Here is a 144,179-nt window from a genome sequence, read left to right on the forward strand (position 1 = left end):
AACTGAGAAAGAATTCCACACAAATATATATAGTTAATTTACAGTTTAAAAAAATAAGAAAGGCAATAAAATGGAGAAAAGTCTTTTTAATAAATGGTGCTGGCACAATTGCTTATGCACATGAGAAAAAAAAGAATTTAGACACAGAACCTACACTCTTTACAAAAATTGACTAAGAATGTATCACAGACCTAAATGTAAAATGCAAGAGAATAAAACTCCTAGAAAGTTACAGAGAAGAAAATCTAGATGACCTCGGCTATGTCGATGACTTTTGGATACAACACCAATGTGCAATACATGAAATAAACAATTGATAAACTGGACTTTATTAAAATTAAAAACTTATTATCTGTAAAAGACACTGTCAAGGGAGTGAGACGATGAACCATAGACTAGGATACAATATTCACAGAGCACATATCTGGTAGATACATTCAAAGTATACAAACGAGACTTAGCATTTAACAACGAAATGAACGACCTGATTTGAAAATGGGCTAACGACCTGAACTGACATCTCACCAAAGCAGATGTACAGATGGCATCCATGCATGTGAAAAGATGCTTAAAGTCATAAGTCATTAGGAGATTGCAAATTAAAAGAAAACGAGACACCGCTACACACCTATTAAAACAGCAAAATTCAGAACACTGACAACACGGAATCTTGGTGAGGGTGTCGAGCAACAGATCCATTGCTGGTGAATCTTCTGAAGACAATTAAGGATTTACTTACACAGCTCAGCATGCTATATAATCCAGCATTTCTGCATCTCAGCATTTACTCAAATAAGTTGAAAACCTGCGTCCACACAGAAATTTGCACACGGATATTTATAGCAGCTTTATTCGTAATTGAGTAAAGCTTGGAACAAACCAAAGTTTCCTTTCGTAGGAAAACTTGTCAAAACTTGGAACAAACCAAAGTTTCCTTTGGTAGGAGAACAGATGCACAAACTGTGGTACAACCAGACAATAAAATAATGTTCAGTGCTAAAAAAAGATGAGCTCTGAAACCATGAAAGACATGAAGAAAACTTAAATGCATATTACTAAATGAAGGAAGCCAATCTGAAAGCCTTCATATTGTATAATTCCAACCACTATGACATTCTAGAAAAGGCAAAATTATGGAGTCAGTGAGAAGATCAATGGTTTCCTGGAGTTACAGGGAGGGAAGGAGCAACAGGCAGAGCAGAAAGGATTTTAGGGCCATGAAACTATCCTTAATGCACTATCATAATCAATACATGCCATTACAAATTTGTCAAAAGCTATTCAATGTACAACACCACGAGTGAACCCTAATGTACACTGTGGGCTCTGGGTGATAATGTGCCATGTCAATGGAAGTTCTCAGTCATTATGACTGTACCCCTCTGTTGGGGGATATTGGGAATGGGGGAGGTTGTGCATGTGTTGGGGCAGGTGGGTATACGGGAACTCTCTGTATCTCCTGATAAACTTTGTTGTGAACCTAAATCTGCCCTAAACATTAGAGTCTATTAAATAAATGACAACACTAGTAAAGGTATTTATAGAATAAAATACTTAAAAAATATATTAATATATTTATTTCTATTCTCTTAACTGTTATAATGAATTACATAAAAGAATAACTATAAAGTTGTATTTTTATATTATTAGACCTATTTAACTATATAGTGAATATGATAAAAGTAACATAAAGAACGGGGTAAGAAATGGAGATTTATGGAAGCAATCTTTCTATATTTTACTGGAAATAAATTAAATTAAACTGAAATAGATTTTGATGAATCAAAATGCATGTTGCAATCCCTAAAGAAACTACTAAGAAAATAGAACAAACGCTATAATTTTGGAAAACTACAAGGGAATTGAATCGGTTATGCTAGAAAATATCCAGTTAGCACAAAGTAAAATAGTGAAAGAAAAACACTTCATAAAAGACATGGCATGTGCACTAAAAATACAAAATTAGCCAGGCGTGGTGGCACATGCCTGTACGCCCAGCTGCTTGGGAGACTGAGGCGGGAGAATCTCTTGAATCCAGGAGGCAGAGGTTGTGGTGAGCCGAGATGCATCATTGCACTCCAGCCTGGGCAACAAGAGCGAAACTCCAACAACAACAACAGCAACAACAGCAACAACACGATGTGGCATATTTTGTGTAAAACACGAAATGCAAAAAATGAATATAAATCCAATGTTATTAAAACTTACATTAAATCAGATCAGAAAGGCTTTAAGCCTCCAATAAAAAGGCAGAGATCGACAGACTGGATAGAAAAACAATTTTTCACTCTACCTCAAGTACAAGACATGAACTTTTGATTCAAAGATGGAAAATAAAAGGATGGAAATAAGATATAAATGCAAGCTATAGTAAAGTTGGAGACATAATTATAGAAGAGTCAATTCAACAGTAACTTATAACAGCATTACATATATATAATATACAATATATCATATGCTAAGCATTTACAAAGTCTTAGTAAATTTAAAATGATTGAGAGCATCCAAAGTGTATTTTCTAACAACAACAAACTTAAAGTGTAAATTTAAAAAGTAAGAGAGAAAAATGTAAGGAATTCACAAATATTTAGAAATTAACAAGACACTTTTTCTTTTTTTTGTTTTCTTTTTAAATTTATTTTACTTTAAGTGTCAGGATACCCGTGTAGAACGTGCAGGTTTGTTTCATAGGTATATGCCATGGTGGTCTGCTGCACCTGTTGACCCAACCTCTAAGTTCCCTCCCCTCCACCCCCACCTCCCATCAGGCCCTTGTGTGTGCTCTTCACCTCCTGTGTCCATGTGTTCCATTGTTCAACTCCCACTTATGAGTCAGACTATGTGGCATTTGGTTTTCTGTTCCTGTGTTAGTTTGCTGAAGATAATGGCTTCCAGCTTCAATTATATCCATGCAAAGAACATGATCTCATTTCTTTTCATGGTTGCCTTGTATTCCATGCGGTATATGTACCACATTTTCTTTCTCCAGTCTATCATTGATGGGCATTTGGGTTGGTTCCATTATTGTTATTGCAAATCGTGCTGCAATAAATACATGTGTGCATGTGTCTTTATGCTAGAATAATTTATACTTCTTTGGGTATATACCTAGTAATGGGATTGCTGAGTCAAATGGTATTTCTGGTTCTAGATCCTTGAGGAATTGCCATACTGTCTTCTATAATGATTCAACTAATTTACATTCCAACCAACAATGTAAAAGCATTCCCATTTCTCCGCAGCCTCACAGCATCTATTGGTTCTTGACTTTTTAATAATCACCATTCTGACTGGCATGAGATGGTCTCTCATTGTGGTTTTGAGCTGCATTTCTCTAATGATCAGTGATGTTGAGCTTTTTGCATATGACTGTTGGCCACATACATGTCTTCTTTTGAGAAGAACAAGACACTTCTAAATAACTCATACATCAAAGAAGAAATGCAAGAACAATTTAAAAATATTTTTAAATTATTACAAATGGAAAGACAAAATGTGAAATTGATGAGATGCAGCTAAGGCATCAGAGAGAATTTCATTTTTTCAAATGATTACATTAGAAAAGAAGACTCATGGCCGGGCGCGGTGGCTGACTCCTGTAATCCCAGCACTTTGGGAGGCCGAGGCAGGTGGATCACGAGGTCAATAGATCGAGACCATCCTGGTCAACAAGGTGAAACCCCGTCTCTACTAAAAATGCAAAAATTAGCTGGGCATGGTGGCACGTGCCTGTAATCCAAGCTGCTAAGGAGGCTGAGGCAGGAGAATTGCCTGAACCCAGGAGGTGGAGGTTGCGGTGAGCTGAGATCGTGCCATTGCATTCCAGCCTGGGTAACAAGAGCAAAACTCCATCTCAAAAAAAAAAAAAAAGAAAAAGAAAAAAAAGAAAAGAAGACTCAACTCATCAACTTAAGCATCCAACTTAAAAAAATAAAATAAGAGAAAATTACACTCAGAGCAAGAAAGAAGGGAACAGTAATGGTTAGAGTAAAAATCAATGAAATCAAAAACAGAACAATAAAGAAAATCAACAAATTCAAATGATGCATTTTTCAAAAGATTAATTAAATTGATAAATCTTTAGCTAGAATAACCAAGAAAGAAATACAAAAAATTCAAATTTTGTTTTCTGTATAATCTAAATGAAAATTCCAAAAGTGAAATTAAGAAAATAATTTCATTCACAATAGAATAAAAAATAATAATATACTAATAAGTTTAATTTAAAAGTGTAAGACTTGTACACTAGATGCTATAAAACACTGTTGAGATGAGTGAAAGGGGATTTGTACAAATGGAGAGATATTCATGCTTATGGATTGGAAGACTCAACACCATTAAGATTACACTACTGTCCAAACTGCTCTGTAGATTTAATTCAATTCCTATCAAAATTTCAATGGCTTTTTTTTTGCAAAATTAATAAGCTGGTCCTAAACTTCATTTATTTACTTACTTACTAATAAGTAAGTAAATAATAATATTTACTTATTTTTATTTTTTACTTTTATTTACTTATATTTATTTATTTACTAATATATTATTTTATTTACTTTTATTTATTTATTTACTAATAAATAAATATATTTACTGAGATAGCATCTCACTCTGTCCCCCAGGCTGGACTGCAGTGATGTGATCACAGCTCACTGCTGCCTCAACCTCCTGGGCACAATTGATCCTCCTGCCTCAGCCTCTCAAGTAGCTAGGGTACAGGCACATGCCACCACACCTAGCTAATTTAAAAAAATTTTTTATAGATACGGGGTCCCATTATGTTGCCCAGGCTGGTGTCGAATTCCTGGAAGTAAGCATCTTTCTGCTTCAGCCTCCCAGGACTGGATTGCAGTCATGAGCCACCACACCAGGTGGAGTCCTAAAGTTTACACGGACATGGAAAGCACTCAGAATATTAAAAAAAATTTTGAAATGCAGAATTAGAAAGTGTAAGTCCTCTGTGGATTAGAGGCCTCCCATTTGCTAATTTCAAAAGTCACTCTATACCTGCAGTTATCAAGACCAAGGCCACGTGCTATTAGCAAATTTATGAAGAAGACTTGGGAATTCAGTGACAGTTTTATGGTTGATATTTGACAAAATTTCAAGGCAATTCAATTCATAAGGCACAATGTTTTTAAAAAGTGTTTCTGAAATATTAGACATCTGCAAACATTGACCTTAGACCCTTGAGAGTTACATAAAAATTAACTAAAATATTACCAGAGACCTAAATGTAACAGGTAAAATTTTAAAACATTTAGAATAAAACATAGGAGAAAAATCTTTGCACCTTATCTGGAGTCCAATAATTATTAAATATGACAATGAATACACGGCCCATAAAATAAAAAATATAAAGTAGATTCTATTATTATTAATATTTTTTGCTTCAAGAAACAGATTAAAATGAAAACTAAAATTACAATTTCAGTGAAAATATTTGCAAATCATACGCCTGATATAAGACTTGAATACAAAAAGAACTTTTACACCTCAATAATAAAAAGACAAAAATCTTAATTTAAAATAATGTTTGAAAGATTTGAAAAGATATTTCAACAAGAATTCATATGAATGGCTGTTAAAAAAGAAAAAATAAAAGGACACTAAGCATTGATCATTAGGAAATGTACATTAAAATAACAAGAACACTATACTCAAAGAGACTGATAATAATAAGTGTTGCCAATAATATGTAGAAACAGAAATCTTCATACTTTGCTGATGAAGATGTAAAATGATAGAGCTTCTTTAGAAAACAGTGTGGCGGTTTCTTAAATAGTTAAAAATGGAGTTACCATATGATCCAGCAATTCCAAGTCTAGGCATCTACCCAAAAGATACGAATACATATGTCCACACGAATATTTGTAGCCAAATGTTCAGAACAGTATATTCATAAGAGCCCAAAAGTGGGAAAAATGCAAATGTCTATCAAATGGTGAATGGATACAAAATATGGTATGCCATATAATGGAATGTCATTCAATAGTAAAGAGTAGCAAAGTACAGAAATACATTACTGTGCAAACCAGTCGCTAAAACATTATGCTAAATGGAAGAAGCCAGATGCAAATCTGGATATATTGTATTGTTTCTTTTATATGAAATGTCCAGAATAGCAGAGTCTATAAAGAAGAAAGCAGATTAGTGGTTACTTGGGGCTGGGGTGAGGACAGGGATTGACTGCCAGGGGACATGAGGTTTTTTTTTGAAATGATGGAAATGTTCTCAAATTATATTGTTCGCACAAGTCAGTAAATAGACTAAAATTATTGCATTATTATTTAAATCAAGTGAATTTTATGATACATAAATTATGGTTCAATAAAGTTAATATTTAAAAAAGAAAAATTAACATCACTGTCTTATGTTTATACTTATAAAGTTGCAGAGCTCACCAAAGGAAGGTATCAGTATAAAGGTAAACATATGGATCAAAGGGAAAGACAGACCCATATAGATGCTCAATTGAGATCTTACAGAAGTGTCAAGATAACGCAATGGGAAAAGATACGACTTTTAATCAATGGTGTTGAACCACATGACATTTCTTGGATAAAAAACAAAATGTATGAACTGTAAAAGAAATTCTGAAGTTGTGTGTGATGTATTTTAAGGTTAAAAATAATTACATACATAGACGCTAATGAGAGTGAACTCTCTCACTGCTGGATAAGGATGTTTCAGTTAAGCAAAGGGAAACGGTTAGAATGAACTTTGTGCTGTTGCACTGGGACCAAAGATGTTAGCATGAAGCCAAAGAAAAAAATATATAAATTCACAGGAAGAAACACAGAAATGAATATATATGTGTGTGTATATGGTTGAATACACATATATATGTTTTTTGTTTTGTCCATTGAGAGAACTTTAAAAATGGCGACACTTCTATACCGATGAACATACGATGGGAGGTCACATATCTGATTTCTAAAGAGCGTTTTCTTATACAAGAAACCAAGGCCCCTTAGAGAACATTCCAACCTGGGGAGGAGCAATATTACATAAGCCTAGAACATCTTGTGAAGCTCAATTAGGGTAAGAAAGTAAAAAGAAAGAATAAGTCAGAGGCATGCATAAAGGTGCAGGAAACACCTGAAAGAGCAATGATGGTCAACACTGGAACCATCCAAGCAGCAAATAAGAAATGAGAGTGTTGGGTTAGAACATACCCATAGCGGCAAAATCAATACCCATGGGTGCATATTTATATAAATAAACAGGGCTAGGCACTGTGGCTCATGGCTGTGAATCCCGGCACTCTGGGAGACTGAGGCAGGTGGATCTCTTGAGCCCAGAAGTTTGAGATCAGCCTGGACAACATAGGGAGACCCCATCTCTACAAAAAATACAAAAATTAGCCAGGCATGGTGGCAATGACCCCAGATACTCAGGATGCTGGGGTGGGAGCATCACTTGAGCTCAGGAGGTCAAGGCTGCATACAGTGAGCTGTGATTGCGATACTGCATTCCAGCCTGGGTGACAGAGAAAGACTTTGTCTAAATAAACAGCGTCTAGGTACTGCCTTCAAAGCTGGCGTCTTCTCTGAAGAAGTGTTATGAGAATGGAAGGACCTTGTATATCAGATATCCTTTTTATATGTTTGATCAATTTTAATTCTAAAATAAATATAAATAAACAGTAAAAGAGGATAAGAGGCAAATCTCCCTAACAAAAGAATTTCCACTAAGAAAGGATGAGGGAAATAGAGAATTAGCATTGAAACAACAGAAATACTTGCTGTGGGCAGGATCAAAGAAATGTTAAAATGATGAAGCCAGCCGGTGAAAGTATAAGAAGCAACGGGGTGTTCGAAGGGCCTCAAAATGTCTCCCACACAATTCTGTTGCCTACTAAGAGAAAATAGTGCTGTATACTAAAGAGGCCAGCCAGACTCATCTCAACCAGGGACCAAGGTTGACACCAAGCATCACAGGATACCTTGATGTCCTCTGCCCTGATCGGTGTGCCCAGAAGAGCGCTTGACCTCGCCGGGGTTCTAAACAGCCAAACGCACCACACAGTCTCTAACTGGGGAGTGCTTGACAACGGCTCTGGCTGTGCTCTTCCTAAGTGTTCAGGCCACAGCAGAGACACTGATGGAGTCGGGGGGAGGGAGGAGGACTGAAAAGACACAATATCTCCATGCAGTGTGAACTCTGGGACCAGACCTGGAGCAGAAAACAGACATTGGCAGAAATACCAGTGAAATTCAAATAAAACCAGCAGTTCAATTTCTAGCATTGCAGAAGCGGCAATCTCTCGAGTTTGCTCAGTATTGAGGATGTGGATGTTAACATTGGTGGGAGCTGGGGCTCTCTGTCCTCTCTTTGCAACAGTCCTGTGAGCCTAAATGCGTTTCAAGTAATTTCACGTTTTTAAAAAAACAGCGTCTAGGTACTGCCTTCAAAACTGGCGTCTTCTCTAAAGAAGCGTTATGAGAATTGAAGGACCTTGTATGTCAGATATCCTTTTTATATGCTTGATCGATTTTAATTCTAATAATTCATGTTTCATTTCATCTGATTTAAAATTTTCTGATACTAAACAGCATCTGCCTGTGCATCATTTAATGGACAGTCCCTGCCACAAGCGTGTGTCTCTATGTTTATGTGTAGAGAGACATTTTAGGAGTTATTAGTTTTCTTTAAGGTGTTATCAGTCTTTTTAATTAATCCATCTTAATACATAATGGCAATTCAATACTCATTTGGAAGAGGAAGCATAAGCATCCAAATTAAAATCCATCATGATATTGCTGAAATCTTCTAAGTGAATTGAATTATGTTTTCTTTTTCCAACCCATTGTTTTAGTAAGTTCTTTTACGATGAAATACTGCTTTACAGAAAAAAGTACTCCATCGTAAAAGAACAACTTGGATCATTTTATGGCAGACATATGGTGATAGAATCAATAAATAGCATTTATGGAAACATAAAATGCCAGTTAAAGAAATCTCTCTGTCCCAAGGGTGGGAGCATGAGGTGTGTGTCTAGAATTTTGTGGCGGGAGCTAGAGGGACATGGCAGCAGGCTGATATGTATTTAAGTCTTAGGCTTATCATGCACTGTTTGAAAATGTTATGCTTACATTGATAAGAAAAATAATTAAGATAAGCCTTCCTGAAACAGAGATATTTTCAAATTCTCCTCCGGACTCATGATCTAACTCCTGGAATCCCTGTTGTATTTCGGGTTAATTTAGATTTGTCGTGTCCCAGGAACAGTTCAACAGTCATGTATAAAGCATCAGTGTGAAGGGGAAGGACTCTATGGGAGTCAAGCAACACCTTGGAGTCCAATTCCGGAGCTCTCTGCAGTTGAGAAAAAAAACAGAGGCTCTTCTTTCATCATTGATTTGCAGGGAAGGACTGATTAATAGTTTTTATTTTTTTAACTTATGTTTTTGTAACAAATTGCCTCTCCTAGGTCTCTGTTTTATAGCATTGCAACTCTATAAACAAATAAGGTGGTGTCGACATCATTGCTGAATGTGAATTTCACAGAAAGGATTTGATACTTTGCAAAGAGGAACCTTGTGGAACTGAGATTCTGTCGGATACTGAGAAGCAGTTCTCTTTAACGGAAACAACGCCTCGTGAGGGAAGTAGAATGAGAAAAACACGTCGTGGGGATATCAACGGCCTATTGAAAAGTGGGGCAAAGGAATTAAGCGACTCTATTTTTAAAGTAAATTTTGACCTGCACGATGAAAACAGTAAAGATGTTTATCAAACTTTACAGGAGAAAGAAAAGCAAGTAAGTATTAATGTTAAATATTTATACCATTTCTAGGATCTTAACAGCTGGCAATTGGCATTGTATACATAAAAAGTGATCATAGTGTAAAAAAGTTGGCATTTAACCAGGAAATAATTGAATTACAAAGAATACATACTAACTGAAAAACTTATCTTCAGCACTAAGCAGAAACGTTATAAATGTCCTCAGGAGTTGGGTACAAACAGAAAGATTTAAAGAATATTGTTTTTATTTAGAAAGGGGAAAAAAAGTAGTAACCTTACTTTTGTGTTCACAATTAGCATTCTTCTAAAACATAATTAATGGATAGCACAAAGAAATGCTTGCGAATTTGAAATGTGAAAAGCAAATGAGCTTATGTGCTGGAAATTAAAATGAAATTAATCAAAGGACATCATTTTGAAATGAAAATAACATTTTTAAATAGATTGAGTTCTAATTCAAAGCGGAATGTTTGGAGACGCTCTTTCAGTTTTACAGTGATGATCCACATGAAGGCAACTGTACTCACATGGGAACAGCACCATCGATTGTTTTAGAAAGATACAGCTCCCGTCTGCAAATCACACACACACATATCTGAGAGATACTACGCATGGAAATGTGGATTCAGGTAAAACTTTAAACCCTCAAGGTGTCTCTGTGGGAGGCCGGGGTCATCAACCCCAGTCCATTCTCAAGTAAACTGCAGTCACAGTCATAGATACCGAGTGGCTTGTGGAAATTTGCACAACCAGTAAAAATGTCCCAACAAACACAAAACAGACACTGAATTACAATCGGCAAACTATAGGACCGAAATGAATTTTTTTGGTGTATATGCATAAACAGTATACATTCGCAGTCAGAAAATGACGTATTTTTTTCTCAAAGTTAACTTATCTAAAAAGTTTTGCGACAAGCTTCATGTGAATTGTTCAGTCCGGGCATTCTAGCACGACCTCTTGCCCTTCCTATCTGCAGGAATACCGTCAGTCTCCAAACCACTGTTCCTGCATCTGGAAACCATGCACCAGTGTGCCGACTGCTGACTTTAAAGAAACAAGACCTAAGGATCAGAAGGACTTGGGAGGCACTGATGTCTGCTTCTCATCACTGAAGTCTTCTTACAGTTGTCACTAAAACACTGCCAGAAGCAGCAGATTTACCTCACTCAGTACAGGAAGCCTTCCTTCTACTTCCTAAACAATGGATATCTTTAAAAAGCAGCTCCTCTTTATATTGAGAGAAACTCGTTTGTATTTGGGAATATTCTTGGCAGTGCCAGCTCCACATGGCACAGGAACCAGGTTGGAGGTGTCCTCCTAGATATTCCGTCAGGGAGTGTCAGAAGAAGGAGAACTTGCAGGAGTGAAAACTGGGTAAAGTATGGAGTAAAGAAGTCCAGGAACACTCTATGCAGGGAGGGGATCCTCCCACTTTCTCCACTCTCTGCCCGGAATGCTATCTTGATGACCAGATGTCAGCAGCGATACTGGACCATGAATATAGGGGCCACATAACAGGGATGGCAAGAAAAAAGAAAAAAAGCTTTAAGCCTTCATGGAGTGGCTGCAAGACATCTAAATTGCCAGCTGATGAGCTTTCTTCTTTTGTGAGGGAGAAAACACCTGTTTTTTATTTTTTTTGCCCCAAAATTATTGCTTTATGGGACTACTCTGTTACATGAAGTCAAACGCCATTCTGACACTTAGCAAGAGGAATGAAAAGAGGGTTGGAAACTTACTCTCATGTTTGAGTATGGCTCCCGTTCCTTAGACAGTCTTCACCGAGTCACTGCATGGGAGCCACGATTCTGCTGATATTCCCCTCAAGTGCAGAGGTCAGAAATTAAGGACCCCAGACATGCTTGCATGCACATCAAGTGGACAGTAGTGCCCGGCAGGGGCAGGTAACCAGACTCAGGACCTTGCTTGCAACACGAAACTACACTGAGCCCAGTTCTCTCCAGCTCCCAGCCTCCCCACCACGCTCGCCTGGCCAGCTGCTCTGCTGGGAAATCTAATGGCTGCTTTCCATTTACACTGCTGCATCGCCTTCTTTTGAGTAACTTTTTTTTATTTATCATGGAGGATGTTTCCTTTCTTGAATCAAAAAATTAACATTCTCCATTGAGCTACACAGAAAATGCATGAAGAGTGGACTAGACCTGCAGCCTGTCAAGGGGGCAGCAGAGTCATGTAGATGTCAAAAACCGACACAGATAAAGAAGGCCTCTGGAGCGCGCACTGTTGGACCTAGTATACATTGTCTGATCATTTGTCTATCGTCACATCCTCTTATGACTTGGGCCTTGCTTTATTCCCTCCCCTCATCTGCGGGCCTAGAATGGTGCCTGGCACTCAGGTGACACCCAAGAAGCATGTTTTATTCCAGAAACTGAATACAATCACTAATGGATAAATGAATGAATACGTGTCTCTTTCTTTCCTAGCAGAAATAGAAATGTGTGATATCTACTCAGTCCTCAGATCTATAAAGTGTCAGATAATTAAAACATGAGTTTTTTCAGGTATGACTAATATGAACAGATATTGCCATAGTTCCTTTCCAAAGAGTTTACAAACCAGGAAATAAAATCAATATTCACTCCCTTGCATTTCAACACAGGAGACAGTCTTCTTACTTCATTCCTTCTTTGAAACCGTTTCTTCCTCAGCCATAGGATTGTTGCACCTGTGCTCCGTCTATGAATATGACCCTGCACTCAAGTGTGCATCTCTGTGTTGAGGTGGTCCACACACGCCCTGGCTACGGCTTGTGAGTTACTCTCTAAGTATTATTTCACTTGGTGAAATGATCAAAGCCATGTTGTACATCAGGTGTTATTTTTATATTCATTCTAGAATAAAATTTATAAAACACCTGACCTAAGAGAGCCACAGTCATTTGTCAAGTTTACAATTGCTGGCCGATGAGGAAGGCAGGAGCCAGAACTATGAACGTCCTACCCCTCCCATGAGGACACACATTTAGAGTCAGCATTGTGCTCTTGCAGTCGGCTCCGACAGGGCTGGTCTGGAGGAGCAGGCTTACATTCACATGGCGGCTTCTGGGCTTGGAATGCAGAGACTTACACACATGGAGATACGGAGGTGTGCAGGACACTTGCTTCTGAGAGAGGTGAAGGGGTCCAGTGACTCAAGAGTCCTGCTGGGGGTAAAACTACTCAGCAGAGCGCAGGGCCTGGGAGGAGGCCAGAGAGCATTGTGGGCACGCACAGGATGCCTGTGAGTTTTCAACAGTGGTGACAGCCATGTGCTCCTGACCACAGGAGGAAATTATATCGGGGACAGCAGCGGCTGTCACAAAGCCATGTGGGGCAACACGGCAGCCTTCTGCAGGCGTGTGGCCGTGTTCCCCAGGACCCATATTCCTGATGGCCAGAGCTCACTGCCTGCCATGAGATTCCCACTCCGGTTCTCAGACTCCACACAACACACAGCATAGGGCCACATCTATAATTCAATACACACGCACGTACCAAGTACAGCACAACCCATTTCACTGTTTCACTGTATTGCCCTTGCAGATAATGTGGGTTCTTTTGGGAACTGAAGGTTTGATCATGGAACAAGTCTATTGCAACCATTTTTCCAATAGCAGGTGCTCACTTCTTGTCAGTGTGTCACATTTTGGTGACTCTTAACAATTTTTTAAAAACTTTTTCATTATTATACTTTTTATAATACAATATTATTATTATGGTTATGGATGAGAGGTTTCTATGTTGCCCAGGCTGACCCCGAACACCTGGCCTCACCTCCTTATGTGCAAAACAACAGGCCTGAGCCACCACAGCTCCCAATAATATTATATTATAGATCTGCGATCTATGATGAGTGATCTTTGATGTTACTATTGTAATTGTTTTGGAGGCACCAGAAACCACACCCACAGAAGACAGTGATGTTCATGAAAGTGTTGTGTGTTCGGACTTCTCCACCCGTGGGCAGTTCCATGGTCTCTCTCCTCCTCCTCAGGCCTTCCTATTTTCTGAGATGCAAGAATATTACAACTAGGCAAATTAGGAAAGTGATAATGGGTTCTATGTGTCTGAATAAAAGGAAGAGTTTGCATCTCCCTCACTTTAAATCAAAATCTTTTGTTAGGGCTCCTACTGCTGGTGACTTTCAGTGGCAGCCAATGGCCATTGAGCGTTCCAAAAATCATAAGGCCCTTAAGAATGACGCTAAATCCAAACTGACACAAGAACAGAAAATGAAATACTGCATATTCTCACTCATAGGCGGGTGATGACCAATGAGAACACATGGACACAGCAAGGCTCATGGAATATTTTAAATCCATTGTTGAAGCCTACTACTCAGGAAAATAACAAGTTTCTTTTAAAAATATTACTGCTCATCGAAAGCACATTTGGTCACCCAAGAGCTTAACACTGTCTTCTTGCAATATCCATTCTTTTGGATATTGATCAAGGATTAAGGAGTAATTTCAACTTTTACGTCTGATTATTTTAGAAATACATTTTATAAGGCAATAGCTGCTCTAGACAGTGATTCCTCCGATGGGTCCAAGGAAAGTAAACGCAAAACCTTCTGGAAAGGATTCACCATTCTGGATGAGAACTTAAGAAAATTCTGATTTATGGGGGAAGAGCAAAATATCAACGTTAACAGGTGTTTGGAAGAAGTTGATTACAACCCTTGTGGGAGACTTTGAGGGGTTCAGGACTTCACTGGAGGAAGTAACTGCAGATGTGGTGGAAGCAGCAAGAGACTTGGAATCAGAAGTGGAGCCTAAGGATGGAACTAGATTGCTGCTCTCTCGTGAGAAAACTTGAATGCTTCTTATGTATGAGCAAAGTAACTGACTTCTTGATGGGAGACCTGCTCCTGGTGAAGGCACTGTGCACATTGTTGAAATGACAGCAAAGAATTTTGGATATTCTATAAACCTAGTTCATAAAGCAACCCCAGGCCTTGACAGGCTTCACCCCAATTTTGAAAGAGCCTCTACTGTGGGTGAAATGCTATGAAGCACCGTCTCATGCTGCAGAGAAATCTTTTATTACAGGGAGAGTCCATTGAGCCAGAAAACTTTACTGTTGTCTTGTTTTAAGAAACTGCCACAGCAACTTCAATCTTCAGCAGACTTCTCTCGATCAGCCAGCAGCCATCAGCATTGAGGCAAGACCCTTCATCAGCCAAAAAAAAAAAAAAAAATATGACTCACTGAAGGTTCAGAGGTTTGTTAACATTTTTCAGCAATAAAGTATTTTTAAGTTAAGATATGCACATTTTTTTGCCATAACGCCATTGCAAACTTAGACCACAGTATAGTGTAAAAAATAACTTTTATATGTACTTGGAAATAAAAAAAATTGTTATTAACTTCTTTGAAATATTTGTTTTATTACAGTAGCCTAGAAACAAACGTGCAATATCTCCAAGGTATGCCTGCAAGCAAATAATTTCTTAAGGCTTTTTCTACATAGAAGTGAAATCAGTAAGTAAAGCAGTTAAACAGTTTATTAAAGCAAAAAATGAGCTCAAATTCACCAGAGTTTTGAGTCAAAGGCATATGTTTTAAGCTTGATTATGCAGATAATTACCCCATTTCTGTACTCAGATATTTACCTCAATTGACATGCTTTTTGTTCATAGACCAGACAAGAGAGCATCACACTCACACACACATTATTGCTTCTACCAGAATAAAATTCCGTGTGTTGCCATCGCCTTAGGAACACTGAGTTGGAGATATCAGCCCCATCTGGAACAAATGGCATAACTTCCAGCTGTATTCAATTAGCCCTTCATCTTGCCTAAGTGGAAAAGCTGAAGGTATAAGCAAGTGTCTCCCTTGTATAGAGTGTGGGATAGACATGGAGGTTTAATCTATACATTTCTCATTTTTTCACAGCAGGATTGCTTGAATGTCTGGGCCAGCTCTGGGTGTCTCTCTGGGAAGGGATTACGTTTCTGCGGGGCTTCAGAATGCCTGCCATGCTTTGATCTGGGTGAATCTGTGGCATGATTGTAACCATGAGTCATGCTACATGGATAACCGTAAAAGGCATCATGATGGAATGGTGGACTGTGGGGAAGGGAGCATTGATTCTGATGCTCATAACTCTTTTCCACGTTTTGAAACAGAGATGATGCTCCTTGTCTTGGACACCAACACAGCACAGCATCGCAGCCTGGAGCGTGGGCTCTGCATCCGTGGTGCTAGGTGGAAATTCGCCTTCCACAGCTCACTAGCTCTGTGACTGTGGGCTCACCGTTTCTCTTCTTGGTACCTCGTTTGCCTGACCTGTGAAATGAAAACAGCATTAACATCTGTTTCGTGAGGATGCTTTGAGGGTTAAAAAGGTTATTTAATGTAACATCTGGAACAGTGACTGGTTTAAAAAAATTAAACATTTTATTGATGCTAGTTGTTATTAGAAAAGCTACTTTTTTGTTGCCTTTTCACATCATGCTATTCTGGAATGAGTTAGTCTGCACAGACTCTCAATACGCAGCCTTCGACTAAAGAAAGCAAGGGAGTGGGATATCAAACTTTTTGAACATATGCCTCTAGTTGTAACTTTTTTCTTATTTAAGCATCATAACTTTCTATGATAGAGGTATTTTTACTCTTATTTACACATGAAACAACTAAGAACTATGCAACTTCAGTAGAACGCTTTATATACTATTATAGTTAAACACTACATCAAAATTATATTAAGAGAAATATAATTCTAAATTCCAGAGGAGATAAGCTTGCCAATTTCAACGTGTGCTTGTCAAAATTAAATTATGAGAGTATTATCCATTACCTGTTTTATAATATGTACAAATTATAGTTGGACACATTTCTAATAAAATTAATTAAATGAAATATATAAAAAGTCAATTAAGCAATTAAAAATAGTTGACTTGTGATTCTTGTGACTTGTGATTCTGTTGATGGCATGATTGGACCATTTTAAATACATAATTATTTTTTAACTTTAAAAAAGAGGTTACATTTAAGGTTAGCACATGGGTAATATGGTTGAGCATAAAATCACTCTTTACAAAACCATGAATAGCCCTACAACATAGTCAATATGCCACATTTAGATTATTGCACTCTGTGGATAATTCTTTTGGAACATCAAAGTTTAAACTGGAGAGGGAATGAGGTAATTTTACATGTGGATAATTGGACATTTAAGCCATTCTGCCTTTAGGATAACAATAAGATTTTGAGTGATAGCTTAGGGGTGGTTGTGAGTTTCTCCCTGCCAGCAGGGTATATATTATTCTAATATTGTCTGTATCATTTTCATGCAAGGTTACAGAATTTTTAGTTACAGGAAAGATTAAAAGTGATCATATAATAACACTTTGCATAGATAGTGTTACATTCTACATGCTGGGTATATATTAAATGCTTATATGACAGGTCTCAATTTTCCCCCCATATCTTATGCCTCTGAATTCATTCATCCATTTCTTAAACATAAATTTAATAATTTCAAGATAATTCTGCTGTGTCTCATTGTTGCCTGGTATTTAACAGTTGTACTTATGTACTGAAATATGTGTCTACCTGGCATGCAATGAGTGGCCTGAGATTTTATAGCTACTGCATTCTCGGTGCTTGGTTCCCGTTGCTGTGTCATGCTCTGATAACCTTCATGATTTGGGTTAGGGGTCTTTCTTCCATCTGTCACGGCTCTTTTGGCAATTTTGTGTTTTATCTGCCAGCGTTCACCATGTGTACCGGCCCAGCCTCTGCAGCACAGGTGGCTGATTGAAGCAGCATTGAGCTGAGGGCTCTGCTGTTTCAAGCGTGTGTGGAGATATTGAAGGACTGCATCCAAACGCAGACACCAAGGCTGTATGTCAAAGGAAGTCTGGCTGAAGACGTTTTGAAACTCTAAAAGCAGGCTTTGCAAAACTCTGATGCTTATAAATAAATAGAGTTCACACATCATGTATACATGTTCTAAGATATGCTTAGAAAGATTCAATCTTTTCTAAGGTATGCTTAAAAAAGACTAACATTTTCTTGTAATATGAAGACCATAACCATTTTTTTAAAAGTCATTTTAAAATAATTAAGATTCTGTTTTATACGTGGAATCAGCATGTACTTAATGAATATGTCTCGGCTGCCTGGTACTGAGGTAATTACCAAGGAGCGTAGGTTAACTAGGAATGATTCATTTCTTCAAATCAGCCTTAATTAGCAGGAGGGCACTGGAGACAACCTGACCACGAAAAATCAAAATACTGTGAAAAAAACCAACGTAAATAAAAGATCTATGGCCAGGTCAAATCAGGGTGGAGCGTTCATAGTTTCCTCAACTTCTTCATTTGTCCTCATTCCCTGACATTAGAATACTATGAACGCTGCATCCAAGAGAGCATGCTTATTTTATTCAAGTTCAAGAAACAGAATCCATTCAAACACTGATCTGAAGTCAACAGTTTCGAATACGACATAGGGAGTGTAATTGTGATTCCTTTGTGAAACAGTGTTTCCCAGGTTTTTGGCATATGTAAATTGACGATTTTTAGTAATATTCGTGTTTTTACATGCATGTATGTGAACTCCATGTTGAGTAAAACTCAAGAGCTAGTCTGCGTGGATTTTGCTCTCCTATCTGCAGAAAATATGTGTGCTACAGCTTTGTGAAAAATAAATTCTGTAAGACTAACATTTTTTTTTCCTCTGTAGTACTTTTCTAAGTCTCATAAACAAAACCAAGAGGAGTGATGAGGCTTGCATTTGGCTTCACGGGGTAAAACAACGTGTCAGTGAGTGGGTAGAGACACTTACCGAAGTGAAAATGCTTTAGAAACGCTGTTTGGCTTGGGGAATGCTGGTGATATTGAGGAACTTTGAATAGAGGCCAGAGGGAAAAGGCTGTTTAGAACAACAAGGAAACAGAAGAAAAGGATGCCGCCATTCGAAGCAGCTGGTAGAGGATTCTACTAGGAAAAAGAATTATGCAGATGATACAAAAGTTGTCTTTTGCTTTTTATTGAAAACTACACAAGCTCACAATGTTTCATTTTTCAAGAAAATACAATGATTGGTGTAATAATTCATCTGAGCTATCATGGTTTTTAGTTCAGAGCACTCTAACAATGTTTTCTTTCAAAAGTAAATGTAAAAAACAGGTAACCCTCTTTCTGTTTTAGTTAGAGTAGTCTGCATCCGTTTGAAAGAAGATGGATAAATATTCTTTCTTATTGACTTCCTGTCACATAACTGGCCCAATGTGCGGGCTGGAGATTGAGGATGTTTATGACCAACTTCTTAGATTCTCTGATAAGAAAAATTCTCATTGGTGATTCATATTTCCTCCAGAGCTTATGAAATGAAGTCTATTTAAAGGCATCTACACACAGTGTCAATTCTTAACAAATAGGATGAGAGGCATGGGATTGGAGATTATTATGTATTAAAACTTATTATGAAACATTATGTTCAAACCTCAGGTAAGTTTATGTATTGTGGCATTTTATTGACTGTAGAAAGCCTGATGATGTTTTTATTTTCTCCATCAATCAACTATGTTTTAAAAAGCTAAATTTTCATTAGTTTCATGTCAAAACATGGTAATGACTTTCTCTACACCACACAGAGTTTTAAAACTTATTATAAAGATATTACACAATGCAGTGACTACATTAAACTTAAATAAATTTACACAAAGTTTAGTGTATAATTTAAATAGTTGACAGTCAAGGAAAGGTCGGAGCAATTAGAGGCAGAATTTGCCACTAGAACCAGGAGCAAGAGCTGGGCCTTTTTCCACAGTCTCATGATTTAGTGGATAAATTCTAACAGAAGTCACATGGCTTTATTTCATGGCCAGACCACCAGGCTGTTACAGGGAAGCCCAAAAGACCAGGCAGAGAAGACTGTTTCCTTACAAGCAAAATTTAGAAATTTAAAATTGGTTTTCTAACAAATGAGATATTTTTAGCTCACACTAAGAAAATTTAAAAATTCATCAATCATGTCATTCTTACCCTCAAAACAAGGCCTACTTTGACTGTAATATATGTTTTCTAGAAGTAATAACATGAACTTTAAATTAATTTTAAATGTTGATATGTAAATAGATAAAGTAGAAACATGGACATGCTTTACCCAAACAACTAGCATTGTAATCATACTAGAAGCTCATTTTAAAAGATAAGAAAAACTTAATATAAAAATATAAACAATCATCACAGTTTAAATACCTAATATTAGTATGTCTGTGTAAAATTTCTGCTTATTAGTGTTTTTTGATAGTAGCCTTTTTAACAACTAAGAAATTATACTCTCTACATTAGTTTCTATCAATGTAGAAATAAAAGACCTCCTTGTCTGAAGAGAATATGTAGACTAATATAAAAATATTAAGATTAAAAGTTAAAATTAACCTAGCTGTACCTAGTGAGTTGGCTAATGCCAGCACACATCTCTTCTCATGAACTATTTTAATGGTGATGGCTCATGAAAAATTATTGCTTAATTGTAATTAAACATGATTCACCACAATGCGATCCACTTGTTCATTCCATTTGTTAACTCATTTCAGAGACAGATATTGGTTGTAATAATGTGCATTGTGCTTCTCTAGTTTCCTTCATGGAATCCAAGTGTCTTAATTGCACTGCTACTTTAAAAAGGGTCATTTTTCAAATCTTTTATATTGTGACCATATACATTTTTACAAACCTAATTGCTATGAGAATTTTGTTGCAATGTGCACTTAAATCTTTTTGTGATTGTCCATATGAGAAAGGAGTTCAACCTATCTTAGAGAGTAACATTCAAATGGCAACATTGGCGTCATCTGCACAGTGCTCATTTAATAAACACTCGTTTATCTTTCTGAGTGCAAAATTAACATAAAGCCCAAAGGATGAATGCTTTATAATTATATTTCATCTTGGAAACATATGACGGAAACATCTTAACCAACAAGAGAAAAGACAAGAACAGCAAGAGGTCTAAACACTGATGTATCTACTTCGGTAGGTGCTTTTGGATTCCATTCAAAACCCATAACTTCAATTAAGTAGATGTATTAGTCCATTTTTGCATGGCTGTCAAGAGATACCTCAGGCTGGTTAATTTATAAAGAAAAGAGGTTTATTTTGGCTCATGATTCTGCAGACTGTACAGGAAGCACGGTGCTGGCATCTGCTTCTGGGGAGGCTAAGGAAGTTTTTAATCATGTTGGAAGGCATAGGGTGAGATAGCATATCACAAGATGAGAGTGGCAGCAGGAGAAGGAGAGGGTGCCAGCCTCCTTTGAACAACCAGATTTCTGGTGAACTCAGAGAGAACTCACTCACTACCTCCAGGACAGCACTGGTCATTCATGAGGGCTCTGCCCCATGTCCCAAACACCTCCCACCAGGCACCACACTGGAGATGCATTTCAGCATGAGATTTGCAGGGGACAAGCATCGAAGCCATGAGAGTAATTATACTGAGAAATGGGGAATGCAAGAGAATAACTGGATTGAATCACAGTTATTTATTTCATTCTTTATAATGACATCCTGCTATTAGAGTTGAAATATAATGTGAAAGTAACAAATTTCTCATACATATACAATGATCAAGCATGTGCTTGTGGTTGATAGGCATAAGAATGAAATTTCTGTGTCAGTGTGAAACAAAATCTACATAAAAACGTAGTACCTATCATGTTAACATGTGACTAATGCCCCACAGGTGCTTTACCTCAATTATCTCATGTAAACCTTAAAAACAAACTTCTGTGATGATTTTTAAATTCTTCTTAAGTAGAAAAAAAATCTGAGAATTGGTTATTTGGCATAAGGTAAAATGGTTAGAAAATTACAATGTCACAGTTTAAACCCAAGTCAGATAGATTCTCAAGGAATATCCTGAGCTTTCTTGTCAATAAAATAGCACATGGCTTTGACCAGAGTGAAAACTTCTACTCATCCACTGTTGTTAATTGCAAAATGATGACCTTTCCAGGCTATGTCAATAGACGACAGATTGCAATCAGTTAGTGACTGATAAAATTCACTATAATAATATTATAATACAATAGTATAATAAAATAATAACTGATTTAGGTGAAAATCATCAATGAATGTCAAAATGAGTGTGTGAAAGTTTAAAGAATGACAAAATTTGTATAGTTACAAAGTATCTCAGAATTCTCTTAAACACAGAGAGTAAAATAGTGACATGGCAGTGGAGAAACTGACTCCACATCATTTAACGTAATGATCAAAGTTAATCCTTTGGTAATGAAACTAATTGACAGTGTGCACTTCCTAACATGGTCACTGAGAAAAACTTTGTGCTGTTCCAGTAAAAAATGTCAAACCCAAATCCAATCATGAGAAAACATCAGCTAAATCCCAAACTGAGGGAATAATACCCAGAATGTATCTAATACTCTTCCAAAATATCAATACATTAAGTACTCAATGAAATTGATAGGTTCCTGAAAACTAAGACTTAAAGCAAAATGACTTAAAGCCATCTTTTTTTTCTCATCAACATCAGAAAAACATGATGTTGCAGGAAGCAATTTTATTTGAGGATCTTCTGTACATCTTTTCACTTAAAGTTGCCTTTTCCAAGAACCAATGGATGATAAGTGAGGACTTACTGTACATGGAAATATAAAAAGACTCAGCAGCTGTTCTACATTAAGAGAGGCTAAAGAATGTGGGAACTGAATAAAATGCATCAGCTTGGATTTACTTTATCTATAAGTAATATATTAGGGACAGTGGGTAAAATCTATTAGGTGTGTTGATGAGAAAAATGTATGACCTCAGTGTTCGTTTCCTGAGTTTGATGATTATACTTTGATGTTGTAAGAAAATGCCTTATTTTCAGAGAGTATACAGTGAATTATTTAGGGAAGAAGAGGTGTCATATATACAACTTCCTCTTACACATTTCAGAAAAAGAAAATGTGTACATATGTGCAGAAAGAAGGGGGAATAGAGAGAGCAAATGTAGTAATGTGTTAACATTTGGGGACTCTGAGTGGAAAGTGTTAGGGAATTTTTTTGTGCTATTCTTAAAACTTTTCTGTAAGTCTGAAATTATACAAAACTAAAAAAAAAGAGAGGAGCACATATTATAATCAGCCCTATGTTTTCACCCATTAATTCATGAATTCAACCAACCTTGGATCAAAAGCAATTGGGAAAAAATAAAAATAATACAAATAGAAGGCAATACAGTGTAACAACTATTTACATAGCATTTGCATTGTATTGGGTAGTGTAAGTAACCTAGAGGTGGTGTAAAGTACAAGGCGGGATGTGTATGCAAGTTGCACGCAAATTCTACCACCTTTTGATATACGGGACTTAATCATGCTGGATTTGGAATCCGAGAGGGTTCTGAAACCAATCACCTGGGGTTCCCATCAGATGACTAGTGTTTAAAGTGCCATTTAATACCAAAAAAAAAAAAAAAAAAAAAAAAAAAAAAAAAAAAAAGAATGTCCGCAATGTGATTAAAAAAAATCATTGTTCTTAAAAATCATGCAAGTAAAGTTTAAATAAAACATTTGACTTAAAAGCAAAGGCAATTTTATAAATGTAATATACTAAAATGGTTGCAATTACTGGTCACTATTTCTTAAAGGCTTGCTAGTTATTTCTCCTATATTTTGTTCTTTCCATGATATTTTTGGGAGGTGGAGGGAGTAATTAAAAACAAATACTCATGATAATACGCCACAATAATATTAACAAATTGTATTGACTTTTTACTGCAGAATATACTAAATGTTTTATATGTAGTGGCTCATTTAATTTTCAAATGTCAGAAGGATCAGCACTACGACTTCCTTTATCTTACAAAGAGAAACTGCGTCTTAGAAATGAAGAACTTTCAAGGCCGGCTGCGTAGACCGTCACATGGGGAGAGACTGCAGAGACGCCCACTCCACAGCCCAGGCTTGCCGCCGTAGTAAGAACCTCTAGTAAGAGATCTACTCCGATGCTCTCTCAAGTCAGATATACTTCTATTTTCTAAATGTTCAGCTGCATCTTCTGATTCAGCTGTTTCTTAAAACATTAGTGTTACTTTTTTCAGTTTCCACAAGGAAATTTTATTTCAAAATATCACAATTCTTTTAAAAGTTCTGAAGCTGAAATTCGTTTTTTTTTTTAATGTCTCTATAGCTTATTTTGAGTTATGAAGCCTGTATGGCTCCTATACATCCTTGTTCTAGTTTTTTTTGTTTGTTTGTTTGTTTTGTTTTTTGTTTTTTTGACGGTGTCTGGCTCTGTCTCCCAAGACTGGAGGGCAATGGTATGATCTCAGATCACTTCAACCTCTGCCTCCCAGGTTCAAGCGATTATTCTGCCTCAGCCTCAGCAGTAGCTGGGATTACAGGTACACACAACCATGCCTGGCTAATTTTTGTATTTTCAGTAGAAGCAGGGTTTCACCACCTTGGCCACACTGGTCTCGAACTCCTGACCTCAAGTGATCCGCCCGACTCGGCCTCCCCAGTGCTGGAATTATAGGCATGAGCCATGTTGCTTGGTCAGCTCTAGTTTTTTGAAAGCTATTTTCATATTTACATATCCTTGCCCTCTTCCCCCTCAAAAAGTCTGCGGTTAATAAGAAACAATGACAGTATATTACCTAGAGAAGTAATTACAGAGCTGACTAAAGTATATTCATTTATCCTCCTTTTTCCAATTTTACATAAACTTTTTTGACATATATATTTTTTAAAAAAATTAAAGGCAACCATTTAAAAAATGTAGTTGAGTATTTTTTCTTCTTAAATATATTTTCTTTGCTAGGGCAGTTTTATGTTTATAGAAAAATTATACAGAAAGTGAAATGAATTTCAGTATAATTCCACCCCCCACCACCGAAGTCCAGCTTGTATCAATTGTCTTCTGTAGGGGACCACGCTTTTGCATCTAGAAAGTCACCAGATCCAAGGTCACCTGCATTTGCACCTCTGCTATCATCTCAGAGTTGTGTGATAATTTTTGTTTGTTTTGCATTTGGTCCTGTAGTGCATTTTAAGTTATTTTATGTGAAAAGCTTAAAGTCTGTGTCAGGATTCATTTTGTTCCAGCTGCATTTATAGAAAAAAACGATCTTTTATCCACTGAATTGCCTTCGCTCTTCTATGAAAGGCCAGTTGAGTATATTTGTTCGAGTCTATTTTGGGATCTCTATTCTGTCCATTGATCTATTTGCCTATTATTTTGTGAATATCGCACTTTCTGGATCACTGCAGCTTTGTAGTAAGTTCAGGGTCGGGTGGTTTCTGTCCTCCAGGGTCGCTGTTCAGTACTGTGTGGGTTATGCTGGTTCCTTTGCCTTTCCAAATAAACTTTAGAATCAACTTTTTTTTATATTTAAAAAATAATTTCCTGTGATTTTGACAGAGATTGTGGTGAATTGATACATCAAGTTGGGGAAAATCAACATTCTGATAATACTCAGGACTCCTATCCGTATTGTGGAATATCTCCCCGTTTATTTTGAGCTTGGATATCTCACACTAAAGTTGTGTCATTTTCTCGTAAATCTCGTGCATATTTGTTAGATTAATTCTTACATGTTTAATTTTTGTCTGCTGATTTCAATGTTGTTGTCATGGAATTAAATTTCCAGTTTTTCAGTGCTGATGTACTGGAAAGCAATTGACTTTTATATATTATCCTGTATCTTGCAACAAGCTTGTTATAATTCCTTTTACACTCCAGTTTTTTGATGGATTTAGGGGAACTTTCTTATAGACAATCATATCACATCATATCATCTCTGCAAAAGGAAAGTTTAATTTCTTCTTTCTTTCTCTGTATAACTTTTGTTTCCTTCTATTGCTTTATTACATTAGCCAAGACTGCCAGGATGATGTTTAATTAGAGTGTTCGGAGGGGAAATTCCTGTCTTGGTGTCACTCTTAGGCAGAAGATATCAACTTTCTAACCATTAAGCATGGTATTATTATATTTGATATAAGTTTTTTGGAGATGCTCATCGTACTGAAAAAGTTCATCTGTATTCTTAGTTTGTTGAGCAAGCATTTTAATCATGAATAAGTATTTGATTTTGTCAAATCTGTTTTTCACCTATTGATGTGATCATATGATATTGCTCCCGTAGTCTGAAATGATGGATTATACTAACCGTTTTCAATGTGGAAATAGTCTGGCACACCTGGAATAAATCCCACTTGAGTGTGATGTATAATTCATTTTACATGTTATTAAATTCCATTTTTGAACATATTAGTGATGGTTTGTGCATCAATGTTTATGAAAAATATTGGTTTATAGTTCTATTTTTTATAATGTCTTTCGCTGGTTTTTGTATTAGATAATGCTGTTCTCATAGAACAAGTTAAGAACTATTCCCTCTGGTACAGATAAAAGTTCATTAAAAAAATAAATAAAATAAAAAATAAAACTCTTCTCTGTTTCTATTTTCTGGAAGAGATTGTAGAGAATTAGCGAAATTTATGTCATAAATAAATGTTTGGTAGAATTCGCCATATGGCTGGTACTTTCTGTTTCAGAAGGTTATTAATTATTGATATAATTATATTATTCAATATTTTCCTATTCAGACTACTTCTCCTTGTGTGAGCTTAGGTAGCTCATGTTTCTAGTAATTTGTCCATTTCTACTGTTATCACAGTTTTTGATGGAGTTTTCATAAAATTGTTCATTATCCTTTTAATGCTTTGGGATCAGTAGCGATAGTCCCTTTTACATTTCAGATATTAGCTATTTTTGTCTTTTTTTAAATTGCATTTTAGGTTTTGGGGTACATGTGCAGAACATGCAAGATAGTTTCATAGGTACACACATGACAGTGTGTTTTGCTGCCTTCCTCCCCTTCACCCACATTTGGCATTTCTCCCCATGCTATCCCTCCCCAGCTCCCCCCACCGCTGTCCCTCCCTATTCCCCCCGATAGACCTCAGTGTGTAGTACTCCCTTCCCTGTGTCCATTTTTTTTCTTTTTTTGGCTAGCCTCACTAGAGGTAAAGAAGCTACAAGGAGCAAATTTTATTATCTTACCAAACAGCCAGTTTTGTTGATTTTATCTAATAGTTTTCTTTATACAATTTCACTAATTTTGGCCTTAAATATTATTGTTTATTTTTCCTCTCTTGCTTTGGATCTAATTGTCTGTCCTATTTCTATTTTTCTAAGCTAAAAGTTTACATTGTTGATTTTTAGATCTTTATCTTTTTTTCCTACCGTCTTCATTCAATGCTATAATTTCCCTCTAAGCACTACTTTTGCTGTTTACTGTATTTTCACTTAATTCAGAATATTTTAACTTTCTCTTGGGACTCTTTCTTTGACCCATGTGTTATTTATAAGTATGTTTTTTAATCTCCAGATATTTGGAAATTTTCTATCTTTCTGTTATTCATGTATAGTTCAATTCCACTGTAGTTCGAGTGCATACTTTGTATGATTTACATTCTTTAAGGCCTGTTTTATATCCCAGAAACTGGACTACCTTGGTGAGTGTTCGGTGTGGGCCTAAGAAGAATGTGTACTCTGCTGTTGTTGAATGAAGTAGTTTATAGATGTCCATTATATCCGGCTAATGTGTGGCGCTGTTAAGCTAAGCCCTTACAGATTTTCTGCCTGCTAAATCTGCTTCTGACTGAGAGTGCTGCAGTCTTCTACTATTACCATAGATTCATCCATTTATCTTTGCAGTGCTATCAGTGTTTGCCTCACATATTTTGACGTTTTCTTGTTTACACAAATGCACATTAAGAATTGGTACGTCTTTTTGGAGAGTCGAACCTTTTGTTAAGTAGTGTTCCTCTTTATCTCTGATAATTTTATTTGCTGCGAAATCCGCTTTGTCTAAACATTGATTCCTTTTTTTAAAATTAGTTCATACATTTATTGAAATAGTTCTGGCCGGGTGCGGTGGCTCATGCCTGTAATCCCAGCACTTTGGGAGGCCGAGGCGGGTGGATTGCTTGAGGTCAGGAGTTGGAGACCAGCCTGGCCAACATGGTGAAACCTCATCTCTATTAAAAAAAGAAAAGAAAAGAAATAGTTCTGTCCTCTGCAGAGACCATTGCCAAGGCTCCTGGAAAAGACAATTGATTCCACCAGTTTGGGCAGCAGGAACTAAAACAAAAAGGAACTGGATATAAGATATTTGGAATGACAGATAAGTAGATTGGTAAAATCTGAAGTTATGATTACCGGCTTAATCAGAAACCTTTTTACGGTACCATTATAGACACTCAAGTGCCTCTCTGCCCCAGGGATAAAATAAAAATCTGACAGCAGACTCACCTCCAAACTTTGGGCATGTTCCTGTAAGAAAGAAGAGAAGCATGAGAAAAGGTGTAACTCATGCTGTTAATAGCCCCCATATCATGATTCATTTTATTTTTCCACAAAAAGTCAGGTAAAAACAGTGTTGCTCAAGTTGTTTTGGTCATTGATACTATGTGTGTATTATGTATGCAAAAACATTTTTAAAAATTGGAAGCTACTTCAGAAACAATAAAATAGCCTGGAAACTGTCGTCAGAACTGGTTTTATTTTTTAACTGAAAAGGATACAAATCCAAATTTGCATCCAATTACAATCTATAAATGTAGACACAAATCTACATTTGCCATTGACATATTATTTATAAAAATTTGGAAACTTCTGAATAATTCCTAATGAATATGTAATTGATTTGGTAAAATATGTACTTTACATAAGCAAAATTAGTCTAAATTGGTTGTGTGAATAGTTTGTTTCTAAAGAAAATGCTGATCATTCTTAGTTTACTAATGTTAAGGGTAAATATTTGAAACTGCAGGAAAGCACTGTCAAATTATCAAATGTAAATAAATCTTTAAAAGGAACATTTGCTTTGAATTTACATTTCATGATTAAAGTGAACTGTACATTTCATGGGCAAAATAAATCATATTCTTCCACCATTCTGTCGCGATTTGTTAAAAATTAGCCCACTGTATCTTTAAGACACTTAAGCTCATTTCTTGAAGAATACTGGGAAGAGACTTTTGTTCAACTCTGCAGGAAGCTGCAGGGTCGTCTTCTAGCACAGCACAGGAGAGGAAAGTAGAAGGAAATTCCTTGATGTTAATATAATATAAAAGACCCCAAAGGTCATCTAGTAGCCAGATGCTTTATATAAACTTGAAACAGGGGGTTATTATATACTTGCTTTTCAAGCCTGGACCACTTCATTTGCCTATGCAAACATGACTTTAATTATAAAGAGTTTGACCTGACTAACATAAAGCTCACTCAGAAACCCTTGGAATTTAGGAAGACAAGATCCTCCACACTGTCATTTGCAGAATCATCATTTGTATCACCAAAGAATTTGTGCACTTCATTTTTATGAGAGGATTTAATTATGCTCAGTTATAGAAAAGCTTGGAAGAAGCTCTTTATTAAAAACAAGATTAATACATGAACTAAAATGTTCATTCTAAAAATTCAAAGCACAAAATTTTTAAATTGATGTAATAAAGCTGACATCCAAAGAAAAAAATAACATTATACATATTAAAAGGATAATAAAAATTGCATGACGAGATGAATCTATTCATAAAATTACAGTGCTCACTTACAAAAGCCTCTTTAGGGAGTAAAATATTGTCATTGTGAAGGTCTCTGTACCCTCCACCATGGCTCTGAAATTCCACCAGCAAAAATATACATGTTTGGCTTTGGTATACTTTGGCAAAAAATTTTCTATTATGAAAATTTTCCAAAATATGCAAAATGCAGAGGTCAGCATAAAGTGACTGAATGATCAGCTTCAAGAATTATCAATACTCTATCGATCTGTTCTCCCCAAATCGTGGTCATAATATCATATCTTCAATAAACACTTCAGGACGTAGAGAGGATTTCTGTCTTCCTATACAATTTCCAGTCTTTCGGAATTACTTAATAGAATTAAAATATTTTAGCAGGAACTGATAACATATTAGCCAATTAATATCACTGCAAAAACCAAAGTGATAAAATAATCGCATTCCGCCGGGCGCGGTGGCTCATGCCTATAATCCCAGCACTTTGGGAGGCCGAGGCGGGTAGATCACGAGGTCAACAGATCGAGACCATCCTGGTCAACAAGGTGAAACCCCGTCTCTACTAAAAATACAAAAATTAGCTGGGCATGGTGGTGCGCGCCTGTAGTCCCAGCTACTCGGAGGCCGAGGCAGAAGAATCGCTTGAACCCAGGAGGCGGAGGTTGTGGTGAGCTGAGATCGTGCCACTGCACTCCAGCCTGGGTAACAACAGCGAAACTCCGTATCAAAAAAAAACAAAAAAACAAAAAAAAAATAAAAAAAAAAATCACATTCCTACCGATACCTGTGGGAGTGTTGTTAGGTTCGATTGGAACGTCACTGCTCTGTCTGGTCTGAACCAGACTCTGGACAAAACGTAAGGACTAAAGCAGAGAATATTTGTGCTTGCTGGCCTAGTTCCGCTTTTGTTTACAGAGCAGAACGCGTGTCAGAAAGTGGAAGAAAACGAGGCTGAAAAAGAGACATCAACACGCAATAGCTTATAAAGCACCGGGGCAGAGCGGCGTCGTTGCTGAGACTCCGCATGAACCCTAGTCTTCTAAGTTCTCCTCTGAACCCTGTTTTCCAGATTTTCTTGTCACCATCGTTGGATCCCCTCCGATGAGTGATACTCAAACGACATTTAGCAGCGGAAGGAAAAGCCACATTTTCTGTTGTGTTGTTGGACGCTGACTTTGGGTTGACGTTGACTTCTAGGTGCAGCGGCGAGGAAACCATATTCTGGTACAGGGCGCAGAGTTCGTGCATTTTTGCTTCTTTGTGATTTCTGCATATCCAGATCGGTTTTCTTTTGTTTTTGCTTTCAGTTGAGTAGTACCGTGATCAAACTTGTGTTTAATAAGATTTCATTGCTTTCAGGAAATGATGAAAGATTTAGACAAAACGTATTAATTGCTCAGATACAGTTTCTTTAGATGTTGGTAAATGTTTTAATTGAGTCTTTCATCATACCCTTTTTTGCTAAGATAGAAAATCTGTGAATTGAGTGAAAATCCTGGCATCTGACTTGATAGAGTACCAGTACTTATGTGAACGAAAGTCTCTTGTGATACAATGCACATCTTTTCCTTGGAACCATCTGGCTGTCAAGAAGTATGAAGAACTAGACGATGCCTATAAAATCCGTGACGAAAATAATGTAGAGCAAGAATGCTTGTAAGTCAATATGACAGTATAAAAAATGAAGCTCAAAAGAAGTAAGACTTAAAGTTGGGGCAGAAACCAACAAACTAGACTATAACAAACATATGATTTTTCCCCTCCCAAACATCTATTTCTTTCCAAAAAAAGTTATTTTAACTTTATCTTGTTGGATATTCTTTTCTATGATAATTTGAATTATCATTAAATGCTCCAGCTTGAAAATATTTTCTCAGTGGTTCGTAAAAGAAATGTTCACTGGTTTAACAGGATGCTTATCATAATATTGATTGTCTCAAGGTCCTGGGACATGGTTTGAAAGCCTGTCTCTACCTTACACACTTCTTCTGTTTTCTCAGACAGGAGAGGATGCTGATGACACAGAAGTGATGTCAATATTGAAATGGAGCTTAGAATTGACACTTCATTGAAAATATGTGTAACTTTTTGAAATATCTTCTAAGGAAACACTTTTTAAAATATTGGGGTAGAAAACTCTATGCAGCTAGGAGTGATGGCTCATGCTTGTAATCTAAGTACTGTGAGGCCTAGGTGGGAGGATTGCCTGAGCCCAGGAGTTCAAGACCAGCCTGGGCAGCATGGGAGACTGTCTACAAAAAACAAACAAACGAAAGAGAAAATAGCCAGAAGTGGTGACGCATGCCTGTAGTTCCAGCTATTCAGGAGGCTGAGATGGGACGATCAGCTGAGCCCGGAGAGGTCAAGGGTACAGCGAGTTATGATTGTGCTGGTACACTCCAGCCTGGGTGACAGAAAGAGACCCTGTCAGAAAGAAAGGAAGAAATAGAAAGAAAGAAAAGAAAGAAGGAAGGAAGGAAGGAAGGAAAGAAAAAAAGAAAGAGGGAGAAAGCTATATGCATGACTATGTTTTCGAAACAAAGCTATGTAAAAGTGTGAATTGATATAAATGATCAATATGAATAAGAGCAAGAAAAAGAAGAAATTATAAAAGACCCCCTGAAAAAAGCTATGCTCTTATCCAAGGTAACTATTATGAAAAAATATTCAAATACGCTATGATAAGGATAGTATTTTTAAGTGGGTAGTTTTTTTACAGTTTTTAAAAACTCTACTAGTGCAGTATGTATACTATACATATATATGTATGTGTGTGTGGATCTACATATAAAATCTATAAATTTTCCCAATATCTCTTAAGAGGAAGTTGTCAGTTTTGTTCCTTTTCTAAGCCACACTTCCACACTGCTTTGCACACAGAAAGCATCCAGCAAATGCTTTTCAAAACAATCGCGTCATTGAGACAGTAAATTAATATAAATGTTTTGATTGAAAAGCTGTCCTTGTAAGTGATCACCCAGAAAGCACTACATTTAAATTATCAGGAAATTTTCATTTTAGGCCAGTCTTTTCAGAAATAAAATAAATAAATCAACAGAGTAGAAAATGTGACCAACCTGCGGTAGCCTAGTATAAATAGCGGCCGTGTGCGCCACGCAGAGCGGACCTGAGGAGGAGGAGCATGACTAGCAGGCTGCACTACAAACTCATCTCCAGCGCACGCTGGACAAGTGCGTTTCTTAGATTTGATGTAAATGGCGTGAGTCTTGTAGTATTCTGACAGTGCAAAAACCTGAGACATTTTAAAGAATTAGGCAATAGATTCACAGAATGAAAACACGTAAGTGCAGCTGCCTATGGTGAGAAAGATATATCACAGAATATTCCTGTGAATAGATGAGGTAGTAGATGGATGTTTAATATACCGCTCTGCAGAAACATATGTATCTATTCATGTCTTCATATATGTCCAGACAGACTTCGTGTCCCACTCCCCTGGGGCCCACAATCGTAATTACACAAATAGCATAGGCACCAAATGAGTGAAACCAACATTCTCAGAGCTGACTGCCGTTAGTCACTAATGAAGCCAGGTCAATGAATACCGGCTTCAACAATACAACAGATCATACATTCTGCAAGGAGACAATAAATTTTCCAAAAGAAAAATAACCTCCCTTAAGGGTACAGAGACTCCACAAAGACAAAATGAAGCTGATGAAAAGTAACCTGGCAAAAAGATCTGGATGACGACATCAGTGGTCATTTCACTATGCATGAAACTGAATATTTTCTAAAATACATATTTTTTAAATGACAGAGAATCATTTAAAAATGATGAATTCATAAAAGACAGGCTACTTAACTGATACTTTCTTTGGTACATCTCATTAGGTCTGAAGACATAGTTTAGCAGTTAACCCTTCAGGAACCATGCTGAGAAATTATCTCTTATGATGAACATCTTGATTTGTTTTCCAATTTAAAAAGTTAATTTATAGCATGAAGTCTTGTTGGGCTCTTAGTACACATGGAATAAATAATAGTAAACTCACTTACACGATGAGTTAAACTTTGGTGAAGGAGCTGGAGCTGTATTTCCAGCTACCTGGGAGGCTGAGGTGGGAGGATCACCTGGGGAGCCTGGGGAGGTCGAAGCTGCAGTGAGCCTAGATCACGCCACTGCACTTCAGTCTGGGTGACAGAGCAAAACCTAATCTTCTTAGAGAAATACCCAGATCCAGAAATCAGATCAACCATTGACTCATACTGGATGATTAAAATATATTTCTTGGGGATTTGGCGGGGGAAAAAAATACACACACACACACATACACACACACACACACACACACATATATATTTTTCTTGTCATATATTATGACAGTCACGCAGCCTCCAACTGGCTAAACCAGTCAGCATTTTTGCCCTCCCGGTAGAGTGAGACATCAGTGTTCGCCATCAGAAGTGTAAGCCTAAATTATGACGATATGGCTCACTATATATGATCTTGGCTTTTCTATTTTACTTGTAATATAATTCATTTCTTTCTTGTGTTTAAAATAAGAAGGCAGAATTGGTATGGTTCAAAAAATATACAACCTGCCATATGTTGTCATCGTATGCAATAAAGGAAAACTTTTATGTGCCTTCTATTGTGGGTTTTCTATAAAATAGGGACCTGGCCAACAGAGTAATGCTTGGGAAATGGAAAGTATACATAAAATAAATAATGAGACAAAGAACACATTAGATGCTCATAAGCTGATTGCTGTCTTTTGAATACAAAGGTCAAAAACACACAGACTGCAGCAGATGTGTGTGCTGGGGAAGACAGTAAGGATGCTAAGATTTATAACGAAACATAAGAAAACATTGTCAAGAGCTGGAACTGGGGCATTGCTCATTTGCACTCAGACTAAAAGACAGTTCTAATGAAGCAGCCTGAGTGGGCTGCTGCGAGGAGTCAGCCTTCCTCAGTGTCTGCCCCTCTTCTGACTGGCCTGTCCCAGGGTGGAGTGACCTGCTTCCGCTAGGTGGCACTCAGTCCTGAAGGTGTCAGATAGGCAGGGTTTCAGTCTGAATATACACAGCCTCCTGGCTTCCCCACCGTGATTTTTAACTCCTCTCTACCAGGACCATTCTACCACTGGGTCTTCTGATTTTCACACTGACTATCCCAATGGTAGAGGTGAATTGGTTTTGCCAGCTTGCTTTCCCAGTGGACTTGGGATCTCAGAGATGGCCTATGGTACATGCTAGTCAGAAGAGTCACCATTGGCTTGTGCCCAAGTCCCTGTTCTAATTAAATAGGGACAGGTTCACAAGCTTTTCGGTTCACACAGTGCCTTCACTATCGCAGCAATATTTCCACAGTGCTCCAAAATAAATACATAATGGCTTGCATTTATCAAGTAGCTAGGTCCAAAAAAAATTAAGTTTTTATATACTAACCACTTGGGGGGGTATCCTTGAAAAAATAATACACATAGCAGTTTGAAAAAAACAAACTTTCTGTTTTATCGTTAAGTAGTTATAATTACTCAATAATGAAAAACGTTCACCTGTTGGCCACTGCATGAATTCTCATTTCCTTATTTCTTGATGCACATTGATTTTGTTATACATAGTTTTATCACAGAAACCAGCAGAACCCCTTCTTAGCGAAGATGTGAGGTCACCAAAGGGAAAATTCAGTAAATTTTGTTGAATTTATTCTGAGGTTTACATACAAAATCCCAAATGATGACCAGAAGTGTAACTGTATTAGTTAGGGTTCTTGGAGGGACAGAATTAACAGGATAGATGTGTACATGAAGAAGAGTTCATTAAGGAGCGTTGCCTCACATGATCACAAGGTGAAGTCCCACAGTTGGCAGTCTGCAAGCTGAGGAGCAAGGAAGCCAGCCCAATTCCCAGAACCTCAAAAGTAGGGAAGCTGACTGCGGTCTTCAGTCTGTGGCCGAAGGTCCAAGATTCCCAAAGCTGAAGAGCTTGGAGTTTGATGGTGCTCAAGGACAGGAAGCACCCAGCAGAGGAGAAAGACGGAGGCCGGAAGACTCAGCCAGTCTAGACCTTCATGTTCTTCTGCCTGCTTTTATTCTAGCAGCACTGGCAGCTGATGAGATGGTGCCCACCCAGACTGAGGGGGGGTCTGCCTCTCCCAATACGCCACTCAAATGTTAATTTCCTTTGTCCGCACTGTCACAGACACACCCAGGAACCACACTTCGTACCTTCAATCAAGTTGACCCTCAGTATTCACCATCACAATAACCTTACCCTTAGATGGATGCTACAAAAACAAAACTAGAACAAACCAACAAAAACCAGAAAACATTTTCCTGAGTGTGTCCTGTCAAATCCCTGATATCTATGCCATCATCAGGAGCAGGGGACGTGCACTGAGGCGGAGGGGATGTGCTGGAGAAAGAGTCCTGTTCTTCTTCTGCTGTATATTTACACCAATTGCTGCCCTACAGACCCTTCCAGATAAAATATCTTGCGGGGGGAGAGTGCTGTGACCAACAGGCCAACCAGATAGTGCCCCCATAGACTGGGGCACTTATTTCCCACTCGGGCAACGATGCTGTTGAGACAACTAAGTGGTCCGACTAGTACCACATAAGCTGTATCACACTCAAAGCTCTATGGTGATTTCCTTGATATATGCTCTAAATTTAATTTCATGTAATACATCTCATAAAATCCGTGTTTAAAAATATCCTGCCATTTCATCATCCTGCTGTCAAACCTGAGCCTCTGCGTTTTTTAATAAGAAAGCACACTGCTGGCAGTAATACCGCAACGAGAGTCCAGAACACTATGCCAGTGCGCTGGAATTTCTCAGAGGTGCAGTTTTATGCAACAAATGTGTTTGCAGAACCCGAGGGGGTAGAAACAACCACAGGAAAATGAAAGATTAAAATTCTTAATACAAGAAGCATTATAAATTGGAAGCATTGATTGATGCACGCTTATGATCATTAGCTGATTTTTTTTTAATTGTGGAAGATAATAAAAGTTAAAAATGAAAGAAAGAGAACTATGTGAGTATTGAGGAAGCATATTGGATTTATCTGCTGTTCCTGAGTTGGGGACATAACTAGGGCAGGTAGCAGTTATTGAACAAGTCCATTGGGGACAGTCGCGGCAGGGATTGTGGGTCAAAACTCTGTTGTCATGTGCCATCTATCTATGGTCCTGTCTGTGTATACTGTCTGTCAGTGGTGATGAACTCTCCAGAAGATCTCAGGGGTTGTAGCTCAAATTATAGTATCGTAAAGATGTACAACATGATAGCAGAAGAAATGAAGAGCTTAATGTCCCTTTTGAGTGCCTGCTCAGTTATAAGAACGACTTGTGACACTTATTGTTATGTATTGAAATAGAAGAAAAAGATATATATCATTGATCCTAAACTGAAGTGGAGCTATAGACTCAGCACATTTAATAGTTCGGCCAGGAACATAGATAGTAAATGGCAAAGCAGTGTTTTCACAAGTGTCACTTTTATTTGGAAATGGGTGGGGTCTTTAAATTACTTTGAATACTATCATAAGAGTATAGTATAATTCTTTCATGAGAATATTTTAACATAATTTAAGAGTACTTAACATACTTTAAGAGTAATAAATTACTCAACTCAAGCTTTCTTCAACAACAAAAGGGATTTGCACTCCAGGGTGATACCCACAAAGGGTCGGATGGGTCCAGCTACATGGAGATCATACAGGCCTAGCTTCCCTGACCCTCAGTATCTCTCTGGGCTGATAGCTCTTGCTCATGGCTCCCACAGCACCCGTGACCTTCAGGGGCCGCAGGCTTCCTCATATATGGAGGAGAAGGAGACGGAGGCAGAGAGAGAGAGAGAGAGAGAAGGAGGAAAAGAGCCTCCCTTCCTTCCCTCCCTCCCTCCCTCCCTCCCTCCCTCCCTCCCTTTCTCCTTCCTTCCTTCCTTCCTTCCTTCCTTCCTTCCTTCCTTCCTTTCTTTCTTTCTTTCTTTCTTTCTTTCTTTCTTTCTTTCTTTCTTTCTTTCTCTCTCTCTCTCTTTCTTTATTTCTCTCTTTCTTTCTTTCTTTTCTCTTGATAGAGTCTTGCTCTGTCACCCAGGCTGGAGTGCCCTTCCTTCCTTCCCTCCCTCCTTCTTTCTTTCTTTCTTTCTCTCTCTCTCTCTCTCTCTCTCTCTCTCTCTTTCTTTCTTTCTTTCTTTCTTTCTTTCTTTCTTTCTTTCTTTCTTTCTTTCTTTCTTCCTTTTCTTTCAACAGAGTCTTGCTCTGTCACCCAGGCTGGAGTGCAATGGCATGATCTTGGCTCACTGCAACCTCTCCCTCCCAGGTTCAAGTGATTCTCCTGCCTCAGCCTCCTGAGTAGCTGAGATTACAGGCACAGGACACCGCACCCAGATTACTTTCGTATTTTTAGTAGAGACAGGGTTTCGCCATGTTGGCCAGGCTGGTCTCGAACTCCTGAACCCAAGTGATCCACCCCGTCAGCCTTCCAAAGTGCTGGGATTATAGGAGTGAGCCACCAGACCCAGCCGTGTATTATGTTGATAAACAGTTTAAACTTAAACTTGATGCCTCATGTTTCAACCAGGTTCTCAACCTCAATGTTTCAACCAGGTTCTCAACCTCAATGTTTCAACCAGGTTCTCAACCTCAATGTTTCAACCAGGTTCTCAACCTCAATGTTTCAACCAGGTTCTCAACCTCAATGTTTCAACCAGGTTCTCTCAACCTCAATGTTTCAACCAGGTTCTCAACCTCAATGTTTCAACCAGGTTCTCAACCTCAATGTTTCAACCAGGTTCTCAACCTCAATGTTTCAACCAGGTTCTCAGAAGCAAATGGACTACACAGAGCTGGGGTAAAAGAACGTGGAAACTCTAGTGTAAATTGGAATAGATATCAGAAAAGAAATGAATATTGAAGAAGCAACCACAGGGTCCAAAATAATAAAACCAGAAGGTGATGTCCTTATATTGGTACTTGTAGTAAGGAACAGGAAAAAGGGTGTTCATTATGACAAACTCTGTCATTATTCTGATCAATAAAATAAGTTCATACCCAATGAAAACAGAAATTGAAAAATAAAAAAAATCGAAATTGCCATTAATCCCTGTGCTCAGAGAAAGTCACATGTTTTTTTTGTGTGTCTTTCTCTTCCGTCTGGAGTATGTGTATATTATGTAATTATTTAAAACACTAACTCTTGGCTGTGTTGATGTGTCTTAGCTTTTATATTACAATTTCATTAACATTGTAACTTACCTTTATAATTTTTTTTTCCTAATCCCTTCAACTAAACTTGCTTTATTTTGTTTCCTTCTTCTTTCCTCAGTAATATAAAGTTTTATGGCCATAACTTTGTTATTGTTGTTGTTTTGCTGTACTCAATTATAGAGAATTCTAATTGCTTTTTTTTTAGTTTTGATTTCCCATTTATCCAACCACTAACCGAATGTTTTACAATATTTAACCACTAGAAGTTTTATTTGACTTTTTTAGTAATAATAACTTTTATTATTATTATTTTGCTTCCGTGTGTCTTGATTACCAGTTTCTTCTTCATCTGTGAAAAATAATATTACTCATTCCTCCAAAAAGTACATTACAGTACTAAGACATTACACATAAACTAAATGCATTCAGGTCAGCTTTAATCAGAATTATAAAGTCAGCAACATAAGAAATAAAATGCAAAATCATGCAAATTTCAACATTTTCAAAAAGCATGGCCCTCATTGTTTAAAAAAAGTGTTGGCTCGAACACCATTTTCCTGCGGAGATTATCATCCCTGCTTTGACCCCCGTCTGGATTCACCTGCAGGGAGCATCCTTCCTCCTTTTTCTTGACTGATGCAATTTTCCACATAGTTGGTATATTCCCCAGGCCATTTTAATAAGAGGAAGTTCATACACTCACATATATGTCACCATTTGACTGAGAGCCCCTTATGTTTGTTTGTGACAAATTACTGTCAGTCAGTACATGGACAATTTATGGTGGTGATGAGAACAAACCTGGGAAGGATAAGGCTTGAGGTTTACAAAGTAAACTCAGCTAATGTTGGTTCTGACTAATAAATCAACATCTAATGGTCCACTATCAAATACTAATTAATTCTTTCTTTCCTTCCTCATATTAATTTAGTGTCATTCCAAGTCTTCGGGGGAAATAGTTCGCAGCTTGAAGCAAGAACGCTCTTATGCCTTGCCAGATGATTTTATTAATTGCAGTAAGTGCAGTGGCGTTGGACACCCAAATTTAGAAATGAAAGATGACTTTGGAAGACAATTCTCCCCTTCGGCAAGTATGATATTTTAGGATCTCAATAAATCCTTTTGAACCTAATAGAAGTGATTTTCTCATATCTTTTTTGGTACTCAGATATTCTGGTAATCCAATACTAGAACCCTTATATATCAACATTCGTATAAAAGCAACTTCGAAATACAAAATAAAATAAATTCAACAAGTTTGTTCAGAACCCTGGTCACAATAAGATATTTCACTCTGATGACAAAGTCTATATTTGCACCTAACTGATATTCAGAGGGGGCTAAAATACCCATTTAACCATTTAAAATTCTGATAGTCAGCTGAATCTTGTATGTGCAATTATATGTTTTAGGTATTTTAATTTATTCTTAGTTTAATAATTTAAAAGATCATCTGTAAATTAGATGAAAGAATCCTTTCCTTGGGGGGGAGGGGGAGAGGGTCTCACTCTGTCATCCAGGCTGGAATGCAGTCAACCCTCACTGCAGCCTCGACCTCCCAGAATCAGCTGATCCTCCCACCTCCGCCTCCTGAGTAGCTGGGACCACAGGAATGCACCGTCAAGTCCAGCTATTTTTTTATTTTTTATTTTTTTGTAGAAAAGGGTTTTTGTCATGTTGCCATGGCTAATCTGGATCTCCTGGGCTCAAGTGCTCCACCTGCCTTGGCCTCCCAAAGTGCTAGGATTACAGGTGTGAGCCACTGTGCCCAAGCCCGATGGAATCTTTTTCAAATAATATGATATGGTGAGGAATTAAATAGAAAGTCACAGTACTGTGCAGCTTTGAGGGCTGATAAGTGCTAGGAAGCAATTGCACTTTGCACGTTCATTAGATTTTGTGCCAGGCAGAAAATGTGGACACAGATATACTTCTCCTACTTTCCTCTGTGTATGTTATAGAGGATGACAGTAAGTGGTAGAGTGGATTGAAGACCCTCGTGCGCTAAGTCTTGCTCACATGCCCATGCACATCTACAGTAATACAGGCCCTCTGACCCCCTGGACTCAACACTAGGAGTTGGGGAGGGATTGCCTCCATGGAAAGGCATAGCTTACTCCAATATCTTCAGTCAGCAACAGAAGAGCTGTGGCTTGTTCAATCTTCCCAAACACTAGCTTTTGGGCATGTTGATTTTTCAATCGTCTTTTCAGACAGTTCAGAATTTTAGGAGTGCATGAAAGTTCTTTGACATCACAATGTGATGAAAGCACCCTTTACTTCAGTCTCTTTCAAAATGTGGAATGAACTGGGGAGTTCCCAGGGTCTGCTCTTCCCGTGGGCAGTGGAAGAGAGTCATCCTGTTCAAGGCTGGTTCAGCCCCCAGCTCAGTTCAGGAGCGCTGGCTCCTGATGGAATGGTGAACCAGGGTGAAAACGAGGACATGGAATAAGGCTGCAGAAACTGCGTGCTGAAGGGTACACAGTTGTTTGGGGAAACTGTACTATTTCGGCATTGCCAGATCGGCAGCGTGGCATTTACTGCATGGTAAGAATTAAAGCACCTTTCAAATCTCTTAAAATTTGGGGAGGGAAAAAACACACCTACTCAGCAAATCGGGCTCAATGTGTGTAAAGCTCAGGGAATGATCCACGGTTATAAAAGCTACTGGCAAGGGTCACCATGCCTCTTAAATGACAAGCTGTGAAGGTCACTGTAGGCATTCGTGTTGCTTGAAACCGCTCACTTTAAGACTAGATGTTCAAATAAATCAATTCTGTTAGAAACCTTGGCAAAGACTGGGAAAAGCATAAAGCCCAGATCAATCTTTCCTTTAGGCTGTATTTCAGATTGTTGAACGTAAGACTATACGAAAATGTTTCCCCTTTCCCCTTTTTAGTGTCTGTTTTATGAGAAAAGTAGAACTTAAGAGTTCCCCAGACATTATACGGAACTATATATATTGGGTGCATGTGTCATTACCTCTAAGTACCCATAGACATTTTTACTTAGCAACATTTTCATGTTTTCTAAAATTCCTACAATTATACATGTCAAAACAATTCTTCTTATTTCTTAAGGGAGTTCTCTCTAAATCTAAAGGTATTAAGAAAATGTTAGTATTTCCAGCAACTGTGGTTTATATTAAAAATAGGGGCTCCAGGGGAAAAAACTGAGCTCAAAAGGTCTCTATCTCATGACTTTAAGCTACATTTAGGAAGCAATATATAAAATACGTCGTACAAATTTCTAGCACTTTTTTGGGTTTTTGTGTAGCACTTAGCACTACACGCCAGTAGTAGATATGTTTATGTCCCTATCATTTTCTCTACGAGTGTGTAGGGGCTTACAGTCAGTCTTTGATTCATTCTCTTTCTATCCCTCCTAAAGCAGTTTTCAAACAGTATGTTCCTTCATGTTAACAAGAGGAATAAAGAACCTCTGTTCATATAAGCACAGAAAAACTGAGCTAACAAAATTTTAAATAGTTTTTTTTTCTAATTAGTATCCACTGACTCTTCAAAAGTTGGATAAATTCTGATGTAAACCCTAACCTTATTTGATTGCCTGTTAATGTGTCTTACCATTGCCACAATAAAGATACAGAATATTTCCTCCACTCCACAAAGACTACTCTCTGCTCTCTGCAATCACATTCTTCCCCTTCCCCAAGCCCAGTGAGTCCTTCCTCACTCTGTCCTGTGGGCATATGGAATAGTATTGCCATTTTTAGAATGTAATACTGATGCAATTACAGAGCATTCTCTTTTGTCCTCATCTTTCTTCGCTGAGAAAAATGTTTTTGAGATACTTGTCATTGATAAAAACAAGACATTAGCTTTTTATCACTGAATACTCTTCTACGGTGTGAAGACCTCACAATTGATTGAGCTATTCCTCTATAATAGTAACTGGGCATGTAGATAGATTTCAGTTTCCACTGGCATTTAGTAACATTAAGTATTAATCTTCTAGTAAGCATAAAACTATTACAAATAAAGCATTTATGTACTAGCCTTTTTTGACTGAATTTTCTATTCTTTTTTTTTTTTCAGTAAATGACAAGGGGTAGAATTATTGAGTAATGTACTAACTGTATGTTAATCCAGTTTCTAAATCGTCTTTCATTCCCACAAGCAATGTGTGAGATTTCCAGGGCCATGTCTTCATCTTTCGATTTTACTCATTCTATAGTGTTTGGATTTTTTTACTTCAGAAACTCTATTTTTTACTTCTAGAATTTCCATGTGATCCTACTTTTTGATTTCTACTCCATCCATACTTCTTTTTTCTTATTCATTGGAATAATGTTTTGATTTAGTTATTAAAAATAAATATAAAGGCTTTTTCAAAATTGTTATTCATGAATTGAAATGTCTGGTTCATCTCAGACTCAGAATCATTTTTTTCTTTTCTCCTGAGAATGTGCTCCATTTTCCTGATTCTGCATGTGCCTGATAACCTCGGATTCTATCTGCAGTGTCGTGAATGTGAATGTGAGGAGATTCAGGCCTCTTTAGGTTTCTCTGATGGGCATGGCTTCCTATGTCTCAGCAGGTCATTTCCGGGTAACCTCAGATTACGTCTGCAGTGCTTGGATATGAATGTGAGGAGATTCCGGCCTCGTTAGGTTTCTCTCATGGGCATGGTTTCGTACATCTCAGCAGATGATTGCTGGGTAACCTCGGATTATGTCTGCAGTGAAGTGAATGTGAATGTGAGGAGATTCAGGCCTCATTAGGTTTCTCTGATGCCCATGGCTTCCTATGTCTCAGCAGGTCATTTTCTTGGTTAGTCTGATCTGCAAACTCTACTCCTTGAGAAGCTCTGGTTGTCATCCAGATCATTTCATTTTAGTCGAGATATTTTTGAACTATCCTAGACGTGAATGTTTTAGGAATCACTCGGAGACGTGTGTAGAGAGATTTAGGTGATCCCTCTGTTCTGTTCCTTCTTTTATGGGACCTCGTAGTCTCCCTGCCATTGTTCTCCCGACCTCGCTTTCCTGTGTCCCTGGTCAGAATACTGGAGGGATCGTCGCTCTCTGTCCCCTCACCACTTGTCATGCCACACAGACTACACTTCACTCTGGGCCACAAGCAACACGTTTTTGTAGCTTCTGGTCTTGCTCTCTGCTCTCGGAAAACGTGCAAACCCTCCATCCAGCCTATCTGCTCTTGGCCAGCCGCTGGGGCCTGCAGGCACTCGCTTTTTGTGCTGCGTCCAAGGTTTGCCATGCCTTTCTGCAGGACGGTCTGGTGAGTACTTAATCTGTCATACACAGAAGCAAACATTTATCCATGTGGTAGCTCATGTTTTCACTCTTGTGGCATCATTTTGAGACACAGACTTTATTCGTTTGAATGTAAGGTATCAATTTTTTGCTTTGCGAATAGTGATTGTTGTGCTCTATTTACCTGATGTACATTATTAAGATTTCCTTCTGCATTTTCCTCTAGAAGGGTCAATGTTTTAACTTTCTCATTTAGAACCACAATTAAGCAGAATTGATTTTTGTATGTGGTGTGAGTTATTGATCAGAACCTCTTGCCAGTGGAAACACTATGAGATCCATTTTGACTTTTGAATTTCCATATAGTTATGTAATTATGCTCAGCATAGTTAACAACATAGAACAAAATCTTAAATAATGCTGGATATAAAATCAATTTCTAAATTGTATTTATGCTTTGAATTAACTCAAATATCTCTGCAGTAGATACAAGACCCAAAAAATAAGCTGTGACCAATTCATCAGTCTTTAAAGTTCCAAACTATGTTGGACAGTTAAAATGACATCAACAAAAATGTTTTGAGCAAATTAACTAATCTCAGGCAGCTCAATTAAGTGCCTGAAGCCAACCATGTAATTAGAATCCTCTGCTCTTTGCCATTTAGACTACACGTTAAGTACGTTTGAAGTAGTTTCTGTTTTATGAATTAAAATAGAATGATCTTGACTCTTCTCTATTTATGAATGAAGTTCTGGTCATTTACAAACTTAGCGAGTAGTTTATATATGTACTTTCTCTGTATCATAAAAGAAATAAAATTATATAAAATCATAAAATTAACCTGTAATCTGTCACATCTCTTTCATTACCATTTAACGCATCTTCTGTGTACAAAACAAGAGAGGAAAGGAAAAAGGTAAAAATGAACAATCAAGAAAAGAATTAATGATACAAAATTCAAAAAGAAAGTAATGGTCGATGTGATACAAAGAGTAAACAAAAAACACTTGATTTCTCAAGTAAAATGTAAACTAAATATGTATTATATTTTGAGAAAAAGCTTAGCCTTGTAAAATAATTTTTTCATAGTATTCATTATGCACCTACGATGCAGACTCTTAAATCACCTGTGTTTAATTTAATACTTCCTGTGTGACTCATCCGTCTATCCCCTAACTGCAGTGGTTTTCAAGTGTGATCCATGATGTTAGTTGGCCCGTTAGAAGAAAGAGTCTCATAGACTGACAGTATAAAAAAGGCGCTATAGCGTGGACCCTGCAGGTGGTATTGTGATAGCATTAATTGGATAGTTTACTTGTGTCCATTCTATCTCATAAATATTACATTGATAATCTTATATCTAAAATAATTCAATTCAAAGCATTGTTTTGACAATTTTCACATTTAAACTTTGTTGATACCTGCACACTGTCACGTATCATGAGGTTAGGAGTTTGAGACCAGCCTGAACAACATGGTGACACCCTGTATCTACTAAAAATACTAAAATTAGCCAGCCATGGCGGCATGCACCTGCAATCCCAGCTACTAAGCAGGCTTAGGAAGGAGAATGGCTTGAACACGGGAGGCAGAGATTGCATGCAGTAAGTCGGGATTGCACTCCAGCCTGGGCCACAGAGAGCGACTCCATCTCAAAAAAAAAAAAAAAAGAAAGAAATGAATAAGATGTCATTTGCTAAAAACAAATTTTGCATTGAACCTCACATACATTTTTCTTTTTTCCCTTGTATTTGTACTTTCCCCCACAATTTAGTTAAGTAAAATTATGCCATTATGTTTAATTTTACGTGTCAATTTGACTGGGCCATGAAGTGTCCAGATACTTTGTCAAACAGTGTTTCTGTGAGTGTGTTTTGGGATAAGGTTAACATTTTAATTAGTGAACTTTCAGTATAGTGGATTCTTCTTCCTAAAGTGAGTGGGCCTCATTCTCTAAGTTGAAGGCCTGAATAGAACAAAAAGCTTGTTCTCTTGTAAGTAAGGAGAATTATTCCTGTCTGTTTTTGAGCTGGGATCTCGGTTTTTTTCCCCCTTCGGACTCAAACGGAAGCATTGGCTTTTCCTAGGTCTTGGGCTTGTTGGCTTCTGGGTGGGGAACTCCATCATCAATTGTCTTTGTTCTCAGGCCTTTGCACTGGGACTGGAACTGACACCATCAGCTTACTAACTACAGCTCTTGAGACTTCCCAGCCTCCATAATAATGGGAGTCAATTCCTGGACCTGCTTCTAGAGAACCCTGATGAATTGAGTACACATGGTAGCTCATCAGGTATAGAGGGGCATTCAATGGAAGGAGAAATTTGTTACATATTTGACAAAACAAAGAAGTCGTGACTTTATTTGATGCTATTTTTAACACCTGGGAGAAAAGGAAAACTAAATTATATGACAATTTTTCTTACTCTAACTCCAAAAAGAATAAAATACGTAAATATGTGTATTAGTCTGTTCTCACACTGCTAAGACATACCCAAGACGGGTAATTTATAAAGAAAAAGGTGGCCGGGTGCGGTGGCTCAAGCCTGTAATCCCAGCACTTTGGGAGGCCGAGGCGGGTGGATCACAAGGTCAGGAGATCGAGACCATCCTGGTCAACCTGGTGAAACCCCGTCTCTACTAAAAATACAAAAAACTAGCTGGGCACGGTGGCGCGTGCCTGTAATCCAGCTATTCAGGAGGCTGAGGCAGGAGAATTGCCTGAACCCAGGAGACAGAGGTTGCGGTGAGCTGAGATCGCTCCATTGCACTCCGGCCTGGGTAAAAAGAGCGAAACTTCCATCTCAAAAAAAAAAAAAAAAAGTAAAAGATTTGATGGACTCACAGTTCCAAATGGCTGGAAAGGCCTCATGAGCATGGAGGAAGGTGAAGAAGGAACGAAGGCACATCTTACGTGATAGCAGGCAAGAGAGGGTGTGCAGGGGAACTGTCTTTTATAAAACCATCAGATCTTGTAAGACATTCATTGTCAGCAGAACAGCATAGGAAAACCCTGTCCCCATGATTCAATTACCTCCCACCGGGTCCCTCCCATGACACGTGGGGGTTATGGGAGCTACAATTCAAGATGAGATTTGTGTGGGGACACAGGCAAACAATATCAATATGTTATTTTAAAAGTCTGTGCTTGGATAAGTGTGAGAAACAATACCTTAAACATACAGACTGCTAATTGTGTATACAGAATTACTCTTTATATATATTTGGAATGTTCTGCATAAAATGAAACCCTAAAAGTCAAATCTATGAAAGGAGAAAACTCTGAGCAAAATTCACAATGTGAATTTATTTTAATGCAATATGCATAAATAAGGGATCACATTTCAGGTAGCCAATACGTGTATGTATTCAAGTAATTTTATTGTAAGAATTTCTGCTCTGTCACAAGGCAGATATGTTAGAATAAAGCACTCCGCTGAGACTTACTGTAATAGCACTTTATTTCACAGTGTTTGTTTTGATAAATTGGTTATGTAATCTACAAACAAGTATGTTCACTTATGCTGTTCGCAAGAATTTTATCATGTACACATTAAAGAGTCTGGACATTTATAATGGCCTGCTAATTGAGACATAGATGTTACAGGTAAATGAGAAGAGTTACTATTAATCTGGATACACATTAATGTTAGCAAAAGGATTAAAAGATGCAAAAATGTTACACAAAATTATTAAAATATGTTGTCAAGTGTAATAAATTTTTCTATTGTTTATGTTTTAAAATATTATAAAATATTGAAAGATTCAACAGAATATTTATGACCTAGAGCATATTACAGAAGCAGCCTCTTTGATCTTCCCCTGCTGGCGAGCCCTAAATTACATCCTAGGCTAGTGAATCCACAAGTCTACTGGCTGGTTTTAGTTTATTTTTAACATCTTTATATACTTTTTATATTTTAATTTTAAATTATTTATATAAATGGATACACAGTACATACTTTAATCTCTTGCTATTCTGAAGAAACATCATGTTCATAAGCTATGTCCATTTTGATACATGCGATTATAGTTTATGCTTTTCTCTGTCTTAAAGAAAATAGTGTTCATTCTACTGAAAATAAACATGTGGGTGATTTTCAATTTGGGGTAATTATAAGTAAAATGTTATGAATGCTCTTACATGTCTCTTGATTGACATCTGCAAGACTCTAGAAATGGAATGTCAAGCATTCACATAAATGTTGCTTCTTAAACTTTTCAGTGACACCAATCAGTTCTTAAAAGTGAATGTCCCAATTTCAGTTTTCTGTTCCACCATGTAAAGATTTTATAATTTGTCACTCCTGTCATCACAGGAAATCAACAAAAAATAAACTAAAAAGAATGACTCTTGCTAGATCCAACAGATACTGAGGTCACAGGGAAAACCAATGCCCTGAAAAGTTCAGAGACAAGAAAATACAGAAAATCACAATTTACCAGAAACAGAAGCCACTAGAGCCATAAGCAGGTAGAAAAAATGTAACCTCTGATCAATGCTAAATCCTGAAGAACAGGTATAGAGTAGCTGAGAGTTGAAACATCTGGGGACCCAGGCTTGGGGAAGATTAGGGGCAAATTTTAATTCTAGTATTACCAGTAAACAAATGTAAATAAGAAGAATAATTATTATGCTAAGACAGAAGATACCATAAAGTCACATAAACGCTCAATTAAAACCAAAAAATACATAATAAAAAGTAATATTTTTAAAAGAAACAAAAGCAGGTATAACAAATAAAAAGCAGTAACAACCATGGCAGATGCTGAGCCAACTATACCAATAACTACAATTAGTATAAATGCTCTAAAATACACCCATTAAAAGACAGAGAGTGATGGAGTGGATGAAATGAAACCCAATTATATCTCCACAATAATAAATCCAATTTAAATATAAAGGCATAGATAGACTGAAAGTAAAATGAAGAAAAATGATATGCCACACCAACACTAATCAAAAGAATGTTAGAGGAGCCACAGTAGTTTCAGACAAAGTATATGTCAGAACAAGGGAAATTATCTAGGATAAAGAGAAGTATTGTCTAACTATAAAGAGATCACATCTTCAAGCAGATGTAACTGCATAGTGCACATACATCTATCAACAATGCATCAACATACCTGAAGAAAAACACTGGTAAACCTACAAGGAGAAATAGACAAACCCACTAATATAGTTGGAGGCTTCATCACACCTCTGTCAGTAATTGATAAAGTCAGCAGAAAATCGATGAAGGCATCACAGTGAAAAAGCACCATTAGTCTATTGGATTTCAACTACAACACCTCACACATTTTTCTAAGTTCACATGAAACTTTCATTAAGATAAACTTTTGTAACATATTGCCAAACTGGAAATCCATAGATATATAAGTATGTGTACATTCTTCTAAGAATAAATAATCTTTAATATTTGGTTGTAATATTTGATTAACATATATTAGGTCAATCATGTTTTAACTATTAATTTACTAACTGATTTTTTTTTGTTTGCTTGATTTATAATTACCAAAAGAACTCCACTGAATCTCCAATTATGTCAATGGATTTTTCAATTACGCCCTATATTTCTGTCAATATTTGCTCTACATAATTGAAGCTACATTATTTAGCACAAGCAAGTATAGGATTGTTATAGCTTACTGTTGAATTAAATTTTGGTTTTGTGAAATTATTACTTAATTACTAATTAAGTCTTTTTCCAACGGAGCGTATTAAGTCTCATGGGTATTCCCTTTGAGCTAGGCATCAGTTTTCAAATATGGTTTAAAATACAATTTTAAAAATAAGCTATAAAACAATCATTATCTGGAAAGCTGGTTTAAAAATTCTCTTTATTTTCTCATTGGTAACATGCGTTTGGGAAGAGAGCAAGTCCCATTTTCATAGCCCTATTAATATTACCCATTTTGATACTGAAGTCTAATTCCTCAAATCAAATATTTTAACATTGAGAAATAAAACATTCAAATATACCAACATTGACATTTTACAAAACATCTGATCTCTTTACCATCACGTTCCATGTTAAAATATAAACAAGTCTAAAATTCAGAATATTAAAGCTGGAGAGAATTTTAAAAAGTCATTTGTTTATGTGTGTAAATTAACCTAACAATGTGATCAGTTGTATTTATTTCACATTTTAGCTTCACAAATTATCATTTTGAATACATGACTTCCATTTCTTGTATCTGTAAATAATGGCCGGAAGTGAAAAAGGTTGCAGCTGGGAAAGATTAAATTAAACCACCAATTCTTTTCCTTGAAGTATTTCCAGGAAGCAGAATTTACATTTTTTTTTTTTTTTTTTTTTGAGACGGAGTTTCGCTCTTGTTACCCAGGCTGGAGTGCAATGGTGCGATCTCGGCTCACCGCAACCTCCGCCTCCTGGGTTCAGGCAATTCTCCTGCCTCAGCCTCCCGAGTAGCTGGGATTACAGGCACGCGCCACCATGCCCAGCTAATTTTTGGTATTTTTAGTAGAGACGGGGTTTCACCTTGTTGATCAGGATGGTCTCTATCTCTTGACCTCGTGATCCACCCGCCTCGGCCTCCCAAAGTGCTGGGATTACAGGCTTGAGCCACCGCGCCCGGCCACATTATTCTTATTGTTTAAAATGCCAACGAACAGCTAAGCTTCTATCTCAGCTGGCTTCAAATACCTGGTTTTTAATGGCATCATTTTCTTTTTCTTTCTTTCTTTCTTTCTTTCTTTCTTTCTTTCTTTCTTTCTTTCTTTCTTTCTTTCTCTTTCTTTCTTTCTTTCTTTCTTTCTTTCTTTCTTTCTCTTTCTCTCTCTTTCTTTCTTCTTTCTTTCTCTCTTTCTTTCCTTCCTTCCTTCTTCTTTCTTTCTTTCTCTCCCTCTCTTTCTTTTCTTCTATTTTTTTCTTGGAGGCTTATAAGCATTTTGAATTCCATAAAGCTTCATTCCATAAATTTTAACTGTGGGGTAGATCCCAGAATACTGATACAAGTGTTCTGAAAAATTACATTAACTTAAGGGTCCTACGACTTACCTGCTTTTCAAAAAAGAGCTGCTTCTTTAATTACTATTTGTCCATATCGCATTGAACATTCTAACAGTGGAGGAATATGGCCAATTTGCAGAAAAATATCTCAATCGAAGTCTCATTTCAGGGGATGTAAGATCATCATTCAGATTTGAAGTGAGAACACTTTGTTTAAACAGGAGCCAACAGCAACATCTGGCTCAACTAATCCTGAGGCTCAATGCACTCTCCTTCATGTTTCGAAAGTGCACATTTTCCCTCCTTTGATTTCTCATTTCATGGACATCTGAAGCCATGAACATTGAGAAGGACTATTTTGTGATCATTTTGACTTATCTATAAGCAGGAGGCTTGCAAAATCCCTTAGGAACTCATCCTGGTAGATTTGAACCTCAGTTAAGCAGATTCAATTAGTGGGCATAGATGGGCTGAAGAGCAGCAAGGGCTCAACTCCCAGAGATACTAAGAGCTTATACAATGTATTATTACTTTTAAAAATGCCTTGTTTCCTGTCACTGACACGTTTTCTTCAAACCATTTGGGAAGGAAACTACATCTCGGAGGTATGTTATAACTACAGTTTAATTTCATAGCCCCAGATTTTCTTCGTATTTTGTCTCCAGGAATTTGAGTATAGGGTCAGGGGAGGCAGTGAATACCCTTGTTATTTGATGTCTCAAAGACTGAATAATGTTTTCATTCATGCTGGCCAGATGACAAAGAGAGACACGTGTAATTCACTCCGGGCACCACTGCCCCAAATCTTTCCAGAGTGTATTAAAACGATGGGAACTAATAAATCTTTGAGCTCACACTTGGTCCCAGGCAAAGAGGTAACTTTTGGTGCCTTACATATTAATTTTCTCACTGCTACTGTACAAGGTAGGTCCCAAGAAGAAGAAAAAAGCTTAGACATATTTATTTTAATGGAAGTAGAAAACAGAGGGGGCAATGTAGTGATGGGAGGGAGAGGGGACCAAGAAGAGGAAAGGAGAAGATAGGAAAACTTGCTCAAGAGTCTACAAATGCGCAGTAAACTAGTTAAACGGTTCACCTATGGTCTCATGGCTAGTATCATTGCCAGAATAAATATGTGGCTTGTTTGACACTAAAATCTATGCCTTTAAAACCTTCACTGCGTACCCAGGGCCCTGTGGCAGACACTGATGCGATTTCCTTTTCTTCTTGGACACATAGCAAGGTTCATTTTTCAGTCTCCCTTACAGTTAGAGGTGCTCATGTAAGCAAGCTCTTGCCAGTGGAATATGCCATCCCTTCACTGTCTGGCCACTAAAGCCTTTTTCACCACATTCTCTCTGTTCCCCTGTTGGGAGGCTGAAGGAAGATCTCAGAGCCCATAGAAGAGGTCATAAAGGAAAATAAAGCTACACAGTAGAAGGGTCCTGGGTCCCTGAAAAATTATGCAGACGGCTCTCTGGAAGCAGGTGCATGAAGTGCCGTGTGAGCAGGTGAAGCTTCTGTGCTTTGGGGTCACTTGCCATAGTAGTCAGATGTCCCTGGCTAATGCAAACACAAGTACAGTCACCCATCACTTAATGACGGGGACACATTCTGAGAAATGTGTCATTAGGCGAGTTCCCTCTTACTCAAACAACATAGAGTGAACTGACACAATAGTGGACAGCACAGCCTGCTACACACCTAGGTGGCATTTTGTACAGCATGTGATTAAATACCATAAGCAATTATAATGTAACAGTGCACATTTGTGTATTTAAACACAGAAAAGGGTATGGTAAAAATACGATATTACAATCTTATGGGATAATCATATATACATTCAGTCATTGAACAGAATTTTGTTATGTGGCATGCGACCTGCACAAAAAGCAGTGTGGCACATCTCAGCCTCCTCCAGCCATATTTATCCTACTTGACAGTAGGTTCAATCAGGTCAACTATGTCCTACCAGTGTTTTAGCGTCTAACAGATACCAATGCCTTCATCTCTGAGGACTGAATCCTAAAGATTTCCTACCCAGAAGAAGGGCATGAGGGAAATCCTGAGCCCTCTGCAAACCATGTCACATGGGTAGTTGCCTATTTACGTACTGTAGGGGTGAATCCTATTTGCATCACATTCAATTTTCTGTCAACAGTTAAAAATAATAATTAGAAAAATAGAGAAAGTGACAGGTCTATTAGATTCTTAAAACTGTGTTATATGTGGACGAAAGCAGATTGTCACCATCGTGTACTGTTAAATTTAAAGCTAAAGAGAAAATAAACTCCCTTTTCACCGTTCCTAATACAAACAAATATTTCTCATCTCAATGGCAAAGGTAAAGAAATGGACCTCTCTAAGAGTGTTCTAGCCAGGGCTTCTCCTCCTCATAGATTTCTACAATCTCAGGCCTCAAGTTCAGTTCCACGACACTATACCATAACACCCACAGCAAGATAATGCTGTCTTGCTGCTGTTATGGTTATTAACATAGTTGCTATTGCGAAGTCTATTAGCTGCATACTTTTTTATGGGTATGAGTTTATCTTCACAATATCCTGGAGGGAAGATGGGTGGTGACTTTTATCAGCACTATTCTTGTGATTAAGTAACCAGAGAGAGAAGTGCAAAGCCATTTCCCAGTGTAACGCAGCCAATCAAAAGCACAGTCACGTTTAACATTCGAAGGATTTCCACTGTTGTGCACTTAGGCAATGACTCACACTCAATGACTCCTATGGGTTTTTGGACAAAATTCATATTGTAGAAAAAGATTTTCCCCAAGTCAAAAAAGAAAAATCTTAATGGCCTTAGTCATTGAACTAGATTCAAAATATTTTAAATTATGACATTTTCTTTGTTGCCTGGGAATGTCCCCCAAAAGCAGTTACTCTGCAGTAAGAGAATGACAAGGAGGATCTGTTTGGAATGAACTTTACTACTGATCTATAAAGCATGTAAAGATGTTATGCAATATTCATAGCATGTCATCGTGAGTTTATTTCTGTTCCTTAATCATTGGAGACACTTTAGCATAGTAAGTCCGAATTGCTCTAGGGGCGCTAAGTGTTCCACACATAAAGCTGTGTTTCAGAGTCTCACTGTGTATACAAAACAAAAGCCAGCCTCCTTAGTCTGACCTGCAAGGCCCTCCATGATCCCTTCCCAAGCTATCTCCTCATGCATGCTTCTGCTACACATGAACATATTTTAAAGTGTACACAAATCACCTTGCTTCTTAGCCTATCACTCCCTGAAACTTCTGTCTTTATATATGCCATGATGCTTATCCCAATCACTTAGAAAAATTTTATTTTCCTGTTAACTCTACATTTAAAAGTCCCTTTTCATCTTTAAAATACCTACCTTAAAATGCTACAATTTCTCTTGAATTCCCAAATGACCTTTGTGGGGTCACTTGCTTCTCTCACACTTCCTGTAATACTTATCAGTGGCTTGTGGACCCTAGGAGCAAATACCTGCCATGTTCAGTCATTTTAATTATCTGTAGGGACTAGCCATGTGTTTCACAGGTAGCAAGTGCTTACTTCTCATAGTCAAGCATTTTTTGATGAAACTGTTTCAAACTAACTTTTTCTCACATGAAAGAGATACAATTCGAGAAAGAGACATACATTCTTCATAGGACCCAAAGGGGTAACAGCATGTATTCTATGGCAACAGTCATTTTGGATTAAGGATAATCTTAATTTGGGTTCAGCTATTATTGCTTATGTGTTCTGTGTTTTTCATGGGCTTCTCTCTATTATATAGAGATTAGAATTTTAAATTTTCTAAAGAAGTTTCTAACACATCTTTATGCCATGTTCTCTTGCTGACTCTAAAATTAAACCCACATACCAATAATGTCAGATATTTTCCTGAATGGCCTATTTAATTTATTTATTTACTTATTTATCTATCTTTCTATTTATTTACTGAGACAGAATCTCATTCTGTCACCCAGGTTTTAAGGCAGTGGCTTGATCTTGGCTCACAGTAACCTCCACTTCCTGGGTTCAAGCGATTCTCATGCCTCAACCTACCAAATAGCTGGGATTACAGGCATGCACCACCACGCTTGGCTAATTTTTGTATTTTAGTTAGAGAAGGAGTTTCACCATGTTGGCCAGGCTGATCTAGAACTCCTGGCCTCAAGTTATTCACTCTCCTTGGCCTCCCAAAATGCCGGGGTTACAGGTGTGAGCCACCACACCCAGTCCTGACCAGTCCATTTTAAACAATATATCGGAAGGACATATTGGCATTTCTAGAGGGACATTTATACTTAAAAATAAGTAAATATAACAAGGATGACTAGGCTGATCTCCCGCTAGGGAAAAAATATAGCCAAAGCCATGAGGAGTGGAGGAAAGTGAGTACTCCAAGTTACCGGGTTAGCAGCACTGTCACTTGAGGAAGCATGCTTTTAAAGTGCAGGTGAATTCAGGAGTTTGTCTAGTCTATTACGGTATCAGGACATGCCTTCACTAGATCACCCTCAATCCTTTATCTGACAAGACAGTCCGTCCTTGAAGATGTTTATAAAATTGCTTAAATCTTAATCCCCATATTTGGTGGAAAATAAAACATTCTCACACATTTACAAAAGTTCTCTGGAAAATTGGGGTGGAGTCGGATGAGATTGCTGTGGCAAAGGCTGTCTCATACACTTTTAACTCCCTTTATTCGGTGCATTTACAGATATTGGAGGTTCAGTGGAATTATTTGTATTTAAAGATACAAAAATATATCAGGGAAAATCTACGATGAAGCTGGAGAAATAAAATTTGCTGCTTTTGTCATTGTACTTAATAGACCCTAACCATAATCAATATAAACCAAAAAAAGTTAAGGACATGGGGGAATGTTTTTGATAGGATTTGTGAATTTTAAAGGGCCAGTCAGTCCTTAAAACACAGGGGCTCTGGGTCACCTCATAAATCCACATTTCAGAGCATTGCCTCTGATACACTTCTGCTGCCAAACATGAATGGCCCGCACTGGAATAAGATAACTTCTAAGTATTTTAGAAGTAGTAACTAATTTAATCCTCTACCAGCCCCCTGACATAACAGCCATATCATTTCAGTCTTACAGTGGAGGAAACAGGCATGGAGTAGCTGGTGGAAGATGCAATTCCCATGCTGGGCAGCCTGGATTCAGAGCCACCCTCTCAAACAGGACACTAGTAAGAACACTAGTGACCAGCCCTCATCTCACTCTAGGCTACTCTTCTCAGCCCCTCATTTTGAACATGATTTGTTATTTCTACAACTCATCATCTACCCTCATTCTTGCAGCAAGCACTTTCCAGCAGTGCCTGGGGAACACGTCCTCTAATCCCTTGCTAACTAAGATGAAGTGTGGCATCAGCCCAGCAGCAGCAGAGCATGTTAGAGAGGCAGAACTTCAGACTCACCTTGGAGCTGCTGAATCTGAATCTCATTTAACAAGATCGTCGAGAGAATCGAACGCACTGCCATAGTCTTCTTAACATTCTTCCAGGGACAACTCCATCTGCACAATGCAGAAATGGGCATTTCTCAGAACTTCACGCTCCACCTTGGAGTTGCTGAATCTGAATCTCATTTAACAAGATCGTCGAGAGAATCGAACGCACTGCCATAGTCTTCTTAACATTCTTCCAGGGACAACTCCATCTGCACAATGCAGAAATGGGCATTTCTCAGAACTTCACGCTCCACCTTGGAGCTGCTGAATCTGAATCTGCATTTAACAAGATCCTCGAGAGAATCACCACCCTACCACAGTCTTATTAACATTCTTGCAGGACAAGTCCATCTGCAGGATGCAGAAATGAGCTTTGATCTGGGGGGAACTGATCAGCAATAATCAATCCCGTTAGCCATGGGAACATAATGCAAGGCAATACGGTGAGTGAACCTTGACGAGTACGATATGTTGTGGATGTTTTTGGAGGAGAGAGTTTCCCTGTCACTATAGACTAGACGCCATGGTGATGTGACACTAAAGACGCCGGAGTCCATCATGTTGAGCAGGGGATGGAGCCAATCGGGAAATGGAGCCTGGGACAAAGACGGGCCCTGCGCCACATTTGCCTGGAGCCAGCGTTTTCCTTTAACTTTGTAGTCTTGTGAGCCAATCAGTTTCCTTTTGTACTGGACACAGGTTGAGTCCTGTTTTTGTTTCTGGGTCATGTGCAGTAAGACACAGATACCAATATATCTGCTGTACTCATTGGGTACTTTATCAGCTCTCACTCAGGGTGTAATTATTTTTATCTCTGCAGATGAAGTGTAAGTTCCTTGAGAGGATGATACTACCTTCTACCTTTTTTTATATTACTCCTATAATGTCTTATAGAGTATGGAGCAGTATACATGTCATTTTATAGTGAATAAAGAAAAATGGGTTTAAAATATTAATTTGCAATGTTTAAAATGGTCAGAGGATGGAGGACATTTAGTTCATCAAGTATTCATTGGACTCTGTCCAGGGCCATAGATGAGGCTGTGCACTGCCGATGCAGAGGTGATGAAACTATACTAGAGGACGCCAAACATACTAGAGCAGCCTGGGGGAAATCACAGTAACACTTTGATAATTTCAGCAGATGTAGGATAGCTCATAGCACCCTTATGCTGTATACACAGCAGACATTATTTCATAGCTGAAGGTAGAATGCAAATTGATTAAACAATTAATGAGTGTGATGAGTAAAAATCAAAAGTGGATTTGAATCCCAGTGGGTTGGATTAGAAAGACAACTAAACCAGGAAACTATTATGGGTTTTTTTTTTTTGGATTATTTTTACAGTGCCATGGCTAAAAGTTGGCTTTGAGAAGTTCCCCTTTTTAGTAAATTGTGGAGTTTGTAATCTGTGAGAATGCTTTTCCATGCAACCATTTCCGTGTGGTTCCCTCCTCTTGGCTAAAATGTCTGTAGTTGGAATAGTTAATAATGTTTGCTGCATTTCTCATCATACTGCACGGCGTCATTACCTGAGAGCTGTGTCCTTAAATGAGGCAAGTTCTTCTCCCACTGAGCATGTGTATCAGCTCTGTCCCACACAGACTTACTTGTCCTGTGTGTCATGGAAGGAGGCGCTCCTAAATGCCTGATGAAGGCAGGATCCCTGGTATCTTGTGATTTCTGGGACTCCCTTTTGTCTACTTAACTTTCTCACTATATTCAGATTCCTGCCCCAGCTCTTCAATACTTACATTATTTTTTAAATTTGATAACAAGATTAGATATTAAGTTTTTATCATCCCAGCCTCTAGCAAATCTACTGAACTGACTTGGAAAAGCCCAGGAATTTTGACTATCAGCTATAGGTATGAGCTTCAGTGTAAGTTTAAAGATATTTTCGATACCACTTAATAATTCTGTCTTGGCAATAAGCCCTCTAGTTAAGGGAAGATATTTAATCTAAAAATGCACACGCTTAATCATATGTCTACAATTTATGTCTAAAATACAATATGTACAGGCTTAGATTTTCAGCTTTGACATGAAAGAACTTGGAAGCTGTCACTCTGTTCTTACAATAAGAAAAATCTGGAAAAAATGAAAATAAACAACTTCATGAGACCCATCAGAGAACTGAGATTGCTAAGAAAACTACAGCAACATCTGGAGAGACATGTTCATCCACAGACGCAGCCCAGAGGGGCTCACCTGGAGCAGAAGCCGCTGGAGCCCTGAGGGGTCGGGACACTGGCAGCGTCATTGGATGACCTGCGGGAGGCTAAGTGCCCAGCATGGTGCTGCAGACTTAGGGGAGCTCACACCTTCCTGGGCTTTACCTCCAGAAACCCACCCTTCTCACAGGGAAAGTCAGAGAAACATCCCCTCTTGGCCATTTAATGGGGGGAGATAAAATTAATCATTGTAAAACATGTTGCTTTTTCCATAAAAAAAAAAGACCAACACTCTAGGGAAAAAGACGCTGTCAGAGCCGAATGCCCGTGAGGGAAGGGTATTCCTCCCAAACCCACAAGCAACAGTAGTGAGGACTTCAAGGAAATAGATGGAGAGTATTGAAGCCATAGAAGGAAGAAAGGATAGAGGAGAGAAAAAAGCCATACCACTGGAGAGACAACTCATGAAAGTTACATCTCCAAGACACTGTCTCCTGAAACATTAATATGTAAACAGAAGATTGAACAACACTCCCCAGACCCATAATATAATAAACAATGGATTACAGACAGATTCACTGCAAGGCACACGCTCTATCTGAGAGATGAAGGGGGGTGAATTTTCCACGTGGCATAACAATCCTCAAGGTGCGTCCATTGAGGGTAAAAATACGTGTGGCAAAACCTGATGGAACTGAAGAAAGAAATACACAAATCTACTGCTAACGTTGGAGACGTCAACACCCCACTTTTCTTAACGGATAGATTAAGCAGACAGAAAATCGGTAAAGATACGGTTGACCTGAAGAGCACTATCAATCAACATGTACGAATTGACATATAATGAATACATTAGTAACAGTGGAGTACACCGTCTTTTCAAGTTCACATGAAACATTCACCAATATAGACCACATTCTAGTCTAAAAAACACTCCTTACCAAATGTAAAACAATAGAAACCAAACAAAATATGTCTTTAGAGCACAACGGAATTAAACTAGAATCTATAGCTCAAATACAGCTGGAAAATCCTCCAAATATCTGACAATTAAACAACATATTTCTAAATAAGTTACAAATCAAAGAAGCCTCAAGAAAAGTTAAAACATATTTTTGAATAAAGGAAAATGCATCTTATATAATGGATGAAGTTCAGTAGAAGTGGTACTTAGAGGGATTTTATAGGATTGGATGCATACTTAGAAAAAAATCTAAAATCAATAACGTAAGCTTCCACCTAAGAAATGAAGAAAGAACAATGTAAGCCTATAGCCAGCCACAGAAAAGGCATCACAAACACCAGAGCACAAGTCCAGGAAGATGAAACAGGGAAACTATGGGGGGAAAAACTGACAACACAAAAAGCTGGTTAGTTCTCTGAAAAGACAAATAAAATTGATACAACTCAAGCCATGTTAACCAAGAAAAGGCTTTTTAAAAAAGAGAGTGAGTAAGAAGGCAAAATTTATCAACACCAAAAGTTAAGTAAGACTTGCTTCTGATTCTACAGAGATTAAAATGATATTAAAGGAATACTATGCACAACTTTATGTCACACATTTGATAATGTAGATGAAATGGATCAGTTCCTTAAAAGACACAAACTCCCAGAACCCACGAAAGGTAATGTATCTAACCTGAACAGTGGTGTGTCTGTTAAAAAGGTGGAATCAATCATTAATAACATTTAAAAAAATCAGTTCCAAAAGGTTTCACGTTGAATTCCATGAAATATTTCAAAGGAATATTTAAGGAATATTTCATATCAATTCCCTATAACCTCTTCCAGAAACTAGCAGAGACAACACTTTCTATCTCGTTTTATGAGGCCAATTTCTATGTGCTTTAGTGCCGATAGTTTTTTACCCAGAATGATTTTTAAAACTTATTTCTGTAATAAGCACATACTTTTTTTTCTTTTTTGAGACAAAAGATTTTTGCTCTGGTGCCCAGAGTGGAGTGCAGTGGCATGATCTTGGCTCATTGCAACCTCTGCCTCCCGGATTCAAGAGATCCTCATGCCTTAGGCTCCAGATCACCACACCTGGCCCATAATTTCTATCTATATCATGTATGAGCCATTAAGTACCAAGATGTATTGTACATGAAAATGGCTTTAGTTCAAAGATATAATTGTCTACAACTGCACACAGCTTGCGTAGGGGAAATGAACACAGCCATTTGCTATCTTAATCTTCAGATAGTTTGGATTCAATAAATCAGAAAGGAAGTCAATCTTATATTCTAAAGTTTTAATACTTGACGCACAACATGATTTTTCGATTTACATACTTTCTGTAGCTTTAAACATATTTCTACCTACAATTTCCTAATGTGTAGAAACATGCTTCAAACTGAGTATTTTCCGTATTTAAAAGGCGTAGTTTACTACTGAGGGAAGGCCGACATAATTGTTGTTAGAGTAAAATGTAAACATTTGAAGCATTTCAGAAGTAATTCTAGCCTATCCAGAAAGTTTAATTTTCATACTTTTATTAAGATTTCTAACCTATACTTAAGTATTAATTCACTTCAATTTGCTGCTTTTTTTGTAAGTTACATGACATAATCTGTTGCCTACCCTCGGATATTTCTAAGTCCTTTCTTGTATCTGAAATACATAACCCAACACTTTTTAATATACTTGGAAATTAGATAAGTGTGCTAGTTCCGTTTTATGGATAAGAAATAGAAGTTGGATGGGAGGAGGCTGAGGGTCACAAAACAACTTATCAGGCACTATGCTTCTTACCAGGGTGGTGAAATATTCTGTACCCAAAACCCCCATGACAACATTTACCTACATAACATACCTATACTTGTACCCTTGAATTTAAAATAAAAGTTAAACTTTTTTTAAAAAGTCAAAAGAATAAAAATAATTTGCTTAAGATAAAATGCAAACAGATCTCTTACTGTAGTACTTGAACACTGTGAATATACTTAGGAGCAATACTAATGGATTTTTTTTAAAGAAAAAAAGAACATTTAAAAAAATAAATTAATTTCAAAGTATCTCAGCCTTCTGTTCTAAACACCATGGGAACAGGAAGCTCTGCTTTGGGAGTAAATTTTATTAAAATAGAACAAATTAGAACTAACTTTTGATTTTGAAAATGGAGATATTTAGGAATACCACTGAGAATATCCCCAAGAAAATATTTCATCAGCATGGGGGTGGTCCAGTGCTTGGACCAGATTTTTCCATATGATTTGGGCTTTTATAATCTCTTACTAACCATTCCCATCAACATAAATCTTGTCTGTGGCACACAGAAGTCAACTAAGTCAAGTACGATTTTCCGAAAGACTAATGGAAAAAAGACACACATTATCATGAATTTGGATAATTTGTTTTCAGTATGATATGGTTTGGCTGTGCTCTCACACAAATGTCATCTGAAATTGTAATGCAAATTGTAACCACCATGTCTGAACGGAGGAACCTCTTACCTTACGGTGAGAGGGAATCGGATCATGGGGGTGGCTCCCCATGCTATTCTAGTGATAGTGAGGATCCTCTCACAAGACCTGGCTGATAAGCGTCTGGCATCTCCACTGTTTGCTCCCTCTTTCTGCGGCCTCGTGAAGAAGGTATTGGCTTCTTCTTCACCTTCTGCCATGACTGCAAGTTTCCTGAGGCCTCTCCAACTGTGTGGAACTGTGAGTCTATTAAACTATTTTCTTTATAAATTTCCCTGTCTTGGGCAGCTTTTTATAGCAGTGTGAAAATGGACTAATATACAATATAAAATATACCACGGCCTTAATGTGGGGAAAAATATGTAACCTCAATAACAGAGTTAAAATATTACCCTGTGCTAAACCTATCAGCTTACCACAGTTGGAGTGAGAAAATATGACCTTTCTTTCCCAGCCTAAGATCCACCTTCACAAATCCAGATTCCAGTTTGAGCACCCACTTGTCATTCAGGCTGTCATTTGAGATTCCCGTCCCCTCCGGAGAGACTCATTCTGATGCCCACCCCATTCCGCCCTATGGGACCCCTAGCTCTCAACTCAGCCTCACTAACCTATCACCGTATGTGGGGGCCTTATAAGTAATAAGGTGGAGTTTTCTTCAAACACCACGCAAAATGGCCCATCTATAACCTACCCATTGATGCAGGATTCTTAGAGATGGAGAAATGAGCTCCAGGGAGGTCATAAGATGTGGAGGGAGGAGCACAGAGCTAGGAGATTAGAGGCCTGGGCAGACTCCTGATCCCAGCGTTCACACGCTGCAGTCCATCAGGGAAGTCATTTAATCTCCCTTACCTTCGCCCACTCAACCATAAAGTGGAGGGAATATGTAAAAGAGGACTATAGTTACCACCAAATCAAACACTTTGTATGAGGCATCTATTACAGTGTGGTGTACGTGGCAGCTGCCCAGTAAATTAAAGAAATGATTAGAACGAATGGATTTTGCTCATGACGGGATCTCATACCACCTCTGTTACTGTTACTGAATCTGATGGTGATGTTTGCTTCTTACCTTGAGCACAAACTCCCATTAACCTGCCCAACGGCATGACAGTAGTTGCCCTTTTCCCAGCCCCTTGCCTCTGCAGGGACTTCCCATGTTAGTTGGCAGTGTGGGCAGCAGGTGTTCCTGTCTTCATCTTTGCTGTTGAAATATATGCACCCCCCCATGCTCTAACGTATTACTTGATCATGTTTCCTGTCATTCCCCCAAACAGCTGTCTGTGTGTTTATTGCTTTCCCAACCAGAGTGTGTGTTTCCTAAACAGCAGCTTTGTTTTTTGTTTACTTGTGTCTTCTGTCCTCTGTAAGCTGGAGCAGTGTGCAGTGCGATGCATGCGCTCAGTGCAGGGTTGCTGAAATGCAAGGACACACAAGGCAACTCCCCTTACACAGAAGAGGAGAACGAGCTGTGTAAAAGGCATGGCAGTAAACCTCTTTCTGAGCCCGTAGGTCATGCCTTTGTGTGTTTCAGCAAGAATGAAGAATATCAGTCAAGAGTTTCCATGTCACGCCTGCCTAACCTATATATACTCTTGAGTGTTTACAGAGTAGGGGACACCAAGACCAATATAACGGGTAGATTCACTGTGATAGAAAAGAGGTCTCAAATGCAATTTATTCAAATCTAAGTAATGGAATCTCATTCAGTTTCAGGCCTCATCAACAGCAGGGAGAACCACAAGTCACAAACTTCTTTTGCACTGAGAAAGGTGTTGCCGTGGGAACAGGGCTGCAGGCCATGTGGTCATCTTACTCATCTCTAGAGGAAGGCAGGGGAGAGAGTCCCAGCCAGGTAGGAGGGACAGTGATAAGATCCAAGGAAGACAGGGGGAGGGACTTCTACCATGTCAGTCAGTAGCAAATGCAGTAAGAATTAAAATGTCACCATGCAATCCACATTACATCTGAATAGAACATCGTCTAGCAGAGTTTCTTTCCTATGATTATAGGCTGTGTTGAAATCAGAAAGATACAATAAAACATATTGGCCTAATAGAATATATTATCATAAAACAAATATATGCTTTTCGTTTAAACGAAGAGTCCTAAAAGACTAACAGGGCACAGATTCTAAGTGGCTAAGTTTATGCCCATGCTAAGACCACCAAAGCTCATAGCTTTCAGGAGAGGGAAATCATGAGTCTCACAGCTTGGTAGACTACCTTCTGAAAAGGCTGGCTTCAGGTGTGGATATCTTGATCTTTTTATGATGGTAAAGCATCCCAAGTCATGGACCCTGTTGATACTGAAAACGTAATGACACCCAAAAAGTCTTCAGGTGGCATCATCAGGAAAAAGATTTGAATAAAATGACCAACCAGCAGATGTCAAGGGATAAGACCAAGACGATTCCTACACTGACACAGGGACAATTAGGTGGTAAGTGGGTGTCATTCCTTTTCTGTTGACAAATACATTTTTAAAGGATGTTTTAATGTTTTTCTCAATAGACTCTCTGAAATAAAACCCAAATGGGAAACAGTTTTCAGATACGCTAAAGGCAAGTAATTCTAGCGTGTGATCCTATGTAAATTAATAGCAGCAAAAAAGAAGGAAAGAGGAAAAGAAAGAAACATTCCTTAACCCCTCCTTTCATTCATGTTTCCTCATATTTTCCTTAGCGCTTCAGTCGAGTAGCAGTAGAAATACGATGATTTATGAACTCCATGGGGTGAATTCTTGAAGTAATAACATTTACCACCATAAGTTCTCAGATTTCCTTTCCACACAGGAACTCTGAGAGCAGAGAAAATTGCTGCACTCTCCCGGCCAGGCATTAGATTGTGTGGTTCTGGCAACGTGACCCTAATGAGAAGAAGTCCATACTTCAGTTTTGGTTTAGAATTCAGTGACAGTTTGATTGTGGGCTCAACCTCTTCTGCTTCTATTGCAGTGTGAGTTACATGCTGAATTAATGAGCAAAAACATCAGGGCTTTGAGCCCATTTTGCGATTTCCTAGTTCCCTTCATTTCATTTTCGCTGGTGTATTTTATTTTTGTATCTTGATCCAAAATTCATTTGCATGTGATTTTTGTGCACACTGCGATCATCCTGAAGAACATGAACTTGTCAAACACTGGGAATCGATTACCCCCAGGAAATCCGTCGACTTGGTGAGGTGTGTCCTTTACAGACAGTTACTATAAAATTCTCCTTTTCTAAAAATCCTGTCATTAAACCCCACGATGGCTCTCTGTTGCTCAGTGCTGATCTTTTGCCTCTCAGTAAGCATGAAGAACACTTTCTGTTTCTTGCTGTGAGTTAATGCTATTTATATTTTAGAAATGCCAGATTCCTTCACAAGTCACTTGAGACTCGGTGGCAAGAATGAACTGTCTGTCTCTCTCCTGACAGGTCTGCGTGAAAGGCAGCTTGCCTGGAGCTGCATTCATTGTTATTTCACAATCTAAGAGCCAGCAAGAGACAGTTTTACAAATTTCTAACATAAGGCATAAAATGAAATTCAACAGAAACTAATCTTTTCTTTTTAAAAAAAAATTCTCTGGCTTTGACCAAATTAGTAGGGAATGAAATACTTTGAATCATTTAGGGTACATACTATTGTATTCCTCTGCTATTTAATCTTATAATCATTGCTCCAGGGAGACATATCTTAAAATTTATTGGCAAACACATTCCCTTGATTTCCTTTGCTCTAAAATAAAATGATGAATTAAGACTTAGCACATATATTAACCTTTCATATTTGCGATAGTTTCCACTTTGCATGGACAAATAGTGATCTGTATCCTGTGGCAACCAATTATAAGACACATACTGATATTGTACAATTTTAAATTAGTGGAACAACTGAGCTGATTCCTTAAGCCAGCAAAAAAGGTTTATTTTCTAGATTAATGAAATAACAGGATAAAATCTGAAGTGAATGTTAATGCATGTTATCTATGATATTGTCTATCAAATAATATCAAATCCATGTTCTTTATTCTAGAAATAAATCTACTGTGTTATGATTATTTCCCTAATAATTATGTAACTAATGAACTATTAATCCAAGACAATTGGTCCTGCATTTCTTCATGATGTTTTGCTCCCTGGGTAAGCCAAAGGTAAACAAATGCATGGCTGAGATGCCCAGGGTTCCCCAAGCTCCCTGGGGAATGTCAAAAATAAACAGATCTTCCCAAACATTAGCGCTGATCTCCTCCTTTTACATGGAAAGTTCATGTTTGAAGAGTGAGAATTTCCCACCCCAGCAATAGCATCTGAATCAATAGAAACTGCGACTCCTGCCTCTATTTGAAATTTTAAAATGAACTCTTCTCAGAATATTGTCCCCAATTAATAATGATAAAATCTTATCAGCAATAATGAATACTTATTTACTTATCTGACTTGTGTTACATGCCATATCAGGCACGATTTTTTATTGTTTAATTGTCGCAACAATCCCATGAGGTTGGCAGCTCCATTTTACAAGCAGAAGCAAAACAAAAGGTTCTAGAAGTTTTTAGAGAGGTTACGTCACTTATCAAAAGCTGTGTAAATGGCTGATCTATGACTCAGCGAAGATATATTTAGCTCAGTACCTGTGATGTTGGTACCAAGTTTTTTTATTAATCATCAGTCTTGTAACAAGAAAAACGATGATTTGATAAAGAAATTCCTGTTCAAATTCTCCTTTTAAGTACTTAGAGTAATCGTTTTCTTAATTACTTGCAGCCTCCTATTTCAATCTCATTCTTCTTTGCCAAACTTACCTTCTGCTAAACTAACTCCTATTGATTTCATTGTATAATTTTTCTCCTGTGCTCTGTCATTAAATTATTGTTCAGCCTACAAACATTTCTTGCTAAATTCTTTAAAATATATATATATTTCTAAACAGTCTCTCCAGAGTCTCTCTGCTTGCAGCACTGTCTTCCCATTCTCTGCTCTGCAATCCCTGTAGTCTTTTCTCAACACAGTTCTGATGTTGAATGCTTGCTTGAAAGAGTCCATTGGTGTCCCATTGAACTTAGAATATCCACCAATTGGCCGGGTGCAGGGCTCACACCTGAAATCCCAGCACTATGAGAGGCTGAGGCGGGTGGATCACCTAGGTCAGGAGTGCTAGACCAGCCTGGCCAACATGATGAAACCCATCTCTACTAAAAATACAATGAAATTAACTGGGCACAGTGGCTCCTGTAATCTCAGCTACTCAGCAGGCTGAGGCAGGAGAATCCCTTGAACCAGGAGGTAAAGATTGCAGTGAGCCGAGATCACACTATTGCACTGCAGCCTGGGAGACAGCGAGAAACTCAGTCTCAATAAAAAAAGAATAGATACCTACATATTTAAGATGGGCTGCAAGTCTTGTTGCAGTCTTCCCACCTAGAACCACCTAGAGCCATCAGCCTTATTTCCTGATACTCCCCTAGAGCTATCTGTTTTCCAAACCCTCTGGTTTCTACACAGCCCCTGAAGCCCATGCACCTGCTATTTCTGCACTTCAATGGTGCTCATTTCCTGTCTTCCACTGCTCATCCTACTCAACCTGAGGCTCTCGTTAAGTTGTCATTTCCCACCTTACCTCCCTAGATACTTTCAAATCCCTGAGATGAGCTCTGAGAGCCCCACGGCTCTTAGCAGTGTGTTTCACAGCAGTTCTACAGCCGTGTGAAGTCTGTCTCCTCCGCTGTGTGCTCCAGGATGAAACTGCCCTCGCCTTTGTCACTCCCAGACCTGATACATATCGTGTCCACGGCAGACACAACGTAATTTTTAAATGAGTGCATACTACTCAAGAACGAGTTTTGGAGTTTTGAAGTCCTAAGAATTATGCGCTGCTAGATAGGTCCTTTAAAGGTTCTACTATGAGGTTGTTACAGTTTGCTTCTTATTTTCTATTCTTTTCCCCCCTTCTCCACTGTTTTCATATATTTTCTTTTATTTGCTTAATTGCTTCACTCAAGGTTCCTATGCAATAGTATGGTTATTGACACACATTCAAAGCATTTTATATTTTGAATATTGCTTTATTGACTTGCAGATTATTTATAAGTATTTTTTCTCAAGTTCCAAACATATGGAGTGCTTCTATTTATCTTTTGATTATGAACATTCAACTTAGATTTACTGTGATCAGTAAACATATCCTGTAAGAGTTAAATCTTCTGAAATCTGTTTAACTTGATTTTTGTACTTAAAAGTATTCAATAAAAAATGTGTTGCATGGCCTGGTACTCAGCAGTTACTGGGTACAGAAGTTTATAAAAGCCGCAAAGTTAAATTTATTATTTCTCTAATTAAATTATTGTGTGATTTCTGTTAACACTTTTTTTTCTATTGTGAATTTGCCTATTTCTCATGTAATGTTACCAGTATTAAATTTGTATATATTTTTTTGTCTCATTTTTCTTTAGATTGGCAAATGTAAGTTCATCTACATCTGAGTGTGTGCTTTTTTTCCTGTCTTATGCCATCTGCTGTTAAACTCATCCAGTGACTTACATTAGGTCTTGTATTTTTTTGTTTTTTCTAGAAATTCCAGTTGTCTTATTTTATGACTGTTATTTATCTGCTGAACTTTTTAATTTTTATATTCACTGTGCTTGTATTTTCCTTTATATCATCAAAGTCAATGTTATGACTGCTTTGAAATCCTGATCTGCTCATTTCCACAACTGGCTCCTTCCTGCTGGCTCCTTATTTTCATAGAATGGATCACATTTTTCTGTTTCGATGTGAATCTTGCCATTTTTAAGTCTAGAAGTTGTACATGCTAACTTTTGCAGATACCAAGATTTTCAGATAATACTGTTTGGTGCATACAAGTTCAGAATTGTTCAACTGTTCATGATTATGTAAAATATGTTAGTTATTTAGTATTTTTAATGATATTCTGCTTATACGAATATTTGAAACTCTGGAAATATCTCTGTCTCACCCTTTTTCTTGAAAGACATGACCTGTATTTTCTCCATTATTCCTGAAGTTATCAATTTACAGTGTCCTTATTCCCATTTGTGTGGGTGAGAAGTCAGCTGTCACCAGTGACACTTGCTGAAGTCGTGAGTCTTTTCTTACTGGGTATGATGCAGATTTCTTTTGTATTTCTCCTGCTTGGGTTGAATTTTTTGAATGTGTGGTGCCTTTGAAGTTAGAAACAGTTCTCATACCTCATTCCTCCCCATACAGCCTCTGTGCGTCCTCCTGTGTCTTTCTCACTTCATCCTCTTTGTCTGTTACACGTTCCTTCAAGTTCTCTACCTATGTATCTAATTTTGTCCCATTTCTTTAATTTCCTCCAATTTTTCTTCCTGTCAATGATAATTTTTCTGTTTCTAAGGTTCTAATAATCTTGTTGACTATGTTTTCAATGTCAATTGTTACACTTTTCAGTGTTTAGCATTCAACTTGTTTCTTTTTCAATTCTGCTTAGTCCTTTTGTAAGTTAAGAAGAAAAGTAGGTCCCTATTTCAAATCTCTTTCTCTCTTCCTTTCTCTCTCTCTCTCTCACACACACACACACACACATATGCACACACACTCACACACATATCAGATTATATATACTCCCCTGTCTTCCTCCACCCCCTGATTCCTCTCAACTAAGTGAAGTTATAATGCCTGAAAATTACACAATGGACAACCACAAGGGAACTTTGGGAGGTGGCAAGAGAGGCAAATTGATGTGGGACCCCAGGACTGAAGAACAATACAGTGGAAAGATGTGCAAAAGCTGTTCAATGGTAGAATGATAGCATTTTCAACAGATGATGCCGGAACAATTGGACATTCATAAGGCAAAATTAGTGAACTTCATTACCTAAACTTCACACTCTAAAGAAAAAATTAACTCAAAATGTACTGCATACATAAGTATAAAACTATAATACTTTCCAAAAAATACGTATAGATAGAGGACAATTTTCAGGAGCAAAGGTAGGCAAAGAGTTCTTATGACTGAAAGCAAAAGGATGAGCCATAAAGAAAAAGTTAGTAACTTGGACTTCGATAGAATTAAAATCTTTCTTTCTTCTTTGTCTGTGACAGTTCACGTGAAGAGAATGAAAAGGCAAGCTACAGCCTAGACAAAATATTTTCAAACCAAATAGCTGGCAAAGGGCAATGACTAGTAACTAGAATATATAAAGAACTCTCAAAATTCAACAGTAGTGAAGAAGCCAGTTTGAAAATGAACAAAGACGGGAAAGACATACATACAGATGGCAAATAAACATGTGGAAAGATTTGCAACATCACTAGCCATTAGAAAAATGCTAGTTAAGACCACATGAGATATCATTACACATCTATTAGACCAACTAAAATAAAAAATAATGACAATACCAAGTGCTGATGAGGAAGCATAGGAGCGGGATCACTCACACATTGTGGTCAGCCATGTGAAGTGCCCAACCACTCTGCGATTTTTTATAAAGCTAAACAAGCAATGACCATAGGACCCAGTAAATTTACTCTTGGGTAGGTATCCCAGACAAATGAAAACTTATTTTCACAGGTAAAACAGCATGCATATGTACCCAGAAACTTTATTTGTAGTAGCCATAAACTGGAAACCTTTCATATGTATTTTGAAACATGAATAAACTTCTACATACATACCATGGGTTACTGCTGAGCAGTGCAAATCAACAACCTGGATATGTCTCTGGGGAATGATGCTGAATAAGTGGAAAAAGCCAATTCCAAAATGTCGCATACTATATTGTTATAACACCTTTGAAATGACAACATTTTAGAAATGAAGAAGAGACTAGTGGTTGCTAAGGGTTAGGGATCCATGGGAAGATACAGGAGGGTGTAGCTAAAAGGCAATATGAGGAAGGTTGTGTTGATGGAACTATTTGGTATCTGGACTGTGGTGGTGGATGACAAAATCTACAATGGGGTAAAATTGTATAGAACCAAACACACCACTTACGCAAATGAGTTCATGTCAAATTGGATACCGTGAATAACATGGATGGATTCTATCAATGTCGATATCCTGGTTGTAATATTGACCATCATTTTGTAAAATGTTAACAATGGAGAAGGTATTTCTTACAACTACAATGGTTGTAAGAGATCATTCTACAATGATCTCCATAAAAAGTTTCCATTAAAAATACCAACAATATAACAGACTAAGCCGAAAGTATTTTACAGGAGGCATGTCTGCAGTGGGAACTCAATTGTTCTGGACCCAGGAAATATACAGGAGGTAGAAATAGATGTGTACCCAACATCAGCCTATAAACAGAAAATCGAACCTAAAAGGCCATGAGCTTTATTCAAGCACTATTCAATCAGCCTCCAACCTCAGTTGGTATGCCATACACATTGTTCTAATTAGAGGACCATTTCCTTTGCACAGATGTTTTCAATTTCAGCAGACCACAGTGACGTACAGAGCAACAAAACAGTCCTCATCTTCAGGGACTACATCTCTCCCCTAACCATAAGAGTTAAATCTTTGGACAGTTTTTATGAATGCATTCTAAATACAAAACACTCCCAACAAAAAGACAACATATTGCCCTAGGAAAAAAACTATTTTATCCTACAGAATAAATAGTAAGCCACTCATTTTGAATATGCTTCTCGGAAAATAAAACCTAAGAACAGTAAGCACAAAATGAGCAAAAACACACTAAACTTTGGAAGCGAACCAATCAATTTTATAACATATATAAAACATAAGTCTTATCCTGGCCTTTATTTCTGTCATTATGGTTACTTATGTGTTATGCAAATACTGATTTTTTTTTATTATAAAAGTGTGCATACGATTAAGAAATTTAGAGAAGAAAAAAGCAGAGAAGGAAATAAAACCCAATCACAGTTCTATCACACTAAACTAACCACTATGGTTATTGTGTTTGAGTTCCTTGAAGCATTGATTTTATTCATATATGTATGCATTTAATTGACATATAGGACATGAATCATAAGCTCACACTTGATGAATGTTTGCAAACATTTATATCCATGACCCACATCATGACCCAAGACACTTCCAGCCTTCCTCATACCACCTCCCAGCCGAGGAACACCCTCAACTCAAGGTGAATGCTATTCTGGCCTCCAGACGATAGAAGAGCTTCCTGTTTTAGAATTTCGAATTACTGGAATGTATGCTTTTGTGTCTGGCTATATTATTCCAAGATCAAGTTAGCGAGGCTCATTCAGTTTCAGGTAACAGCAGTCTTTGTCCCCCACCGTGGCATATTTCATTGTGTTACTATACAGCAGTTTACTTGTTCTTCTACTGGTCATGGACACTTAAATTATTTCTACTGTGGAATTACTATAAACAGTGCTGCTTTAAATGTTATGTATGTTGGCAGCCATAAGCACGTACGTCTATTAGGTGCGTATCTGGAGGAGAGATTACCGCAGGTGATGCTGTGCGCATGCTGGGTTCTAGCTGATGCTGCTCGTTCACGGGCCCTCCAGTTGTTTCTTGTGCTCACTGACACTGGTTCCTGTGTGTTCCTTTCATTTTAGTCAACTCAGTAGTAACATATAATTTAAGCTAAAATAACAGCATATTGAATGTAGAATTGTGTGCCTTATGCTTTACAGTTAACATTACATTATTATCATGAAATCCTAGTTTTGACCTGCAGTTATAATCACTACAAGATTGATTTTCTACAAAAACAAGAACAGCCTCTAGAAAAGGCTTACAAAAGCTGCATAAAGGGGTCGGGCGCGGTGGCTCAAGCCTGTAATCCCAGCACTTTGGGAGGCCGAGGCGGGTGGATCACGAGGTCAAGAGATCGAGACCATCCCGGTCAACATGGTGAAACCCCGTCTCTACTAAAAATACAAAAATTAGCTGGGCATGGTGGCTCGTGCCTGTAATCCCAGCTACTCGGGAGGCTGAGGCAGGAGAATTGCTTGAACCCAGGAGGCGGAGGTTGGGGTGAGCCGAGATCGCTCCATTGCATTCCAACCTGGGTAACAAGAGCAAAACTCCGTCTCAAAAAAAAAAGCTGCATAAAGTGATGATTACATATTACGAATGTCTAAAGTTGCATTTAATCTCACAGTTTGTCTGTGTGTGTGTTAGAAATAACGTGTGTATTCTGTGAAAAAAATCGATTTTATCAAAACAATTACCATGACTTGGAGGTGGGAGGAGCTTTGCTTACCAAACAATTTTCTAAATGATGACAACACTGTACTTGCGTAGTATTTAATGAATCGTATAATAAAATATATAACATTATAAAAATGTAATATAAGATCCATCAAAAAATTTTTAAATTATTTTTTGGTTCATTTTGTGTTGTTTTTAACTCTAGTGATATGGGAGTATTAATGATTTGAGACTGGAATTAGAATTCTGTCATGCAAATTTTAGGTCTTTCTTCATGTAAAACTTGTCACAAACTGAAATTTCATCATCAATATACTATATTAAGAATTATATTTATATCACTGATACAGGCAACATTGTAGTGCTCACGTCTCCACTTCTTTCTACATTTACTTTTTCCGAGCTGATTTCCCCTTTTTGTTTCTTTTGTATGGTTATGTTTTTATTCACATATGACAGATTTTCTCTGTTGCTAAATAGCTCTTACATATTAAAGAGAATACAAAGAGAGATATAGAAAAATTGACTCTAATCTACAAGGATATATTTCTTTAAATCTTTCTTCTGGGGAAAGGAGTAGATATAAATACACATTTTTATGAGCTTGCAAATTTCAAAACTGTCTGATTCAATTATATAATCTATGCAGGAGAGTAACTGAGCAATAAATACTAGAGTTTACTAGCTCATGTTGTGGTTCCACTCATCATAAAAGGTGCTGGCAATTAACTTTAAAGCCTTCAGTGGTCTGGGACCTGGCTACCTTCGAGTTGTATTTCATTTCATCCCCTCGGCAGAGTTATGACTGAGTAAACTTGATCTCAGATTCTGTTCCCAGCACTGGGTGTTGCAGAATTAGCTGTAGTTGCCTGCCTTTCCTTTTGTATTGACTTGACTTAGAGATGAGGCCAGATCGAATTTTTCACTCATCTGGGGAGACTGAAAAACCACTACTCGATTCCAGAAGATTCCTGACATTAATAATCTTTTACATATCGTTTTTGTTCACGGTGTCTTTTGTGAAAACTCTTTGAATCATTTTAGCCTCGTCACTTATCCACTTCTCTTTTAGATGGCAGCAGATAGAGGCCAGAAAGAAGAAAACAAACCGTAGAATCCAAAAACTGGAAATACAATCCCTCACTTTGTATCCTGGAGATTTTATATGTAATATATATTTTTAAATCAATCAGATACAATATTTTTGCATGAATTAAAAGAAAAATTTCGATCATCCATCTAGGCAGTTTGCTTAAGGTAGCCAGGTTTCAGGCCACTGAATGTGTTAAAGTTAATGACCAACACCATTTACGATAGGTAGAACCACAACATAAGCCTGTAGTAAACTGAGCAATATTGCTCGGTCACTCTCATGCTTGGATTATATAATGAAATCAGACAGTTTGAAATTTACAAAACCCAAAATAATATTTTAAGGTGGGAAAAACATATTCTATATGTTTCCACAAATGCAACCTCCAAGGAAACTGACACGAGAAAAATAAACATAATTATTTCTGTTTCTCTCAGGCACATGATGTTATAGTGTAAAAAGATTTCGAGCTCTTGGACACTTGGCTAACGGTATATTTTCATAGGTGTTAAGATGAATATTCATGGTATATCAAACTCAAAATGCCTAGTACTGAATGAGTCACCTTCTGTTCCAAAACAGCTTTTCCTTGGGTTATTCACATTTCTGTCAACGGCACTGTAATATCTTGGGATATCACTGCAGTTCTCCTGAGGAGTGAGTGTCCACTAGCAGCAGAAAGTACACTTGATCCCTGAAAGGGCACCAGGATCCTAGAAACAGGCTCCATGTTAGCACTGGCAGAAGGATGAGTGTAGCATTCCATGAGAAATAGTTTTCTGGAGAGCAGCCTAAATAATGAACGGTAATCCCGGCAAGCTTCAGACTAATTGGAGCAAGAGAATGGAGCTTAGTGTCTGAGATATCTTTCTCTGAGCTCCACCATCAGTGCTCATCAGCAATAATTTGTAGGACTCTTCTATCTGAAAGGGAGAACTGACAAAATTGATAAGACAGCCATCGTCCTGTGGTTTCGGCAGTTTTATGCAAGTTTCCGAGATAAGGACTTCCATTCAGGGAACCAGACAGTGTCAAATGGAATACAAGATGGGGACTGAATGTCTAGAATAAAACAGAAGCCCATTGATTGCTCAGAGCATGAATACATGCTAAATAAGACAAAGTTGTATCTGAAACATACAGAAAAATTTACCTATTCTTGAACTAAAAGTTGGCTGTTGATGCTTGGGTAGGAGACTGTAAGCCCAATTATGGTGAAGATTTCATGTTAGAATGTATATCCTTGGAGGGAGTGAAGCATTCTAGAAAAATATACAGTCACGTCTAATTAAGATAAAGGCAGTAGAAATGAAGGAGGAGGATGGAGTTAAGAAATATTTAGATTGAAAAACAAAGAAAAGTTTGAAATTGATTGTGCAACATGCTTTAGAGAAGGTAACTAGTTGCCTTCTTGAATGGTCAACTTGATGTTAAATTATAACCTACATTTCACAATCAGTGCTAAGGGTACTAAAATGTCAAATAAAGATGACATGGTGTGAAAACGCTTGTCTTTGTAGACACATTTTGGGTGAGATAGTTTGAGCTTCAAGTAAACATTTAGAGAATCACAATTTTGTGATTTTAGCACATGGTTGATTAACGTGGAGGACCGGGATTTTTTTCCTTAACTTGTTTCCATGACTTTAAATAAAAGTGGTAATTATTGCTTGCAGAAAGGAACCATTTCAGCATCATTAGTGGTTAAGAAAATAGTAACAGCTACCACATCAAAATATACAGACGGCAAATAAAAATACACTACCATTATATGTAATTAGGAAACTACAAATTGAAACAGCTATGAGATGTCACTCCACACCTATTAAAACGGCAATGTCAGTATGAACACTGACAACACCAAATGCTGGTGAGGATATGGAGCAACAGGAACTCCCATCCATTGCTGGTGGTAATGCAAAATGCTACAGTCACTGTGGAGGACAGTTTGGCAGTTTTCTACAAAACTAAACATACTCTTAGTATATGATCCAGCAATTGCACTCCTTGGTATTAAGTTAGAAACTTATGTTCACACAAAACCTTGAACATGAATGTTTATAGTACATTTTTTTTTCATAATTATTAGAACTTGGAAACAACTCAGCTGTTCTTCCGTAGGCAAATAAACTATGCTACATCCAGACAATAGAATAATATTCAGCACTAAAAATAAATGAGCTATCAAGCCACGGAAAGACATGGAGAAGACTCAAATGCATACTACTAAGTGAAAAATAAAAGCTCATCTGGGAAGGCTATAGACTTTATGATTGTGACTATATGACATACTGGGAAAGGTAGAACTTGAAGACAGTAAAAACATAAGTGGTTACAAAGGGTTGAGGGAAGGAAAACATGAATAGGAGAGCCACAGAGGAGTTTTAGGGCAGTGAAAATACTTTGTATAATACTGTGATGACAGTAAGAAGTCATTATACATTTGTTAAATCCGTAGAATGTGTGCCACCAAGTGCCACACTCATGTAAGCTATAAGCCTTGGGTGCCAATGGCAGGTCAATGTAAAGTCACTGATTGCAACAAATGTCCTACTTTGGTTCAGGATTTTGATAGTGGAGGAGGTTTTATATATATTCAGGGTCAAGGGGTATATGAAAACTCTCTTTACCTTCTGCTCAATTTTGCTATGAAACTCAAAGTTCTCTAAAAATAAAGTCTATTTGTAAGAAAAGCACCAGTTATATAAAATATTTGGGCTGTTACTAAATGGCAGTACATGAAATCATGTTCTTTTTGTTCACAGTTTGTGAATCTTCCTTGCATCCCGACCACCTATCATGCCCATGTTTAAAAATTGAACTTGTAAAATATTTTCAATACGTTGCTAAAATAATCTTATTCCAAATTATTAAAGCTTTTATCCAGTTTGCATTGCATTCCTAAAACTGTATGCAGTTTATTTTATTTTCAAAGAAAGACTCCACTAGTTCAGAAGAGCCCGAGCAATGTAACCTTGAAGGTCTGTTCTCCGCATGACACCAAAATGTAACTCTCATTAGGGATAAGATAAGGGTGGTTTGAAGTACATGGAGGAAGTCAAAAACACACCCACAGTTGAATTTGTTTTTTGCTTTTGTTCACACTGTTAAATTTTATAAAAAATGACTTATTGTTTACATCATAATTTACTATGGTTTCTAATGTCATCTCCAATTCTGTGGATTACTATGATCCATGAAGCTCCAGTGCCTTGTGAAAGCACAGGGAGAACTAGCATTGCCTCTGTGGGTGACTGGCGTTTACAATATGTATTTGAAGTATTTCCAGCAAAGAGCTAAAGATGTTCACATGCACCTCCCTTTAAGATGTTTTAATCTTAAAGGATGGATGATATAGTACCCAATGTCTAATAATACACATGCCCATCTTGTTAATGCCCATGGTGTAAAATTCAGAGATATCTGAATGAGCAGAGATTTAGCAGTAGACTGTAGAATGAGTTTCCCAGTTAGGGTACACACTCATGTACACAGTCAGTGTGTACCATTTCATACATATGCACTGCTGTGCCGTTTATACGTGTCCAGGCTGTTTTCCTAAGTGGTCTTGGTGGCTTAAAATTGACCTAAGTTCTCATTTTTAAAATATATTAGAAGCTGGGCATGGTGGCTCATGCCTGTAGTCCTAGCACTTTGGGAGGACAAGGTGGGAGATTTGCATAAGTCCAGAAGTTCCAGACCAGCTTGAACAACGTATTCAGATCCCGTCTCCATAAAAAATTAAACAACATTAGCCACCAGTGATGAAGACTTGGTATTGTTTGATTTTTTTAAGTCCCAAGCTGGAGCTTGTAATGTTATTGTATTATGGGGCATCCTATTTGAATTTCATTGACTATTAATGATCCCAAGTCTCTTTGTAAAAGGTCCATTGGTTTTTAAATCCATTTTCGTTTTTCTATAAAATTTCTCTTCTGACCTGCATCCTTTTCTATTAGTCTATTCTGTTTCCATTTTCTAAAAGTGTAAAAAGTGTCCTTCATAGTCACGTCTTTAGTATATGTGGAATTGATTTTTTTGGCATGGTGTAAAATAGATGTCTAATATTCTCAACATTTATATAAGCAATCGCCAGCTACTGCTGAGTAGCTCATGTTTGCTCGGTGATCTGCAAGACCTGCCAGCACAGGCCTCCCTTTATGCATTGGTCTATTTCTGTCTCTGCATTATTTATCATGGTGTATTTTTCTATCCTTTCAATTTTCTAATTTTTTTTTTTTTTTTTTTTTGAGACAGAGTTTCACTCTTGTTACGGAGGCTGGAATGCAAAGGCACGATCTCGGCTCACCGCAACCTCCGCCTCCTGGGTTCAGGCAATTCTCCTGCCTCAGCCTCCTGAGTAGCTGGGATTACAGGCACGCACCACCACGCCCAGCTAATTTTTTGTATTTTTAGCAGAGACGGGGTTTCATCATGTTGACCACGATGGTCTCAATCTCTTGACCTCGTGATCCACTCGCCTCGGCCTCCCAAAGTGCAATTTTCTAATCTTGACAACTTTCTTGCAATTCTCCATATGTGATTTCACGAAGCACACTCTCTCCAACCCCAGCCTGATTCTTCTTCAAGGCTACTTTGGCTTTCGTTTCACACCCAAACTGATAAACAGATGATGAAATTCATTTTTAAATAGCTACAACTCTAGTAGAAATTACATTGACTTTATGGAACAATTTAGAAATAACTTAAATTTATACACAAATTAATACAAGATCAGGATAAAATTATCTGTAGACTGGGTACTTTCAAGGATTATTTTGTATGAAAAATGATTTTATAGTATTCTTCATAAATATCTCAGACTTCTTTTTAAATAATTTATTTTTAAATACCTAATATATTAGACTTTACTAAAAAATATATTCTTAACATTTTTATTTTGTATTTTTCTGTTGTCAACACTGTAAATTGTTAATTTCTGACTTAAAACACTGTTTCTGTGACTTGTTAATTCTGTTTTCATTTTAGGTTAAAACTATTATTTTATCCATAAGTAATGATCCATTTGCATTTTGCTTTTTAAATTTTATAATTTTGATGTTTTATAATTATCCTATACTAGCTAAGACATCCAGGAAAATGTAGCATAGAAAGCAAACACCCATGTCATGTTTCCGATATAAAGGAAACATTTATATTTTCACCATCAAGCATGAAGACAGTTATAGATTCTGTTTTGGAAACAGTATTTATTGGATTAAAGGAGCTCTCTTTCATTCTCAATTTGTAAAAGATTTTAACATGTATTTAATTCTATCCCATATTTTTCTGCATTAATAAGATGATCATTTGACTTATTTTTGTCAGTTTATGGACATTGTAACTATATTGATCTTTTTTTTCGTGCCAAAAAACTTTCTGGGGTGATCCTCCATTGTTCCTGATACGTTGGTGAGATTAGACACAAATTTCTCTTCCTTATATTTATTCTGTCTGTGGTGATAAAGCATAATTTGTCTATAAAATATTTCTTTATATCTTCTGGATATAAAATACTTCTTTATATCTTCTGGAAAGATTTCCATAAGAGAAATTATATTTGCTATTTGTTGGGTAGACTTTGCAAAACCCCCTGAGATTGCTATTTTTTAGTGCAAATATTGTGACTGACTGAGACAATTTTTCAATGATTCTGGATTATCCATGCTTTTACTTTTTTCTTAAGATAAGGTTTTGTCAGAATAATTTTTAATGCCCAATTATTTGCCTGCTTATTTATATTCTTATTAATTCCTAACTACATAGGCTTCTGTTTTCTATAAGATGCAATTTTTTCCTAATTTATTTTAGATGCATCTATTGTTAAAGAGCATATGGCTGGAAATTTTTAATCCAGCCTGACAATCTTTGTTTTTAACTGAATGAGTCCATTATTTTCTCTTTATTGTGGTTGCTGTATGTATATTGAAATTTATTTCTGCCATCTCCTGATGGCTTTTTCTACAGTTTACCTTTCTTCATCCAGCCATTGTATGAATTGGTTGAGTTTGTTTCTCAACCTGGTGCCATTTTCCCTCTAATATTTTAGCAGTTATAAATTCTATTTGTTTAAGGGCACCTCAGCAATTTTAACATGTGCATTTTACTTAATGAAATTCAAACATAACCATAATTCGTATCACACTCTTAAATAAGACGAAAACCTTGTTACTTTAACTGTGATCACTGTTGTCAAGTCATATATTTTCAAATAGTTTGGTTTTATCTTGTTAACAGCATAAATTAGATATGACTGTGCTGCTGTGATACTACCAATGCATTTTTAAGTCATTTACATACATTCTTAACTTCTTCCTGCATTCACATTTGGAGTCATTTTGTGTTCTCCTGAAATTTTCTTTAGTGAGGTTGCATTGGTGGAAAACTCCGTTTGTGTTTGAAGGACAATGTATTTACTTTGTTCTGAGTCTTGAGTATAAACCTCTAAGTTAATGGTTTCCTTTTTTCAGCATTTTGAAGAGACGATCCCCCTGCATTCTGCCTTGGCTGTCATTAACGGGAGGTCTTCTTCCTGGCTCCCTGCCAGTCCCCTGTGAGCTACTGGTCTTTTAGGATATTCTGTCGTGTTACATGTCGTCACAGGCTTTGGTGCTCACTGGTCTTCCTGTGAGGTTTTATAGATAGTTCATCAGGCTCACTGAATTTGCATTTCAAGAATGTTTTGCGGTTGTGTCTTTGAATCTCGCAGCTTCCTCGCGTCTTGATTCCCTCCTTTTGATGTCAGATTTGACATATGTTAAATATCCTCAGTCTAGTATGCATGTCTCTGCATTTTGTTTTTACAATTTCTGCCTCTTTGTTTTTATGGCCTACACTCTGGGAGTTTTTTCAGATAGAGTTACCAGTTCACTAACTTTGCTTAAATTTATACCTACACTTGGTTTTAAAGTCAACTGATACAGTCCACTTTTAAACTCAGTGGTTTTCCTTATTTGTAAAATGTTTCTAAGTTCTTGTTCAAGTATGTTTGATCATTTCAGCAGCATCTTACTCTTTGCCCACATTTTTATTTTATTTTATCTATTTATTTTTATTTTTTGAGACAGAATATTGCTCTCTGAGTGTAATGGCCAGATTGAGGTTCATTGCAACCTCCGCCTCCCAGGTTCGAGAGGTTCTCCCACCTCAGCCTTTCGAGTAGCTGAGACTACAGGTGTGTGCCATCACAACCAACTAATTTTTTTTTTTTTGGATTTTTAGTAGAGACACAGTTTCACCATGTGGCCAGGCTGGTCTTGAACTTCTGACCTCAAGTGATCCACCCACCTTGGCCTCCCAAAGTGCTGGGATTACAGGCGTTAGCCACCGCACCTGATCTTGCCCACTTTTTTAGCATCCACATTTTTGTACCTTCTGATCTGACTTTGGTATATTTATATCACAAATTTAAAATATTCTCAATTTTTGGATGACTGATATTTCACCTCTCTTTATGTAGCTTGAAGGTCCTTCCCTCAGGACAGATTTTGTGACTGCTGTTTTGAGGTGTTTATGCTATACATAGCTCTAACCCAGAACCATATTGCATTGCATTTTCTGTTTAGCCACACACGATGTGAATTCTAGCTCCTCCAGCAACTGAGGTCCAGCTTGAGGTCACAGGGTTTTCCTCTGTGCCACTCAGAGCTGCTCAGAGCCAGGGCTAAGAGAAGCAAGCTTCTCCAACGTCTCCATTTTCATTTCCCGTGTTGCTGATCCACTCTAGATGTCACTTTTCAGGTGTCTCATATGTAATTGCCATGGGGGATGGTGGTGGGGTGGCTCCGAACTAACCTGGACATAAACCCTGGGCTGTGTCTCCTGCCCTGGCCTTCTGTGCAGTTGTGGGTACTGATGGCACTTTCAGCAGCGGCTCTTGGCCTCAGTGCTTTCTGCCTCTTGAAATTCATGGTCTCTCAACATTGTTGAGAAGACTGAAGACTACTCTTAGCACCTGCCAACTGTGTAATACATTAGAAGATATTCTTTTAAAAATACAATTCATTATATTCACCTTTTTAAAAAATAAATTTCTTCCTCCTTCCCATCCCGCCCTTCTCATTCTCATTTATACATATACATAGTGCATACTTATATACCCGACATTTAAGTAGGTACTTTCTTTGAATCTTTCGGTGAACTTAAAATAAACTCAGCACATTTCAATAACATCCGGTGGCATTTTTGTTAAATTCTGAACATGATTTTTGCAGACCATCATTATTCTATGAAACAATATATTCATTACACACATCTGGATTTCATATTTCTTTATCCAGTTTTCAAAAAAAAAATTCTCAGGCACAAAATAGAAATGACAGTAGCAATTGCATGTGTTGAAACTACTGCAAGAACACTCAGAGATCTTTGCAATTACTATCATAGTGGATCATTCTTTTGAATTAAATTTACATCAAAATAATCTTGAAACTGTGTTCTTCCTTATAAGGGAGACTGAATCGTCAGCACCAGTGTATATATTCTATTGCAAGTGTTTCTACACTACATGCACATGCAAGTTTATGTTTTATCTAATGTACTTATGTTATTCTAGACTATATGGATATAAACCTTTCACTTTTTTTTTTACAATTGCTGATGCATTCTAACCGTGCCAAAAATGCAGGAAATAATATCAGACATGCTTCTGTGTCACCCACTAAGACTGAACACTTGCTAACATTTTGTGTCATTTCTCTCTCATGTGCGTGGACAGTCTTTGTGTACATCTGTTTCTCTGTCTTTATGCCTTCTAACAAATAAACCTGAAAATATACAATTAAAGCTTCACTTGATCTTTTCATTCCTCATCACACCCCAAAGCACTACCATTTCAAATTATATTTTACCTCCCCTTTATTTGTTTCTGTACTTCTAAAACACAGGTAAGCATCCACAGCTAATACACAGTCTACTTTCAAAACATTTGTATACATTTTGTTACTCTGTTATATTATATGCAACTTTGTTTTCCTCACTAAGCTTCACATTTCTGAGACTTAGATATGTAAATATCTCAGTTCACTCATTTTAGCTGCTGTATGATATGCCACTGTAAGAATAAACCAGGTAATTACGTATTCACCAAGTGACAGTTAAATAAACCAGGTAATTATGTATTCACATTCTAAGTGACAGTTATGTTTTTCCACTTTCCCACTACTTTAAGCACTGCTACAAAGAAATGTATATGTAAATCAGTGAACATGCATGAGCTTATTCTCCAGGGTCTACAATTAGCCTGAAGAATGACTGATTCGGAATATAGGCATTTCAGCTTTAGCCAGGTATTGCCAAATTTCTGTCCAAAGTTATTGTACCAATTTATACTGCGTCAAACAACATACAACCCTATTTTATCTTTTTATGCCCAAGTGTTGTTATCAGCCTTATTCATCTGTGCCTGTATGTTGGGTACTAAATTGTTTTTCATTATGGGATTATTTGTACTTTCTCTGATTGCCAATGAAGCTGACATCTTTTGTGAATTTACTAGAAATTTAATTTCTTACTTCATAAATTTATTTTTCATCTATTTACCTGTTCATTGATAGTTTTCCCCCCACGTTTGTAGGAGTTAAATACATTCTGCATAATGACTTTTTCTTGCTTATGTAAACTATGGGCATCTTTTCCTAGTATGTGATTTATCTTATTCAGTTGTCCTGTGATACCTGTATTTTCATGGAAATGTTTTGATTTATAAAGAAATCAAATGTATCACTTATATTCTCCATGGAATTTGCTTTTTAAGATTTGCCTAAAAAATCTTCATCCTTAAATGTCGCAAAGATGTTTTCCTACTTCTACTTCAAAATCATTAGAATTATGTTTATATTGAGACCTTCAATCTACTTAGATTTTACTTTTCTCTGAATTGTAAAGTAGAGAGCCAATCAAACGTGTATTTCAATGATAGTCAGTTTTCCCTGACAACTGGTGAATAGTACCTCCTTCAACCCCAACAGTATTCATGCCAGGCAGGTTCCCTGTGTATAAGTGGGTCTCTTTCTCTGTTTTCATTTAATTCTATTGGTCTGCTTTTCTATTCCTCCACTAGGATGCTGCTTCTCTATGGCATTTTACTAAGTATCCACATATTGCGAAGTGAACCTTCCATTGTCTGTATTTACCATGTTGATAGGTTGTGTGTTTTAGTTTGTTTCTTAGAGAAGCAATGTGAATTCAGACTGTTTCTTTGACACTGATTTTGTGATCTTGTCCAAAGTTGCTTAACCAATCAGTCTTTCTAAAGGGAGATGACATTATCTCCTAGAGTTTTACAGCATCAAAAGAGTTGTATTTAAAATACTTAGCAAAGCACCTAGCATTTGAATATATATATATATATGAATATGTATATCAAACTATACATACACACACACACACACACACACACACACACAGGTACACATTTCAAGTGTATATTCGTATATGTCCATTATGAAATCTGGTAGAATTCTGGTTGCAATAACATTAAAATTAAAACAAACATGAGAGAACAGCTCCACAGAACTTTCTCCATTTGTGCCACTCATTTACCCTCCACTCACTTGGATGCTGTTTCATATTTCTCAGCATTTTTTTAGTTCTACATAAAAGTCTTCCAATTTGCTTTATGAATTCTTAGGTGCATGGTTGTGCTATTGAATATCTTTTAAAAACGGCATTTTTTCAATTATTGTACCAGCATTTGCAAAGGCTATTGACTGATATAAATAGATTTTGCATGCAGCCACTATAGATTTCTCTTGTTAGATTTAATATGTTTTTGCAAATTATTATTTTTTTCTAGGTAGAAAAATCATATATTTGCTAAAATCTTATGATTTGGTTATTCTTTTCCAATACATGGAACTTTTATTTCATTTTCATATATTATTGACTTGGCCAAAACCTGTTGATAATGTCACAAAGAAGCCCTGGCAATAAACATGCTGATGACTTGTCTCGTCCTGTCTTTTAATGGAAATAACTGTGATTTCACCATTAAAGTCTGTGATTACAGTAGACTTTTGGAATATACCATCTATGGGTTAAGGAAAATAATCTCTTCTAGTCTTCCTATTCTAAAGCCTCTGAGAACACTCTCTAACCCATTTATAGGTGTTCAATGTATCAAATATTTTTTCATAAAATATTGCTGTATTTTAATCTTTTGTACCTATTAACATGAGTGGTGATGTCACAGTTTGGTTACTGTTATTCTTGTCTTGTGGGACTGGGTTTGAGGTATTGTAAGTAAGGGTAGATTTTGGCCCCACGTAAAGATCATTCAGGTGTGTGTTACTTGATTTTAAGTATTTTTGTTGAAATAAAAAAAGGGGAAATTTTAACTGTTATCTAAAGGTATTTTTACAGGTTAAATACCTTTAAACATTTCATACTATATTCATAAAAGTTTACATTCAAATTTATTTTTAATAAATTAATTCTTTTTTTTTTTTTTTTTTTGAGACTGAGTTTCGCTCTTGTTACCCAGGCTGGAGTGCAATGGCACGATCCCGGCTCACTGCAACCTCCACCTCCCTGGTTCACGCAATTCTCCTGCCTCAGCCTACCAAGTAGCTGGGACTACAGGCGCATGCCACCATGCCCAGCTAATTTTTGTATTTTTAGTAGAAATGGGGTTTCACCTTGTTGACCAGGATGGTCTCGATCTCTTTACCTCGTGATCCACCCACCTTGGCCTCCCAAAGTGCTGGGATTATAGGGGTGAGCCAACCAGCTGGGCCAATAAATTAATTCTTAATTACCTCAATTATCTGTTATGTATTCTAAAGCTCATAAGTAATTATTACAAAGTAAATAAACTGATAAAAATTGTCATCTTAAATTCTCCTTATCTGTTTCAATACCATTAACAAACTTAATAAGTTATCCAAATTTAAAATTTGTACTTACATCATTTTAAATTGGAATTAAAATATCAGCCTGTTAAATATTCTAATGTTTAAATGACGAATTTACTTAATATACAACTAACTTTTCTATATTTATAAAAATTATTGATTCCATAAGTTCAATTCACTTCGTGTTTATATTTAATTCCATAATTGCCCAGGGTAGACAGAGATGCTTAGTCATTAAGAAAGAATTGTGTCATCTTAAAGAAATTTGGGGTTACTTTTGCGGGGAATTGTGGATGTTACCCAAAATTGAGGACACTTGATAATAGGTCTAGATCCACGAATGGTCCTGTTCAGAATCATCCTCACCTCATTACTTAAATACTAAGCCTGTTTTACGGTCCTACTCTCGGTCATTGATAGGGTTGTCTCTCAGCTCCATCTTAAAGCTTGAGTTACAACACTTCAAAAAAATTATCACCACTGGATTTGATTGTTGCTTCTGTCTAAAGACTCTGTAAGATTTCTGGTTACTGAAGTCGAAATACTATAGATAAATAAATAATCTTCGATTAAATGTGGAATGTATCTTGTACTTCTGCCTTGCTGTTAAAATTACCAAGATCATTCTGTGAGATTGGAGGATGCAATTGAGATCGTTTCTGACATTAACCCACGTTTAGCTGAATATTATCCAAATCAATTGTGTTCTACTACTTTTAAAACCTCACTGAAATCAGTATGCTCATATTTTATTTAAGAATTTTAAAATTTGTAGTCAAATGTGAGATTGGTCTAGAAATTTCTTTGCATTCAATGTCCGTTTGTGCTTGAAATCAAAGTCATTTTAGTCCTGTTTTATGAAATAAGGAGCTCTTCTACCTTTGTTCTCTCTTACTTGTACCATTTGTATAAAATAAGCGCTGCCTATTTGTTGGAAGTTTGTAAGATATTACCTAAGCCCTTCTGGTCCTCGTCTTTTTATGGGTAAATTTTAGCTACTCATTTAATTACATTGATTAAAACTTCATTTTGATTTTCTATTTCTTCTCTTACAGTTTTTGTAATTTACATGTTTTTTAAGTTGTCCATTTTATGCAGAATTTTAAATTTATCAGTATCTTATTTATATAAAATTATCATCTCTAAGTGTAAGGTGCATGCCATTACTTCTTTTTATTTACATATACTTTTTTTCTGATTTTATTCTTTAAACTTGTCAAAGGTTTGTCCATTTTTATTTAGCTCTATAAAGACAACTCTGTTTTTAAAATCTTCCTATTGATCTGCTTTCTATTTCACTACTTTTTTCTCATATTATGCTAAACTTTCTGGGTATGGGGGCTAATGGTAATTTTATGACTATTTTGGGAAAATTTGGTTTAATAATTTTTATTTTTACTTTCACTTTCTAATATATGCATTTATGCCAATCTATTTTATCCAAAACCAGAATTTATTAGAATACGGAGGTTTTGAATATAGTATTTACATAGTTTTGCAATATTATTTAGCTATTGTTATGCTGTATCACTTGGTCAATAAATTATTTAGAATTATGTTGCTTCTAAATTATCTTTTTTTATCTCTTCTGATAAGAAATGTATTTTTAGACTAGCAATTGTCCTTTTCTGTGTAATATCTCATTTGCTTTATCATTTTACTTTCCATGAATAAATTCCCTTTGGCCTTGATGTTTGTTCCTATGTTTCTATGATGACTTATTAAGAATTATGGAGATGAAGATGCTCAAATCTCATCAGTTCTGGAAATTCTTTTAGTGCCTCAAACTTTTTCTTACTGCATTCTCTCCACTTCAGTTTTCCAGAAGTCCCACTGGTTCATAAGTTGAATATTTTCATTGTATCCCATCTGCACATCAGCTCTTCTACTTATGGTCTACTACTTTTTTTTTTTTTCTGGTGCAATTCTGTGTTGTTTTCCCTGGATATCTTCTTCTAATCTTTTTTGGTTCATTGTGTTTATACTTGATGTTAAATCCATCCACTAATTTTATAGTAAAGACTATATTTTTAAGTTCCATTGGGTTTTGTTTATTCTCTTTTTCAATGTGTCTTATTGTTTTCTTAGGGGTTTGATTATATTTATCTCTAGGAGCACTTTAGTTTGTTTTTGTAAAAAATGCTTTTTCAGATTGGCATTTTACTATTTCACATTGTCGGGCTGAGGATTATCTTTCACTGCACATGCCGGCTCTCGTGAACGTTGTGTTACGTAACTCCTGAGTGCCAGGCTCTTGTTTGGAGGATCCCTTGTGGCCTCGCTTGTGATTGTACACCGTGGAGGGTTTTTACTTTTGCTGAGAGCCTCTGACAAGTGATTGGCCTGGCAATAATTCCTTACTTCATGGCTTAGCTTGCTGGTTTTTGGATCATGTAAGTAGTGCAAATACGAGTTCTCAAAATATACTCCAGGTGCACACTTATGGTTTCAAATTCTATCCACTTTTATTGCTATTTTTGCTCAGAGCTTAGGCTGAGATGGGCCTCAGTGTTGCCTTCTATTCATACATTTCACAGTAGTTTAAATAATTTAACTGTGTTCTCCTACGTTTGTCCCTAATTTCATGTTTCTTGCTAGCTGGTTTTCCACTTATCAATATACCCACACTGCTGGGCTTAGAGGCTGCATATGCATTTCTAACTAAATTAGAAGCTATAATTATTAAAACTACTAAAATAGCTGAAATGTTAATGATTTGCTTATCTCGACTGTGTCCCTAATGACTAATGAAATTCTAAAAAGTTTTACGTTATTACACTCTTATTTCATTTACATTAGCATAATTGGTTAGCAAAATCTGTTGATTACCCTAACAATAATGGAATGTTTGGGGGTGCCTCATTTTATGCAATTATATATCCATGTCAGAAGCAATAAGAACTACTGAAAGAGTTAACTACTCTACAGATATAAAGGATCATTTTATATTTAACTATTCATGCAATACTACAATGCCCAAAACCTTTATTAAGAGAAGCTAGAACAGCATTAATTTATCATTAAATATTTTAATTATTATATATGCAACATATGAAAGTCAGGGTATACAACCACCAAATCCTAAAAAGACTGAATTTAGAAACTACCTGTTTTCAACAAGCTATATTTTCACAACTTTATTGCAGTATAGCGACATATAAAATAATACACTAGTTCAAATGCCTAAAAACACACACACACACACACATACATACAAAATGGAGTGTATTTTTTTTTTTAAATCCTGAGACACATGCCTTTTGGAAAGTGATGAAATCCTACTTATTAAGAAATGGATAGCTTTCTAAGTAAATACCTCCTTTCATCACCTTGAGATGTTATTTCTTGCCTTTGGCCAAGCCAGCCCTTACAATTTCTCCTGTTAATTTTTGAATCTTGAAACCACACTAGGAAACATGTCTCAGAGCTGGTGAAACCTTAGCTTGCATATCGGACTAAGTCTTGAATGAGAATATGGCGATGGGAAGAAGGAAGCAGTATGTGGGAAATTTGCACAGCCCTGGTACAGTCAGGGCAGGTGCGTGCTTTGCAATGGGAGGATGTGCTGAGTGCCGCAGGCTCGGTTTGCCTTTGCCTCCCCTTGTCTTTGCTCATTTATCTACTCCTTCTTTTTATTTTATTTTTAATTACCACATAACTGTCTATATTTATGGGGTACATAGTGAGGTTTCTGTACATACAATGTATAGTGAGTGATCAGATCAGGGTAATCATCATATCTATCATCTAACATTTATCATTTCTCTGTGTTGGGAACATTAAGTATCCTTTTTCTAGTGACCTGTTTACTCTCTTTTACTAACTATAGTCATCCTACAATACTATAGGATACTGTAGAATACTAGATACCTTGCTCACACCTTGCACTTCTAGGATAAAGAAGGCTAGTAACTCAGCTAAGGTTGAGGGTTACCAGACTGTTGTCCATCTTAGTATCTAGAAAGGAATGGGTAGAAAAAAGTCCCAGGGCTTGCAGTGAGATCTAGAATATATTCTCTTACACCCTCCTGACCTCTTTTATTCTTTCTACTCTTCTTCTTCTTTTTTTTTTTTTTTGAGATGAAGTCTCATGGCATAACCTTGGCTCACTGCAACCTCCACTTCCTAGGTTCAAGTGCTTCTCCTGCCTCAGCCTCCCAAGTAGCTGGACCTACAGGTGCTTGCCACCATGGCTGGCTAATTTTTGTATTTTTAGTAGAGACTGGTTTTCACCATGTTGGCCAGGCTGGTCACCAACTCCTGACAGCAAATGATCCACCCATCTCGGTCTCACAAAGTGCTGGGATTACATGCGTGAGTCCCACACCTGGCCGGTTTTCCTACTTCTTTAAAAGCCTACTTTTCTACTTGACCTTGATGTCTACTTTCTATCCAAAATCCACCATTGTAAGCTTCCCATGACTCCAAGAGCTTCCACCTTTAGGTGCATCAACTTCTAATAACACGTTTCTTCTTTCAGCATAAAAAATGTGAATTATTGGTTTTTCAATAAATGCTTTGATGTACCTAAAAGATTATTCAACTGTTTCCCAACTTTTGTTAGCTCCAGTGACCAACCATTTATCATGAAAAATCATTGAGAAGCAAGAATCCTTGCTTCTCTATCACTAATCCTGGTGGCCCAGGAAAGAGATGATCCAGGATGGTCAGTGACCCAAGAACAAGGGAGGATACCAAGGCCGAGTACTCCATGAAATAACAAATGCTGTGAAGGCAATGCCAACATTAGTGAATTAGAGTTAGAGACTGAATAGAGCCCATGTCAATATGACTTTCAAGCCAGCAAGGTAAAGGCAACGAGAAGTGAGGTTAGAGTCCAGGAGGGTTGTTGCTGGAAGAGCCTTGAGTCCCTGAAGGAAGAGAATAATGCACTGAGCGTTTCCCTGCAATAATTTTCAGCCCCAAAGACAATATGTAGAGGAGGATCTGCCAATTTTTGAGACAAACGTAGTTGAACCAATTTGTGTTTTCAGACACCGCCTAAAACAAAATGCATTTTTGCATTTAGCCAATACTGAAAATAAATTAAAATAATGCAATTTCCACAAATGATTGGTTTGAACACATGGTACGGGGCTGATCTTTTTTCCTTTGGGTTTAGCACAGATGTATATAATTTACTTATAATCCCTTCATGCATACATTTTCAGCCATGGTTTATTTTTTCACTGTAGTAGCAGCATTTCTTCTGTCTCCAAGTTAAAGGGTTTCCTCAGTCCAATCTAATTTCCTTCGCATGGAATTCAACCTCCCCTCTTTCCTTCGCATGGAATCTTATCCCCAGTGCAAAGTTTACCGGAATTGACAGCCTAATTCAATGAAAAAGAAAATTGTATGTCTTCAAGTATGCAGCCAACCCATACTCAAAGAGCTACATCAAAATAAAGACTACAAACTTGTTTTTACTGAGTGGTTAGCTTGGTAAAATCTGTAAACTAGAGTAAGAAAGGCAAATTATTTGGCCCTCCTGTTAGCATTTAACAGTCCTAGTGTTTCGTGGACTTGGCATCTCACAGACAGACACAAGTCACCAAAGTAACCGGGGACACTTTTCTATTGTGAAATGTAAGTCAAGTTAATGGAATGTACTTAATTCTTGACGATCCATGTTCACCGAGCAGATACTTCAAACTTTTGAAGGATATAGAAATTGAAAACCTAGAGTTGAGGTCTCTCCCAGCTGTGGGAAGCACAGTGCTGAGCAAACTTCATTTCAGTGATCTGGTAGGTAAAACCAGGATAATAATGAAATCTTCCTCATTGGTTGTTAGGAAGCTTTTCCCAGAGGGATGTACTGAGAGGTGAACTGAGAAGGTCAGAAGCCACAACACACACACAGAATTTTACTTCTTTGTAGTCCTTATCAGAGGAGGAGTCATGTAATTCTTAAGAATAGTGTCTGACGTTAAGGAAACTCCCAATAAATATTAGTTACAGTTGCTGACTCACTAAAATATAATGCCACCGGTTACATCTCGAATTTATGCTTCTTGTTCCTTGAACAAATGCATCAGGTGAATAATGAACAAAAAATAGAAAAAAGTTGCTGTCATGGTTTGGGTTCCCTGAAAAGCATCTTGAGAAAAGGGCTGGATTGTAACCCAAGAGATGGGCCGTTCCTGAGGTTCAGTCCTTGCTTGGCAAGTGAAGGTAATAAACTATTTCGTTTTATTTTGACTTCCATCCTGATTCATAAAAGAGTTGGAATGAAAATGTAATAGTACACAAAGACAGCGCTATTATCTTACAAATTACTTCATTAGACAGAGGAAGTATGCATGTTGGGGGGAATTTAAAAATGCAATTTGCCTGCATAGTGTAAAACTATTATAACTGGGACCTAAATATAAAGCATACAAAACAGGAACAAATACTGTAAAAAATCACCTTTGCTAATGCGTATGAATTCTATCAGGTGTCAGGCATACTGTGTGTGCAATGTACAAGTATTAATACGTTTACTCCTCATTCAATGCTGTCAGGGAGTGACTAGAAATTCTCCTGTTTTACAATTAGGGAAATTCAAGCTCAAAAACTTCTGCATCCTGCTCAACATCATCCCCTGCCATGTGGACCAGTATCTGAAGGGGAAGAGCCTGCGTTCACACTCCACACACTGCGCCATGACTCCGTGCCACCTGTTGATTTATCTTTTGGGGTGCTTTGTAATGATTGAATTCAGGTTCTCTCTACTCTCTCAGCTAACAGCTCAGTGACAGCAGGTCCCTTGTACCTTATTCACCCTTACACTGCCAGGGCCTCCCACAGCACCAGACATGCAGGAGATGGAGAAGAGGTAGTCATCAAGTAATTTGTCATAACATAGAGCTGGTCATTCCCACCTGTGTTTTTTGGTGAAAGGGAGAAAAGCCGAGATAGGTTTTATGGACCATTAAATGTTTTATGCAAAAAATGTTTCCCATTCTGTTGGTTGCCGGTTTGCTCTCATGGTTACTTCTTCTGCTGTACAGAAGCTCTGAAGTTTAATTACATCCCATTTGTCTATTTTGGTTTTTGTTGCCATTGCCCATCAACGATAGACTGGACAGGGAAAATGTGGCACATAAACACCATGGAATACTATGCAGCCATAAAAAATGATGAGTTCGTGTTCTTTGTAGGGACATGGATGAATCTGGACACCATCATTCTCAGCAAACTGACACAAGAACATAAAATCAAACGCTGCATGTTCTCACTCATAGGCAGGTGTTGAACAATGAGAACATGTTGGACACAGGGAGGGGAGCATCACACACTGGGGTCAGTTGGGGGGGCTAGGGGAGGGACAGCAGGGGGTGGGGATATTGGGGAGGGATAACGTGGGGAGAAATGCCAGATATAGATGATGGGGGATGGAGGCAGCAAACCACCTTGCCATGTATGTACCTATGCAACAACCCTGTATGATCTGCACACGTACCCCAGAACCTAAAGTACAATTTAAAAAAAAGGTTAAAAAAAAAAGTAAATGTTTTATGCTCCTGGCAAAGCTGACTCAGTTCCCCAGGCAGGCTGTGTTCTGTACTGCTGTGTTTCATACACATGAGTCAGGGTTATACTTTAAATGACATGTCCACTCTAACAACAGAAAGTACATTTTCAGTTGTAAATCAGTAGCCTGCATTACATTTGAGATGTATTTTCCAGCTTCAAGCACATTTCCCTGTCCTGGACAGCTTCACATTTAAAAGAATCCAGATTCCCTTTGTTTCCATTGTGCTTTCTGCTAAATGACTTTAGAACTCTTGTTAAACATAACAGTTCTGTTGGAGGTTACAGGTTGTTTTGGTTAGAAAATGTATACAGTGTAGATTGACATTGTCCACAAGATCTGAAAATCACACCTTTACCAGTTATGGTGTTTATGCTCTTTTCTATCGTTTCCGATGAAACTTATCAGAGGAAATGACTCAGCAATGAAAATACGGTGGTGTGCAGGTGCCAAAGTGTTTTTCAGGCTCGTGGTCAGGAAAACGTCAGATTCGAGAGTAAATGTCCTTTCAATGAATCGTGTGTAACCTCACGTATTCAGAAACAAAAGTGAAAATCAAGAAGGAGGAGGGAAAGGAGGTGAGAGAAAGGGACAGTTGGTGGCATATGTTGCAGTTAGTTTTATTTACGGTAACTTGCTAGTAAACCATTAATATAGGAACATGCTAACGGGGGTTTCCCCTCTCTTTTCTTTGACATCTCTGACTAGATTTTGTGATTAAGAATCACTCTGTAAATGAGACTTTATAGCGAATACTAATGTTGAAAAAAATGGAGGCTTACAAACGGCTTGCTTTTTGTACAGCAGCAAAGCAAATGGGATGTGTTTATAGAGTAGACGTAAAAAGCACAGCGTCCCTGACTAACACCTTCTGAGAGCCCTATAACCCTTCCTGAACAGTTTGGCTATTTTCATTTCTAACAGTGGCTCCTAATTTGTCCGTGTATTAATTGTTTCCCTAGGAGTGCAAACATCACAGTGGCTGGAGAAACATGTAGCAAATACAGCTGGGTGCTGGTGTATCATAAGTACCAGACCCAAGAAGCATCCTTTTATATTTCTCAATCAGCCACTTATCTGGAGAGAATTCACATTTGTCTCCAATCCTCCCTACCTCCTCCTAGAAATCTCAGTCCCAGCCAAGGACACAAGTTGAAGGGGTTTCCTTTCTCTTTGGCATTATTGTAGGGGGAAAGTGTGAGTGCTGCAGCAGGTCTGAAGTGAGAGGAGAAACGAGAAACCTTCGCTCCAAGGTTGGGCAGAGGCAACCCAGTCCACATGGACGTCCGTGCTGGGCTACTGAGGTCTGAGATATGGAACTCTGCAGTGGCCATGATGCCCGCATCACAGTGGAATCTGATCATTTCTTATAAAAGCAATGTTTCTTCCAGATATTTTTCTTGCTCTAAACAGCTGGCAGGATTAAAAAAAAAAAGATAAGAGAAGAAAGGAGTTGAGAATCTTTTGTGAAAAGTGAAGAGGCGAGACGATGAGGAGGCATCAGCCACACTGAGAAAGGAAGGAGTGTTGCAAAGAAAAATGCTCTCCATCCGAACTTGTCCTTTCCTCAGCTTTTCCTCCAGCTCTTTTCCTCCCGAGCACCACTTCGTGATAGGCACAAAGCACATCTTACCCCTCCCCCAGAGCCAGCTGACCTTCAGAACCTGCAGTGGTCACGTTGCTCTAAAAAGCATCTATGCAGGAGGTAGTGTTAACCTCAACAGACTTTTAGAGAATCCAAGTCTGCATGCATTTGGCAGGAATGCAGGTCTATAAAGTGAGAGCACAGCCATCTCATAATCACCCATCTGCAAGACATTTATCAAAAGCCTGGAAGCCTGATACCGTCTCTCCCTCTTGAAAGGGGTATCTTAATTTGGAGAATCCCAAGATTTCTCTACTCACCAACCTCTTAGTTCAGTCCCTGGGATGTTTCTTGATGTTTAGCAAAGCTACTTATCAGGCTCTGTGGGTGGGAAACTCTGGGGAGTGTTTCCTGATAGCGCTAAGACCCTGGCAGGGAACAGGGTCTTTGTGCTGTGAACTCTGATCCTTTCCTGTGGGCCTGAACCTAATTCATCCCACATAGTCCACCAAGATTTGCATCAGGCATGTCCAGGTCCTCTCCAGATCGTCCCTGTGAATGCTCAGGCCTTTGGATGTGGTTTCTTAGCTGGTCTTTGTTTTCCTCTTGTCTCTGGGTCTCCAGAGGGTGTCCATTGTCTTGCTCAGTTCTCTAAGCCCAGAGTCTGCACAGTGTCTGAAAAAGAGCATGTGTTTACTGAATATTTATTGGGAGGATAAGTCGATGATGACGTGAATTAGAAACAACCACTCAGCCTTATAGGGTAGGTGTATGTGGTAGGCAGAACAACGTGCCTCCTCCTGAAGATGTGGTAGCACAGGAAAAATTGTCTTTTTCCTCCACCAATCTTAAGTTCGCTGACTGAGACCCTGCAAATTAGACCGATAAAATATAGATTAACAGGAGCTTACTAACATCCACATCCTACAAACACACAAGAAAACCCAGCGATGAGTCACTCTAGAGGGTGGTTAGAACCTGGGCTTCTATAGCATCTTAACAAAAGAACAATTAATTATTACAGAGGTGACAAGAGAAAGAAAAAGGACGTTTAGTTTCCAAAGCAGCAAACTGGGATAAGGTAAACGTATGAGCCAACAAGGCAAGGGCTGGTGAGTAAGGTTTGTTAGGTCGACTTCTGTGGCTCCTATAGGATGATAAGGGGCCAGTATTTTCTGACTCCTGTCCTTCTGGGTAGAAGGAAAGGGAGGCACCTTCACAAATGATGTCCTGCCTTAGGCATATGGGGAGGGTTTGAAAAGCTTTTCTTATATCAGCATCTTCTCAGTTGTCTTTAGCTCAAAGAATCCTTATGCCAAAGTGGCGTATTTTGGGATGACATGCTCTGCACCTCCAAAGCTTGAATTGATTTTATTTCTTCTCTGACTATGCAAAGGCACTGAAATGCAAGGATGCAAATCAAATGTAAGGCTGTCTCTAAGACAAAGGCCAAGGGACCGCTTTCGGGATAGTGAAATAAGGGGACATGTTAATAGAACAAATTAATACAAGAATGTATGTTCAGAGCTAATTTATGCGGTAGTTACATAACAGCCTCACAACACAAGACTAAGATAGAGAAACCAAACCAGGAAGTAGTAAGAAAAGTCAGCCATTTCATGTTCGACCATTAACTCCAAGAAGACTAAAATTGCCAAACAAGTTATTTAGCATTGTCTGAGTGAAATATGTAGATTTCCACATGTCTTGTTACCTGACTGACTGACTTGAAGTCATTTGAAATGAGTCAAGCCTAATCCATGCAGTTTTTTGGAAACAGAATGCAATAGCCAGGGTAAGGCTAACCGCTGCAAGCAGCATACATTCAACTGTGCAATGGCTCAGAAAACAAAGAAGTCTCTTTCTCGTTCCAAGGCGATAGAGGTCTATTTATTGTTCAGGGAATATGCAGAAATTGGTCTTCCTAGTCAGCGAATGGCTCTCTTTCAGTAAGTGACTCAGAGACCTAGGTCCTTACATCTCATGGTTCCACCAGCTTCAACACTTCCAAGGCCACCATGCTCCTGTGCATTAGGGTATGAAGAACAAGAGAGCGTTGGGAATTGTACATAACAGAGTTTTATGCCTGAAAACGGTGGGTACCGCTTCAGTTCTCATTTTGTAGGATAGATATATATGTCGCAGTACCATTTAGCTGCAAGAAACTCTAAGAAATATGGTTCTGCCATTTTTTTTCCAGAATGAAGGGTAAATGAGGTACTGGTGTCTGGCACTAGAAATCAGGGAAGTATCTGTGACAGTCCCAAGCTAAAGCCCTTGGCTTAACCCCTCTCACAGCCGACTGCAGTCTTGAATAGTCACATATCATCAATAGTCACAACTAAATGAATACTTGAAGTTTCCCTATTTTAAACTTTCCTTGCAGATAAAAGCAAAGTCCAGAAAAGTGAAATTGGTCTTTGATGACCGAGCAACTTAGTGACGAAACTAAAACAGTTTTCAAGTCATCGATTTGCACCTAAATATTCACAATCTCGCTCTCTGGGAATTATGAAGGTGAGTAATCACAAATCACAAGACGTTTTGGAAAAATATAAAACCTCAGGGATTGGCCGGGCGCAGTGGCTCAAGCCTGTAATCCCAGCACTTTGGGAGGCCAAGGCGGGTGGATCACGAGGTCAAGAGATCGAGACCATCCTGGTCAACATGGTGAAACCCCGTCTCTACTAAAAATACAAAAAATTAGCTGGGCATGGTGGCGCGTGCCTGTAATCCCAGCTACTCAGGAGGCTGATGCAGGAGAATTGCCTGAACCCAGGAGGCGGAGGTTGCAGTGAGCCGAGATCGCGCCATTGCACTCCAGCCTGGGTAACAAGAGCGAAACTCCGTCTCAAAAAAAAAAAAAAAAAAAAAAACCTCAGGGATTATGTCTATTAAGATTGGTGTGTGTGTGTGTGTGTGTGTGTGTGTGTGTGTGTGTTGTACACACCATGGACTACTACTCGGCTATAAAAAGGAAAAAAATAATGGCATTCACAGCAACCTGCATGGGGCTGGAGGCAATTATTCCAAGTGAAGTGACCCAGGAATGGAAAACCAAACACTGTATGTTCTCATTCATAACGGGGAGATAAGCTATGAGGAAACAAAAGCATAAGAATTGGACCTTGGGGACTCAGGAAAAAGGGTGGGAGGGGGTGAGAAATAAAAGACTACACATTGGGCACACGGTACACTGCTCGAGCGATGAGTGTGCCAAAATCTAGGAAATAACCACTAAAGAACGTATCCACGTAACCAAACACCACCTGTTTCCTAAAAAACCGGTTGAAATAAAAAATGAATTGGAAAACAAGAAAATATCATATACATGAGATAAATTTGAACATTTATAAGTGCACAGTGTTAAGTACATTCACATTCTTGAGCAAAAAATAAGAAGCAATTAGATAAAAACAAGTGTTGGTGACAATGTGGAGCAGTTAGTATCCTTGTGTATTGCTGACGGAAATGTAGAATGGAGCAGTAACTTTGGAAAACAGCTGTTTCTCAAAAGTTTAGATGTGGAGGTACCATATGACCCAGCAATTTCACTCCTAGATACGTAGCCAAGAGAAATGAAAACACGTGTCTACACAAAAACTCATGCAAAATGTTCATAGCAGCATTGTTAATAATAAGGAAAAATACAAACAAAGTGTGCGTCCACTGGTGAATACGCAAATATAATGTCATAAATCCATATAGTGAAGTATTATTCATAAGAAATACTTCCATATATGGATTTATCTCATGTATATTTTCTTGTTTTCCAATAAGAAACCATAACCATAAGAAAGAACAAAAAACGAACGCATGCTACAACATGCATGAACCTCTAAAATATTGTATTAAATTTAACAAGTCCAACACAGAAGACCACATGTCCTATGATTCCATTCATATGAAATGTCCCGAACAGGCAAATATGCTGGAGTCAGCAAGCTAATTAGTGGTTGCCTAGGGCTGCTGGAATTGGAGAAAAATGGGAGGGTAACTGCTAAAAGATACTGGGTTTTTAAGTGATAAAAATATTATTAAATTAATCGTGGCGCTGGTTGTGCACCCTTGTGGATAGAGTAAAACCATTGTATGTTTTTAAAAGGGGGATTTTGACGTTTTAATTATATCTCAATAAAGCTGTTACCAAAAGTAAATGTGCTGCAGAAAATGATTTTTTTTGAGACGGAGTTTCGCTCTTGTTACCCAGGCTGGAGTGCAATGGCGCAATCTCGGCTCACCGCAACCTCCGCCTCCTGGGTTCAGGCAATTCTCCTGCCTCAGCCTCCTGAGTAGCTGGGATTACAGGCACGCGCCACCATGCCCAGCTAATTTTTTATATTTTTAGTAGAGACGGGGTTTCACCATGTTGACCAGGATGGTCTCGATCTCTTGACCTCGTGATCCACCCGCCTCGGCCTCCCAAAGTGCTGGGATTACAGGCTTGAGCCATCGCGCCCGGCCAGAAAATGATTTTAATTAACACACCTTTGATTCTTTGGAAGGAGATTACTGTGGAGAACAGACAATCACATTCTTAGCTTACTTACATTTTCAACACTTCACAAAACTTGTAGCAACGATGTTTATAATCATAAGAAATGAGAAGAGAAGGACTTTTCTTTACGCAGATAACATGGCCTTTTGATTCTGTATAAAGCGTGACTACAAGAAGTAAATGAAGTTAATGACCACTTATTGTCAGCAGGAAGTGTTCAATACTAATTATGTTGGAATAACATTGTCATATTTTGTGGACACTTTTTAGTATGGAAACAAAGAACATTAAACTCCATCTACCAGAATAAATCATGCAGTTAACTAAATTAAATTTTATAGCTAACATTCTATTAGATTCACTGGGGATTTGGTACCATTTGTTTATTGATTCAAAAATATTTATTTTTAAAACATTTTCTTTTATTTCAACAGTTTTTTGGGGACCAGGTGGTTTTTGGGTAAATGGATAAGTTCATCAGTGATGATTTCTGAGGCTTTGAGGTACCCATCACCCTGAAGCCCATTACTGTGTCTGAGAAAATACTAAACATAAAGTGTACATCCAAAAGGCTCATGCTCCTCTAGAAATTTATTTTACTGCTTATTTGCTTCCTTGTTACATGTTAGAGGAGGAAGATTGATAATTCCTCCCTTCTAATGAATTCAGAGCCAATAAAGCATCTTTGCTTTCATGGAATTATGCTGGGACATTTAATTGAATAAGAGCCACTTACTTGAAAACACGGAATGCTGGTCTGGCTGCTGGAGGACCTATAGTCTACCTGATAAAGAGTGAAGGTGACTGTCCCTGGAAGCAAATACATGAACCAAGAGGTGTCTATGTTTATAACAAAATGCAAATACCACCAAGACCCTCTTCCTTTGTGTGGAATGTGGCTTGATCTCATTATGAAAGATACAATGCGATTTTATGAAACAGTATAATATATTCTTACTTTGGTAAATGAAAAGCAAATTTGACGAGAAGACTATCTTCCCCAACACTGAAAATTATGATAAAGGAGCCGGAGAATCACAGGTGATTTAAAAACCTGTATAGCAGATTGTAGTTACTTTTCTCACCCTCCCTTCTCTAGAACAGACCTGGGGAAGAGGAGGGAGGACATTTCCAAAGCCCAAGAGTTTCTCACTCACTCATTTATACATTGGCGGTTTCTGAGCAGGTTCTGCACCACGAACAACAAAGGGTCCTGGACAGGCCATGGGGGGCACATTGGACGCCAACCATCCCGTCACTTAATTTGGAGTCTCTTTAATTCATAGACTTCACCATTTTCACTTTATACAAAGCTCCAGCCACACAAGTGTGCTCTTGTCCTTGATTACTCTGTGATAGGTGTGTCCATGCACGTGGGAGGGGGAAGAATGTTCCAGAGGCTGAGAATCATTGAGTTCAAATACACTTCAAACCGTAAGCTTCCTGCTGTTCTTCACTTAAGGCATTATCAGCTTAGACAACTATATTTAAAGATTTTTCTTTGCATGCTTTTATTTATTTAGTTAGTTAGTTTTGAGACGGAGTTTCGCTCTTGTTACCCAGGCTGGAGTGCTATGGCGTGATCTTGGCTCACCCCAACCTCCGCCTCCTGGGTTCAGGCAATTCTCCTGCCTCAGCCTTCTGAGTAGCTGGGATTACAGGCACGTGCCACCACGCCCAGCTAATTTTTTGTATTTTTAGTAGAGACGGGGTTTCACCATGTTGACCAGGATGGTCTCAATCTCTTGACCTTGTGATCCACCCGCCTCGCCTCTCAGCTTTCATTTATATACAAAACCAACCTATCACATTGAATGCTATATTTTATGTATAAGATAAATATACATATTATGTATAATATATAAATGTATATATTTTACATATATATTTACTCACATATGTAAATATATATGTTTTCTGTAATTATGAGCTGAAAAGCAGTAACTGGGAGAAAAATGTAAATATCAAACACTGATCATTCTTACAGTAGGGAAAATACCTTCCGTATGTGTGCGTATGTATATACACAGACGCATACACACATTATACTCTCTCTCTCCAGAAATATAGATTTAATAGGAATTTTGAGTCTTAGAGCTAGTGACTAAATTAAGCATATTGGCAGTTTGAAAATAACACCTATGGCTGGGCACAGTTGCTCACGTCTATAATCCCAGCACTTTGGGAGGCTGCGGCAGGTGGATCACTGGAGGCCAGGAGTTCGAGACCAGCCTGGCCAACATGGTGAAACCTTGACTCTACTAAAAATGCAAAAACTAGCTGGGCATGGTGGTGAGTGCCTGTAACCTCAGCTACTTGGGAGGCTGAGGCAGGAGAATCACTTGAACCCAGGGAGGTGGAGATTGCAGTGAGCCGAGATCCTGCCTTTCACTCTTGCCTGGGCAACAAAAGCAAAACTTCATCTCAAAAAAAAAAAAAAAAAAAGAAAGAAAAAAAGAAAAAAGAGGAGAAAAGAAAACAAAAGAAAATAACACATATTAAAATTAAGAGTAAATATTCTGAAATTTTATCTTATTCTTATTGTGTTTACATTTACATGTGAGCATCTGACTGTAACTTGAACATCGAAATATTGCTTGGAGAATTCACTTTACTAATGAACAGTTCTTAACTACTGACCATGTGGGACTCAACTCTGGCTCCAGCTTCCAGCTGCTTCTTCGCCAAATGTTTTTGAGTCTGAAAAGATAACTGGAAATTACATGGAAACAAGATTTTGCCTGGATTATCTGATACTTCCTTATTTTTGGCCAGACCAAAAATGCTGTCAAAAGACACTGCTATTTCTTCTTTTCACCCTGACAGACACATGAAAGCTTTGATCAAAGTTTTCGCCGGAAGAGTCCTATGGAATGTTTTCTTCTTTGTTTTTCAGAGAGAGACTGCTCTATAGTAGTTTGAATTTAGGTTCAAATTTGAGATCTGGTTTTCTTTCTTGGCTGAGATAATTCAGCTACCCTTTGTTTGTTTAAAAGGAAACATCAACTTTCCAATTTACTCTCTAAAATTGGTTTTTGTAGCTCCCTGCTGGACTGGAAAGGCACCATCTGTTTTAATAATCCTGAAGTGAAAGGGGGAAAGTTTGGGAAATGAGGGGCAACTGGGAGCGCTCTGAGCCATCGTGGCTCCACTGGGAGAAGAATCCCCTCTTAAGTTCATGAATTTGCGTTAAACCCTGGTCAACCCGGGTAGTGCAACGATCAACACAGACTTCCACGTTCTGGCGAGGGAGAGTCAGTGAGAAAACTGTACATTCGGGCAAACTAACAGGGATAATGACCTAAATAGTAGGCAGGAAAAAAACGCAAACATGTATGAGGAAAACTTCAGCTGTGAAAGAAATACGATATTTAAGTTGACTAAAACCTTTCTTTTTCCCTTTTTTCTTTTTGACATTTATATGTTATTAGATTTGCTTGGGTTTTGATCATTACTGGAAGATGAGACGTTCTTGCCAAAAGCCCAAATAATACTAATTATTATTTTCTGGACATTTGATAGCAGAATTTTCTTTTCCCGACACTGAAGCAAAGATTCCATTTTTCAGCCTTGAAAGCTCTGCTCACAGCTGGTTGATGGGTGGACTGATTTGTACTTACCTGGAATTGATTATTTAGTAACTTAACTACACACATGCAAACACACACGCCCACACCACAAATGCACATACATACAGACAATAACCCAAAACACACACCTAAACACCTACAACACGGATGCATACGTAACACACACAAATATACACACACGTCTCTGGGAGGCCCCCATCTTCCAGGGGAAAACTGTCGTGTCCTGCTTTAACCTTCCACAGGCAGCACCTGCTGTTCCAATTTGCTCCTCTCTCCAGTGGTTTGATAGGCGAACTGCACATAAATGAGCACTGTCTGTGGCCGACCTCGCTCACAGCAGCGTTTCAACGTATTTGACTACACCCGCCTCGAATTTCAGTGCTGATATTTCTATGCAATCCTAAACATTTCCAGGAGTGACTTCGCAAAATTTAACCAAGTATTGCAAAATGAGCTGGGAGCAAGCAGGTGCTCTTCTGTAAAAATATACATGGGGCTGCTGCTGGCAGCAATTTCCTTAGCATGTTATCAAATGGCCTGTTGTAGCAACAGTGATTTTCTGTTTTCTTCTTCTGCTTAACTAGAGGATGACTCAGTCGTAGACCAAGAGACTGTGGTTCCGTTATAACATTCGAAACAGCCCGTGTGTAACGGCTCAGAGCTCCTCTGGATGAATCTTGCATCTCTAAGCTAAATGCAAGTTCACAGATTCCTAAAAATACCCCTGATGTGAGTCATCCTGCTCCAAAGAGCTCTGGAGAATGTTTTCCACAGAAGTGGCGCGGTACAGCCCTGGGGTGTGGGGCTCTCGTCTGAGTTATGCGGGTGACTTGCGTCAGCCGCATACTATGTTATAGGCTCCATATTCCCTGGCTCTGAGCCTGGATAGCTCGAATGATTTGTTGAAATACAAAACTGCAGCAGCTTCAACTCTGCCTCCCATGCCACTTCCCCAAACAAAATGGATCTGTCTCAAAGGAGAGTTCCGTGGGTCACTCACAGGGTGCTTTTCTCAAGGGAGAGCAGGAAAGAAAACCAAAGCCAGAAATAAACATGGTAGCCTTGAGCTTTAAGGAAAAAACAGAAACAAACAAACAAACCTGTCATTCTTAAAGCTTTTGGGTGTTCAGACTCTCACACTGGAAGTTGAGTGACAGGTTTGCCTCCTCTGTGAGAAAGGGAAACTCAGGCTGGCCCAGATCAGCTGTGGAAGAAATGCACTGAGAAGGTGAGAAGGTGCTGAGGTTTCCACGCAGACGCCCACTCTTGTTACAAGCTCAGACGCTGCAGAGGCAGCTGGCCTGAGCCCGAATGCTCTGCCGTCTCCAGGAGTCGTTAGTTGCATTTTATCAGAGGATGCGGGAAGAAAGGAGAAATCAAGTCATATTCTAAGAGTGGGAGTTCAGGCCTGTGAGCCTGTGTTTTAAGAGAGAACCCTTTTAATGCTCCTGAAATCGCACAGCTAGAAGATTGTAGCTCAGTAGACACAGGAGGATAGCATGTGTCGCCTCGAGTCTTTCTTCAAAATAATAGGATACAAATTATACACAAGGAAAACAAGAGAGGGCTGGTCCTGATTATCGGCTTGGACAATCAATCATACACTTTACATTTGAAATATAATATTTGAGGCACATGGCTTCATTGATTCTCTAATAAAAGTGTTTTAGCCTCTGATTCTCACAGAAAAAAAAATCTGTAGAATCTTGCTCTTTTGATTTTAAGAATTCATTATCTCCTTGTTTCCAAATAGAAGCTTACCAACTATATAATAATTCTTTAAAAAGCAATTTAAAAGTTGTGTGTATTTTAGAAATTTGTCAGATTACCATCTCTTAGTCTAAGCAGCAGTTACAAGGTTATCTAGAGACTGTTTCAGAATCTTTAGTTTTGAGCCCTATTAAAAGAAATATATTCCTTGCTTTATAATGTAGAGACATAAATGGTCAAGTAATTCTTAAAAGCAGTCAATTGATTTTTATCTTATTAAAATTTATATAAAATTTACTATCTTAACCGTTTAAATTGAACAACTCAGTGGCATTTAGTGCAAGCACAGTGCCCCACGAATGTCATCACTATCTGGTTCCCGAATGTTTTTATCACTCCAGAAGGAAGCCCCACACCCATTAAGGTGTCATTCCCCATTCTCTCTTCCCTGCAGACCCTGGCAACTCTCACTCAGTTTGCTTTCTGTCTGTGTGGATTTGCCTATTCCGGCAATTTCATCTCAATGGAGTCAGACAGTGTGTGGTTCAGGGTCTTGGCTTCATTCACTTAGGATGGCATTTCCCAGATTCCTCCGCGTGGGAGCATGTGTTAGTGTTTTCCTCCTTTCTTTTTCTTTCTTTTTTTTTTTTTTTTTTTTTTGAGACGGAGTTTCGCTCTTGTTACCCAGGCTGGAGTGCAATGGCGCAATCTCGGTTTACCGCAACCTCCGCCTCCTGGGATCAGGCAATTCTCCTGCCTCAGCCTCCTGAGTAGCTGGGATTACAGGCACGCGCCACCATGTCCAGCTAATTTTTTGTATTTTTAGTAGAGACGGGGTTTCACCATGTTGACCAGGATGGTCTCGATCTCTTCACCTTGTGATCCACCCGCCTCAGCCTCCCAAAGTGCTGGGATTACAGGCGCGAGCCACCGAGTGTTTTCCTCCTTTCAATGCCTAAATCATATCCCACTGTCTGGGTGGGCTTCGGGTTTATCCACTCAGTCGTTGATGGGTATTTGGTTTGTTTCTACCTTTTTGCTATTATGAATAATGTCACTATGATTATGCATACTCAAGTCTTCGTTTGAGCGCCTGTTTTTAGTTTTGGGGATATATACCTAAGGGTGGAATTGCTTCATCATAGGGTACTCCTACTTTTAACTTTCTGAGAAATCAACAACCAGTTTTTCACAGTGTAAATTGTGGTTCCACCATATTCCTTTCCCATTAGCAATGTGTGAGGGTTCCAGTTTTTCCACATTTTCACCAATATTTGTAATGTTTGTTAAGAAAAAAAATCATAGCCATCCTAGTGGGTGCGGGGTGGAATCTCATCGTGGTAACCCATTATTAAAATGCATTCTGAAACAGCACCGAAATTACTGTGCCCTGGGTGAGGTAAACAGGCAGGCTCATTCTGTTTTCTACTTTTTCTTCTTGTTAAATGAGAATATTTAGTCCTATTCCAACAAAATGGCGGACTCCACTTTTTACAGAGGCAGATGACATTTAATCTCCAGCCATGTGTCTCTGATTGAATCCATCATCTCCCACTACTCTTGCAATGGCAGATTTCCTGGAAGGAGTGATCATTTACATTTTGATCCTTCTCATTCCCACCCCCTGCCTATTTCTTTACTAACCCTGATCTTCTTCTTTATCTACACCAGAGAGACATTTCTTGCCAAGGTCATCATGCTACCTTGGTCTCTCCGTCTATTCTCCTGTGTTGAGTCCTTCTGCTCCTTGGCCTGCACCAGGCTGACCCTGCTGGCCTCCAGTTCTCAGAACATGCACTTCTCTTAGCATTTACAGCCTGCAACTTTTCTGATTCTTTGGGTTTTCTTCTTCTGTCCATCCTGACCACTTATCAGCTGTCCCTGCTACCCAGTTTCATGTTTCCTTCTCCATCTCTAAGTGTATGAACGGTTGTTCCCCTTAATGTGTACTCCCTTTAAAAGAATCTTGTGTGCTTTTCTTGCTTTGGTGGTGTGTATGTGCGTGTTTGAGTGTGCACCCAAGTGTGTGTGCATGCGTGGGTGTATATGAGCATGAGTGTGTACATAAGTGTGTGTGCATGTGTATGTTTATGTGTGTGCGTGCATGCATGTGGGTGTGGTACATGCATGTATGAGTGTGTATGTGTGTGAGCATGTGTGTATGAGTGTGCACCCATGTGCGTGTATGTATATATGAGCATGAGTGCTTACATGTGTGTGCATGCATGTGCATGTTTATGTGTATACATGTATGTGTGGGGACATGTGTGTATGAGTGTGTGTGTGATCATGTGTGTATGAATGTGCACCTATGTGTGTGTGCATGTATGTGTATATGAGCATGATGACTGTGTATACACATGGAGGTGCGTGTGCATGTTTGTATGTGTACATGCATGTATGCAAGTGTGATGCATCTATGTATGACTGTGTATATGCGGGGGGGTGTTTGTGATTAATAATTCATCTGCTTCTCAATATTGAAAAATCAGTGTCATCCTTTATGCCTTTGTTTTCGTCCCCAAATCTAATCAGTTTCCAACTTTTCTGATTCTGTGACTTCTCAGATTCTAGTTCTGCCGATTCTGATTCTAAACATCTCTCAGATCCTAGGAAGTAGGGGACGATCAATTGATGGGGCAGAAGGAGTCAGGACATGCTGAAGAAGACGTGAGGGAACACGTAACTTCGGCTGCTTGCCGCGTTGCGAGCGATCAGCATTTCTGTTCAGCGGCATTGTGCACTTGTACAAATGACTGGAAATATCTGTCTAGAATGAGAAAGTTAAGATTCCACACAATATTCACAGTAAACATGATCTGTTTTATAAAACTAAAGCTCACTCATTCTAGAAATTGTTCATTCTTAGAGATTTATTTGCCTCCTAGATTCTGTTTCAGAATCTTTAGTTTTGAACTTGTGATTTGAACTCGTGAGATCCTCAGGTCCAGGCTAAGTTCTGAAAAGTGGGGTAGTTTCTACCAACTCATGCAGCAGCCTGTTTGTCCTTCCACAGAATGAGAGGGATTAGAAGAAAAGTTCTCCAAGACGTCAAAACAGTGTAGTGGGCAGGTTCTCAGATAGAAGCAAAAGAATCAAAATCTCATTGCCATAAGCAGAAAAGGAATTTGTTGGATGAATATTAACAGTTTACAGTAATTATAAGAAGTGTGGAGAATGAAGCTGGGGAACTCAGTGAGGACTCAGAGGCAGCCAGGCTTCGGGAACATGGAAGAGGCCACGGAGGGCCTGTCTGCCAGGCTGGAGGTTGTCAGCCCCGGCACTCCATCCCACCAGTGTGACCTGCATCACCTTCCTGAGCAAACATCCACTGTCTCTGGGGCTTGTGTCACTTCTTCAAAATTAAATTTAAAAATACTGGCTTCAAGCATTCAAAGGCCTAGCACAGATCACATGGCCATATTACATTGACTTTGGGGAAGAAGGAGAAAATAACTGCCCCTTTGGTTTCTAAGCAGTGGGATGGGGGTCCTGAGTCCTACAAAGACTCACTGGTGGGGAGATCCCCTAAAACTATAGGGGTTTTCATAAAGCTGGAAGAAAGAAGATAAATATTTACTATGTTATGAGTGTGCCATTGTTTGCAAAAGGAGATTTTCCAACTTTGATTGCTGCAGCTGTTCTGAAAATATGGATTACTAGACTCCTTAAGATGGGAAAAGGCAAGAAAGGGAGAGAGGAGGAGGAAGGAAGGAAGGAATTCAGGAAAGTATGCAGTGGGAAAGCTGGAAGAGATACAGGATACAGAGCAAGGACAAAAACAAATTCTCGAGGAAAATATTGACTTCTCTCATGTGGAACTGCATCAGGTTTTGTGGAAGCTAAACCTTATACAATTCCCAGAACCATAAAAAGAAAATAAAGAGCAGAATTATGAATACAAAAAATGGTTCAACATCTCATGCCAGTTAGAATGACAATCATTAAAACGTCAATAAACAGATGCTGGAGAGGATGTGGAGAAATAAGAACATTTTTACACTGTTGGTGGGAGTGTAAATTGGTTCAACCATTGTGGAAGACAGTGTGGCGATTCCTAAAGGATCTAGAACCAAAAATACCATTTGACCCAGCAATCCCATCACTGTGTATATACACAAAGGATTATAAATCATTCTGCTGTACAGACACATGCACCCATATGTTTACTGCAGCACTGCTCACAAGAGCAAAGACTTGGAACCAACCGAAATGCCCATTGATGATAGACTGGACAAAGAAAATGTGGCACATATACACCATGGAATACTATGCAGACATAAAAAATGACGAGTTTGTGTCCTTTGTAGGGACATGGATGAATCTGGAAACCATCATTCTCAGCAAACTGATACAAGAACAGAAAATCAAACACGGCATGTTCTCACTCATAGGCAGATGTTGAACAAAGAGAACACATGGACACAGGCAGGGGAGCATCACACACTGGGGTCTGTTGCGGGGGACTAAGGGAGGGACAGCAGGGGTTGGGGAGTTAGGGAGGGATAACATGGGGAGAAATGCCAGATATAGGTGATGGGGATGGAGGCAGCAAACCACATTGCCATGTATGTACCTATGAAGCAATCCTGCTCGTTCTGCACATGTACCCCAGAACCTAAAGTGCAATAAAATATATTTTTTAAAAAAGTAAATTTTAAATTTTTTTAGGAAAGCAGAGGCGTCCTAATGCGTCAATGCAGCTCTGGAGACTCAGGCCCTGCCTAAAAAGCTTTTGTGGTCTGGGTTAGATATGAGCAGAGATGAGTCTCTCTGGGCAGCTTGCCAGACAAGCTCACATGGGAAAGGCTTCCTTACTCTCAGCCTGGCCTCCCTCCACCAACAGCACTGCACAGCTCTCATCAACAGGTGTGGGAAGCTTCAGTGGATGCTCAGTGAATCTGCCTGGACTCCTCTCTCTCCTCCCATCCAAGGGGTGGGAGCTGGCTGATGGTGTAATCCTCCACACATTAATTCACAACACAATTACTGAGGATGTGCCTTGGGTCAGGTCCTGTGCTAAGATGGAAATCCATTTACAACTGAGCAAGACACGGGTATTGGCCTTGTGGTAATTAGCGCACAAGTAAAGAGAAAGAAATGTAAGAAAATTAAAAAGTTTCCGAAGTCCTAAGTACTCCTCCAGCCCAGCAGAAAGCAAACAGGTGTTCTTGTTGCAGGCTTTGCTAGAGTAGGGTGCACAGCTGCATATGAACCATAAATACTTAAGACTTATCAATAATATTTTTGTATAATATTGATTCTATTTATTACATAAAGTAAAATTACAAATTAGAAGCTAACGTATAAGTTGCTCTCTGTGTGTGAACACGAAGGAGACAAAGTGGAAGGGGCATGAGGGCAGGGCAAGTGCCAGGCAATGGTGTCAAGGATCAGAGTGCAGTTGCAGAGAGAATGATGATGCCCAAGAGAGACTCTGGGAATCGCTGGAATACCAGCATGCCATGTAAACTGGAACCTGCCGGAGCACCCCAAGGTCTAGGAAATCAGTGACACTTTGCAGTGCAACGACACAACAAGAAAAGCTCTCTTTAATCAACACTCAGGCTCTGTCACATGGCTTGAGATGTAGTGTGTGGACAAGGATGCAAGTCAATACAGAAATCAAACCCATGACCCTACAGCAAATGCCATTGGCAGGCAGGTGCCATTGACTCGAACAGCTTTTCCCCAAAACCACACAGGTCTAATTCCTTGCTGCAGGAGAAAAAGCAAGAAAACTCAGGAACATGAATGTTCTGTGGAGCATGTGGAGTGTGGAGCCCTCATACGATGTAGATATAGACATAGAGATACATATATGTATGTGTATATCTCTACGCATAGGTGAAAATGTTTAGGCATACTTTCTCATTATTGGATTGTGAATGAATAGCTGACCCTGAGGAAAAGGCTTGCTCACTCTCATTTCTGATGTCATCTTAAAAACTCAACTTGTGGCCCGGCGCAGTGGCTCACACCTGTAATCCCAGCATTTTGGGAGACTGAGGTGGGCGTATTACAAGGTCAGGAGTTTGAGACCAGCCTCATCAACATGGTGAAAACCCATCTCTACTAAAACTACAAAAAAAAAAAAAAAAAAAAAAGATCCAGGCGTGATGGTGAGTGCCTGTAACCCCAGTTACTTGGGAGGCTGAGTCAGGAGAATTGCTTGAACCTGGGAGGCGGAGGCTGCAGTGAGCTGAGATGGTGTCACTGAACTCCAGCCTGGGCAACAGAGTGAGATAGTGTCTCCAAAAAAAATAATAATAATAATCAACTTGTGCATCACTTGTGGTTTTGAGCAACATCTCAGCCAAACAAGCACTTGAGAACTGACACTTTTCTGAAATGTGGGCACGACTGCAAGTGAACAGAGCATGATGGGTAACAGGCTCCAGGGTGGACCGAGACCCTCACAGCCTACGCAGCTGAGACACTCAGGAGGCAGAGAGTATTGTGTAGCGCTATCCTTCCGGTCCCTTCTTTAACCTTGAACACGGTGGCATTGACATTAATTTAAAATTAATCTGTTATGCAACCTTAAATCAGCTAATTAGAAAGGGCAGAAACACTAATTACTTCACCAAATTGGCTTCAACTCATTCTTAACAACCAAATCTACACAAATGCTGCCAGATATGAGTCTGCAAAGGGTGATAAACAGAAATCTACACACAAGTGTGCACACACACACACACACACCTCCCTAATGAGTTTAGTGCATAGATTATAAAGCTTGAGTCTTCACAGTCACTATGTTTCTCCCGTGCACAAAGGGAATGCCAGCCTTTCTCAAAAGACCTTACTGCTAAAATGTGATTTTAGAAACACGCAGCTATCTGTTGTTTCTGCAGCAGCCTGCCTATAGGGGTTTCATCTGAAAAATGCATGACTGTAGGGTGGAGTCCAGAGAGTTTTTAGGGAATTAGTTTGTATTCGCCCATGGCACAGTTTTAAGTGTTTAAAGGCTTTTCCATCCTTTGAAACCTTAGTTCCACTTACACTCACCCCATGTGGACCTAGCTTCAGCTGTGCTCCATCCATCTGAGCCTTCTCACTATCTGTATCAGGCAGGACTGACCTAAGTGTGCCTTCATGTGCCTAGCTGCTTCATTATTTCATCCACATGCCTGGGAATATTGCATTGTATTCATGCTCCACCCTGAGAAATGGAAGCTGCATCAAGGTGGCACTGTCTCAAATATCACCTATTTGCTGGAGGTCACCTTTAAGATGTGACAGTTTTAGTTTTACCATAGACAAGATAGAAACCAGCAGAAATATCTGTGGACACCAGAGGGAACTTACAGTGCCTTTGAACCTCACAGGGTAAAGTTCCTATGGCACACTGCTCAGTAATATGATCTTCCTGTTGCCCTCAGGGCTCTCAGAAAGGGAAACCCTCTATTTTCAGTGGCCCAGCTACATAAACAGCACAAGGAGGAAAGTTCCATATGCAGACCAGATACACACCGGGCCTGGCTGCCCTGATTCCTGTTTCTTTCCCATCACCACCACATTGCCATGCTGTCAGCAGGACTCAAAAGGCAAATTGATTTAGTTCATTACAATTAGGATAAAGTAAAAGCAATATTTTCACTTCACTCAAAAAGTCAGCAGGTCACAAAATATATTGCTCTGCATGTATAGTAGGTAATGCCTCACATATGATTTACTGTGGAATGAGCTAGTTCACTTCCAAGAATCTTCTAGATAAATAAAGTTCACTGCTAATATGTTAGAACTCTCTTTAAAAGTTAACTTTTATTTTCCTAGTTGCCATTTAAAAATATATTCCCCACCCCCTTGCCTTCTCCCTTAACCATGGCATTTATTCTTCAGGTTATTCCAAAATCACTGCTCTACCATTAATAATGAGATGTTAATAGATTAAGAAATCATAAAAATTCAAAATCAAGCAAATTAAAGTTTATTGTTTTGTTAAGGCCTTTGAGATTTTATACCAAATGACAAAAGCCAGATCACATTTATGTCTGCAAAACCCAATATTGAGAGATGGCTGTGTGTGTACATATACCTTTCCTTCATCCTCTTATTCACTCCACACCCATACCAGGCTCTTACAGGAAAATATGCACCTGGCTGACTTCCATCTCCCTCAGCCAACGCACACCTAGGCCATCAATGCACCGTGTATTAACCGGCATCATTCTCTTCTTATGTGTGAGAACATAGCCTCTTACTAAGAACTTGCTAACCTCTGCCCAGGTCTAACCTCGGCCACAAAAATCTTTTCAGGATAGTTAGAATTGTAAGGTAAAATTTTAATTACTTCTCTTTTCTTTTTCAATCAAAGGGAGTTGAGATTACCTGGATTTGAAAAATTAGAGAGGAGATGGTGGTGATGAATACCAGGATCTCTATATTTATGGATTTCATGAGTTATCGGTAGTCAAATTTATTATCTGCAATGAATTTGTGAGGTTTTAATGCAAGTGTCTTTGGAGTGACTGACATGTGCAGGAGAGTTTTCACTCTATCATGGCTGATGCATAAGCTTCTACTTGACTGGCAGCTATGCCCAATGGTAGTCCCTGGATACGGTCTGATGTTGAGGGTTCTGTGACTGTATCTAGGCTTTTTAAAGATTGCAGGGTCTTGGTGGCAATGCCTGCGCTGTGCACAGGATTGGGATTTGCAGTATACATGGTATAGATTTACCATGCCTCTCTTACACACAGCAGCTTCAACCACTAAGACTGTTGAGCTCTTCTTCCGCTTTGCACCTGTCCATCCACATCAAGTTTTAAGCTTGTCAATGCACCAGGATCTAACAGGCCTTCTACTTAGGCTTTTTCCTCCTACAAATTAATTGCTTCTACACTTCTGTTGATGGAAAAGAAGATAACGCAACTGGTTAAAACTGCACTCATAATAGATTGATTTCTAGACAGAGGAATGAAATGAGACAAATAGGAAACAAAATAGATAATAAATGTTATTATAAAATCCTGCTGGAGTGTACACAGTGTTCACTGTGCAATTATTTCAGCTTTTATGTTAGAAATATTTTATGATAAGATTTTGGGAATAATTGTGCTTACGGCAATAATAATCACTGATTAAATACATGAGAGGATTGCCTAAAAATAAAGAGCACGTACTTTCATGGATATAATGTACAGCACTGTCATGGTTCCTCAGGTTGCAAGTTTGCTCATTTCTACATTTTTGTTTTCTAAATATTAAAATAGTCAAATAGATGGCATAGAGTGGGTCATTATTTCACATTTTTAAGATCCTTTGAATAATTGTATGGGGTGTTTTGCTACCTTGTTTGTTTTGCCTTGGCTTCATTCATTTTTAAATTTTGATTATATTAAGAAGAGGGAGACAAAGAATAGCAATCATTTTTCCCCCTAAAAGACAAATCCGACATAAACCACTGTTCTCTTTGTCATTGACTCTGCTGGGCAGCAGTGTTGTGCCGCCCACATTGTATTACTCTAAAAAGCAAAGCTAAGCTAATTAATGTTGTATAAACCTAGGAGAAAATGCAAAATCGATGGGAGGCAGCTGGCAGGTATTTGAAGTTGCAACCTATTGCTAATGGTTGAATCATATGTTTTAAAAGGAATGCACTGCAGTTATAACCCAGGGTTACAACGGCTCCCAAAAGCCTGTGAAAGACATAGCACGTATAGAATCTGAAGAGATCAATGGGTGGATTTCCCTTTCCTTCCTTGAAAGATCATATGAGTGTGTCTAGCTTTCATTATTTATTTACTTTGGAACAGAATGAAATATTCTCACTAAATTTAAGTGGTTTGCAGAAAATCATCCTTTATGAAAATATTCATAAATTAAACTGAAATAAGCAGTGTAAGTCATTTGCTGTCTTATTTTGAGGCTCTGGAAACTTCCTGCTTGTGTCAGAAAGGAAAACAAAGAGAACATCTATATCAGTGTAAGAGAGTGGATTAAAAATTGGCCACTGATGGAAGCGGCAAGGATAGTTTGGCATGAGCTATCACCGCAGCTTACACCCAGCGATGCCCAGAGTCCTGGCAACATTGACTGTGTGAAAAAATGCCAGGAGAATTATGGGCCTTCAACTCCTTAAAATAACAGAATTCTGCTTAATGAATTGTTCTGCACCGCTGGGCAGACAATGTCCACAGGCTGTCTTCAGTGGTTAGTGTTCTGACCACAAAATAAATGAAGTTGTGACTATCATGAGCAGAAGCCCAGATGAGAGAGTCACTGAAAAGAAAGTGAATGCCTGTGGACAGTCAAGGTTTTGAAAGAACATCAGGCTCTAACTCCTGAGCTTGCCCGGATTACAGCAACGTGATGGAAAGCATGGCCTTGGCTTCTGTGATTTTTAATAGTTGAAGAAATCCAAGTCTTGTTTCTTAAGATCTAAAAATAAATCCCTGCAGAGTGGCCCATAATTTATACACTAGAAGGCATTATGAAAAGATGAAAGTAAAAGCCCACTAACAAAATATATAGCATGTAAATGAGCTGCCTGGTCATGGGATGTTGAAGAGCAGATGCCAGCATTCTTATTGGGAATCTGTCAACCCAAACTTCCGCTCTGGTAATGGAGATCCAGGACAATCTGTGTGACTTTCAACCTGTCCCCCAGAGGCAGCTGATGGCTGGAGAGAAGTTACAGAGTTGGGAACAAGACTGATGGTGTTATCTTTATCTGAAGATAAGCATGAGGACAGCATTATTGATGAAGCCACAGGCACACTTGGTGAGGCCTGCAAAGAAAGACTCGACTCCAGGCAAAGATGGGACCACTGTCTGTGGGGCTTTGGGGCTGTTCCAGGACACTTCTGCCTGGGGAAAATTGCCTGTAGAGAGGGGTGGTCCCCATTCCTCACAGCCCCCTCTCGTGAGGACGCACAGAGTGGGATGAACACTACAGGACTCAGCCTGCTCCACTCTTTGCATCACAATGCCCCAGAGCCCGTGCCATGGTCTTGCATATGTGATCTCTGGTCTTTAACACTGTTCAAAGAAAAACTATAGAAAATTTTATATAGTTTAATTGAGCAAAGAATGACTTGCTGATAGGGCAGCTGGACCAGAATAGGTTTAGAGCCACTCAGGTGCTGCTAACTGTTTGAAAAAGATTTCTGCACAGAGAAAGGAAAGTGACATAGAGATAACTAAAGTAAAATACGTAAGATGGAAGTGAGGTGCCGAACTCCAAAGTGAGGCAGAGAAAACAGAAGTGAAGTAGGAAAAACAGAAGTCAGTTATAGAAGACGGAAGTGAGGTAGGAAAAACGGAAGTCAGTTACAGAAGACGGAAGTGAGGTAGGAAAAACGGAAGTCAGTTACAGAAGACGGAAGTGAGGAAGGAAAAACGGAAGTCAGTTACAGAAGACAGAAGTGAGGTAGCAAAGATAGAAATGAAGAAAAGAAAACAAAAGTGAGGCACAAAAGACAGAAGGTGAAGTGGAGAAAACAGAAACGATGTGGGGAAAATGGATTTTATTAGCATCCTCTTTACAGAAGACAACGTAGGCTCTGAGAAGTCACTTTGCCAGAGCCTTTCAGGCTGATAAAACGAAGGGCCTTTATTTGAGGCCAATGAGGCTGGCAGCCGAAGCCACCAACTGTCCCAGAGCTCACCCTGCACGTCCACGGTATGGGAAATTCTCCATCCTGGGGAAATGGGAGCAGTCTAGTTGGTCACCCTCATTCTGCTCTCAATCTTTTTGCTTCCCACTGCACCACGGTGGACATTATTCTCTCCATTGTTTTAATTGTTTTCTTCTATTCTGTGCCATGTAAAACAATTCATGATAGAAAAGGCACAAAAATGCTTTGGGACAAAGCAATATTAAAACATATGCATTCACGCTCCTTGTAGACTTCCTTTAATACACTGTTTTAACAAAGAGAGCCTCAGGACTAGGTCATTCAGGACTATACACCTTGTTTTTGTTTTTGTTTTAATTAAACAATCCTTTATTTTCATTCATATGATGAGGAGGGGGATAACTTACTGTCATCTGTTTTTATTGCAGAAAATTCGTTAGTAATGAGAATATATGTTTTTTAAAAGTTATACTACTGAGAGTTGAGTTTGTCAGCTCTTCAAAAGCTGCAGTTGGGGGTATTGATATTAGGAAATGGCACAAAGGTTACAAATACAGCCTGTGACTATTTAAAGACACCACAGCTTGGTCACCACCCTCAGGGGACAGGGAGCAGAAACAATGTGTTCATTTTGTCTTAAAAGTCCCATCAGGAGGTCGGCAGGGCCAGTCAACACAGACATGTTCCAAATATTTGCCTTACGGGTGGACAAAATTACTCCAAACACAAATTCAAGCTGCTAAAAATTTCAGTAGCCTGTTTTCCTGAGTTCTAGCTTCAACCTATACCTGAATATATGGCTACAAAATAAGGTTTTGATAGCTCACTTCTATGCAAAAAGAGAATAACATCTGTGAAAATACACAAAAGCCTAATGAGGTTGTGCTTTCATTCCATGGAAAAAATGTGGCATTGATTCATTCTCAAGCTGGAATGTATTTCCACAGTAAGATAAAATTTGCCTTCAGTTTTAGAGGGAGTTTTTATTATGAGAAAAACACAGCCAAAAGGAAAAAAAAGTATTTTTTTCACTAGGCATATGAAAAGCCATCAAGTGGCCTAAGAGATATTGGGCCAAATGCCACAATCTCTGTTGGAAAGTGCTGTCTTGGAAATAGTGTCCACTTTGACTAATACCAAATGGAACCTAATGATGACCCCTATCTGAAAATGATTTAGTGTTTTAACAATCTCAAATCGAATTTGGCTAACACTAGGAAAATGTAATGTGTTTCCTGTGTATTAGCATGGGAAAAATAAACAGATATATGACAAATTATCAAAAAGAAGACTGGAAAGTTATGAAATGGTATTTTTCCATCATCCTCTCTTGATAACAAATCAACTGCTTAAAAGCAAAGGAAACATTGTAGCATGTCTTAAATGCTTCCTGGCTTTTATTCTCTGGGTTTATCGTGTCTTGTTGAATCTTGCTGATTCTCCAAACAATACCTGAGTTGTGGGCAACAGCACTCTCGTTTGCAAGTGAGGGATCCAGGCATGGAGAGTTCCGTAGCTCACGTGGAGCTCTATAGGTGGCACCTTCCAGTCAGTCTGAACCTAGAGGAGCTGACCTGTGGCCCCTTGGGAGGGAGCAGTCCTCTTGGCTCTCATCGAGAGCTACACTCTGGGTGATGAAATTGTGCTCTCTGCACCACCAACCTTGACATCACCAAGGCACTGGTTAAAACATTCAGTGTCAGGCTCCATTTTGACCTGCTAATAATCTGCTTGAAACAAGATCGCAGACAATTACTATTGGAGATTTTCTGCCCTGTGCCATATGACTACAGTAGAAGAAACTTTTCGAGTAAACTTAAAATATGTAAGGAGACCATTTTAGTCCATGCTTAATTTAACAAAATCATAAGAATTATTTACTAGCATCCTAATGCAGCCTTAAGGCAGAAAGTTGTGATACCACCCCCTATTAGGAGGGTGACAGTGAACACTTCTGTGACAAAAGATAGGTAAACAAGATAAAAGTATAACAAAATCATGAAGCAAATTTTACATGGCACAGAATCATGCAGAAATGAAGAGCCAAAAACTCAATGAAAACTGTTTTCATGCTTAGGTTCTATAAAGAATGAACAGCTGTGTAGAAATGATTGGACAAAAGGCTGTGATCTAATGGTGATAGAGCGAGGGGGAAGCCCAGCAAAGCCTGCCTGTTCAGGCTCTTCTTGGCCTCTCTGTATGCCTTCCTTCCTTCTGGTATAGGGCAGGACTCCTATGGAACAAGAATCTTGAAGGGAGAAGAGGGAGAATGACCTTTCCAGGTTTCATGGTTTGCTTTGCGGGAAAGGGGTTCTAGTGTCTATGACCTGCGTGGGGGAAGAGGAAAGATGAGTTCTATTTCCTACGAATTGCTTAGGGAGGAGGAAGATGAGGGTCGAAGAAACACAAGAGGGTGGGAGAAAGTCAGAGAGACCTTGCTTCTAAGCCTTCCCACCCCCTCAGCATGTCAGAGCACCATATGGGGGATGTAGTGTTCCAAGCCCCAACGAGATGTTTTATCAAGTACCCAAGATTGTATTCAGCCTTCTGGAATGTGTCTGGAACCTAGGAACCAGAGCCAGAAAGGTACAGGTCTATAAGACCTTTTATTTTAAGAACTGAGCCAATCACTGGGCTGTTCCTGTATCTACATGCTGTAAATATTCACACCAATGAGAGACCCAGCCAAAATCACAGCTGTTCTAAAGTTCACTGAAAGTTAATACAAGTACAACCTTGCCTCAGACATGATTCTAATAGCCGAATAGTAACACAGATTCTGTGCTTGATCAAACTGTACTCCAGCTCCCTGAACGTTTTCCAAGGCCTCTCTCCATGCTTTCTTGTAAAATCCCTGCTAAGTCAGTTTAGCAAGAATCCCCCATCCCTGATATTTGATCATCTTTAATATTTGTTTGGGTTCCTCTTCCTCCACCATCCACCAAGGTAGTGTCTGATCACCTTGAACTCTCTTCAGCAAGAAACCATTCGGTCGGTGTAGCCAGTGTTCCCTTACCCTGATGTTTCCTCTTAGTAATCTTCTACCCACTACCCCCGACTCTGCTCCTTGGCTGTAAATTGGCCCATTCTGCATTCAAAGCAGAGCAGAATCTCTACCCCACTGCCACACCCCAAAGCAGTGCTCCCTATGCCTGTCTCACTGGTCCTGAATAAAGTCCTCCCGACCGTACTTTAGCAATTTTCCTTTTGTAAGTTTTTTTTTTTAAATACTAGGGATGGAAGTGTTTGTTTCTATTCAGCACAAAAGGATTTAGCATATAGATTTTAATATTCAGCCCTTTTAACTTCCCATGATAGAAAGAAAAATAAAATAAAAGTTAACACATCTTTCCTGGATTAGTCCATTAGAGAAAGTACGGATAAAATAAGTGGCTTTCTATTTAATTATTCTACATCAGAATCACTGGCTTCTTACTTCTTTACTTTGCAGGGTTGGGCTTTTCCTTCTTGACTTTAGGGAGTCGGCTTCTAATATCAGACTGTATTTTATTTTATTTTGTTGAGATGGACTCTTGCTCTGTTACCCAGGCTGGAGTGCGGTGGTGCCTACACGGCTCACTGTAGCCTCAAACTCCTGAGCTCAAGCAATCCCTTGGCCTCGCTCAGTCTCCCAAGTAGCTGGGAATGCAGGTGTGCCACCACACCTGGCTAATTTTTAATTTTTTTTTTGTGACAGGGTATCTCTATCTTGCCATAGTGTATTTTTTTAGTAAACAGTTTGGGGGCACAGATGAAGGTTTATATAGTCAGAAACAACTAAAGTCAGTTAGTATTTAAAAGGTTGCTTTAATCTTTAAAAATCTACGTTGATTTTAATACAATGCAATTTAAAATGCATATTCACAGAATAAATTTTCATCATTAAAATTGGTTTGGGTAGAATTCGTTCTTTTTCTAGTCTTTACTTTCTAAACTGTGCTATAACTTTATTTCTAATACAAAATAACCTAATAAAATATTCCCAAAGTTTGATAAGCTATTTCTAGCTTCTGGTATTATTATGAAAACATTAATAGTCTTGTGATCAAAATCCATAATACATACAAATACAAGCATCAACTCAACCACCAAATTTGTAGATGGGGTTTTCTTTCTGTTGCTGGAGAGTAAAAAAAAGCATCTGTCTTTTCCTAGGAATGCAATAAAATCAGTCCCTCTCTCATCTAGTAGTTCTGACATATTAATACTTAAAATCCATTGGATTATGGCATGAAAATATATTAAAGTCAAACTATGTGATCACACATTCTTAGAAAGGTTCAGAAAAAGTACAAAAAAGAAAAGAGCACCTGTGGTCAATTATCACATTTAATCCTAGAGCTACAGAATCTCTACATGCCCTTTCTCTCTGTTGGACACACATAGCTATGTTGTGATACAACAGGAGATTAGAAAGTAGAATCTGCATTTTTTTCCCCTGCTGTTAATGGATATTTGATTTAAACTGTGTTCCAAAGAGATCAGATGTCTAGGGAAGGCCAGATATCTATGGAAGAATTTTAATGGTCAATAAGTTGTCCTTTCCCTATTTCCTGTTATGAAATACTTACAGATTTTCACATTACCTCAGAAAAACTTTTAATAAAATATTAACAAATGGCTGAAAATCAACTTACCTTTGATGGAGACACTAAGCATTACTTTAGCCTAAAGAACAGAATTTAACAGAGCCAAGAACAGTGTTAAGTGGGGGGAAGGGTCTTCCCATCTCACACGCCCTGTGAAAAGAGGTAGAAAGCAGTTCTTTTTGGCAGATCATGGCCTTGATTCTCCTAATGCACCACTGCTTCCCAGCCACAGGAATTCACAGTGGACTTCAAAGCCCTTTGGGTCCCAGAGTGGCGAGGCCCTCTAGCAGTACAGCACCAGGGGCTCAGGGTGACTTTGATCCTGCGGTGTAGTTACAAATGCTTTGAAGTAAGAAGAGGAACCAGCTAGAGAGTGGGTCCCTTTGTTTTCCCAGCTAGGGGATCTTCTGCAGATCACAGCCCTGGGCGCTCACTAGCAGCTCTCACCTCGACAGCTGGTCGTAATCTTCTGGGCAGAGTCCAAAGCATACTGGCCCCCACTAATGTAATTTTCTAGGGTACAGCAATTTTTTTAAAAGGCTTCAAATGATGCTAATGAGCAGCTAGGGTTCAGAATCCTTGTGCTGGAGCTCCTTGTTTGGAATAACAAGCATCTCCAAGGGCCTGGTAAAGAATAAACATCTCCAACATCTCCAATGGCCTTATTTATTTATCCATTTTGGGGAAATAGATATGAATCCATTTGGAGAAATGGATATCCATTTTGGGGAAAAATAAAGAGAGGAATTCACTACAGCTCATGATAAGGTGCAAAAACCCAAACAATAAAAAAAAAAATCAAAATCACTTTGTCATCAAAACAGAGAGAGAGAAAGAGAAAACACACACACACACACACACACACACAGAGAGAGAGAGAGAGAAAGAGAGAGAGAGGCAGAAAGAGGAGAGAGAAACAGAGGCCTTTTATGGTTTAATTTTGAGATGGAAAACTCTGACATGTTAGTGGCATTATTAAATAGACCAGAAAAACAAATGGAGTGAGTTAAACCTGCTAGAGTACGCGCGCCAGGGCCATTTCCCCCAAAGAGACGGCTGTCCGCCAAGAAGGGACACCGGGGCCTTAGAGGAGTGGCTTCTTCAAACCTATCCCAAAATGAACAAGAGGAATGGATGCAACCTGGTCTAGAGAAAAAGCAACAATCCCTAAGGAAATGGATGGAAGAACACAATGAAAAGCAGACACTCCTGCACGTGCAGTTGTTGGCATACACACCACAAGTTGATTCCTGGAAATCTGTGTAACACCGTATTGTTGCAACTTGGTCTACCTGCTTGAAATAATGACTCTGTGTTGAAAGTTCCAATGAAAAGCCCCACCCAATAATATTTTTAACATATATGATCTAAGATAAATCCTAATGATCATCAAGCATTCCTGAGGTGTTGCTCAGAGGTGGCGACTTGGCTGGCCTTCCTGAAAAAATGGTTAGAAAAATTACGCCCAAACAGACACCATTGCAAAATCAGAAAACCAGACTCACCAATGTCCTATACGAACCTATACAATTGGTAAACTTCCTTAAGATAGACAAAAAATACCCACATTAGTGTGTCATAATTTATTCCATCACTATTTTCAGACAAAGGTAACTAGAGAACTTCCACTCTTAATTGTTAATACTTATTGCGGATTAGCTCTCAAATCCATCATGAGTATGGTCATTACTATCCTAACGACTAGCACAGGAGGGCGACTTCAGTTGATTTCTGTAATTCAAATTTATAGACAACGAAGGAAGCAGAACAATTTTTGGACAATTTTGTCAATGGGTACAACAAAAGAGATACAAAAAACCAAAGCTAAAACACGTATGCAACTTTTCCTTGTTTACTATCTTAAAAATTTTTTTTTTTTTTTGCATTCATAAATCGCATCTCTTCAGCCAATCTGGAAAAGAACTCGCTCCGGAGAAGCCCGCCATAGTGTCCCCACCAGGAGCCAGACTCACCGTAGACACAGTGGCAAATGCCACCATTGCAAGTGGGAATTTGCACGCTTGCAGAAGTAAAGTAGAAACGGGGCAGGGAAGTGCTGTCGGCCTCACAAAGAAGGCACAAGTTGTCCTAGGAACCACATGGTCAGAGCCTGCCAAGGCTGCTTGAGGTTGCTTAGCACAGAAACAATCCTTTCTCCGTACATTCCCCTTGTTCTTAAACTAACCCACGTAGTTGATGCTGATGAGGGACAGAGGACGCACAGTGTTTCTCAAATCATAGTGCTAAAACAGGTTGGAGCAATTTATCTAGGTGCGTTGGGAGGACTTTTTATGTCAAGGAAGAGGAACTTTCTCAAGACCGAATTGAAGAAATGGTGCTAAATTATAATAAAAGGGACCCAAAACCTCTGGAGCCAGAAGCAGCCAGAATGGCAGACTGCCCTCCACCTCACTCCCTTTCCAGAGCGTCTCTGCTCGTCTCCATCTTCCTCCTCTTCATGTTCCCTGGCTCCCTCAGTCATTCCCATCTTGGGCCCCTGCTGATATCAAACCCTTTTATCATAAGCTCTCACTTTCAGAGACATAAGCCACTATCTGTGGAGAAAATGAGTCAGTCCTGCAAGGTGGCATGTTGGCTTTATACCATCATATACCCCATGTGTCTATCTACAGGAATATCACGATCTGGAGAACGTGGCTTACCGGATATGCTCCCAGCAACAGAGTCTACACTCTAGTCACACAGATTTTCGGATTTCATACTTTTCCTTCTCCTTCTCCTTCTCCGGATTAAACCTTTTTGATTTCTTAGGATACCTTGGGGTGCTTTTCAAAGATAGGGTCACAAATAAAATCTTCCCGATTTGATGTTACAATCTTAGCCAGTTCTGTAAAATAACATGAGAAGAGGAAATGTTTGGGGCCAAACTCAAAATAAATATCATCTGGTCTTGAATTCCCGTGCAGTGCTAAATATAGAACAAAGGTGAAATACACAAGACACGTGCACAGGCACAAACCTGCCAGGAGCCCTCTGTGTTGTGCCCCTTTATTTCTTTCAGAAGGATCTCCATGTTGTTTTTGGTGGTCTCTTCTCTTATTTGCTTATTTCCAGACCTTGTTTTTGGCTATGGTCCCTGGCTCAATCACTATCCCATGTCTTCTCCAATCTAGGAAAACTACCATTTCCCATAGGCTGACCAGCCTTGTAGAAAGTTATTATTGACTGCTCTGGACAAACCAAAAATTGCCTTCTCCACTGCTCTTTGTTACTTATTTTCTCACAAACTCATACAATATTTGCATTACTATTTAAATAAATCTTAGGAGTATATTTTATAAATGACTGGGTGATGTTTTACCATATATCTAACAGTATGAGACACATACAAATCACTTAACAAAAGTATGTCAAATAAATTTATATTTGCAATTAAAATGTGTGTGTATGTGACATTGCCAAATAAAAGCAAAACTAAACTTAAGCGAGGAGAGAATTATTTGGAAAGGCCACTGCAACAGAAGGATCCTACTACCTCAGTATCTTCAAGCATCTCAAAATCAAACAGGAAAAGGCCTCACTATTTTAGGGCTACCAAGATTTTGTGTGCAGTCTAATAGGATTCCATGGAAACAAACACTCTGTTTTAAAATAAGATAGCAAAGCAACTTGATAAACAGTATGGTTCCATATACCAATCCATCACTCATACAAAGCCTGTTGCAATGTTATTTCAAAATCCTTAATAACATGGACAAATTATGCTATGATGTATTTCTAAATTATTAAAATTATTTATGATAATCTAATTTCTATATAATCTAAAATCTATTTCAGTATTATAATTGTGCTTAATATTTCTGAAGCATTAGAATACTTTTCGGTGTTAAATTATGGGTAAGTTACTCTTCTAACGAAGTAATTTATGTCTACATAGAATATTAAGTCACTTAATAACTCCCACTACAATAGATTCAGTCAGCATGAAAATGTATGTTGTAGAAAATGCCATTGTTTGTGTTACTGGTCAACCTCCCTCATTCTCCCATCAAAAGTCACTGACTTTTGGTTGGGCATGGTGGCTCACGCCTGTAATCCCAGCACTTTTGAAGGCCGAGGAGGGCCGATCACCTGAGGCCAGGAGTTCGAGACCACCCTGGCTAACATGGTGAAACCCCGTCTCTATTTAAAAAATACAAAAATTAGACAGGTGTTTTGCTGTGTGCCTGTAATCCCAGCTACTCGGGAGGCTGAGGAGATTTGCTTGAACCCAGGAGGCGGAGGTTGCAATGAGCCAAGATTGCACCACTGCACTCCAGCCTGGGTAACAGAGCAAGAATCCATCTAAAAAATAAAAGAGTAACAGACTATTTTTTTATATTTTTTTTTTAGAGACAGGATCTTGCTATGTGGCACAGACTGGTCTCAAACTCCTGACTTCAAGCCATCCTCTTGCTTCCGTCTCCCAGAGTGTTGGGACTACAGATGTGAGCCACCAAGCGTGGCCTGCCGCTGATCTTTTGGAGAAAATATTTTTCCTTTAACAGTACCCAAGGTTTGGAATCATAGATTTAGTCTGAAAGAAATAGAAGATATAATATGTAAAACTGTGCATTTATCCAAATATTTGTGCATTTACCTCAAGAAAAGAACATCATAAAGCTGTGGCTGACAATTATTCATAAAAAGTATGCCAGTCTGTTCTGCTCTTCTGCATGCACTAGCTTGTCTGTCTTTCCAGATAGGAAGTATCTTTTCTGTGTAAATAGAATTCAATTTGTGGTGGCGTTTCTTAAGCGATGCATCATCTTAGCAAAATGTTAAAAGTGGTTTTAACTGGATATGTAAAATAGTTTTTTTTTATGTTAAAAATTGCTTCAAAGATAAAAAGGCCCACGGTCAAAAAAGTTTTAGTTTCTAAATCACACTTTAGAAAAAGTTCATTGCCCTTGCTGTTCTAAAGCACATCGAGAAACTGCGGCATGGAGATGAATTATACAATTATTTCAGAAAATTATTTAATTTTGCAGAACGTAGTAAGTGTGAGAACTTATCTTTTATAATGAGCCTGAATTACTATACTTACAGTTGAGAAAATACCGAAATATTAAAAGTAACTTCAGGACATTATTCCAAAACATCTTATTAGACGAGTATAAAGATAGGCTGAGGTTCACAAATACTCAGCACATATTTCTTATCAATAAGATCCAAATCAAAGTTAGGCAGCTATTCAGAATAAACAAGGAATTTTCAAAGAACAGAAAAAGTACTCAAGTACAGGAACCTGGATGCCTCCAGGATCTTAGAAGAGCAGCTTTGTGGACACATACGCCCCTGTGCCTGAGGGTCACCTCGTCTCGGTAGCACTCTGGTTTTCACTCCCCACAGTGTGGCCACCTTGCTCCCCAAATCACAGGTTAACCTGAAAGAGACTTAGGTTGCCTCAATCTGTTATTTCTTCCAGATTCTCTCTATCATAAACCTTTCATTTTAAAAAGAGAAGCCTGTTCTTTGCGGGGAGCACAGAAGCCTGCGGTGTTTTAGGAGCCTGGTGAGGATGTGCGAAGCCCTCTAGAGTAGTTCTGAAACTGTGTGATGCAGTCCTGGGTGGGACTTCCAGCAAAGGGACTCTGCCTTTCCTCCTGCAACCCCTCTCAAGTCCTCACGCCAGAGTGCTGGGAAACAGAAAAGGAACTGGGGATGAGGTAGCCATCCCAGCCTCCTGTTATGGACTGAACTGTGTCCCCCAAAATTTATGAAGGGGTTCTAATCCGCAGGACCTCAGCAGATGACTACATTTGGAGATAAGGTTGTTACAGAGAAAATTAAGCTAAAATAAGGCCATCAAGGGGCCCTAACCTAATAGAACCAGTTTTCTTATAAGAAGAAAAGATCAGAACACAGACATGCAGAGGGACCACCCCATGAGGACACCAGGAGAAGCTGCCTTCTACATGCCAGAGAAAGAGGCCTCAGGAGGAACAAACCTGGCCAACATTTCGACCTTGACTTTGAACAGTGAGAGAAAAATCCTTTGCTGTTTAAGAAGCCCGGTCTGGTCTGTGGGCCTTTCCACAGTATCCCTGAGGATTCATGCACCTGCTCCACCCCTGGACTCCCCAGTGCTAGGGTGTGCAGAGAAGGGAAATGAGAGCAGCAACTCCTCTCCCGAAACTCCTGGGCACAATCCGTCCTTGTGTTCGAGGAAGATGAGAGGCTGGCAACGGGAGGTGAGGTGAAGAAAATCCCATCTAAGATGGGATCTTGCAAATTAAACCATTTTAACATTACCACAAAACCACTTAAGAGTGCTAAAAAAGAAAGAGGTGCAGGGCGTGCCCACCAGACCCTGATCCTAAATCCTAATCCAAGGGGACTCACGTCCATCAAGAGAACCCCGCTGGATTTCCTATTGTAAGGTCCTCAGTCTTTTCATGCATACTGGAGCTTGATTTGTTTAGTTGTTATTGTTTTCTTTTTTTTTTCGTGTTTTGTTGTTTTTGTTTTCTGCATGTACAGGGTGTGGGTCAGCTCACTCCTGCAAGTTGTTCTCTAGCTTTTCCAGGGCTGTTATGACTCAGATATTCTGGAAGTGAAAATATGTTGGCCCGCATCAGGTGGGTGGTGCTGACATCTGTGTCCAGAACCCTGGAAGACCAGCCTTCGCTGCCCCTTCCTCCTGCGTTCCCCGTCCCTCAGGGTCCTTGCTCTCCCTCCCTTTGCAGGGTACCCGCCTTTTGTTATGTTTTCACAGTGCCCTTTCTTAATTAGACCTAAAATCATATGAAAACTATGCTCCCTATGCTCACTCACGTGGGGAGTTGACCCTTCCTTCAGTCATCAGTGTTTCATTCTGTGTTTCTTTTGTTCTCTCTACGTAGTTAGTCAACAGCTTGTTTATTCCATTTACCAGTTTTTAGAATTCAGTTGATGCATTGTTAAATTCATCAGTGGTTCAAGGTGAAGAAGGTGTATACTCTCCACTTCAGATAGGTTGCTATGCTGCTCAGGGTATGCAGTGAGGGTTGCTTTGGACATTCTAAGATACTGCTAATAATCCAGCCAGCAGACACTGTTTCTCTGCCACCTATTCTTCCAAGTAGCCTTCATGGGTATTTTCCTGAAAAAAAAAAACTGCATAAAGGGTGTTCACAGGGGCACTGGTGGCTTGTGGAGAAATGTGTTTCTTTTCAGGGAAACTCTGTGTATCCCCTCATGCTTGTAAGTCTGAGCAGAGCTCTCCGACCCAACCTTTCTATATGTTTTGCCAAATTCAACTTGTAGAGTCATTTACTATTCTAAGCATACATATTATGCTTAGAATTAGGAAATTGTGGGTTAAAGCTACGCTTTCATGAAATTTGCCAAGAACATGTTTATAACATGAAGTTTCTGTCTTTATGTCCACCCAGAAAGGCCTTCAGGGAAAATCTACATTTTGTATCTGGAACCAATTTAGTGTTAAATGTGGAACTGAAACTCACATCTCTTAGTTTGCTCAATTAGTTTTTCTCTCTAACAACATAAGTCTATTATTATATTAATTTAAGACCAAAATGAATTCTCAAGTGGTATCTGATGACTACTAATCTCTTAAAAACATAACTATGTTTTTGCCAAATTTTAGGTTAAACAAATACACTTAGCCATGTTAACAATTTAAAAAAAAAAAAAAGCAATTTTGGGGAAATCTGTAATTGGAAGGGGTTCAAAGATTTTTTAAACTAACTCATATTCATAGGGAAATACAGGGTCTGGGCAATTGCTGAATTTTATTAATAACAGAGAAGAAAAAATACCTTTCATGAATAAATGCATTTAAAAATAATCTGCTATTCTAAGCCTTTTACTTGGTGTTTCTTATAATTAAGAGACTTAGGATATGAGAAACAAGAAACACAAATTTTATGTCATTTTCTTTCTTTCTTTTGAAGAATTTCATAAGACATAAAAGCAGACAAACATTCATTTTTCTCTCTTCCTCTTTTCTATTTTTATCTGGCTCTTTATTGTCCCATTGCACAAGTAAAATTTTTTTTTATTGCATTTTAGGTTTTGGGGTACATGTGCAGAACATGCAAGATAGTTGCATAGGTACACACGTGGCAGTGTGATTTGCTGCCTTCCTCCCCTTCACTCACATCTGGCATTTCTCCCCATGCTATCCCCCCGCAGCTCCCCCCAACTGTCCTTCCCTTATTCCCCTCAATAGACCCCAGTGTGTAGTGCCCCCTCCCTGTGTCCATGTGTTCTCATTGTTCATCACCCAAGTAAATTTTGTGTCACAGAATAAAATACTCTGTCTAATCATGGCTTTCCTGCTGATAATTTGGAATTTAGCTTTTGCCCCTTTTTAAGCATAAATGTGAAGTATTGAGTGCACTCACTGATTTGGAGGGGGAGATTTACTGATAGTAAACAAAAGGGAAACTCAATATCATTATTCAGCTCACAAAAAAAGTATCAGCTTTGCATGTAGACATCTAACAATTTGTTTCTTGGGATTAAGTTTTTTATTCGTGCATTACTAAAATTGTATGACTTGAATCAAAAATCAGAATTACGCAATCACCATGAGGTCCAGCCGCTTTTCATGCTTCCCAGGTTGCATCATAACGAATACATCAAGAATCAGAGCTTGATGGAGGATGCCTAAGCTTTACATTTTGGGCTGATCTGAGAAATCAAAAATTTCTCTAATGTTTAAATCATAGTGAACGACTTTATGGAGTAGGCTGAGCTAACATTTAGTGAACTCTTTGTTGAAATATGTTTATTGCTTTAAAATTGTTAAATAATTGTGTTTGCATCTTCCTGTTTTCTTTGTTTGATGGCATTTCTTGAGTTAATTTTATTAAGTCAGTTTCAACACACAATTTCTAGGAGAGACCTAATCTTGGGCTCAATATTTTACCACTAGAGATCAATTTATTTTAAGCAAGACATTAGAGGGTAAATCACTATTGACTCCCTATCAAGAATGGCAAATACAGAAAAAATGGACAATACCAGTGTGGTCAAAGATGTGGAGCTCTCGACACTCACATATGAGTGGTAGGATTGTAGAAAGTTATTTAGACATATCCACCAAGGCGAGTTAAGTGTAACATTCCCCTTTTAGGTGTAGATTTGTGTGCAGCAGAAATGTGTGCATTTGTTCACCATAAAACAACCATGAGAATGTGCACAGCTACATTATTCATGATAATCAAAGACAGGAAACACCCAAAATGTATTATATTCATATAATACGCTATAACCATGAGAATGAATAAACCCTGACCACAACACAAGAGAATTTTATAAATGTCCTGTTGAGAAAAGAAAGCCAGGCTCAAGAGAGTGCATGGGCTAGATAGGATTCCACTCACATAAAGTTCAAAGGCAGGCAGAACCAATCCGTGGCAGTGAAGTCAGGATGGAGCCTGGAGTTAATGACTGGGAGCAGAACAAAAGGGCTTCGAGGGTGCTGTTAGTATTCTGTATCTTAATGTGGGTGCTAGTTAATGCTGTGTGTTTATTTGCAAAAATTTATTCGACCATGACTTATGCCATGTTTCCTTTTAGGGTGTATCTCACAATCTCAATGAAAAATTTCATTTCAAATAAATGATTTTTGGAAAAAAATATGTATTAAGCAAATTCTGTATTTGATTTTTGTATTTGATATTTTTTATTTTGTAACAATAATATTTTGTATTTTGATATTTTATATTTCTTAATTTTATAATTATTTTATTTTGTAGTAATATTTTATATTTTTATTTTGATATTTTTTATTTTGTAATTCTATATTTGATATTTTATTTTTTATTTTGTAATTCTGTATTTCATATTTTGATACATAAAAAAATGTATTAAGCAAATTGTGTATAAGGATGACTGTGAAGGCTCTGAAGATTTTGTATATAAAGGAGGAAAGCTTTGAAAGGGCATAAACGGGCAAGAAGAAGCACTGGAAAAGGTATATTCAGTGGAATATGCTGGAGCTTTAGACGCAGCCAGAGTTGTCTCTATGAGAGCGACCTGGTTGTCTGAGTGAGGAGAGATGGCCCATGCACAGAGAGAAAGTTCTAGAGAGGTATCTGCCTTTCACTCCTAGGCTCTTCTCTTTGGGCATGGACAGCTTTCCCCAACAAGTCTCTGTCCACATTTCCATGATCACAGCACAGTGGAGTCCCTCTCCAGGTCTGTGTACTTTCTATGCTAATACTGGCAACGAAGAAAAACCAAAGGGCAGCACCCTTACGGTTATTCACAGAAAAAAGGCATCATGGTCTCTCAAAGTGTCATCCTACCACCTGCATATGATTCCAATGTTATTATTTTAAAACCCCAAAATAAACCCCCAATTTTGAGGCTCCTGTTGGAAATCAAACACATCTTTTTTGCCGGCTACTCTCTGGCCCATTCCTTCCCTTCAGGCCTGCTGAGGGTGATGTCATCTGGACACATGGAAACTTATTGTTCCAATAAGACTCTCTGAAGTGCCCTTTGTTCTGCCAGGCCCACTGACTCAGAAGCCCAGGGTGATCAGATGACAATGCCACTCCACGGCTGGACCACTTCCCCCACCGCCTGCTTTCATGGAAGCACATCCACAGAACGCTGCTGGCCAGGAGCCTCCTGCATGACACCGAGTCACTAGTTTCTGTTTGGTCCTATTTCCATCAATATTACATGCACCAATATTACAACAAATATCTTTGTTTTCTTCCCTCGCCCACTCACCCTTGCCAAGCAGCCACATACTGGCTGCGCTATCTCATCCTCTGAGAACAAAGAGAGTCTGTTTGGGCACAGACATAGCTCAGGTCCACATCAGCTGCCCGATAGATGCCGCCTTCTCTCGGATCTACATCAGCTGTTTAAAGGTTTTTAAAAAGACACCATGTGTTTCTTACAAAATTCTCCTTAAATTCAGAAAGATCGTGTTCTGATAATTCTCTTTTAGCAGGGGTCACAGAAAAGAGAAACCTATAGATCTTCCATATAATAACTGCAGACAGAAAATATTTTCTATTTTCAAGGAACATGAGAAATAATGACAGACATTGAGAGATAGGTCTTAATATCCTTCAATGAGGTACAAAAAGGTTAAGTGACCTACAGAGACTGAAGCATCCCCTGCTACCCATCACTCAAAACACTCACAATAAAATAAATGACGGCACACAAAACCTTCAGATGTAAAAGGGATTTTTCATTGTTTCTCATTATTATTGTTTTTGCTTTTATTCTTTCAACTGGAAAATTATTCCCATGAAAATTTTCTATCATTGCACATAGAAAGATGTTCGGCAAGGACTGTTTGGTGCTTGGAAGCTGTGACAATCTACTTATGCTCTCAAAACATCTGTAGCCCCCAGTGGAGTTTTGGCTCTCTCCACTGTACTTGCCTTCCAGTAAAAACACAGGAGAGTGGCAATTTCCCTTCGACGCTGCAGTGCAAAGCTATAATCTTGGGAAGCAATGGGTAAACACATCACTGAACAGCGGTGTGGAAGAAGAGACACAATTGCCTGGTTGTTTCTTTAAAAGACACAGGGAATTCATTGACTCTGTTCTTCTAGATGTCAGTTTATGCACTCCCTATGCACACTCTTTCTCTCTTTCTCCCTCTCTTTCTCAACTGTCTCACCATCTCTCTCCTGTTTTTCTCACACATACACATACACACATTATCTAGGCTGAAACTACAGAGTGGCTCTAACCATCTGATCAATAGCTAGAAACAATCCAAACAAAACACACTTTAGACTTTATCGTAATCATGGTCAGGGCATATATCCTAAACTTCCCATTAACTTTTTAGAAATAATGGAGCTAAAGAGAAAGTAACATTTATCGGGCTTGTAATGTACCAGGCACAAAGTTTATCTCTTTTAACGCTTCGGTCTCTGCAGACGTGCACAGATACTAATTCTATTATTATCTCTGGGTTCGCTTTTGTTTTAAGACATGGTCTTACTCTGTTGCCTGGGCTGGAGAGCTTTCGGGCTCAAGTGATTCTCCTGCCTCGGCCTCCTGAATAGCCAGGACTGCAGGTGTAAGCTATCATTCCTAACTATTTAATTTTGTTGTTGCTGTTGCTGTTGAGACAGGGACTCACTGTGGTGTCCAGGCTGATCTGCAACTCCTGGACTCAAGTCATCCTCCTGCCTCAGCCTCCCAAACCGCTGGGATTACAAGTGTGAGCCACTGCCCTAGCCAGTATCTCTGTTTTTATGGAGGAAAAATTGTTAGGCTGAAAGAAGTGAAGAAGTGAGCAACTTGTCCAATATTTTATACATTTATGTATATATGCATACACAGAAATGCACACATGCACACACCCATGCAATATACATTATGTATAGTATGCACACATATATAATATACACACACATGCACACATGCACGCACACACAATATATATTACAGTGCATGATCATATATTATACATACTATATATTATGATATAGTATAAGCATTATAGTATATTATATAATAATGTATATTGCATGTGTGTGCACATGTATGCATGTGCGTATCTTATATATATGTGTGTATATGTATGTTACCTACGTATGTAAAATATTGGTATACTGGCATATCTAAATCTAGTACATGTTTATGGGATGCACAGAGATTTAAGTTCAGTCATGTCTTATTGCTGAATTGACATAGTTGATGCAGCATAGCAGTAATAACATTTGGCTCTAACATGACGACCTTCCAAGCTTCCATTCTTCACAATTTACCCATCAGTACACTCAATAGACGAAAACTATTTTAATAAAGTCTGCCATATTTAAAATACTATATTCTCTAGATGTTTTACTGTAACCATGTATCTACATTATAATTTTAAAATATTTTAAAATACCACTTATTAGATAATGGCTGCTCATTTTTATATTTACTAATTTTACATCTTTTTATTAACAAGGTTTCATGCAGTTAGCTCATTTTATGACCTTTTATGCTTGAAAAAAATCTTCATTTTACCGCATAATTAGGGTGATGCTCACATATTATCCTTGCTCAGGAATGAGTAGCAAAATAATTAAAAAGGACTCGTTGCAGGTTGAGATCACATACATTTGATTACCCTTTTAATAATCTATCTAAACAAAGACTTAACATCGGTTTAACCCATGGTTTTGTATGCTGTGGCTACAGCCAATCACTGCTTCAAAGTTTCAACAAAGGCACTGAAAGAGACAACTCCGGATCTCTCAGAGTCCAGGTATGCTGGCAGATTAAATCATTAAAAAGGAGATCGCTTCAAGGGTACCTGAAATTATACTGTGGGAACATTGGGAACTCACAGTGAAGGGAAGGTTTCATGTGATGCTGTATGGAGCCCTGGAAGACTAGAGGGAGGATAAAGTGAAGGGAGGGTGAGCTGAGGTACAACAAGTGGAAGGAAACTGTTCCCTGGTCCCAGGAGCTGCAAAGTGTGATGATGAGAACAGTCATCCTTCCCAACCAGTGGCTTTTCTGTCAGTTCCCTTCCTCATCTTCCACCTGGGGCCATCACCCTGCAATCAGGTCCTTCTTCTCAGTAAAATGGTCCAGGGATCAAATTCACCTTGTGTTGGAGCAGGAGAGGATACATACATACATTGGCGACCCCCTTGGTAGCAGATGCTTTCGTATATATTATCCCATTTAGCAACAAAACAGAGCTGTGACACTTCATCTCCCTACTGTACAAAGGAGCCAGCTAAGACAGATTCCCTTTGAAAACTTCCTTTAAATTACCATCAAGGAGGCACTAGAAAAAAGCTTTTGGATTAGACTCTATCTTTCCTCCAACATTTCAGCTCCTTCTACCATAGCACCCAATTCAAGACAAATAATTTAATTCAGAATGGTTTAGCAAGAGTCACCCAGATAGAACAATTCTGAACCAGATGAAAAACATTTTTAAGAATGAAATTTCAGTCTTTATGACAACCACCTGGTTTGGAAGAACTTCTTGGACATCAAAGATTTCAAAGCACTTCTCATATATACCATATGGCTGTCGTCTCCTTGGCATATGCCAACAGTTCTCAAAATATATGAACGTGAAATTCCTTTGCATGTTTTAAATTTATGGAGGACCCCTCAAAATGTTTCGTTAATAAGAATTACACCTATCATTGTGTAATCTGTTAGAAATTAAAACTGAGGATTTAAAAATATTTGATATTTTAAAATAACCATTGTAAAAATATTATAGGTTAATATAAATGACATTTTAAATAAAAATATTTATTTTCTAACACTCATATGCATTATCAAGAATGACCCTTGTAGGCTTGCAAAACTCTTGATTAATGAAACATTGCTGGAATTTCATGTATGCATCAGCATTCAACCTGTTCAATGCTTTCTTTCTGTTGAAGTATCTGAAGAAAATCCTGACCCCCAAGACATGCAGTTGGAAATTCAACAAGTACTTTAATAGCTAATGCATATAGTTGTGGATATTCTTCTGATACTACACCAAAACTCAACAACTGGTCATTTCTTTAAGGCTAGTTGTGATGTGAAACTGAAATTGCATTAATGAATCAATAAACTTTTAAAAATATTTTTGGTTGTATGACATGATGCTTTTGTCTTCTACAAAATAACTGTTTGCTGACTTACAACAACCTTCCAAATGATTAAATGCTTAATTTTACAGTTTCAAACAAGCTCATGTTTGACATTGAGCTTGTCAGAAGAAAGCCTCTAAGTATCAGAAATCCCTCAAGTTCATGATAACACATATGAGTTTTCAAACATTTTAGTTTTCACTTAAAATCTCCAAGTATGTGATTGCCAGTTTTGTTCTGTTTGGTGGTGACAGGCTCACTTTAAAAAAAGTCTACCAAATACCTAAGTCTGGATATCTGCACTTTTGCCTGTTAGTTGTTCTTCAAGTAAAAATGAGGTCCCATGGAAAGAGAACTGGTTAAGTTTGAAACTCTGCCCGACAGGTGACTTTCAACTAGATACTGTTTCTTGGTAAAGCCAAAATACTTTACCTGCACTCCCCATTTTGCCACCAAAAATAATGAAAAGACGTGTACTCAAGGGTCAAGATACAATACAATAATTTTTACTGCATTATCGGGCCACTCTTAGCTGGCAGGCACCCCCCGCTTTCTCTGAGCTCAGAGCAGAGGGGAATACAGTGGCTGCCTGATGCTGCCTGGGGCCACTGCCTTGGTTTGCACTAAGACACCAGCAGGTTTACTCAGTATTGCTTTTGACTTTTGGCAAAAACTTATAAAACACACGGTGGAAAGTGTGGTCAAAAATCACTGATTTTTTTTTAAATGAGTAAAAGAATTAATGAATACAAATCACTTCTGCATGCATTTCTTCCAGTTGTCTCACAGAGCTGCTCTGGACCATAGAGTAAAACATCTATTTATATATAGAAAACCATCCACGAGGGTGAAATCAAAAGTATCTAGTCCATTCTATCTTCTTTCAGTGATATTTTAAAAACGCTTGGAGTCAAAAGTATTCCATTGGATGCCCTCTATTTGCTTTCCACTTGCTCCCTTACGCCCTCTGCAGTTCCGTCCTGGCCTGTGCAAGTTGAAGTAGCTACTGATGCCCTGCCTTGTTTTGAGTGAATTTACAGCTAGGATGAGTCTCTTGTGATGTCACACTATAAAGGTCCTTCTGGATTCATGGAATGCAAAATAGCGTGTGATCCTCATGGTGATGAAGAGTGAAGCTCAAGTTGACAAGTTGCATAAAAGGACTCATGAAAGACAAGGTGTTTGAAATGAGAGTTAACAAAGACACAGAGATGTGATCATCTAGAATAGTGAGGAGCATTGCAGGATGTAATGCAGGTTTTCATGGGCAAGTACACCTAGGCAGTGTGAGTGATGGAAAAACTTACATTGAGATGTATAGGCAGATTTTACCTGGCATTTGGTGTGGAACAGTTCTGCAGAGGTGATACAATGATCCAATCTCTCTGTCATAATGCCGATTCCAGTGGCAGTGGGGATGACAGATTAGAGACGTTTGACAAAAGGCAATTAAAGAAAATATTTATCTTAAGTCCTGAGTAAATTTTTAAAAATCAAAGTATTTTAACTTAGGCACAAAAAGAATTATTATTTTGTTGTGGACCATTAAAAAATAGAAACACTTGCCGGGCATGGTAAGTGACCCATGCCTGTAATCCCAACAGTTTGGGAAGCCAAGACAGGTGAATCACCTAAGGTCAGGAGTTCGAGACTAACCTGGCCAAGATGATGAAACCCTGTGTCTAATAAAAATAGCAAAAATTAGCAGGGCGTGGTGGCAGGCGCCTGTAATCCCAGTGATTCAGGAGGCTGAGGCAGGAGAATCTCTTAAACCCAGGAAGCTGAGGTTGCAGTGAGCTGTGATCACAATATTGTACTGCAGCCTGAGCAACAAGAACAAAACTCTGTCTCAAAAAAAAGAAAAGAAAAAGAAAAAGAAAGAAAAAGAAATACAGCTGTAACATTATTTTTAATAATGTAATAACTAGTCCCTTTAGGTCATTGGACTTATGGGGCCACTCTACACATTCGGACACAGTTCTGATGGTCTTTTTCAGGAGGGAAGCCGAGGAAACAGAAGTGAACAGTTTCTGGTCACAGAGGACATATTTTCCTACTAGGCAATGGTCTCGAAACCCTGTGTCTTTTTCAGCAGGCCCTTCAATTTTATTCACCAGCAAGTGAGACATACATCCCATCCCTGTTCTAAACTACCACAAACAGCAGCAACAATAATTTCAAGATGTGAGGCCACATACTGTGGGCTCTTAATTCATGCTTGTTGTTAGCCTCAAGTGATAGCTCATTGGATTGAGAGCTCTCCTGATTAGCATAACCCTGCACTGCACATCTTCAGAGCACCGTCAGGTTCAGAATAATTGCAGCAGCTATTTTTAAAGTGCTATGATTAAAAATAGTCTTGCGATAGCGCCACTGATTGTCCTAATGCTTTTCCTTTTAAGGCATCCATCAATATTGCTGTTAAGATTACATATATAGTGCACTCATGATTATAACGTTTGAATTATCTGACTTTTATTAGCTGGTAGGTATCAAACACTGGGGTAAAGAGTTTAAAACTATTATCTTAAAACATTTTGATTTTCATGTAAACCCTAGGAGGCCACAGATGAGGAAAAAATTATATATAGGGAGATTTGATAACTTACCTGACATGACAACTACACAGAGATTTCTGTGATTACAGGGATCACGTCTGCCCTTCTTTAAAGGATATTTCTACCATCTACAACCACGCAAATTGCAGATGAAATGATGTTTAAATTTTAAGAATACGGCACGGATATTTTCGCATAATTTTACCATAAACAAAGTTAAATAATTACACTTTCTTATATTTACCTGTCTAGGTCTGTGTCATTGATAAGAGATTGGACAGTTATGGGGACACGCCCGGTGCCAGGCACAGTGGGAAGTGACTACTTTGTCCTCAGCCATCTTACTCAATACATTTTTGTAGAAATAACTGTCGGTAGTTCACGAAGAAGATCTATGTGACCCTCGTTGGTGTATGAGGCACTGCACACCTGTTATTCCATCCATGACCACCAACATGACAAGAAGAGTGAGACTTATTGAAGGCCCCACCAGTGACGCAGCAATGATAGTTGACGTGTTCCTTCCTGGACCCTGAGAAATAAAAATATAATCCTAAACCCTCAGCTAACTAAACAGGCACCCGTCTGGCCAAGAGGACTCCAGAAAACCTTAAATATGGAGATCCCGGCTCTGATGGGATGGGAGGTGGGACATGCCTTGTTATACCCCCTCCCTCAATGATCATCATTAGGCTTTTTTTTCAATCAGCCCTTTGCAAAGAGCTGACCAGAAACCAGCCCTTTGCAAACTCCACCACTGATTTCAGCAACTTGGGACTGCCCCTCCCTTTTGTGCTTTCAACACAACTGACCAGCAAGCACTCTTTCCTGACACGAGAGCACTGATGACGAGGAGCTCTTGTGTCCTCTGCTTCCCCTTTAGAGGTCAGACGGCTGAAAACTCCACCCTCAGCTGAGGCTAACGCTGCCATATTTTGAACATATGACCCATGAAGAGGCATGAAGCTCAGCTGTGCATGCATGTCTCTCCTTCATGCTCCTCCTGCGGCTTATTGAAGATGGATATTGGGCCACCCTCTTCAGCATAAATACCTGTCTCATTCTTCCCACCCTGGACATGCCTATTTCTGGCTTTCGACCCGAGGCTACTCTTCCCAGCATGCCCTGTAGGAAGAAAGCCTTCATGAGAAATAAAGCTCTCCTCTCCAAATTTATGAACCTCATCATTTTTCCCTTGACAGTTCCTGTAACTTCCAGAGCCAGGTTGTTGTCGCTTTTCACCCAATCTTAGGGCTTCTTTACCTCCTTCTAACAAAATGTCTTCTTGCGGATGTGAACTGCTGTGCTGTGTGCCAGGCAGGATTCTTTCTCTGTCTTCAGAGACTGTCTCACTCTGTCACCCAGGCTGAAGTGCAGTAGCACTCTCCTAGCTCACTGTAGCCTCAGACTCCTGGGTTCACGTGATCCTCCTGCCTCAGCCTCCCACGTAGCTAGGACCACAGGCATACACCAGGCTAGGTTTTTATTTATTGTAGATATGGGATCCTGCTTGTTGCCCAATCTGGTCTGGAACTCCTGGGCTCAAGTGATCCTCCTGTCTCAATCTCCCACAGTGCTGGGATTATAGGCCTGAACCACCGCACCCAGCCAAATGCAGTATTCTAAAGATTCTGTCTACAGGTTATTCAATCAAGCATCAAGCTCCCACAGTGCTGGGATTACAGGCATGAACCACTGCACCCAGCCAAATGCGGTATTCTAAAGACTCTGTCTACAGACTATTCAATCAAACACCAACCTGCATCCTGCTGGGTTTGGGGGTTGGTTTGCCGATACTAGAAAGTCCTACATCAAGTACCTTGAGATAAGGAGAGCCAGTAGGGGGAATGGCCTAATGGCAGAAGAAGTAGAGAGGTTTTCCTGGCTGGCAGCAGGCATACAGGAAACAATTCACAGTATAAGGGGGACTCCCTTGATGAAAAGGGCCATGTGCCAAGGAGTGTGGAGTGTGGGGGAGGGGGGCACCAGGAGCTGAGCACAGCCTCCTTCTGGCAACCAGCAAAAAAATGAATAAATAAATACAAGAGCTCAGTCCAACAACCGCAAGAATCTGCATTCTGCCAAGGACAGAACGCATTTGGAAATGGAGCTTCCCTTTGGCTGTAACGGAAGAGCCCAGCCTGGCCAACACATGGAGCTCAGCTTTGTAAAATCCTATGTAGATAACTCAGCAAACTCCACCCAGATTCCAGACCTATACAACTGAGAATTAATAAGTGGTTCTCTGTTTAGCTGCCATGTTTGTGGTGTTTTGTTACGAGGCAATAGGAAACCAATGTAAATAGTTTTCAATCCTACCATAACGGATGTTGAATTCAACAGTTAAAGTATTGCTTTTACAGCTGACTTTTAAACAGTTACCAGATTACAATTCAATACACTAAGTTATTAGTGTTAGAGGCTGTAATTTATTTAGGGATAAATAGCGAGTGGCCTGAACAGAACACTTACCTACAGGGTGTCTTCAATACCCCGAAGTTTCAGTTTGATAAGGTTCCTGTTGGGATCATTTAGACGATCTATTATGCTGGTTTCTCAAGAACTCGCATCCAAAACGCCAGTATTAGTGACTTGGGATCTGTTTATGGTGCTTGATTTTAACAGACATCTACACACACACACACGCACACACACACACATACACACACACAGACACACACAGACACACACATACACACACACATACACACACATATACACACACACACACAAACAGAAAACTTGAGGAGCTGGGGGTTCATATCAGTATCCTGAAATCCTTCCACTGCAAATTCATTCAATCCTAATGTTGTTCATTTTGCATTCTAATCCTTTATAATAGAATAATTATCTTCCCAAATGTTTGAGTAAAGTTAATGTTCTTGAACAAAACACCTTTTATTCTGTGGTTGGTCATATTTCTGCCTCACCAATTCTTTTCTTGCCTCTTTGTGCCTGCAAGGAGAACGCTGTCCAAGTTGGGAAAACACAGAAAAGTGATTTGCCAGGCACAGTCTGGACTGTTCTCAGGCTGAGGTATGGTCACAGGTAAGCACAGAGGCCCCACCTTTCTGGAACTTACTCTGCAGCAGGTATTTTAGGTCTATTTCATAGAAGAAGGCAGCCTCAGGAAATGTTACCAGAATTGCTGAAGGTCATAGTTGATTAAAAAAAAAAATCAAGAGAAAAATCTTGTGGGGATGAGGCTCTTAGACTCATTTTTCCTCTTGTCTCCAGGGCTTTTAGGAATGTTCTCAGAGCATTACAAGAGGAAATTCATATTTTTTTCCGAAAGAGAAAATGTTTATGCAGAAGGTCAGGCACCTACAAAGACATATGTTCTCATTCTCAAAACTAAGTGAAGGAATGGATTCATATTTTCAAGGATGTTTGCTGTTATCAAGCACTTCATGCAATACCCTAACATCCTATTTTTTTCTGACACCTTCAGGGTAAAACAGGAACTTTACAACTCCAAAAAGAGCTGAATGAATGTACTTTCTTTTTTACGTAAATCTTCCAGTGGGCAGATTGTGCTGGCTTTCTATAGGCACTACAATCAGTCCTTATTTCTGGAACCATTTTAATCTTCCTTAAAAACTGTAACCATGTAGACTTGGCTGTGTACACCATCAGAAGTGAAGAACTCCCCTTTTAAACAGAAGAAAGTTTACTGATGAGAAAGCCAACTGTGTACAAGAGAAGCCCTTTTAAGGGCAGGGCAGGAGACACAGCAGGGTTTCCTTGTGGATTTGCACAGCTGGACTTTACCAATATGGTTCAAATGATTCATCTCTTTGGTAGAGGGAAACAGTAGCTAACTTTACTGATCAGTATGTGCCTGGAATAAGCATTCCTCACTATAATATTCTGTAATAATAAACAATTTTGTCCGATTTTCAGTTGAGAAAAAGCTAACAAATTAAGACTAAGTAACTGACTGGGCATCCAGTGATGGGAGACCCCTGAAAAGTCAAAAAGATACTGAAAGTGTACCCCATGATTCTCTTTGTGTAGGCTTCACATTTGATTCACTGGAATGTAAAAAGTTAACATTAAATATTACAAATAAGTGAAGTGCACTGAGCTTTTCAGGAAGAACGCCGAGAATGAGAGATCTGTTCCCACTAAAAGCTATGGCACTAGGTACTGGAGTTTGTTCCTATCTCTTTTCTTAGGGGACTCCTCTCTCTTCTCTGAAAGAGTGAAGTGGATTGGAAAAAATGCTTTTGTCCAAAGGCTTCGGCCATAGCTCTCAGTATCCAAGAAAGTTATTGGCCTGAGGCTAGGTGCAGTGGCTCAGGTCTGTAATCCCAGTACTTTGGGAGGCCAAGGAGGGCAGGTCATGAGGTCAAGAGATCGAGACCATCCTGGACAACATAGTGAAACCCCATCTCTACTAAAAATACCAAAATTAGCTGGGCTTGGTGGTGCATGCCTGTAGTCCCGCTACTCTGGAGGCTGAGGCAGGAGAATTGCTTGAACCCAGGAGGCGGAGGTTGCAGTGAGCCAAGATCGCACCACTGCACTCCAGCCTGGAGCCTGGTGACGGAGCGAGACTCTATCTCAAGAAAAAAAAAAAAAGAAGTTATCTGCCTGAGGTGGGACAGTGGCACTGTCAAGGGATGCACCATGGTCACTCATGGGGCATGCATTCTTTTGAAGCTGTTTTTTATATCATACATCAATTTCATTGCTAACAGTGCCCTGACTTCCCATTAGATTGGAGAAGTATGTTATGTCGAATTTTGTATCATATACTCAGTACATTATTTATATTTCTGTTTTCAGAAAATAAATTACTTGCGTTTTGCTGCACTCTTATATCTACACTAAAAATATTCTCAGACTCGGGTGTCCTCTCCATAGAGAGGCTTTGTTCAGGGTATACACAGCCATTGAGAATTATTCTACTCCATTCTGGACGTCAGCATGAAGACCTTCTTCTACCCTGCCTTCATTAAAAAACAAGTATTGTCTCCCTCAGTATTTGGATCTTTGCGGTAACACATCTGTCTAAATTCTCACCCCGTTCTGTGCTGTCTATGGCTCACCCTAAAGTCTACTGAGGAGCAAGATTTTATGGGAACTATAGGAGAAGAGAATTAAATTGTAATTACTTAAGTTTCAGTCTTGAGTACTTATTCACTCGACAGGTGCTGGTAAATACTAGAATCTGGGGACAGCATGATGAGGAAGCAAACCAGATCCTGGTCCTCCTGGAAGTTACAGTCTATCATTCTATCGGTGAAGACAAGTATCAGACAGTAAATTCCACATTTACTCATTTAAAATTGCTGTAAGTTTTCTGGGAAGATAAAATGTCTTTTATGAGCATATAAAAAAGAGGATGACGATGGAGAAACCACTGACAATGTGTCAAGAAAGTGATAATTGGTCTGAGACATGAAGTAGGAATAGATATTTACTAAGGAAGGAAAAATGAGAGGTAACAGGGAGAAGTATGTTCCTGACTGAATAAAGAGCTCATACAAGGCTACCAAGGCTGCAAGTGCACTGGACTTTCCAAGAAAAGAACCAAAATATTCGTGGAGGTTGGCTATCGAAGGTAGTTTGTGTCTCCCCAAGTTCATATGTTGAAATTGAACCCCCAGGGTGAGCGTACTAGGAGGTGGGGCTTTGGGGAGGGGAGGAGAGAATGAGAAAGGAGCCCTCATGAATGAATCAGAGCCCGTCTAAGAAGGCAGGAGGGTGCCTGCTTCCTCTCTCTGCTCTCTGCCATGTGAGGACACAGAGAAAAAAGGAGCCACCCCCAGATACTGGATCTGCAGGTACCTTGATCTTGGCTTTCCCGGCCTCTAGAACTGTGAGAAATAAATGTCTGTTGTTTAAGCTGCCAATCTGTGGTATATTTGCTATGACAGCCCCATCTGACTACAAGGTCAGATACATAGTGGGTAGACAGGGCAGTAAGTCTGGCAAGGCAGGCCTAGAAATTGGCCGTGAGATGTTTCTTTTTATCTAGAGATGGTTGAATTCTCATTCAGTTTTCTCAGCTAAAGAGAGACATTGTTTAATTTAAAAAAAAACAAAACAAAAAAACCTCAATGTGGTTATAAGTGGAGATTAGGTTAGTAGGAAGTCAGAATGGACGTAGGAGTGAAGGAAGCGATTGAGGTTGTGCACATGAGAGATGTCTTCGGTGAT

The 144,179-nt window shown here is 38.6% G+C and overlaps 2 long non-coding RNA genes across 2 annotated transcripts; one reads left to right on the plus strand and one right to left on the minus strand.

Annotated features, from left to right (window-relative positions):
* Positions 1-9,577: 9,577 nt before the first annotated feature.
* On the minus strand, positions 9,578-40,723 carry LOC118155248 (uncharacterized). Its single transcript, XR_004745474.3, has 3 exons — positions 40,621-40,723; positions 15,801-16,048; positions 9,578-14,927 (listed from the first exon to the last, which is right to left on the minus strand). It is a non-coding gene; the product is annotated as an uncharacterized LOC118155248 (long non-coding RNA).
* Positions 40,724-40,786: 63 nt separating this feature from the next.
* On the plus strand, positions 40,787-93,016 carry LOC118155249 (uncharacterized). Its single transcript, XR_004745475.3, has 4 exons — positions 40,787-41,050; positions 56,039-56,615; positions 63,486-63,630; positions 92,381-93,016. It is a non-coding gene; the product is annotated as an uncharacterized LOC118155249 (long non-coding RNA).
* The last annotated feature ends 51,163 nt before the right edge of the window (positions 93,017-144,179 follow it).

Source organism: Callithrix jacchus, chromosome 7, assembly GCF_049354715.1.
Source record: "Callithrix jacchus isolate 240 chromosome 7, calJac240_pri, whole genome shotgun sequence".
In the NCBI taxonomy this organism is placed as follows: domain Eukaryota; kingdom Metazoa; phylum Chordata; class Mammalia; order Primates; family Cebidae; genus Callithrix; species Callithrix jacchus.